At 42.3% G+C, this 144179-nt stretch overlaps 3 protein-coding genes across 4 annotated transcripts; 2 read left to right on the forward strand and 1 right to left on the reverse strand.

The window, feature by feature from the left end:
* Positions 1-16110: 16110 nt before the first annotated feature.
* col5a3a (collagen, type V, alpha 3a) lies at positions 16111-62181 on the reverse strand. Of its 2 annotated transcripts, XM_069148861.1 has the most exons (67): positions 61950-62181; positions 53318-53482; positions 52742-52955; positions 52120-52282; positions 47460-47582; positions 45591-45995; positions 44641-44760; positions 44417-44533; positions 44255-44308; positions 44103-44144; positions 43688-43750; positions 41557-41631; positions 41294-41377; positions 41075-41131; positions 40699-40752; positions 40504-40557; positions 40326-40379; positions 39707-39760; positions 39398-39451; positions 38795-38839; positions 37459-37512; positions 37244-37288; positions 36944-36997; positions 36252-36296; positions 35232-35285; positions 34467-34511; positions 34102-34155; positions 33430-33474; positions 33246-33299; positions 33033-33140; positions 32520-32573; positions 32134-32187; positions 31974-32018; positions 31707-31760; positions 31352-31396; positions 31179-31232; positions 31010-31063; positions 30637-30690; positions 30409-30516; positions 30007-30096; positions 29715-29768; positions 29411-29518; positions 29034-29141; positions 28879-28932; positions 28607-28660; positions 28393-28500; positions 28258-28311; positions 24931-24984; positions 23514-23567; positions 23324-23377; positions 23104-23211; positions 22950-23003; positions 22803-22856; positions 22628-22681; positions 22453-22506; positions 22227-22334; positions 22060-22113; positions 21842-21895; positions 21650-21757; positions 21516-21569; positions 21064-21099; positions 20554-20607; positions 20154-20454; positions 19827-19939; positions 19622-19690; positions 18588-18821; positions 16111-18355 (listed from the first exon to the last, which is right to left on the reverse strand). In XM_069148861.1, exons 1-67 carry the CDS (start codon positions 62032-62034, stop codon positions 18209-18211), a joined length of 5610 nt encoding a protein of 1869 aa, XP_069004962.1. In that variant the 5' UTR covers positions 62035-62181; the 3' UTR covers positions 16111-18208. The 2 variants fall into 2 exon arrangements, with proteins under 2 accessions (XP_069004962.1, XP_069004963.1); XM_069148862.1 differs by lacking the exon at positions 45591-45995.
* A 9739-nt stretch (positions 62182-71920) lies between these two features.
* rdh8a (retinol dehydrogenase 8a) lies at positions 71921-78636 on the forward strand. Its single transcript, XM_069148863.1, has 6 exons — positions 71921-72254; positions 74416-74577; positions 75501-75680; positions 76544-76637; positions 76736-76919; positions 77621-78636. Exons 1-6 carry the CDS (start codon positions 72149-72151, stop codon positions 77846-77848), a joined length of 954 nt encoding a protein of 317 aa, XP_069004964.1. The 5' UTR covers positions 71921-72148; the 3' UTR covers positions 77849-78636.
* A 31992-nt stretch (positions 78637-110628) lies between these two features.
* Positions 110629-139789, forward strand: notch3 (notch receptor 3). The gene is made up of 33 exons (XM_069148864.1): positions 110629-110885; positions 111842-111914; positions 122795-122937; positions 123032-123367; positions 124073-124195; positions 124283-124516; positions 124620-124775; positions 124868-125053; positions 126445-126558; positions 127666-127779; positions 128837-129070; positions 129284-129394; positions 129499-129691; positions 129884-130029; positions 130349-130582; positions 130694-130846; positions 130972-131200; positions 131336-131537; positions 131654-131810; positions 131902-132086; positions 132188-132320; positions 132432-132689; positions 132784-132896; positions 132997-133526; positions 133618-133944; positions 134038-134186; positions 134274-134496; positions 134617-134707; positions 134841-135009; positions 135150-135454; positions 135571-135718; positions 135828-135925; positions 136050-139789. The coding sequence occupies exons 1-33, from the start codon at positions 110825-110827 to the stop codon at positions 137535-137537; spliced, it is 7416 nt and encodes a 2471-aa protein (XP_069004965.1). The 5' UTR covers positions 110629-110824; the 3' UTR covers positions 137538-139789.
* The last annotated feature ends 4390 nt before the right edge of the window (positions 139790-144179 follow it).

Consider the following 144179-nt stretch of genomic DNA (forward strand, 5'->3'; position numbering starts at 1 on the left):
AGCCACTGGGTCAGAGGGTTAAGAGTGCTCTGTTGCCATAGCAATACTCGCCCGGGTGCCCAGTGGGAAAGGTGTGAAACCCTGAATGGCTGCCTGAAGATGGAATCAAACATGGCTTTTCACACCCGTCTTGGGCCGCCTCACTTTCCTACCTTCACAAAACCAAGGCAACCAGGACAAGGACAACTCGGGTTCAGTTAGTGCTTCTGCAAAGGTTCCCCGCCATGCTTTCACGTCTGCACCTCGCCATAATTCAGCAAACATCATCAATCATCATCTAGGAGAATTGCACGGCAGTGTGCTCATGTCGTCGAATCAAAGCAGCGAATCGCTGCCCTCCACAGACTCACAGAAACATGAAAAAATGAGGGGAGACACAGACTGGCAGATACACAGGGATGGTCTGCCAAGAGGTGCATCTTTTAAGTGCAGCCACGTATCACACACACACACACACACACACACACACACACACACACACACACACACACACAAAATCCCATCTACCCATTGCTTTATCTTCAACAGCCCCTTTTTCTCCTTTTTCCTCCACTGACACATCTCCCTCTGTTTCGCTCCCCCTTTTATTTCTCCCAGAATGAGCAGTACTAAGATGCTCCCAGAGTTGTACTCTGTGGCCAGTGTCTGTGTTTAATTGGATGAAAAGATGATGCATAATGCGGGAGGAAAAAAACATGAGGGACCGAAAGTCCACGTCGCCTGCGGCAATAGAAACCAGCAGCTATTTGTTGTTGACATTTTTCGCTACTGTTTTTTCTGCTCCATTGAAACTGTGGCAGCTTCCTGTTTTTCATGCATTCAGTTGTTTTTTTTTTCTCCTCTCATTGCAGCGTGTCTATGCTGTAAAGTTCCTGAGCATCACAAGATTTCACTCTCCACTGCCACACTCAAGGGTGAGTGTGTGTGAGGAAGCGAGTACATGTGTTTGTGTGTGTGCAGCATGCACGCAGCAGTGTAGTGATCTTTGAAGGAGAGCTTTGATGTAGGTCTGTCTAAAAAAGAGGTACAGTCAGGTTGTCTCCATTAGGGACGTGTTTACTTCCATTGAAAATAACCTGCAGGACCCAGCACACATCTTCGCTTCCATCACAGTGGAGCAGAGTCCTATTGTCATTCAGGAAATGTGTACGAGTGAAGATGTGATCGTGGAATCTAAAATGAACTTGAAAGAGAGAAGAAAGGAGAATGCCTTACCTACTTACGTACCTTTGAGCTCTAATGTTACTCTGACCAATATTAAGGAGGCTATAGAGAAAGGTAATAAAAAGCTCCTCCGAGTGGTGAGGGCTTTGTGCATATTCTATAAGTGGCTGCAGCGAAGACACCTCTTCCCTTGTATAGAGTTCTTTGTTAGCACTTGGTTCTCACTGTATCCCATCCTCCAGCAGCCATTTGGACTGACAATTACAGGCATATCTGTCTCACGGTGATATTTCCCAGTATGCCTTTTCATTCCTAGTCCTAGTCCTTGTCCCCATGATTCTACAGCAGCAGTTATATTCAAAATATGAGACCGAGAGAGGAATGGAGGAAGAGATAAAGAGCTAGACACTAGTAGGATAAAAGGATGGTTTTACATAATTAAGCAGATAGAAGCGATTACAGCAGCTTATCCACACGAACTGAGCACATTCAGTCTCATTATGAAGTCAAAGACTCCAACTGTCGTTGATGGCTTAATTACAGTTTCACAGTGGAACAAATGTTTTAGAGCCATTACGGCAATTCACAAACCTTTTCCTGAACACAGTCATCAGAGAAGGTGCTTTCTCTCCTCCCTAAAGTTTGTTTTATCTTTCTTCTCCCTCCCACTTTTCTCATTTTTATGTCTCTGTCCTCTGCTCCTGATAATCAAACCCTGCTTTATCATGTGCCTCTGCTTACTGCTGTGACCAATAACACAGAAAAGAAGAAGGATGAGGGAGAGACTCCCTTTTTGTCCTTTTAACTGCTCGTCTTTTCCCTCACTCTTCTAATGCTCGCTAGGGCCTCGTGCGGTCCTCTGAGCTCTTAGTCGTGTAGTGGTTGGAGGCTGAAGTTGTACCTCCAGTTTCCACACTGCTTGGCCAAGCTCCACAGAGGCCCAGCAGGCAGCTGAGTGTGGACTCAGCACTTCTCAGGAGTTCGTGTCTGAAGCCAGGCACAGGGATTTTCACTCTCAGTCTGCTTTTGCATTATTGAATCAGGGGACTGCCTGAAGCCTGGAACTGGACATAGCCAGGAGGCAACATGCAGATTTGATAAATCGATATAGTGCGGAGGAAAAGTATGGAAGAAAGGAAAGCAGCAAAGGAACAGTGGAATGACTGGATCAGATAGAGACGGAGCAATGAATATCCTCTTTATACCTCAGTTTCTTTTCTGTCCGTTGCACATTGCACATGTGTGGACACATACTGTATATGCATAAGTCCTAAGACACATATATAGCATATAACACCTACACACACTGTCACAAAACACACACACACAGTGTAGATACAAAACACACAGACCCGTGCTCCTTCCCCTGAAGGCCTTCATTAGATAAAAGGAAAACAGCTCTTTCCAGAGCTGCAGTGCAATTATTCAGTGTAGTCAAGCATGTCTCTGTGTGACAAAGCAAATTGCTTTTTTGGTTTGCTGTTCCTGATGCAGATAGGGCTTTCAAAATCTGAGGGGAAGCCTCGCGCCACTGCTCTCGATGCTGCAAGAGATACCGACAGTTATTTACCCCACTCTGTACGCTCGTGTTTACAGATGACTTCATACATGCCTATGTGCTGCACACAGCGGCGTTTAGCCGGACATGGTGGTGTGTAACAAACAATCAGTTGTGTTCCTTATTGGATTTCAGCGAAATCTGCCCTCATTAATCGAGGACTAGTGTGGCATGGTGTGTTGTGGTCTGTGTAGAAGAACTTCCTGCTCTGTGCACTACTTCGATCATTATCAGTGTAAAATGAAAACAGGCACCTGCAGAAAATATTCTCTTTTATGCTTCACAGATGAGGATGCACCACACTACTATCTTTGCAGCTGTGCTCAGTGTTATTTCAGGTTGGATGATGAGATGTTTTTCATTTGGTTAATTTAAGAGCTATTGTATATCCATTAAATGAAATATGACTCGAATAACAAGTCTTACTGTAAGTGCAAAAACATATATCAGATTAAACCATCAAGTTATCACTGAATCAAGTAGGTTTGAATATAATCTTAGGGTTGAATCTGGAATCCGTGTGGCCAAAGTAAGAGGTGAGGTCATTTGTATGAAAGTGGCCTGACAAATACATGGTCACTTTCTCAGGTCTGGCAGATGATTATCCTTTCCTTCATGTTAGGGTGAGTGAGAGAGCTGTTCATGGCCACTGACTCCTTATTTATCTTATCCCTGCACCCTCCAGCAGGATCCAAATCAATAACCAGAGACTTGGAGCGAGAGAGGGAGACAGAGGACAAGTCATCTGGAGTGAGGTAGAGGGAGAGAGAGAGAGAGAGCGCAAGGACAGAGCGAAGTGTGGCGATTTATTAGTGCTGCCTGCTGGTTTATGGCCACACACAGGGAGACAAATGCTTATAGGAAGCCTCAGGAATCTCCTATGTGATTATAGAGCACGTCAATTGATTTTGTGATGATTTTCATCTCTGTACAATATTGACTAGCTGTATATTAGTCAGAAGTAATCTTAGTTTATGATGACACTTACAACTGTTTGGAATTGGTAAATAGAGCAATGAAAGGTTGGCAGTTATTGGGGAGCTTTATCTTTTATTTTGTCTTCAAACGTTATTCAATGTAATGTTAAACGGCAAGTTAACTGTGGACCTTTGTGATGCCTATGCTTTACTGTGGTGCTGATTGTGTTTCTGTGAGAGGGGGGAAGTGCAGGTTTTTTAACCCTTTCTGCCTCAGAAGGAAATATTGATCGTCTTCTCCTGTCCCGGCACCATGGGACCAGGTGAAAGCTTGAAGCCACACTACACGTCCAAACATCTAGGAATCTAGCTGCTGGCTAGCCTGTTGCCATAGAGACATGTTGTTGTCATGCCGACAGCTATCCAGAATGTGAAAAAAAAAAAAAAACAAGGGGCATAAGGTGAGAGGATCAGACCATAGAGGCTCTTGCAACTTTGCTGTGGAGTAGTGAGGCGGCGATTCCTTTGAAAATCAGTCACCTCTCAGGCTGAGCGCACAGAGCTCAGACTTGGAGGGTTTGGAGGATAGTATTAACACATATTGAGTTGGCTCAGGATGAAAGGCACAGAAAAAGAGAGTAGAAAGGCTTGTAAAGGCAGAAGTTAAATACTTAGTAAAGCAAAGTAAAAGAATGAGATTTGACATGAAGCTGGAGGTAGGAGGGAGAGATTTCATGCACTGGTTCCATATAGCTTTTCCTGTGGACTATACAAACAGTCTGAAGAACCCTGCATGGGCACTTCAAAAATACTCATGATTTATGCCTGCCAGTGCTGTCCATATGTGCCTGGAATATCTGATCAATTCCACTGATGTAGCTGCACGTCTGCTGGGGGATGGATAGAGGCATGGAGGGAGGCAGGAAGAGGGAGCGAGAGAGGATGTTAAAAAAAAAAAAAAAAAAGGAGTTGGGGGGAGGGGGAGGCGCTGGTGAGCACACACAGAAAAGCAATTGATGAAAGAAAGAACAAAGAAAGAGCAGGAGATGGAGAGAAAAAAGGGTCTTATAGGCATATGAACACAGACTGACAATTGACTTGGAGATGCTAAAAACAAGAGACTAACAAATGGAGAAAGAGAGTGAATGAAGGACAGATAAAAAGGAGTGAGACTGAACGGTGCTGGGCCCGGTAGAACCCACCGACCACTCTAATTATCCTCTATTTTCTTTAAAAATGGTTGGAGTTATTGTGAGTCCGTCCCCCGGGACCAGAACCCGCTCCTCATTTTCTCTGAGATTCAATTCCACTCCATCCTCCTCTGTCTTTTACATATAAAACACTTTCTTCAATTATTCCTCTGACGTTCATATCTGTATTATTTGATGCCTTTGCCTATTCAGAGTGACTGCTCATTTCGCCCCACTCTAGTGTGACTAGAATCAATCCCAGGCTCATTCTAAGATAGGCAGTTAGAGTGAATGTGTGTGTGTGTGTGTGTGTGTGTGTGTGTGTGTGTGTGTGTGTGTGTGTCTGTCTGTCTGTGTGTGTGTTTGGATCACCCTTTGTGTAGTTGTGTGTAGAGTATGATTGAAGACAAGACACAGAGCGAGATTGGAGAAAAAGACAGACCAGCAGAGGGAGGGCAATATAATTTAAAAGGAGTGTGCAAATGAGTGTGTTTATGTGTGCGCATGCAAGAGTGGAGCCAAGGAAGTAAGTGTGCTGGAGTGTGTATTTGGTGTAATGAAGGTGTTTCCAGCTTATCCTTGCCCTGCTCGCTCCCTTGTGTAGGACAGCATGGTTTATTTGAGATCAAATGAGGCTACAATTACACGGTGGATGCCTTTCTCTCTCAATCGATTACAAACAAAAGGAGCATTCCATCAGAGGCTTTTAACTAGGGGTCCTGCTGTATGCATGGCCATCTATAGCTTACTGGCACGTTGTTCCCTCGCCTCGAATCCGATGGTTGTAAGAACGGTGAGAGAATGATTTTCAAATGGATGCTTTCTGCCCAAATGGACATTTAGCATTAAAGTGAAATTAGAGTGAGCAGTCAAGGCTTTAGCTATTTCTCTCCCAAGGAAAGTAGGTACTGGCTGCTCAAAAGTACAGTGGCACTGAGGTGCAAAACACAACAACAAAATAATACGCAACAACAAAAAATGTTAGCCTAGCCACCATAGCCACTCAGACCAATCAATAACAGAAATTCCGTCACCAAAAAGGCAAAAACTTTTGACACGTTGGCTTTATTAGTGAACATGACCACGCATCACATCAGCTAAAACTCCATGTTGCAGAACATTAACAAGGCGTCATATTCATTTTAACTAAAGTAAGTGGCACTTCAAACGGTGGTCAGATGCTAAAAACAAGAGACTAACAAATGGAGAAAGAGAGTGAGTGAAGGACAGATAAAAAGGAGTGAGACTGAACGGTGCTGGGCCCGGTGGAACCCACCGACCACTCAAACGGTGGCACTTCAAACGGTGTTTGCTTTGATTATCCTCGAGATGTGTCTTGACATTGATTAGCAAATGTAATGGATTTGACATTGTTTAGAAAGGTGCACGGCTGTGGATATCAGGTCGACCAGTTCACCTGGCATGTCAGGGCAAAAACTGAGCCATGATTTGCGAGGATACCTACATGATAAAATTGTGGTGAGACATAGATCAGGGAGAGGGCATAAAACCATTTCTAAAGCTTTGAGGGTTCCCAGGAGCACAGTGTTCACAATAATTGTGGAATAAAAGATGGTTCAAAGCACCAGCTTAACTGAGCAACACAGTCCTTGGTTCAGGTAAGTGACCAAGTATCCAATGGTCTCTCTAAATGAACTTAACAGTGAAACCCCCCCCCCCCCAAAAAAAAAACAAAAAAAAAAACTGTCCAATTCCAGGTGTACAAAGCTGGGAGAGACTCACTCTAGAAGGCTTTAAGTTGTAACTGCTGTCAAAGGTGGTTCGATAAAGTATTTAAATGAGGGTCTGAAAATTAAATATTTTTGAGTTTCATTTTTATTTTTTCAAAACACATTTCCACTAGTCATTGTGGGCTATTTATTGTAGATTGATGGGTAAAATTACAACTTTTATAAAAAATGCAAATAAAAAGTGAAGGGGTTGAATACTCTCTGAAGCAACTGTATATTAGATAATCTTACTACTTAACTGAGTTTATGTAACATGTAAGTTGTAGTGTTTGATTTAAACTACAAACAGTAATTTTCTTACAACAAAGAGCAAAAGTTAATTCAAACTGCAAGCACTGACATGCGGGCCCTCGCAGCTGGATGTCGGGGATCCAGCGGGTCGGGGCCGCCGGCTCCCCGACGTGCAGGACACCAAGGTCAGCATATTCCTGCTTGCAGTTGACATTTTTTTTCTCGATCTTGTTCCTTATTCTTCTTAAAATTAAAAAAAAAAAAAAAGCCTTATTTTGGTGACTTTAACATCTTCAAATACTCATGAAAGTTGGTGCGTGATGCATGTGCAAAGTATCATGAGGTTTGGAGCATCATTTGACCTTAAACATCAACTTCCTGTGTCACAGCGAAACATCAAACTTAGCTGCATCGCCCTGGCTATACTTTATACTCGATACAAAAATTAATTTTGGGTCACATGCTATAGTATGACTTTTTTTTAAATATTTCGGACGACATACTTTGGATATTTTGGATGACTTTTTGATGACTTTTTGGAGTATGATCTTTTTCTGAACTGACATGCATGCCTTAAGTTACTTCTCACTGTGAGGCAACTGCTTTAACCAGTGCACCACTGTCATACATGTTGTCTGAAATGTGAAAAAATATGAAAAAAAAAAAGTCTCTTTTGGACTTTGTCTTTGTTTTTGAGTTTTGTATTGTTGTTGACCTTTGGTTTGGTATTAGTATGACTCCATGTGACTCCTGAGTGGCTTACCCTTAGAGGGACTCGCCTTAGAGGGACTCAGCCCCCGTGGACCATGTGGCTTACCTTTAGAGGTCTCGCCCTCCGTGAACCACGTGGCTGGACTATCTTCGGCGCCGGAGGACAAAGCATGGCAGAAGAAAGTGTTTCATGGAGTTTCATGGAGCTTCCAGAGATTCAACCGACAGTCTGGTTAACTCAACAGGTAAAATATTCTACTAATTGTTGCTATTAATGGTTCAAATTCCACCTTGGCCTGTTGATGGTGATTCAACTTTTTAGTGAAGTTGAAACATTTGGAGAAATTGAAAAAGTTTTGCATACACTACACATTACAGGAAGATATTTAATATCACTGCAGACCCCCTTGAAAACATGTATATCTACTATCCAAAGAATGTCTGCAGCAATTTTGACAAAATCTGAAGGAGGAGCTCGTTAAAGTACGCGTGAATTGCCAAAAATGGCAACTAAATACAAAATGGCGGACTTCCTGTTGAGTTGACGTAATGGTTCAATGTAACTTTTTTGTACATCTTGGTGTGATACACATGTCCACCGAATTTTGTGCATGTAGGTAAATGGAGCCGCGGGGGCATCTCTTTAGGGGGCGCTAGCAATCCATTTGGCCACACCCACTCGCGACTGAGAATTTTTTTGCTGGGAGAGACGGGTTTAGCAACTTTCATGTGTTTTTGAGTATGATAAAGCCTCCAAAAATGCAGTTGTTTACGGTGAATAATAATCGCTTGGATAACAATAGGGCTTTTGCACCATCGGTGCTCGGGCTCTAATTACCACGAGAGGAAACATAGCCTCCCTCCAAGCTGTCGTATCTTCTCCACCTCTGTTCCCCCAGACTGAAACATTTGTATGTTGTTATTTGTATGTTTGTAACCTACTGCTAACCTGTTGTTTCATGCCTGTCTCTGCCCTTGTGTCCTTTTATCCGACTGCCTGCTGACTTTAAAAAGCTTGTTTTTGAACACTGTTCTAAGTCGGCTGCCCGTTAAACTGAACTGCCCTGTCCGATGTAAGCGTTTGAGTCCAGTGTGTGTCCTGTTGCCGGTTGGAACACGGACACAGAAATACAAGAGAGCAACATGGACACACTACTGAAGATAGTCACATCTGAGATGTAATGCCAGTGATGTCTAAATTTAACTGACTATTAGTCACTAATGTGTTGAGTTTAAGAGTTCAGTGTTTGTTTGAGGTATCAGGAGGTAGCAGCACTCTTTTCATATTACTGGACGTCTTTTCATTCACTCTCAGTATTGCTCAATGCAAATTGAAATACAACACTTATCATTCATAGACTGTATTTCTTTCAAAGCTGGCTGTAATGTTGATTAAATTATAATTTGTCAGTAGTGTAAATCTCTGTGTGGTGCATATTTGAAAAAAACAAAAAAAAACAAACACACACAAACTGGCAGATGAACTGAGGCTGTAGTTTCTCCTCACTTTGCTGCTGAGACAGGTAGCCTTTCATGCGTGTTGAGTTATAACTGTCCGGTCTGATAATGCCAATAAAATAAGCTCCTAACCAGGACTCATTGTTCTGAAATCAACACATTTCAAGGCGTATTTGTTTTTCACACATCAAGCATCAGCTCAGTCAAGCTTCAAACATAAGCCACAAAGTTATGCAATGGCCAAGTAAACAACATACTTTACACAACCAACAAGTCTGTCATCCTTCTACAGGGACAGAGGGTGAGAACAAGCCACAAACAACAACACCATTATATAAACACAAATTCGAATATCGGAATAACTAGTAAGTGTGTGAAGGGTTGAATTAGTACCAGAGATGAAGGGGTAAAAGGGGTTTGGGTGACAGAATGAACAGAGGTGTATCGGGAACAATAATGAGCCCAGAGGTGTTGAGGAATCCAGGGAGGGGGACTGTGTGAGTGGATTACATGTCTCAATGAGCTTTGGCTTCATTGTCCCCCTCTGGTTTCTGTATTTAGACAGAAGGAGACAAGGGTTTAAGGACAATAGAGGGTTTTGATAAATGGGATTTTACACATATAAATAGGAAGGTGTAGGAATTAGACAAGGCGAGGTCTTGTTCCTGAACTGAAGTTATGATAATTCATTATGATATGTTGAATGAATAACTTGTCATTGCTTCACTGAAAGTGTGAGCCAGGAGGACTTCTGTATTATGTCTTGCTTGTAATACTGAGGTCTCAGGATACTTTTTTTTTTTTCTATCTGTGATTGTTGGTATGAATTTTGTGTGTCAATTCAGGAGCAGGGACTTGGATTCAAAACAGTCCCTCATGTAGTTGTGTTGTTCTACTGTTTGCTTGTTTTCATTCAGCAACTGAAATTCTGCACCACAGTCCAATCCAGTGATAGATTATAACAGAAATGGTGATGACACCTCTCACATTCTGGTCTTGTCCAACTAACAGAGACACAACAGCAGATCCTCCCTCTCCAGCTTTTATTTTTCCCCACCACCTGAGTAAATGAAAGGCAAAATATTTCTCCCAAAAAATGTATTTACAACTTCCTGAGATCAGTCAGAAAATACAGGTTGTCTTAATTGCTGTGACTGTCATTGACATTTAATTGTGTGACATCTTGCTCACAGTGTCTGTTTGGATGTGCCTCCACACTTTGGCCTGACCAACCATAATTCTGCCTGATTTTCAAGAAATGGCAGTTTCACAGTTTGATATTCTCAAGAGTGTGCTGCCAGCACTGGCTTGCAGATTTTTTTGGTTCTCTCTCTATGTACAATTTCAAACAGATTTATTTGGAAGAGCAACATGTAGCAGTTATAAAAGTATTGAAACGCACACACACACACACACACACACACACACACACACACACACACACACACACACACACACACAGACACACACACACACACACACACACACACACGTACGTCCAGTATCTAGGTCACCTTGCGTTCGAATTTTAACTTCCCTTCAAGGTTGTTAAAAATGAAAGAGAGGCAGACTCTGAAGGTGGCAGACATTTCTCCATCACAACAGTTTAAAAGAACTTAAAAAAAAAAAAGTTAATCTCACTTCCTCTGTGGAGGCATTGCCTTAGCCTCAATCTTTTGTACCTTTTGCACTCTGGGCCTCATTCAGAATTTACATCTAGCAGGTGTTTCCGTATTCAGTGAGGGTCTCGCCCCAGTGGGAGTGGTGTGAGCACATCATCACACTGCGCTCATACTGTCAGGGGGAAAGGCATGATTGGCCTCCGTTCGACAGCAGTCACGGGGGATTGAGATGAAGGGGATATGATCTGTGTGCGTGTATGTGTGTGTTTGTGTGTGTGTGCACTCATGTGGTTGTGGGTGAATCTGCACGAGCCTATGCATATGTGTATGTATTTTCATGGCTGTGTGTGTAAACACAGGGAAAGGGGCTGCTGTTCCAGTCTGCTGGCTGACAGACAGTCTCTTGGTTAATGAGCAGCTGTCGGCCATCACTATTCATGAGCCCTGTCACTCACCTCCTCTCTCAAAGCTCCAGCACCTGAAACCCTGAAACCCCTAGTCTCTCATTAGCAGTGCAGCAGCATCGACATACACATCAACCAACACACAGTCTCTCTATCATAAGCATAAATTCATTCTACGACATGACCATAATACTTGTACTGGTGTGTTGAGATATAAAAAAGAAAACATACACGCGGAGCATCAGTGGAGCCTGGATCTTCAATCGAATTCAAACTGAAGCATTGTGGTTTAAACAGGATTGGGTTTATTCAGGCGCAAAGCATTCAATCAGTACATCACTGCACTTTCATCTGATGCTGAAACCGGCAAGCATTTGGGACTTAACTAGAAATGGCTGTTTGATGTGTCCTAGAGGAAATAGAGGGAGAACTAGGGAGGTTTAACTAAAGACCTCTGTTTGTGCTGCGCAGAATGTGGAACAGTCAAAGAAAAAGAAACACTAGCGTGAAGACTTTTCTTAACGACAGCAGTTTCATGTTAACATTGGCCTGCTTTCTCTGCCTTTTACTCGTCTGCTATATCTCAGAGAATCAGGTCATGGGCTTATCACTGTGACTGGCACTTCTGTCTTTACATGGCAGAATGCACTATTCAAGAGACTACTGTATTTGAGATGTTGAATTTATGAGGAGGCCAACCTTCTTTAACTCAAGCTTTCTCTTTTGATTGAGATTATGATCACTCTAACCAGATATCATTATCTATTATGCAAGTGCAGTGCTTATTTTATTAACGTTCACACTCAGATTACCTCTGTACCAAGTCAAAGCCACCAGCACACTTTTGTGTGACCATACTGCGAGTGTGTTCTGCATGTGTATGCATGGATTAGATGAAGAGGAGGACATGGGGCTTTTCAGCTACAGTGTTTGATTATGGAAAAAAAGAGAGAAACTTGTCCAAAGCGAGTTAATCGGAGGAAGTAAAAAAAAAAAGAAAGAAAAAAGAAAGACATAGAGAAAAGAGTGACTGCAAGAGTAATTCCCGATTGCAGATTCCCGAATATTGCTTCATGTCTCAGGTTGGGTTTAAATTATTGAGGAGCAGCAGAGTCAGACCCAATTGTACTCATTACTGAGAGACATATGAAAGCATAATTCAAACGCTGCCAGTTGCACCGACAAGCAGATAGAAAGGGATGCACTTTATCTCCTCCGAAAGTGTATCGATTACTATCTATTTTGCTGGTATGAATGCAGAGATTACATGATATTGGTAGTTTTTCTTGAGGGACAGAAACATATATTCTCTTCTCTAACATATGGCTTTCAGCATTCACCCTCACACCTCCAGTTCGGTATTTTGTCCATTCAGTTCACCCCCCCCCCCCTTACAAGATTTATGAAAAGTGTCCAGGTGCCCATGAAATACTGCCACTTCTGATTTTCTGTGATAGAATAACAACCGTGTCAGTGCTGCTACTGATACAGGACAGGGAGCATAGATCATTCAAGAGAGGGAGGGGGAAGCAAAAAGAGGAGGAAAGGGGGGTGATTGAGTGTGGGGACCACATTCAGCACCACAGACAAGAGTAGCCAGACTTATTGAGGTGAACGGAAACGATTAGTTTCCCTGGCTTTTCAGCTGAGGTCTGAGCCATGGGTACTCCCACAGCTGAATCACTCAGTCTCTAGCTTTCGCTCGCACTCTTTTCCTCTCTGCCTCATCTGATTTATGGGAAAAAAATCATTTCTATTGAGTGATGGGGTCATGCAGTTACCACTCTCTCTCACACTTACTCTCACTCACTAACGAATCAGAAACGCACACACGCAGGCACAAAGCTGAATGCAGCTCCCCGGGGGTTGTTCCTCCCGTTTTCCTGATCAGGGCTAAGTTTGTTCATTAACATTGTCTGCCTCGGATTTATGAACAGCTGTTCATGTTTAAATTGGCCTGAGTGATTCATAGAACATATGCCTGTCTTGTGAGTGACTACCACTCTCTTTCTAGCTCTCTTCCTGCTTTCTGATTCCCCTCATCCCTCCACTTGTCTTTGTGACCCTCTCCCAATCTGGTAAATACGACACCACTGATTACTTTGGCTGTCTGGGGGGGCTTGTGGACTACTCATCCTTATTTTTTACTGAAGTTAAGTTAAGTGAGGATGGCATGGCAATAGTAGTGGCTGCAGTTGGAGCTGCGACGGTGGATGATGAGAGCTGCAGCAGACGGTGAATTATCAGTGTGTGTTGGAGGTGGCGGGGGTGTTCTCAAGATGTGCCTTTAAATCTGGGCTCTCCGTCTGCCAAATAATCATCTGACACTCTCTCAGACACGCAGGGCCTTGGGCTTCCGAATCATCACCAAGCTGTTTGTCCACTCGCCCAGGGATTTCTGTTTCCCTCCCTCGCCTTCAAGTCATTTTTCAGACTGCTTTACTAATGTTAGCTTTGTTGATAAGCGCTTTGGATGGAAAAGGCATCTGTGGAAATGATTCCTTGCACCCTTCGCGAGATAAAGGAGCTGTGGATGGGACCTGGCAGGAAAGGTGCTTGCCTGCACACTAATAGGAGAACCCGCTGCTCTGCTGCGGCTGTTCAGGATTTCACATACCCACACATACACGTATGCAGGACCATGCTTCAAGGAGCATGTTCAGCACAAGCCAGACATGATCCAAGTTGTTCCCCACCGCTTGTACAGTACAAGATGTTAAATTGAGAGCAGCATGCACACTCGTACACACATCAGTGGTGTGGAAAATAATGTCGGCTGTTATCAACTGTGACACAACATCCGGATTTGGGTGGACGTGTTGAGACCAACGGAATGTCCCTGTTCGCCCAGAACTGTAGATATTCCCACTGACTCTCTCTAATTAATCCGAACATCTGTTTAATTTGTTCATTTCTCACTGTGACTTTGTGATACGTTCGGCTTAGTTAGAATCAATGTCACAGGAGAGGAGCTGAGGGCATGGAAATCTAGAGAGAGGGAGATGAGGGAAACTCGACATTCCGGCAAACAATAAAGAAACATCTCGAACAGTTTCAGCTACAGAATAATGAGACAGACGTGTGAGCGCGAGGAAGAGGAAGCCAGAGGGAAGCAGAGAGAGGCAGAGGCATAAGAGAGAACAGAGACAAGAAAGATGGAATGCGAGACACAATCTTCCAATCTTCCTTCTTTCCAATATGCAGCAGCAAAGGATCTTACTGGGTCACAATAATGTACTCCTGCACCTAAAAGTAGCTCATCAGTGCCAACTATAGATCCACAGTTCTGCTCAAATCCTTGGCAGAGCAGTGAATAGCAATACAGAGACGGCCAGAGCTTAGTTCAAAAGTACGCCGAACTTTCTCACATCCGTACGGTAAAGCTTACAAGGTGAGTGTAGATCTTCTGTCTCCAGCACAGATCATGTTTGCAGATCAGAGTGTGTTCAGTGTGTCACCCTCTAGATACAGCAGGAGAGATACTAGGAAGATATTATAGAAGTCCTGTCCAAACTGTATTAAAAGACAGAGTACTGCAGGGTTGGTGTCTTCCAGACAGACTTTAGCAATCTGTTGCATTCAGTCACAAAATTCAATTGATTTAATCTTCACTGGCATGAAATTGAAAAGTCACAACCATCTGTTCAACTGGGGGTTCATTTTTAAGGAAGGAGTGAATAGAAGAAAAAAAAAATTATGTTTCGAAAAAGCAAAATATAATGGTCAGGTCTTTTGGTTGCTAAGGTTATGCAACATTATAATCATACAAAAAGATGGATACTTCCATAAAAAGGTTATTGATTCCTGTGTTTTACCTTGCGGTGTTGTATATTGCCGTTTTTTTTGTATTGGCAACATTAAAGAGCTTAAAGAAAAAAGGAAATCAATGCATCAGTTTACATTGTTTACTTTTTGAAGCACACAGATTTGGCCTTCACTTATCCACACTTTTAAGCATTGTTGTTTGTCTTTTGTATGTATTTGTGAGAATAAATGCCAATTTCCTCACATGGAGGAGCCGTTTCGTGGGATTCCCAGAGACTTTCACGAAGCTGATCTCCCAGATCAGCGAGATGAAGCGCTCCTCTCATTGCTTTATCTTTTTATCTAAAAATAAACTGCACCTCAGTCGTTTCCAAATGATCGTCATGTTTGATAACTCGATTATGACGCTCTAATCTTATGTATTAGTCTATCACAAAGATGTTTAGCTCTCAACAGAGCTGGTGGTTGTACATAGCAGTGCAGCGACGCTTACAAAGTTTCGGCACACAGTAGAAAGAAATACAAAACACAATGTCACAGGAATGGTGAGCAGAACAGGCTGGAATTTGAACAAGGAAAAAGGGCATAGTGGTGTTGAAATTCCATATTGACAGTCACACTGCTCTTCTGCTTGATCATTATTCTGAGGTAGTGGCGACAAATGACCTTTCCTAGTCAAGAGCTTAGTATGGTTAAAATTCAATTGAGTGAAAGAGAGCAGAAAATAGGAAAAAAAAAACATGGTAACCTTTATTCTGCCATTGATGCTAACCTTGAACAATGGGCCCGAAAAGGAGAGCCTTGTACTCTAATGTGTGCAACAGAACAGATTTTAGTGTGTGTGTGTGTGTGTGTGTGTGTGTGTGTGTGTGTGTGTGTGTGTGAATGTGTGACTGTGTCTGTTCTGTAGCCGCATGAGTCTGTGAAAATGTATTTTTGTCAGTTTCATATAAGTATCCAACCGCGCAACTCTTTTCTATCTCCACCAACTGGATTTCTTATCCTCTGTCATTTCATTGCTGACCTCTTCTCCTGTTTTAAGCATCCGTCATTCCATCCTTTCCTTGCCTCTGTCTCTTCGCCACCTTCCCTCTTGAGAACTGAAACAGAGGTAATTGAAATAAATGAACTGGGGAGCGAATCAGTGTTGATTATATCGACTGTGTGGGGATTCTGATTGTATGCTCGTTGAGGGGATGTTGCAGAACTAGTTTGTGATGGAGACCATTGTTTGTCTATTACACGCTGGCTTGACATCGTAGAAGTCCTCGTGGATTTTGTTTTTAACCTGCCTGTAGGGTCTAGCGAGAAAAAAAGAAAACAAGAGTGATTTCTTCTTTGTTTTTATTTGCACGTCCACTTTTGACAAATACATTTCATTCAGGCAACATGTTATTGCTCATAAAGTCCTCAGAATAACTGTACAGTATATAAAATTAGTACAACAAACACTATACACACAGGAGAGGCAGCACGTGATGGGACAGGAGGAGAGGAGTCAATAGCTGTATTGTTTAAAACCTATGAAACAAAACCACAGGAGTGAATTTGATAATAACATGCTCGATACACCGTCGACTACTTGAGTCAAAGGATTAAGAAATTTTATTTGCTAAAGGGAAAATCAACCATAAGATAGAGTTCACATACATATGACATTTCTGTTATATTTCACAGCTCTGTTTGTTAATGCAAAAGAAAGGGATATTTAAGCCAACATGCAGAGACAGACTGTAGTAATAACATCATCTAAAAACAAATCCTGAAGCTGCTCCACACAGTGAAAAATGGAATTACACTTGCGACACTATAATAGCACCCGTGGTAATTTCACTGGGACGTGACAATTTCTGATTCACAGCTCAACAGCAACAATAAAATTGTAATTTGAAAACATTATAATAGGCCAAAACCTGATGACATTATTAACTCCAGTCTAGATGCTATAATTACGAGTTGAGTCAGTCAGTTATCCGTGTTTGTAGATGCCAGATTTACTATCCAAGATGACTGGAAAGGCAGAATGCAAATTTGGTTTAAGAGTGGATTATCCCTTTAAAGTGATCAACCATATTGCTCTGAACTGTTCCTTAAATCCTTTTACTTGTCCTGTGAAATTGGCACAATCAGCCAGAAGATGTGCAAAAAAACCCACCACCAACAACAGCAGACTAGTCCCCAGCCTCTGGGGATGTTTTGTGCTGCTGAAAGAGCAATAACCCTCTCACTCACTAGTCCAATAATCCTGCCCGCCGAGACACGCAAACATAGTGACATAAAAATAACAGAATCATCTTTAGCACCACTGAGGAGCAAATCATGCCAAATGAACAGCAATGTATTCTGTTCAAATTTCAACATATGAACAAAGCAGAGAAACAAAAACCTCTGAGTCAGACAAAACAGAAATGAAAACGGGTTATGTCAGCAATTATAATACACTTTCCAGAGATGCATGAAATGTCTCTCGGTACAAAGGACTGCAGTTTAGACTTGATAACACTTTAATCAGCACACTCTTCTTACCTTGATATATTCCCAACCTGTAGGTGCTGAGGTATGTCGTAGCAAGTAAATACCACAGTAGAATTAATGTTATTATGACATATACAGTACTGTATTCTGTGGAAACATGGAGGGCTAAAAAGGCTTATTATCAAGCCCATGGAGGGAAGCAGTCCAATGAAAGAAACAACCTTATTCATTCAAGTAAGTGTCGGGTTCAATAACTAGCTACACCTAATGAATACAAATCAAGGTAATTCACTGAGCAAACTGCAGCTGAAGGGTAAAAAGGACAATTTATCACCCCTGCACACAGGAAATTAATTATAGTGCTTGTGTGGAATTAATATGCTAGGCTAGTTTCCAACTGCTATGCAATTGTCATTATAGTGAAATCCAAGCATGCAAATGAGTATGACGACGTCTCTGATTTATTCAGTCTCAGTCTTTGTAAAACATTAGGTAGCAACTAGTTCATCCATGGTCTGCAAAGTCCCACTCAACTGACCCATACCAGAGAAAGACGGATTGTTCCCGTCCAGGATCTGATAGATCCACCTTGTTTGTAAGTGGTCATTGTCAAGTGGCATAGCCCTCATAATTCAAGAGGATCATTTACAGCACACTCAAACTGAGAGATAAAAAAACAAAAACAAAAACAAAAAACACTTAAATATATTTAACTGGAAGAATTCCCTTTGATAAATGTGCTTTGTTCCCACTGTTGCATAGCCTTTTTCTTGCCATTCTTCTTACTGTTGGAAACCCATTGACACTATTTCATTGGCTGTTGAAGAGTCTTAAATAGTTCACCACAAACCCACCAAATACAGGAACATGCTATAATAAATATTGTTTGGGGCAGCGGTCAAAGTCCATGTTCTTTCACTAAAAGCTTGCTGTGCAGGTCTTCTCATGTTGCTGCCAAGATGTTAACCATTAAAGCATACGTGTCCAACTTGGAATCCAAACTTCTGGTTGTTGCTGCCAAAGTCTGCTGCAGCCACATCTATAATCGGGAGCAGCTCTGCTGAGGGGGAGTCAATCTCTAAAACAGTCCTTTCCTGACCTTTGCGGAACTGAAAGAGAAAGATTAAAGCCATTAGTAGAATTTCCCAGACTTAAAACAACTAACTAGCTCTCCCCACTCCTGCCTAAATCCCTATTCAAGCCAGTGATTTGATGGTTTCCCGTCTATTGAATCAAGTACGAGCTGACAACAGCAACACAATTGACAAACACATTAGTTTCATTTAGTTTAATTCCCATTTGTCCAGCTAGTCCCTTTCCCTGGCATCTCCCAGCACTGACCTGGCATCCATCATGCACTGCACTGATGAAGGGGCTTTTGGCTTGTGTCAGCTCCTCGTCATTGCTGCCCCGGAGGCGGAGGGCACGCTCATAGGAGCGGGAGGTGCTGTCAAACCAGCCGGCTGAGTTCTGGCAGGTGTAGGTGAAGCTCTGCTTGGCCGTGGCACTTAGTAGTTTAAGGAAGGTCAGCTGAACTACATGTACAGGGTTCTCATCCCTGTCATTGTAGGATAACTGAATGACACAGGTACATTAGCATTAGTGCACAAAATAGGAAGGGAAATATGATGCGTAGTCTCACTACAGGTTTAAAAGTGACATTAAATCTCACGGAATGAAAACACAACAACACAAAAACAGGTTTTCTCTAACTGAGAGGAAGCCATGGAAAAACACGTGTGCCCGAAGTATACCTTGTTATAAAAAAAAATTAATATCATCACCGAACTCACAAATCTCCCAGCTTGTACTGATGAAGTTTATGTATGCAAGGGTGTAAAAGAAAGAAATGGAAAGCCTAACCCATTCCAAAGAGAGTGGTGTGAGAGAACCAGTGAATTACAACTGCGATGGCAGCTCTGTGATTATCTGAGAGGGATGTGACAGCTCTGATCAGGTGCATGTGAGATGCTATGATTGGTCATCAATGAGGCAGAGCTGCCAATGACTCTGTGTGAGTCATTGTTTCTGCTAAAATCAACTGCTGACACGATCAAAGATGTCTCACTGCACATAACGTAATACATTAATATCAAATTTTACAGTGAGCAGATTCACAAATATACACAAATATTCATGAGCAGTCATGTGCACATGGATGAACACATGTACGCACGCGCAAACAATCATGCAAACACTCATACAAATGCTCGCAGCTCAATCTCATGCATGAAGATCATTCAAACACGCTCATTTACGATGAGTAATGTACCTGAAAGATTGCCTGGCATTTGGAGCCGGCTGAGATTAATGGTAGGAGGTGAGGCTTGATTTATTTTATTCAATTTAGTGAATAATTTTTTTATTTAGTGTACCTGCTTTCCTTTCCTGTATTGGCTGTACCAACTTCCTGGTTTCTCTTTGTTCCACGCTGCTAATTTCACCTAGACACACAGAGGGAGAGATAAAGTATGCCAAGTAAAATTTTAGGATCAAGGGACACGCGGAGTGATTTGTGCTGTGATGTAATATGACGAGGTCAGCTTAGTAAAGGCTGACAGCCAGAGACTGGACACTCACCATCTCGGTCTTTTTGTCAGGGTAGAGACAGGTCTCTCCATCAGCTGTGAAGTTACAGTAGACCTTGATGGAGTCACGGTGACAGCCCTGGTTAGGATCTATCCAGTAGTCTCCTACATAGACCACAGAATGAGGAAAATCAAGCACCTGATGTTTAGGGCATAATTTAAACAGCATTTTGACTTAAAACAAGTATATATTAGAGGATATGTGCATATTTAATTTTTTTTTTAATCATGGACTAGTTTCTCGTTTTGTCTTGGATAAACTTTTAGTGACAAAAGGTGGTAAGATAAACATCAATTATCAAGCAATATTTTTGCTAACCATCTTTGTAGTCTGGTTGGACCATCATTAGCTCTTTGCACGTCCGTGCAGGACTCTCAAAAGTTCCCAGAGGCCTGGTCATGAGCTCCACTTCATTTTTCATAGAAGAGAGGGTGGCAAAGACTTCCTCCATTCCTTCAGCATCCTCCAGAGGCTGATCTCCCTGGAGGAGCTCCTCCAAGTCCAAACCAACATCCTCCTCCCTGGATGGGGCTGCTCCTCCTGACCGATCTGAGTGCCTCCGTTTCTTTCGCCTGCCCTCCCTCATAGGCAGGGGCTCAACTATTGTCGCAGGGGATCCCTGGAGGGAGAAGATAATTGTGAACAAGAGGTCAGAGGGAAGGCAAGAGGATGACCTGGCACTGAGAAGACCATGAAGTGGATCATTGGAGGTACTCACCGGGAGTCCTGGGGGGCCGGCAGGGCCCAGATCTCCTCTGGGACCAACAGTGCCCTGGAGAATAGAAGAGGACAAAACTTTGTGTCAATCATGTCTCACCTGGAGCCCCTCTCACACCTCTTGGCTAAATCCCGACTTTATCCAGGCAGATATGGCTGCTGCTTTATAGGATTATCCAGCTGTGTGCATCAGCACTCTGTGGTCAAAGCCTTGGCTCTCAAGACACACCATAGTGGTTTTCATAACATCACACACACCAGAACACAATCCTATTAAAAGGGCCCAATGGAAAAATCACACACAAGGAAAGCGTGGCTGTACAGCAGGCTTTTAGTTCCAAAGACATGCAGTAAACTCAGTAGAGTATTATGATTATGGAGCATGGTACATTTAAGCCAACAAACGTACTTTCTCTCCCTGCCCCAGCATATGTTCCCAGCAGCTGCTTACCAAGCAGAGGTGTGAATACAGGAATGTTAATGTATAAATAAGACAGATTACGTGACTCACCGTGTCTCCCTTCGATCCTCTCTCGCCAGCTGCACCCTAAAAATGGAGATGAAGAGTAATGAAGCATTGAAAACATATATAAAAGTATAGTGTAACAGCGATTTAAAGATGAAAAAATGATGTAATTAATCAAGTAAGAAGCAAAATATTAATCAGCTGTTCACTGGAACATCGGAGTAGCCCATAAGCCTACAACTATGCTTGTTAATAATTACTGCGATTTATTTTTGCATTTTAAACTGGTCAAGGTGTGTTTTATGGTCAGAAATAATTGTATGCAATACAAGAATAATAGCACTATCTAAATCAATAGAATGATCCACGTCATTGAGCATATGGGTTGGGTTTCACACTCAAAAGACTCGTCATGTATGAAGCAGGAAACAATCCTTCATACACACTTGATATAAAAAAAATAAATAATGCATTGTTGTAAGAGCTGTGTCACTTACTGAGAGTCCGGGTGGTCCTGGTGGGCCAGTGGGACCAAGTGGGCCGGACGCACCCTAGGTTATAAAGCACAACCATCTTGTCAATGAGCTGAACTTTCCTTGTGTGAAAGTGTATCAGGTACACCATTATATACCTCATCTCCTTTCGGTCCATGTATGCCCTGGTTTCCTGGCAGTCCTCGGTCTCCCTTCTCACCAGGTTCTCCTGGAGGGCCAATTAGACCGATCAGCCCACCGTGACCCTGCAGAGAGACACGGTTCATCATCACTCTTTGCCTCGGTTTCGACTGTTGCAGTGTTGCCTCTTTCATGGGCTAAACACTCACTTTATCGCCCTTCCTTCCAGGGTCTCCCCTAAATCCTGGAAGTCCTGGTGGGCCCTGTTAACAAGAAATGTCAAATTTATTGGTCAATTACATCACTGCTGTAGACATTGCATTTGAAATATGGTTCGATAGTGTTGAATTTTTCTTTTTAATTACAGTTGTCCCAAATCCCCACTTTAATTTCGCAGTCAATTAATAGCCACATATAAGGTTCTTACTAGTGGTCCTGGGGGTCCAGTCTGTCCTGATGGTCCATTTAACCCTTGTTCACCCTGGAAAATATACAAATGAGTTACAGATGTGTGTGGTAAGACCCTCACAGACGTTAATAACTGAATAAATGAATTAAAATAGCATGTTGCATCCCATGTCCCCCTGTACTGACCGCGGGACCAGGAATGCCTCGTAGCCCCTCTGGACCAGACCTCCCAGGTTGCCCTTGGGGTCCCACTGGGCCCATCTTTCCCACTGGACCTTGGGTTTCAGTTGTCCCCTATAGAGCAGAGAGACAGACACAGATAGCAAAGTATTAGTAGCAAGTAAGATAAAACAAAAAGGTTTTGTTGAAAGGCACGCTATATGACCAGTGAGCTCAATGATTTTAATCTTACCTTGGCTCCCTTCATACCTTGCTTCCCTTCTTTTCCTGCAGCACCTACATGACCCTGATAGAAACAGTACACAATATTGTTGTGATCATGGCATGCGCTATTAACAGCAAATAATTACATAGTATTGCTACATACACAGGCATACACACAAACATATACAACACACTAAGCTCACCCTCCGTCCAGGAGGTCCTGAAGGACCAGGCTCTCCAGAGGCTCCTGGGGGGCCCTGCAGATAACAGAAAAGGTTCAAACAGAAACAGGTTTCTACCGAGTCCCAAAACTTTAAAGAGCTCATAGTGTTGTAAATATGCAGTCAGTGAATAAAAAAAAAAAAAAAATGTCCTCACTGCTATGCCTGGATCTCCATTGTCTCCTTTAGGCCCTGGTCCACCATCTACCCCCTGAGTGAAGAAATGAGAGAAACTATGTAAAAATGCATTATTAATAAATTCATAATTAAATTTTAAAAAAAGAAAAGAAAAGAAAAAGCTCACGTTAACCCCAGTCTCTCCAGCGGGCCCCGAATCTCCAGGGAATCCAATAGGACCCTACGGGCAAAGACAATGAGTCAAAAATCATAATGCATGACATTAAGAGACAGACTAACTGCCCGGACAACCAGAACCAGAAAATGTCACTGTTACACACAAGGTTGCCTTTGGGTCCATCTTCTCCTGGTGTTCCTCTGGGTCCAGGAGGCCCAGCTGCACCGGGAAGGCCAGAATCACCCTTCTCCCCCACATCGCCTTTAGCACCCTGGAACACCAGCAAATGAAATTACACTCGTTGAAAGGTCAAAGAGAGTGCATGAAGAAATTATTAGCTTTTTGGCAACACAAGGAGGGGAAATGGAGGCAACGTGACTCACAGCAATGCCAGGCTCTCCGACTGACCCGGGGTCTCCAGCCTCTCCATCCTCACCCTGACAGAAAAGCAACATTTGTAAAGATAAAAACACACCTTACTCACTGACGCTCAAGTCTACACAAACAAACCACCACCATTCTATTGTATGTGCACAGACACGGTCAGTGTAGTTGCTTGTGGGAAGACCTGACCTTCTCTCCGACAAGTCCAGGCTGACCAACTCCGCCAGGCATGCCAGGTGGGCCCTGTGGCAGGAGGAGAGAGAACAGCATCATAAAACAAGGGCAAGTTTCAAATATTAATTTGATTTCTGAAAATCTAATTCTGCAGCATTGTGCAGTATTTTTCTGTTTGCTTGTTTGTCAGCAGTTCTGCTCACAGACTGCTGAAACTGGAACAGAATTATCACAACACAAGGAAAATACGGAGTGCCTGTTTTTGTTGTGTGGATATTGTCTGAATCACAGCGGGGCGGATTTTGTTTCTCTACTCTCAGTCAGTTTGCTTGTTTGTTTGTGCATGTGTCTGAGCATGCACGCATGTATGTCCGTGTACTTAGCTCTGCGTACTGAGACGAACCCAGCAAAACCCAGCCGTTAGAGTGCACAAACGTGAGTGATAAATACAGCCACGCACCACCACTGAACTCCTGCTGTCAACTGCTTTCCTCTCATGCTATCTCACCCCATTTCGCTCTTTTCCACTGTTCCTGTATCAATCCATTTATGGATCCAACCATCTCTGCACCGCTGTATTTCCATGCTTCCTATGATGAAGCACTAGTGTGGCTTGCACAGCTTTCTGCAGCTCAGTGCTGAATAATTGACCGGTATGAGAGGCTGCGGAGGGACGGCCATTACTAGAGGTAAATATAACTGCCTCTCAAGGATAATAGTCTAATAGTTCTTAATGATTCATAGAGCAGTAAATATAACTCTCTCCCAGGGATTATATCCTAATACTATTTAATAATTCAAGTTTCAAAGGCAGTGGAGGGTTGGTGGCAGGAAATGCTCAAACGTGACTGTGGATGAGGGACTGGAAAATACGAAGTGTTTGTTGTTAGTGAGTTGGAGAAGCTATTGTGTTGATACTTGGTTTATACTTGTGCTGGTTTATAATCATATAACTTCAATGAATTTGCTTCAAAATAAAAGCATATCAGGCAAAAATGTGACAGTAATATTCAGAAACGATTAAACATTATGCACATTTATTTGTAATGAGAGAGTAAATTAGAATATTTTGTAATGCTGATTATGCCGATTAGCATTACCAAATGAAATAAACCATGCCCGTGCATTCATTATTTCAACTCATTTAATTCTAATATTTGCAATCTGTGCATGTTCCTCTGAATTATTTTTGCAAGGATTATTATTGTGAATTAGACATATTTATAATTGTGTTGAGAAAATGCATATAAGCAGCTTGTTGATAAACTGCAATAAACCCTTAATTCCACTTCCTCTAGAGTACATGTTCGTGTCTACGGTACAGTGTTTTCTTTATTCTTCCCTCAGTGAAATTGTCTGTGTAATATACGTAATGTAGTCATGCCCTCAATTAAATCTAAAAGATATAAACTAAATAAAAACTCCACTCTACCTCTCCGCCAATGTGCCCCTGAGGGCCTCGTGGCCCATGCTGTCCTGGAGGCCCCTGTGAGGAGAGAAATGAAATGTTTTCATTAGCATTGCAGAGCAGACAATCAGGATATACTTAATCCACAAAGTACACACATAAACCTAAACCGAATGTGAGCGCTGTGTTACTGTAGCCGGTGCCTCATAAATTAAATAAGAGATAGACGTCAGCCTATGGTGGATTGGTTATGCAATGGCCCCAGTATCTAAGATTATTATCGCGGTGACATGATGAAGACGTCCAGACAGGTCATTACCCTCAATATGACACAGGCTCTGATTCTTTCTCATTTTCCCCACCCACCCTCTCTCTCTTATTCTCTCTTATTAATAAGAAACCTCTAGCCTGTGATGTGTAGGACCATATTCTCTCAGCCTGTGACGGCATGTGATTTGACTCCTCTGTGCAGCTCAAGAGAACGCCAAGCAATTAATCCTAACTGTGCTCGGCTTCAGTTTCAGTTGAGTAGATGTTGAGCTGAGCTCTGAATCGCTCTGAAGTCTTTGAGGGAGCCTTGTGTTGTAAAGACACTGAAACAGAAAAACAGACAATCTGCCCAGAGAGAGACTGTGTGGGACTAGAGGAAACACATATCCTTTTGGCGGAGAGATACTTCAGCGTTAGAGGGGAGAATTCTATGATCCGCAACACTCACACATGAATGAAACTTCCCCACTGAGTCCTCAGCATCTCTCCTCTGCTCTCGCTCTCTCTTGTTTTGGTTCCATTTTAATGCATTCCCTCCCTAATCTGGCTGTGGAGAAGAGGGGCTACAGAGAATCTTGTTGAGCGTGTGTTCATGGCTGACAGCGTTGTGAGATGACTGTCACAAAGGAGGATGCTCATTAGACAGCCAAGGCTGAGGCTAATCTGATTAGCAGCTGTCACACCGTCTTCCTGCTCACAATGAGTGCCCCGCCTCTTCCTTCCACTCCATTGCTCCACTGCCTCCTTTCTGTCACTCTGTTTCTGTTTCTTTTTCATCATTTTTTTTTTTTTCTGCCTTTTACATACAGGACCACCTATTCGTTCACTGGGCTCATCTGTCTTGCACATGAAGTCATGGTCTATTCTCTGCTATGACTATTCAGCCCTTAAGATCCATCACACATTGAAAAGATGTGTTGAGATTATTACCGGTTTAAATGGCTTTCTGTCTTTCTTCTCAAAGTCATTGTTGTGAATATCTTATTATAAGATGTGATCAATGCAGACAGAAGTCCAGATGTGAGGAGCAGAATTAAGACAGGGCAAATAATAAGTATGATTTGTCAGCATAAAGTTGACAGCTAGTTATCAGAGCCAATGTGGAATCTTCAAAACCTCAGAAGGTGTAAGAATGGTTCAGTTGTTAACAGTAAGCCATTACTGTCATGCGTCTGTACTTTCGTCTCTCTCTCATGCTGCCTTCAAATGGAACTCGTGAGCTCATGGTTACAACATGGGGACTCAGGCTGACGGTATACTTGCTAACGATTTTGCAAAATAGTGGGCGGGAAGCAGAATGTGGGAAATGCAAAGACATAATGACAGAGAAAAGATGAGGCCGTTCTAACATCAGCATTTCCCTCAGACGTATTATTTAATTACAAAGAAAAACTCGATATGACTAAAATTTGAATATATTGGCTTAACATCCAACTAAAATCCAACTTCTATAGCCTCCGCCATTTTCGCACGTCACCAAACACGTCACAACTTGTGAACTCCAGGAGTAGCGAAAAGTTTTAGTTAATACGTCGTGACTACCACTAGAGAGGCTCATATGGACTCTTCTCGTGAACACGGGAAACACGACCCCATTTGAACGCAGCATCACTATGACATTGTGCATATTGGCTTGCTGGCATGGCATGCAAGGATCATTGCATGCGGCAGAAACACAGCTAACATTTTTTTGTTACACCTGAATATTTCCTCATATGACAAGTTAAGCTATGCTTCCCCCAATTCCTCAAAATGTTAGTTGTTAAGTTTCAAAGCTATCACATTGGAAGCACAGCTCTAAGCTCATAGGCTGGCGGCAAAGCCGCTGAATTTCCTGATTTGAATGTCACACACTAAACTGGTCCAAGACTGGCTCTCTCTGAACATCAGTACAAACACCTCTTTGGTCTAAACAATATTTAGACTGATCATTGACCAGGGCAATCTCAGCCCCACTCAAGACCACTTCCCCTAGTCTGGTGGGGCGGGAGGGGGGGGGGGGTGTAAATGTTAACAATTATCGGCAGAGGAAAAGGTTGACTCACAAGTTTGGCGCACAGCAGCAGAATCTGCACAGCTGGTGCTAATGAACTAAATAGGTGGTAGTAATTAAAGTTTAATAAGCTCGGGTTTGTTGTCTGTGCACCAGCAGTAGCTCATAGAGTGATGATACTTTGAAATGTTGCAAAATAAACACCAAGTCAGACTCGATCCTTAAAAACAAGATATTTTCGCTCATTAACAGTCTTATTTCAATTATAGACTGTTAAAAAAAAATCTTAATAAATAATAACTAAATATTAAACATGCTACATTTTCATAGCAGTGAAATTTTCAAGTCTCTCCCAAAAAATATAATATAAAACACAATACTGGTGAAAGTTTCAATGCATTAAATTGTATCTTTTCAAACTTAGTCTGTGCATCTTCTCCCTTTTCCCAAACAAAGGGGATGGTATGAGTTTGCCACTCGGATATAGCTGCCACGGGCCGTATTGGATGAATCACACTTTCTCCTTGTAAGATTGTTCAAAATACACCGATATATGGAATTCTCCCCTCACAATGAAGTACTGGAGTCCTGACACTAACAAAAACATTTCAATATTATGTGTATGTTGTTCAGAGAAAACACTGAGCAGGGTAATAATCTCTGACAGCTAAGTGCACTCATGCTACAGACTCATATCTTTGCAAATATAAAATAATGCCGTAAACAGAGATGTGAATTTATAGTATTTGCGGAAGCTCTGCATCATACCCAAAATCCTTTTCGTAAATAATTCATTGTTTTCTTTTAATGAATGCACACATGTTTAATATTCAAAGAGATCTCTTAAGCTGGTTTTGATCCTGGAGAGAAAATGAAGAAAAGTTGGAGAAATCCATTCAGAGGCTTTTCAACGAGGTGAGAAAAAGTCAAATCAGTTCAATATCAGACAAGATTAAGACAAGGCAAAGTCATAATCATGCAGGGTGTTAGAAAAGTGGAGATGAGACCAGACTTGCGTGTGTCACTGGACGATTGTACTGGACTCGAGATGACTGCTGTATTTGCAGAGATTATTGAACAGTACTCACCATCGAGCCAACATGCCCGCTCTCTCCTTTCTCCCCTGATGGTCCCGGCATACCCTACAAATGCAGATATAGTGATAGGTATGAGAGGGAAGAAGAAGTGCTCCAGTATGAATGTGAATGGAGAGTAATTTTTACCTGTAGCCCAGAAGAACCAGATGCCCCTTTAAAGCCTCGAGATCCTTCATCTCCTTTTGCCCCGTTCATGCCCTGCTGCCCACGAGGGCCTGGCTCACCATCTGCACCCTAAACATTCACAGACAGGTCAGCACGGTTAACAATGTACAAACCAACCCAGCATATCTTATGATGATGTGTTTTTATATGATGTAACGCAGGTTAGGTAACATACAGGCAGTCCTGGCTGACCCACAGGTCCTTGAATTCCAAGAGGTCCATGGGGTCCCTAAAAAAAAAAATCGCAGGGGGGCAATTCAATACACATTCAGAGGGAAGGGCATGATTAAAGCCATCTGCTCATTACCCCAGAGGATGCACTGTCCGGACAACCAGTTATTACAATGAATTACCCCAAACCAATTATAGGCCAGTTTGTCCTCTACCTCCTGGTGATGCAAAGTAATGATGTCATGTTACAATGATAGTCATAAAATTCATACGCACAGCTTCTCCTTTGTCTCCTTTGCTGCCCTTCTGGCCCGGTCCTCCTGTCTCTCCCTGTGGAGACAAATGCACACACATAAACAATTGAGTCCAGAAATCAGCAACAACCTTACAGAAGTGCTGCAGTGCACATTAGCTGTCCAATGCAACTATACCTTGTCTCCGTCCTCCCCTGGAGGCCCTGGAGGTCCTGCTGCCCCCGGCAGACCTGTAGGTCCCAGTTCCCCATCATGCCCAGCCGGCCCCAGGGGGCCCTTCTCTCCCTAGGCAGCAGATGGGAAGACAGCACACATCTAACAAATGCTACAATACTTATTATCTCATATAGCAGCATGACACATTGATTAATGTGTCATACCAGGAAGGAAACTCACTCCCAGGAAAGCCTCTCCCCTGCCCTTTGTCTCATAATGACAAATTCCAAAGCAAGAGCACATATTGTTTATTACTCAGTGGTGGGAGGGTATGGTGCCGCATGTGTTAGTGGACATTGTTGCCGAAGAAACAACATTAGCAATGTTCCAAATCTTACTGGCTCGCCTTTCTCTCCCATCGGCCCAGCAGGACCCATGCCGCCGGGCCGCCCTGGCTGGCCAATAGCACCAGCCGGCCCAGCGGGGCCCCTTTCTCCTGTGGCACCCTGAAAATAAGAGGAGATAGAGAGGTGAGGGGACTGAATCACACAATTCACTCTTTTATTTAATGTAGTGGTCACGATCACTGGTCACCATGGAAACAGCCTCCTGCTTCGTATGTCCTGGCATTGTATGTAACATAGTGGCTGAACATGAAGCGAGGGGATAGGATGGACAGCATGAATTCAAATTCAGACTCACAATAGCTCCTGCAACACCAGGTAGGCCCTCTCCTCCCTTCAGACCTGCAGGACCCTGGAGTCACATGAAAAAAACAGCCTTCACAAATCACATCAGTGGTTTGTAATTTGGCTCAATCTTCACAGCACAGTTTACATTTTTACAACTCTTCCACGATCACCTTCGCTTTTACCATTTTACTGAAACTTCACTTGTGATCTAATTGCAAGCTGCACCTTTCAAGAGACCTGAAATTGCTGTTGACAGTGAGAGCAAGATATGGAAATATGAGATTTTGGGGATTTTATGTTACCATTGCACCAGGATTCCCCCTGCTCCCTCTGAAGCCTGGGAGCCCAGCAGGACCACTCTTCCCCGGGGCTCCTGCTGGACCTGGATCTCCCTAGAAACCACATACGCAGACACACGTGATTAAATATAAGGCAAGTAGCCAGCAGAAAGCAGGCCTTTATGCAGCCATAAATCAACCCCAACCAGTAAGTTACGCCAAGAAAGAATATTGATCTTTTATGAGCCATAATACAATCAAGACTGTGAGGTTTCCTCTGTTATTTATTAGCAAATTAGAGGATAGGATGAGACTCAGGAGAAAATATATTCAAGTAGTGTTGAGAGTCCTTGGGCTTTATCTAAAATAGCAGTAATAAGGTGATACTGTTTTTATGAACCTAGCATTATGATGAAAAGCACTCACCTTGGCACCTTCCTTTCCAGCAGTTCCTGGTAAACCATGCTCACCTGGTGGTCCCGGTGAGCCTGGATGACCTCTATCTCCAGGTGGCCCTGTCTCACCAGATTTGCCCTGAAAACAACCAGAGTACACAACACACATCACATAGCTATTAAAATATATATATGTTATTTTAAATAAACAGGCGTTTGGTTTAGAATCAACTGAACTAGTGTGGGCTGATCCTCTTACCTGAGGTCCAACAACACCTGGGGGGCCGGGGGGGCCGTTCTTGCCTTGGAAGCCCTGAGGGAAAAGACAAGTGAGTCTGGTGACCTTCAGTTAAAAAGTAAATCCGAGGCACTATGTGCAGATCCTCTTATCTGACGACTGCAGAAAGGGAAGGCTGTTTTATTCGATTTAATATAGGCTTCTGAACTCTGACTGGAAGTTCAGTCACTGCTGAAACTTTTGACTTGTTTGCTGTGTTGACACATACAGTATCTTGTCAGGTTTCTGTGCACTAAATGTTGGGGTTTGAACTTCATAGAGAAAACACTGCTACTCCAAATATGTAGGGTTTTTTTTTTTTTTTTTTTTTTTTTTTAGATTAAAAGTAACTTACTGGTTCTCCTCTCTGACCTGGATGGCCTGGTAATCCATCCTTTCCAGCTGGACCCTGAAAGGAAGCATTTTCTGACATCACTGTAATGAACTGAGCATGGGCAAAGGTGAACATAAAATGTTGGAAGGGTAAAAATGAGTATCATTACAGTACATCTTAGCCCACTCACATTAGGCCCTTTAGGTCCTGGTTCACCGTTTCTCCCCTGCGGTCCTTGGGGACCCTAGAAGATAATAACACAGATTGTCAAATCTCATCAGTGAAGCCAAACAATTTTCTTCAGGTTTTACAGCTGAGATATTGTTTAGGTGCTGTAGTAATATACAGTAGTCACAGGATTACCTGTTCTCCGGGGGATCCTGGAGGACCATCTTGTCCGGCAGAACCCTGCCATGTGAAATAGGCAAAAGACAAAAGTACAGTTGAACATCAGCCACTCAAGCATGTTCAGCTCTCTGCCAACCAACACATCTTTAGCTTTCCCAAGTTGGTTTTTGAGGTTGAGAGTGTAAACTGAAGCATCCGCTGCCAGACACTAGCTTCTCACTGCCAGATGGCCTGTCATCTCGAAGTGAACAGCAACAACCGCTTCCAGCTCAGTCAACGCGTTCATTCATACTTTATGAAACAGCCAGGTATGTCTTTGTGCATGTGTAACTGTATGGGCATATGTCTTTGTTTATGTCACTAAGCTCACCTTTTCTCCTGGCTTTCCAGTGGGCCCCTTTGCGCCTCGTCCCCCTCGGGTTCCCTATCGGAAAACAAACAGCAGTCTGATTAGCACATGCATAACTCATCTGGAGGTGGAAGATAAATACGTGGTGATGTGAAAACACTGCAGTGATGTAACGGTGTGAGTCACTCCCACAAATTGTGGTAAGCTGATGGTATCTAAATAGAATCCACATTGCTTTATACACTAAGGAACATGGTGTGTAGGCATGGCACACTTAGCTGTACTCACACTAGGACCTCTTTGGCCCCCAAGACCTGGCTGACCTGCTGGGCCCTGCATTGGAAAAGGTTACAAATTATTAGTTTCCCAACATTCCCTGTATAGAAATGTTATATATTCTGAAGTAGACAGAATGTGATGCGGATTAAAAAGTCAGCACAGTCCTCACCCTTCGTCCTTTCTCTCCTGGGACCCCGGCCCCACCGGGGAAGCCAAGTGATCCCTGGAGACACAAGTGGAGGTTAATCAGCCTCAGCCCCCCATTTATCACACATCACCCCCAATGTCTCATTAACTTATAATTAACTACTGTATCAAATTAAAGCAAATCTAATCCATGAGCCCAACACAGCCTTAAATACACCATTCATCAACATGTAATGAATTGATGTCACTAATGAACTATAAATAAAATAGCCCTTTTTGAAATGCCATTCATCATCCTTTATTTTTAATCAGACAGGAAACAGTCCAACCAAAGACACACATCAAGCTCTGATAAGGGAACCAGAGGACACATTAACTGCTCATAATAGCTCATCAATGCTAAATCACCTTAGGACCTTGTCTTCCTGGGTATCCTGGCAAACCAGGCACGCCAAGTTTACCCTGCCGAAAGAGAGGTGGAAGAAATAAAGCGGGCAAAAGAAGAAAAGTTCGTAACCATTCATTTAAAATGTTATGACGTGCTGCACGGTATGCACGTGCCGATGCAGCAAGATCTTTCTGAATTAATGCAAATAGTGATGACATAAAGATAACATGCCTAAACATGCACGGCGGTCCTGTGGCAATTTTGCCTTAGGAGTGGGCTGTAACCAGATGTAATAAATGTAAAGGCATTCAAATCCATATGTTAGGTATTGCAGTATCAAATGCTCATTTTATAAGAAAGTTGTGTCATAACTGAAAACTGAGCAAAAGAAATGTAACTGCATGACCGAACCTTAAAATGTTAGCAGCATAAATCAGGTTTCGATAAATTGGCAGCCTGTTTGATCTTACTGTCCTCCTCCTTTGTGTCCCAACCTTGTCTTAAAGTGTAAATGTCATTTTTCATAAATGTACCTTTTCACCAGCTGTCCCAAGAGCTCCGGCATCTCCCACAGGCCCACCTTGACCCTTGAGCCCTTCTGGTCCATCCTCTCCACGCATACCGAGGGCTCCGTTATCGCCCTAAAGTCAAGAGTGAGAGTAGAAAGAAGGTGACAATTTTATCTCCTCCGAAAGACAATAACAGAGGAAATGATGGCGAGGCTTGTAATTAGAGGGCACTCTCACCCGGTCTCCCTTGATACCCATGTCACCCTTGAACCCAGGAAAACCATCTTCTCCCTGTAATGCATTGAGAGATGTCTAATGACCGCTCTTATATCACAATGTAATTCGTCAAGTGTCTTTGCAGTCACAATCCACACTTTGGCAACGAGTAACAGAATAAAAGCTCACTATCTGTTTCACTCACCTTCTCTCCTTTGCTCCCCTTTAGACCCCTAACTCCGTCTGCTCCCTGTGAAAAAGAAGAAAAAACACTCAATTTAACAAGAATCTAACATCACCGACAAGCTTACTCTTGAGAAAAGACCTTCACGCCGTCTGTATTTCATCTGTATTTCCAAAAGGAACTCTTAAAACACTGAAATCATTTGTAAATGTGTATTGATTTCTTCTTGACGCAACATTGCCCTGTTATCGAGCAGCTATTGACCTTATATTTATTTCATACTAATGACTGCCAACAAGGTCAGGCTTCCCTCTAAAAGATGTTGTAGCAGACTACCACATAATATACTAGGATATAACAGAAACAAACATCGAGCAGAATGGCATTTCGTGACAACTTCACTTTGTATGCCTCATTTTCAAAAATACTCATTCAAAATGGACTGCTCCACTCCTACGCAACCATCTCTGCTCTACCTGACTCTGACATTTCTCCTATTCATCAAATGTTCCTCAGTCTGTGGTTAGTAGTCCCCTTGAAAACCGAAGTGCTCTGCCTCCACCTGTCACGTGTCAGTCATAGACTCAAACAGTTTGTCCCTCACAGATAGACATACGTGCAGAATGAAATGTGCCAGGCAATAAATATATCAGTGGCCACATTACTGGAGATCATGATGCATTTATGTCTCACCTTGACTCCACGAGCCCCTGGGTACCCAATAGGCCCCTGAACCCCAAGTGAACCCTTTATGAAAAAAATAAACAGAACAGATAAATACTCATTTTACTAAGCAGAAACAAGGAAAAAAAACACTTTTCTCTGACCAGATGTGAATGAACATTGCATGCAGTCGCTGTGTGAAAGCATGCTGCTGACTTTAATGGGCTAATACTATTGTATAAAATCACATTGTTGGAACAAGATGAGCATAATGAGGAGCCTTAATGTCAGTGAATGCACAGTTACAATCAATTGCAAGAAACAACATAATATCGACATTTTAATATCTTAGTACAACACTGTAGTAGACAAGCCTCAGACATGCAGTTACCCACTTGGATGCCTTTTTCTCCAGGGGGGCCCTCTCTTCCTGGGTGACCCTGAAGCAGGAAAACAAATATCCGATTGACTTAGCACTGCTGGAAATACATCATTATTATATCGCTTCTTAATAGAAATTTCTGAATGCAACCAACCAATAAAAAAGAGAAGTCCCCAGTGGCACTGAAAGTGAAGTGCCATGAAATATAATTGTGTGCCAGAAAGCTTTTGCAAAACAGTACAAGAGTAACTATGTGAAACTCATTCAAATGTGTTTGACTGCAATGTAAAATTAATTATTGGAGATGAGAAAAGCCTCACAGCAAGAAGAGATTTCACTTTATTCTAAATGTCATACAGCTTAGGATCCATTTTAGAAATGCCTCCCATGTCCTCCTATTGGCAGACCACATTAAATGCAGGTTGGCAAATCATTTTGATTAACAACATCTGGGTTGTATACGTGCACATATAACCATAGTTAGAGTTATAGAGTTTGCATTTTTTACGGTGCAGCATCTGTCTCTGAGTGAAGTCATCTTAGTCATCTCTTTGATGGACAACCTGTGCTATAATAAAAATGTTTGAATGAAGTGCAGTCAATCAGTTGATGTTGCCGAGTTGTCTTGAGTCACTCGAGACACGAGTTGACTGATGAAGTATCAGCAGTAAACTGTCTGTGCATATGCGAATATATGTGCAAAAGTATGCACAAACATGTTTATGTGTGTTTGTGCTAACGCATGCATTTATGTGTTTGTGCATTTGTGCTTACTTACAGATGGGCCATCAATGCCTGGTAGTCCCTGCATGCCTTGTTTCCCCTGGGGACCCTGTGAAGGACATTAAGAGGTATGAGTTGTGGGAGATGAACATTTTAAATCAAGGGAATCAGTATATTGATTTGGTGATGTTCATGTGGTTCTTGTTCTTAACCCTCATGTTGTCTTTGGTTCAAAATGACCCGCAGCTGTGTTCAACCAAGTTCTATTTTATTTTCATATTTTTGGGGGATCATCGGTTACAAGGAGGCTGTGAGGGTTTCTTTAAAGAATGATGACCAATGATCCCAAAAAATATAAAATATAGAAATAAAATAGAACTTGGTTGAACACAGCTGCGGGTCATTTTGACCCGAGGACAACACGAGGGTTAAGTTGTGGGGCAGTCAGTGGAGAATAAGTTGAGTGATGTGCTTTTGTGTTGAGGAAGGCCGTAGGCATGTCAAAACAGGCTGTAAACATGACACATGGCTAACACCTGGATGTATAACTGACTGAATCAATCTTGTATTGAGGTTAGCAGCGGATATTCACTTGGGGTATGTTGAGACGAGGTGCTCTGCCGGTTCCTCAGAGAACAACCAACAACAGTGTTCTTTCCATGGTGCATGAATATTAAAACGGATCTGATACCTCACACCTACTCTTAAATTCGTCAGTGGATTTTCAACACTCAAACACACAAGGACAGTTTCTGTGACAGAAAACCAGAGTTGAGCTTCAAATACATGACACTTCAACTCGTCCCTAAGAGAACACATTTCTGACTTCCCTGCTACATATTGTATTCGTGACTAAGTCCATCTTTTATTTCTTTTATCAGGCTGTTAGTGTCTGTTATGTTTGCATGTGTTTCTTGAGTATTGATTTCCTGTCTAGCTCCGTCTTGTCTGAATGGGAGCCAGAAGTGGCTGGGTCGTGCTGTCCTGCGCACCCTGCCTCCCCTGGATATGTGATGACAGGGGTCACAAGTTCACAGCTTTAATTCTAAAATTAAGTGAGAGACATGCTACCTACCTTCTCTCCTGGCAGTCCAATGTGACCCTGAGGACCATGCAAGCCCTGAACCCAAACAAAGCATCAATCAGGTTAAGTGTCACAAGATTAGGAGACGGCTGAGAGCCTAGATTTTGCTTGAGTCTGTGTGTGTGTGTGTGTGTGTGTGTGTGTGTGTGTGTGTGTGTGTGTGTGTGTGTGTGTGTGTGTGTGTGTGTGTGTGTGTGTGTGTGTGTGTGTGTGTGTGTGTGTATGTAATAGTCATAAACAATATGTGTGGGCAGATGTATCATTACTATTATTGACATGCCAAAAATATGACTTACTCTTCGTAAGATGACTCCAATGTTTCTGACACCATTTTTATATTACATTTTGTTGCTGTGTGCTTATATTGTCAAAAGCAGTGATTTCATGAGCTAATAAGAACGGACTTTTATTTTGAATACATTTCAGTGTCATGCAAATGGTTTACTAATGTTTTACGAGCCCAAAATGAACAAAATGTTCAACCTAGAGAAAAGGTGAGTAAAAACATATATAAACAGGAAATAAGTTATTACGCTACAACCATAAGAAATGAGTACCTATAACTGGTGATTGATTATGCAGATTGAAATATGTCTGTATTTATATAAATACATTTATAGGATGCGTAATGAGTTGATTAACTCTCGTAGTGACAGGTGGGCTTTCCTGTGTTGGTACATTACCTGTGCTCCTGGATTCCCCTGTTGACCGGGTGGCCCTATCTCTCCTGATGGACCCTGAGAACAAGAAACGCTGCTGGTTACACACTCTGTCTCCACATGGTCTTTGACATAAGCTTAAATCACATGAGTGGTTAACAGGTTCATCAGACGGTCACACTAAGTCTTTCTGGCTGATTTTTCTTTGTAAAATAATAACTGTTAAAAAAAAAAGGCACACACACATTTTCACAAAATGATTTTAACCTCTGATATATAATGGCAGTTATGAGATAATGTGAAGGTGAAGGTAGCAGGACTGACCAGGTTGCCCTTTGAACCTTGTACTCCATCAATTCCTCGAATGCCCTGACAAAAATACACACAGATGAAAATAATGAGGAAAAGAAAAAGGCAGTTCAATGTTTTTCTTGTTTATCCTCAGAAGCATATTGATGATTCCATGCACTGGGGAGCCTTTTATAGAGTTGAAGAGACTGAATCGCTCTGATCCTGTAATCAAGGTGATGTTGACTTACCGGTTGGCCAGGTGGGCCGGCTGTCCCCCTTGGCCCAACAAGACCTCGAGAACCCTGGAGAGAAAACACAACAAATACTCAGCAGCTAACCTGCATTCATGATGAGACTGAATGAGTGTGGAATACTAAATCATAAATCAAAACTAAGGACAGGGAGAGAGTGAAAAACGGGCAGATATTTAATGTGTGTGTGCATGCATCTGTTTTGTATGTGCTTGCCGCGGAGATTGCGCTCGCCCGTATGCGTGAGTGTGTTTGTGCGCTCTGTTTTTGTCAGCCTCCCTCTTTGTAGGCTGGCCAAGCCACCTGTTTCAAAGCCACATCTGTGATCTCCTGGGAAGTGATTGATATGGAAATATAATCATTCAGGCCAGGATTTTATCTCTTCCCTCTCCGACTCTCTTTTTCCTCTTTGCTCACTCCATCTCTCTTATCTAATTCACCACCAAACCAAATTTCTGTCTTGTGTTTTTTTTCTCCTTCCGTCTCACTTTTCCCTCCACTCCCTCTCGCACATCAAAAGAGCTAACTCCGCTCCTTTCCTGCATCTCTGTAGTTTAACACAGTTTTCCTAACATGTCTTATGGCAACTATATTTCTTCCTGCAGTGGGTGATCCATTTGGAGGGACAGACCCCTGCTGAGCCCGAACCCCGCCAACTGGGAGAAAGATAGAGTGTGAGTCATAACCGATTCACTGTAGACACACGGTAACGACAACAGCTTCCTCAGTGGGGCTGTTAATGTCTTTGTGGTCTTTCAGTACTTCAAATGTACTTCCCCGGTAGAATCGCAATGGCAGCATTTAAATAAACGAGAAAGTACAGCATTGTATCCGAGATGTATGCCTTTCTCCAGTGACCTTTTCTCTCTTAATGCTAGGATGAAAACTCAGGCAGTGTGACGTGTGACTATCCTAGTTTTTTTTTTTCTTTTTTACAGCTGTTGTGCACTGTATAATATTGTTCATTGTCTTTATTACATGAGCAAAACATACAGTATGAGCAGCAGATGTGTAAATTCTGTTGTATGATTTTGGCTGAAACTTCAGGGAGAGCTTAAATCCAGTGATCACCTACAATCCCCTCAGGGTTTGTGGTGGGAATGACTTATTCTGCACCGAGAAAAGGATTTTTACATTCTATATTTCATATTCTATATTTCTGAAGAGCCAAAGCATAGACTAGATGAAATGAAAAAAGTATTTTTCATGTAGAGGCACAATGAAAAAAATTATATTTTTATTCAGAAGTGAGCTGTGATGTGTGTTAAGTCTGAAATAAAAATGATATCCTTCCAGATGTAGCCACATCTGGAAGCATCTGGAAGGAACTCACAGGTTCTCCAGGTTGCCCTCTTGGCCCCACTGGTCCATCCGATCCCTAAAATAAATAAGAAGGAAACAGCATCAAAACATAGATATCGTGCAACTCTCAGATTTAACCTCAGGCATGGCTTCATTTATATCCCCACAGACATAATCTGTGAAAATAGATCATTAAAGAAATTCACTGCCTGACAGATAAGGCTCAACTATCTCCGAGCAAAGACTAATAGACCGCCACTCTCAAACTTCTCCCGCCTGCCTGCATAGATTGATATGATCCTCACAGAGCTTCTATCTTTCATATTTTCAATTCTGAGTCAGGGATGGATTGGCTGGCTTTCATGTCTTTTGCAAACCTTAATACTGAATGAACTCCAGCAAATTAGAGCAGAATGAAATATGCAGCAGTTTATGACTTAATTTCACCAAAACCTACTTAGATCTGTGGTGCTTTACCATCTAAATGTCTTATGGAGTTCATTCATTGATCTGGAAAGTATTTCCCTTTTAACCTTGCGTGATGGAAAAAATTTGAAAAACAAAGCACCGCTGCAGGATGTGTTTATGTGCATTGTTTGTTGCAAGGGACTTTTGGAAAGTACCGTGCACTCACCTTCTCTCCCGACTCTCCAACAGGCCCATGAGGACCAGGCTTTCCTCTGTCCCCCTACAAGATAAATGCATTAGCCACAACCCTCCAGATATTTAGGGCTGATCTCTTTATAGCAAAGCAGAATCAAGCAGATGCTTTTTAGTGTACGCTCTCATCACAGAAATCACAGCAATCATCATGATCATAAAATGCAAATAAACATCTGCCAAATGACGTATAAGGTATCCATGCATGCCATGTTAGCGTGTTAGTGTCTGAATGCCTAAATAAATGTGTTGACAATGTCAAGTTATACCACATTTAACTCACTCCGTGTCCCTTGTTTCCTGGGAGACCTGGCAGGCCGTCAAAACCCCTGTCACCCTGAGAAGTAAGAGAGAAGCAAGTGCATTAAACCCTGAAACACACACACACACAAACATACGGTAATGTGTAAACATTAGCAGAATTGTAGTGAAAGTCTCCCCTGGCAGAGCCTCCCATCTGCTCCAAGTGTGTTTTGGGGAGAGGGAGCTTTCAGATTAGCTGTAGGTCTGCTAAAATGCTGCTTTGACTGATAAAGACTCCGCTGTTCTGTCAGACCCAGCATCAGGGGAGACTGATTTATTTACTAAGCTCTTCCTGCAGCTGTTATGTATTGAGTTGCCTCATTGTCAATACATATAATAAGCTGGGGGCTGCTTGATACCTGAAGGCTTACACTTGCAAGTGGAGATAGTTTGTTGTTGTATGAGACCTTGCTGCCAAAACATGGGAGATATTGTGCTGGCAAATGTAGTATTCCAGCATTCACACACATACCAACTTAAATGCAGTGAGGATGTGAATACTTTGCTTGAACAAAAAAATCAATGGGTTGTTGGTGCAGCTCAATTAGATGAGATTATTGCTATTGCTGTGCAGCGCAGCGAGGTCTCAATGAGCTTACCTTCGAGCCTGTTTCACCCGGAGCTCCACGACCTCCGTCCACTCCCGCTCGCCCCTGTGAGACACAATGTAAAACAGGCTCTGCTTTACAGTTTATCAGGCACTGCATGCCTTTAACACAAGATAGAGAGAGAGAAAGGTTTGCAGCGTGGAAACCTGCAATACTCAAGATATCTCACCCTCTTGCCTGGCTTTCCATTAATTCCAGGAGGGCCTGGCAGCCCACGCGTCCCCTACATGAGAAATGAGGAGAGCAAGACAGATGGGAAAAGGTGTAAAAAGAAGGCAAGAGGACAAAAGGAAATCAATATTGTGACAAAAAAGACTGGTATGACGGAAGCAAGTAGTGAGGCAGAAATGATGCCTGGTCTTACAGAAGGGCCGCTGTCTCCATGGTCTCCTTTGAGCCCAGAGGGACCTGGAACACCCTACCAAATAAAAACAAAAGGCCATTATGCACATGATGAAGAGGGGCAATACACTGAAACATACTACCAAACAAACCAAATACAAATGAGCTGAAAACAAATCATCTATTCTACTAATTTAAGCAAATGTTCATTTTTATAGATTGCCTTCTCTGAGGGAAGATTTCACAAGCAATTACAACATACTGAGCATGAATAATGATGAGGTTAGGATGGGAAGGAGATCTTGTGGCTGGTCACACTGATTTGAAGTTGAGGTTAGAGGTTGGAGGAGCCCTTGACATAAGATGAGGATTCGGTCAAGGTCAGAGGAGTGCCTTACCAGTGGGCCTGGTCGACCTGTAAGACCAAGAGAACCTGGAGGCCCTTTGAGTGACAGCTGAAATAAAAACACAACTGTGGGGTTTATTTAAGCTGAAAATGATTCCTTTTGAATTTGTATATGTAGCAAAAGGGTCTTCTTACAGCATAAAATATAAATGTGATCATCAATGATGTTATATTAAACATGTGTTAAAGTATGGGTTTCTGTAAGGTGAACCTTTGCTTGTTGCAGGATCGCCTGTGCTTGCGCCTCCTGCGGTGACACCACTGGTCCCTTCTGGGAATGACCACCATACTGGAACTGGTAGAAATGGAAAGGAGCAGTCAGGTCCCACTTCAGGATTCCCCAAATGTAAGTGAAGTTCAATCACACAGCCCCCCCTTGTGGCCATGCCACTACACAACATGAGAAACCAAAAAGTGTGCTCTGTTTGTGTTTGCATGTGCATGAGCATGTGTAAGTGTGTTTTAAGGTCTTACTGGTAGCATCAACAGGGTTCCTGGGGGACCTGTAATCCCATCAACCCCAGCTAGACCAGGACGTCCTGGGGGACCCTAAAAAGAGAGGACAGGAAATAGGATAGGCATCGGTTACCTTGATAGTGTGAGTGTGTAATTGTATTGAACATGTTCTGGGGACCCACCATCTATTTAGGGACAAAAGCAATAATGTAAATACGAAGATATATATATATATATATATATTAAGAGAATTTAATATAATGTAAGTCACTGTGTACTGTGTGTGTGTGTGTGTGTGTGTGTGTGTGTGTGTGTGTGTGTGTGTGCGTGCGTGCGTGTGTGTGTGTGTGTGTGTGTGTGTGTGAGACGGAGAGAGACCTAGAGGCTAAATGGAAGAAAACATGACTGCATCTTTGCAAAAACAACCTTTGCTATATTTCTACAGCATGCCTCTCAAACCCACCACGTTATCTTCTGTTTACACGCTGCAAATATCTCAAGAAGTCAGTTAATGTTGCATTGAGGCAAAAAGATTTCAGAGTGTGAAATATTTTTATGAATCAGTGGTAGTTTCCCTGGCACTGACTCTTGTCAAGTAACTGACTTTTCTGAGAAAAACCTCCTTAGAAATATGTTCAATTATGTTACCTCAATGGTGAACATTTTTGTTCATAAATATATATCCTAAACATGAAACAAAGTGCATGTCAATTACAATTAGCTGATGTATATGTCGACAAGTTGTAATCATATACTTCATAGTATCTATATATATATATCTGTATATAGATACTATATATATATCTGTATATAGATGCATATACTTTTAATGCATGATGCATTTTGGGTGGATTTAGAGGCTGCTGCTGGTTTAAAATTATACAAAGGCAGAATGTATTAAAACATATGTTTCATAAATAACTTAAGTAAACCTCTGAGGTTAACATTTGCGTGGTGTTTCTACTAAACTGTTCCAATAATTCTGTAAATATTCATTTTCTATTAGGCCTCGTTATCTATCCACGTCCCTGAATGTCACTTTTTTTTTATGCCAATTCAGTTGTCATACAGTTTGGAGGGGGAGAGTGTTACCCATGTAGTTTTCTGTTGCTACAATTTCCCAGTATCCCCTAAACGTTTCACATACAAGCTCTTGCTAGATGCTACAATTTACAGAAAATTCCTGAATGCCCCATTGTTCAGTAATTGCTACATGCTACAGTTTACAACTGTTCCCTAAACGCCTCCCATTAAAGCCTTTGCTAGACTCTACAATGCCCCGATGTTCCCTTGACGCCTCACGTCAGTAGACACTCGGTAGCCAGCTGCACATAGAGGAGCCTCCAGTCACTGCAGTGCCAAATTTCATTGAAAGTAGTGAAATAAGATTTCCAAGATTTACCTAAAATGAAACTGAGTGATTTTATGTATCTGGGTGGGCTGCCAAAGTAGAGCATATGTATGAGAAACACTGTCTTGACTGACTGACTGACACTGATGAGATTTACTATTGAATAAAGGGAGCAAAAGGGATATGTTAAAACCAAAAATGTCTTTTCTAGTCCATTTCAGTTTCAAGATTAAATTTATTTGTTATCTATTTTAATATAATTGATGAAGTGATCATTTTTCTTTGCATTTGCTCCTTCTGTACTTGCTTTCTGAATTGAGCAACATTTGCCAGGTATTGTTTCATCATATTTAATTTCATCTAAGAAATTTAAAAAGGTTTGTATGTTTGTCATCGGTGCAGAATCTGAATTGTCAATAGCTACTAAAATATGTACAGAAACTGAATGTGAGGAGCTTGCAAGCCATAGGGATCTGTGTGGTGAAAAACTGCCCTCATCATCTTTGCTGAAACAAATTGATAGAAACCAGCAACAACCAGGAAATAATGGAGCATCTGTGATGGAGTGTGTTCCATTGTGATGAATCATGGACAAAAACACTTTTTCAAGCCATCACACACACACAGACACACAAAATAAGATAATCAGGTCACATCTGTCCCTGAATTCCAGCAGGTTCAGTACAACAAACCAGGATATGTTTCAGTTCTGTCCCTCAGGTAAAGAGGTCAAACTGAGGTCAAAACAACCCACTCAACATTTGGCTCGTGAGAATAGGTCCTATTAGCCACACTCACCAATTCACCAGTATCTCCCCTGGGTCCCGGAGGGCCTATTGGTCCAGCTGGGCCAGCAAGCCCCTGCGGAGAAAACGTTCACAGCACTCAAACAAGCATCAAGGAACACTGCCACGCTGCAGTTTAGAAATGAAATGTTAATCACATTTTAATCCTCCAAATGCTTGACAATAATCCCTTTTTATTTTCTTTATGTAGCTTTGAAATCTTCTTATCTGCTTATTTGTAATGATGCAGTGGTCACTTCACGGTGTGTTACAAAAATACCAACCGGAAATATCATCACAGAGGCATCACTGTGGTGCAAGGATGTATTTTGGCTGTTCTTTCCTGAAAGAAGTCTCCAAAGAAGCTACAGTCTCATCTTGATGGCAAACAACCAAACATCTGGACAGTTCAGACTGAATTGGCTTACCTCTGGCCCTGGTGGGCCTGGGGGTCCTTTCACTAATGTACCCTAAAAACAAGCACAGAGAGGATATAATGTACATTAGGAAATGATCAATCCAGTCCTGTGCTCATAACTGAAGCTACTAAACTATTCATTAAATGCTTCTAGCTGCTCACCGGTTCAATAATAGCGTGCTCTCCCTTCTGGCCTTTCTCTCCTCTGACGTTAGCCTGAGGAGGACAAATGGATGAAAAGATGCAGATGGTCAGGAATCACTTGACACAGGCAATTGAAAACATGACCACTCCCTTGATGTACGAGTTCACCTTGAGACTTACCTCTCCTTCCCACGTCTCTGCTCTCTCCCGCTCGGCAAAGTCATAGCCGTTGTCGTACACTTCATACTCTTCGTACTCTGCCTGTGTGTCATTCTTGAAATCATCATATTCAAAAACCTGTAAGAGAATCATAACTCCAGCCGTAACAGGTGTAGCGAAAACCAAAATACCTCTCTGTTTCTGTTCTGAGGTGAAGACAAGTCTTAAATTAGCGTTTAACCTACCTCATATTCAGTAACATTCGGACCCACTGTTACTGTGGAAACTGAGAGATCATCATAGAGGTCTGAGTAAAGGTCATCTGCATACTCCTCCACCACCGGCTTCTTCACTGCCGTGTCCTTCTGCAGGCCAACACACGGACTTAAGTGAATCATAGCAAAAATGAACCAGGGGACACTGAGCGCTTCTCTGTGGCACACAGTGCCTCCGAGTAAAAGCACATTTTCTAATGTACAATATGAATGTTAGCAAAACAGGTGGATTTTATGAGAATGTGTTGGTTATCCGGAACACAGGCTGACAGGTGTGCAGTTAATTACAATGCTGCAGTGTAATTAGCAAATGGACTACATCGGATTCATGTAACAGCATGGCAGAGACTGCAGCAGCTACAGACACAGCATGAGCACGAAAAATGTGTTTACTTGGCAAATGAAATAGGAATAAACATCAAGGAGACATACAAAAATATGACATGTTTATTGCTGTGGGATGTTAAAAATTGTTTGAATAAAAAAAAAAAGATATACAGTTGTTGTGGTATGTTCATAATAGCATATGTGGTGTGATTTAAATGATTTAGCTGGCATCCGAGCAAAATATTCATATTGAATGAACTGCAATCCCAATATTCATTGTTTAAGTTTGCATACTGTGTTAACCATGCATATCATGTTTTTTGGATATACAACTGTATAGTGTGGTCTGCATGGACTCCATAAAAAGGCATGTAGTGAAACTATCAACTTTTTATCAGAATGCATTCTTTATGTTTTCTGGCAGGGATATGGAAGAGGTAATGATTAGGACGGTGCTGGTTAGTGGTGGTGAGCAACTGGAGAGATGAGAGGAGGAAGAGGTGCTCTCTATGGTTAGGAGGTATTAAGGGAGTGATTGGTTAGAACTGCAGATGGTCGGAGGAGATCGAGGGTCTACAGGTAAATTTGTCTACCTCCTCTGTAACCTTTGACACAGGCATTGTGCTAGGTACCACAGTGGGGGCCTCGGTTGTGAAGTCAGGTTCATGTGTGGGCATCTCGACGGTCTTGTCGAACCCTTCATTGACAGTTTGTAGGGTGCTCTTAATTTCTGGCAGCTCTGTGGTCTGAAACGGTTCCTGCGATTGATACTCAGGCCGTGTTGTGGAGACTCTGAGAAAGCCGTCCTCAAGACCTTCCTCTTCGCGTTTTTTCTTTCTGGATCCCCTCTTGCCCTTGCCCTTGCCTTTGCGCTTGCCTTTAGAGCCCTTGTCCCGCTTCTTTTTGTTCTTTTTGCCTTTCCTGTCCTTTTTGGAGACCTCCTGTGGTTCAGCTGGCTGGTCGCTTTGCATCAAGGCATCAGACCCAAGTTGGGAGCTCTTTTATAAAAACATTTGAATGTAAGATGAGGGCACAGGTGGAGGATGGAGGAAAAAAAACAAAACACTGTTGTGAATGAAAACACAGTAAAGGAAATAGCCTGCTTCAGGAAAGTCAAGCAATGTGTTACAGGTCCTTTGACAACCTTTGTGGGTCAGACACCCACTGTGATTCCCACTGAGCTGGTAATACCTAAAGCAAACTTGAAATGAGAAGGAACAAACAAATACAGAGTTGCTTCCTCTAAGTCAATGTGGAAGACATATTTACATGTTGTGTCAGAGGTCACCCTGTCTACGATCCTACAAAGATGCTAATTCTTTATGTGCTCTGGCAACTAAGCAAATATGGGCTGTGTCCTCCTCCAGAGTGATGTCCGTTGCATGTCAGTGGTGTGAATGGACTCTGGCTGAAAGTGATGCTGAGGGCCGAGTCTGTGAAAGTCATCAGTGACGTGATTTAGATCCACTTGTAAACAAGATCAGTATTTAAGGGGGAGTGATGGGAAGTAGGTCAGTGGGGTGACAGATGTTAACATGTGCCGGACTCCGAGTTCATTGCTCAGCTGTAGTTCTGTCAAAGCCAGCTGGATGACGATCGAAATGTCCTCACATTGTATTAATGAACTATGCTGGCACACCAAGTTGTTTGCTGACACATATCTACGCACATAAGTATCCACACATGTGAGGAGGGATTCATGAGGCACATATGCACAAAAAATAGACACTTAAAGAAGATGTCTAAATGTTCAGTTAAAACTCTCTATTCCTAGAAACCAAGCCGCACGCACGCACGCACGCACGCACGCACGCACGCACGCAGCTGCCTCACTTCTTCCTATCTCTATTTGTCATACACCACCAAAGAAACATACAGTAATTTATATATCCATGATGGATTAATTTTTTATATATACACTTTGAGAAAAGGAAGAGATATTATATCACATTTGAGTAATAGGCTTCTGGCTGTGTGTGTGTGTGTGTGTGTGTGTGTGTGTGTGTGTGTGTGTGTGTGTGTGTGTGTGTGTGTGTGTGTGTGTGTGCGTGTGTGTGTGTGTGTGCGTGTGTGTGCATGTGCGCGCGTGCGTGCATGCGTGTGTGCGTGTGGTGTGTGTGTGTGTGCGTGAGCGTGAGTGTACACCTGACCTTAAAAATTGTCCATTGCTGGCTGCATTTGAAAGAAGACACTTCTACTTAGACTGATGGCCTATTAATCTCTCAAGTCTCTTTTTGCAAACACTCAAACCTTTTGGAACCCATAGCTCTATTGACATAGTTGTACTTTTACTGTCTTTTACTGAATTAAAATTCTTTGTGTTCAAACCAAAACACAAACCATGTCAATGCAGTTATAACATGAAACCTAAAACTGTGCTCCATATTAACTGTGTATAAACTGTACAAAATTTCACGTTTTGTTTCATGAGGCATTGCCTCTTCTTCAGTGGCAGTACTGACCTCCTGCAATTCCAGAGCTTTGCTGTCGTAGGGCAAATCAGAGTCACAATCTGGTATGTAGTTTACACAGTAGCTGGCGGCAGCCTGGGAGTCCTCCAGGATCAGTAGTTGCTGGATATCTCCCTGAAAGACAGCAGAAAGCAGACAGAGAAGAATCACCTCATTAGAGCACTGACAGAAGCATACAGCAACTGCTACTGCACAGTGAAGAGGCCTTTCAGAAGGACCAGAATACTGAACATGTAACAATACACTACAACACCACAGATGCAATGAGAACAACAAGACTGGCTGCATAGCTCGATGTAAAGCAAAGTGTAATACAGAAACATCATCAAACTGCTACTACTAGTACAATTGCTCCTGACTATTGCTTCTTTGTGTTCCCTCAACTCCAGGAGGGGCCTGACTGGGTACATGAAATTAGTCAAAAAGCTCTCTCGCCTCCTTGTCAGGACCTTTATCTTCCCATCATGCCCTGGAGGCACAGCCAGAGTGTATATACAAACATGCACAGAGACAGCCCTGCTACACCCTGCAGCTCTGGGCCAGGAGCCTCGGTTGGCTCTAGTGGCCTTACACTCAACATCACTCTTGTCTTCTGCCCATAGGATATATTACATAATTCTCTGTAGTGCTCGAAAGCCTAGAAAATTAATTGATTTATCATTTAAAAGAATGTTAAGTGACTCATTACTTAGTCATTCATCAAGAAAAATACCCAACGCAATGCTTTAAATATTAAAATAAAATAAATATTACATTTTAAGACAAAAATAACAACAAAATACTTTTTGGGCTCAAATAAATTGTAATGGCTATTTGTAAGAATTTTTTGACATTCTATAAGATTAATAATGAATAAATAAAAAAAACACAAAATAATTACGTAATAATTATGAGTTGCACTGCTAATTTCTGTGGGACTGAAGGCAGAAAGTAATTCAGTACAGACAAACTGCAGGCAGCCCCAGAGCCCAGTGTTTGACAAGGTTTGTGATTAAATTAGCGATACGAATCTATGTAACTGACAGGCTACTGCAAACATATTGTCAGGTGAAATGTTGTCCAGGGACAGCTGGGCAGCCATTTGTGATAAATTAAGTTAGATTAACTGCTCGATGTTGTGGTAATTATAGTCCCACTGTAAACTCTTTAATTAGGCTTTAGCGGCCAGAGGTGAAATAAATCCAAACATATCACTTCTCCGTTACCCGTCTCTAGGTCGCATGTCTTCTAATACAGCTCAAATCGTGCTTCATCAGTATCGCATGTCTCGATCACTGCGCACTGTAAAAAACTGTAAACCTGGGAATGACTATTCAAACAGTCGCTTATGCTTTAATACGTCAAACATGAAAAGAGTTGTTATCCACTTATCCTTTTTTTTCTTCCTGTTTTGGCCAAAAGCCAATGTCAAGCAAAGGAAATGATTATGCTCTAAGGTGAGCAACAGAAAGAAGGAGAAAGGCAACAGGGAGTTAATCCAATCTAATCCAATCTCAATTTGAGATCAAAGGCAATGCTTTCACAGTGAAGTTTTCCTGTTTTTCTTGCCCAGCAGGTGCACTCGCTTCTAGAAACACAGAGTCAAGTGTCGCCCAAAATGTGTGCACCGCCATTCTCCATTGAGGCTGAGGCAAGGACATCTTGGGAGGACATGTGAGGATGTGTGGAAAAGGAAAACACCTAAGCTCAAGCCACATGTCACATGGGTCACAAACATCTTTGATGAGGCCACACATGGCTCTGGTGGTCAAGACTCATTAGTTTTCCAGAGTGACCTCTTTGCTTTCCCCTGCTGCCTGTGATAAGGTGCGTTGTGCCAGCTAGCCAGCAGTCATACAACTTCACCAAATCACAAGTAACGAGGCTTTCTCTGAGGAATTTTCGACTTTCGCCTCAATTTCTAAAAAAAATAAGCGAGCCAAGGAGCACCTGAAAGTTTGTCACAAACAAGCTCAACATAATGAGACAACATTTTGATGCTCCTCGTTTGCCTAAAGTGCAGCAGATGCTCACGACTAACCAAAAACATCAGACCACCATCAGACACAAGTTATTACTGAGGCAAAATATGACCAAATAGGACCTTGACCAATTCAATATGCTTGTGCAATGTGTGGGGTAAACTGATGTGGTTGCTAAGTACTCCAAACAAAGCTGCCCTTTAATGACATGCTTGATAAGACATTGTTTCAACATGTCTGTACCAGCGAGCCAGAAATATTTCTTGTTCCATGTGCTAATTGAGACAAAAAGGATCTGAATTTCCTAACAAACAAATGCTGGGCTGGATCTTATCTAAGCAGTCAGCGTGTTGGCAGCGCATACATGGGGCACACAGCAGCCAAGAAGGAGCGCCACCAGACTTGATGTTTGCTTTACTGCAAACGCAAGCATTGTGTTGAGTTTGAACACCAAACTTCTGTAGTCATTTGTAGGCAATCTGGAAGCAATAGAGACATTAGTGGCTGACCACAGTCCCCTTGCTCCCACGCTGAGCTCCCACGGTGGGAGAACTGGTCCGGAACACTGGCCTCCTCCCCCAGAACCAGGGCCTGAGAACAGCGACCCAGAGGTCAGCCCGCTTAATTTTCCTCCCCATGGCACCAGCCTCACCCGACGTGTACAACACTGATGCTGGGGGCGGCTGCAGCCCACGTGGCAGCACACAATGGAATTAATCTTTTATCATCATTTCTATCGATAAAAAAAAATCTAAAGAGCTAGAGATGATTTTTTTTTTTTTTTTTACAGAAAAAAAGATTTAAAACAGATTAAGTGCAGACTTCCACACATGACCACAACAAGCACATGAATCTGACTAAAGGATGGATTTGATGAACAGACAGTCTGAAGGGTATTAGTCATCACCACAAATTTGGTATCATCATCATGACTCTTCAAATAGAATGATAAATAAGAGCATGGGAGTGTTTTTGGAGCAAAGCCAAAGATTAAATGGTCTCCCTTGCATCTAAAAAGGGAAATTTATAGAGCACACAAGGAGACACATTTCTTAACTGAAGTGGGATATAAAGTAATTTAAAAACTGGAGAGCCTGTCAGTGTCTGTGAGGGGAAGGCAGGAAGGGAGTGGAGACTGACTTACAGCATGGAGGGACAACTGAGGTTAAATTAGGGCATAGGGAAGGTGAAGGTATTGTGTGGATGAGGTTAGGGAGGTACCAAAAGGCAGTAGGTGTTCACTTGTCTGGATCAAGCACATCCGTTTCCCCTGAACATCAAGAGGTATGATGACCTCTACTTATGCCAATAAGGAGTTATAACAACCATCCTCCCGCACTCTCTTAAGTTAAACACAGTCTTTCTTTTTGCAGACTGTGGGAGGATGGTAATTCCTCTGTACTTGACTGTATACCTCATCTTATGCCTCTGTATATTTCTCCATTTTTTTTTCCCTTGCTCCACTGCTGAGCAGACACAGAGCCCCGAGGGTATGGCAGAGGAAGGGCTTGAGCCGATCTCTATTTCATGCTGTGGGTGAGAGATTTAGAGTGGAACCTCATTGGGAATGACAATGGAGCAGGGGTTGCACTTTGCCATGGGAAGCACAGAGACTGACTTGTGGCAATAAAAGGTTACAGCACTGAAAAAGAGGGACTGGAATCACTCCCAGGGAGAGATTGATTTTTCTTGCTTTTCTTTTTGCCACCATTTTATTGATAGACATGGGGACATATATCTAAATGGATTAAATGATCTGAACTTTCAGGCAGATGCATCCTGAAACAACTTAAGCAGTATCTTTGTCTCTGTGCCTGCTACTCTGTGATAAAAGCAGTCACGAGAAGCAGGTATTTGTCCTGCAAGAGGATGAGTCATGACCAAACTACAAACTCCCACAGCCGGGCATGTTTTAAATGTTCAAATGCACAGATGGCCAGTCGGACTAGCCAAGAGATGTATGCTAATATATCCAAAAAGCAAAGAGAATGTGTTATTTCTTGGCTTTGCAATGGAAGTGATGAGACTGGGCATGTCTGAACAGCATGTCTCCTCCTCCCCACTCCCTCTGAAACACCTAACCTTTTTCCCCTCACTGCTTTGTTCCTGCAGCACTTGATTGACAAGGGACCCCTGTCACCCTGTGGCCTCTGTGATTTAAGTCTTTTCCTAAGTACCTTTAAAGTCAGGGGTCAATGTTCCACAGTGTCAAATACAGTTTGTAGTCAGCTAATATGAACATTTCACTGACACCAAGGTATACTGTATAGATTATATACAATACAAGCTTTTTGGTTTTGTCTATTTGACAATTGGTGCAGCATGAAAAGGTTATTTAATCTGACAAACAGCGAACAATCCAAAACCTTATTGCTTTATTCATCTGGCCTGCTGCTGACTTGTTCAGTGCCCCGTCAGATGATTCTGCTAATATGCATTGTACTATGTTACCCCAGTGAAACTTGATCGCCCATGGTTTCACAAACTAAACTTAATCACTCAGAGTTCACAAAATACATACTCTAATTTACCTCCTTTGTCTACCTCAATACAGAGATGCACAAAGAACTTAGAAATAATTGTATTCTCTGGCCACAGTACGTGAAGAAACAGAGTTGGATTGGATAGGATTATGATAAAACACTTGATTATCTGTTTTCAGACATTTCTAGACTTTGACATAGCCCTACCTCAAATACACCTTCATCCAGCAGCCGTGTCCCAAACACTGTGACCCCCTCAGTGCTGACCACAGCATCGTCCCCTCGCAGCAGATCCAGGGTCTCAACCCTCTGACAATCCAAGTAAAGGGTCACAGTCTTGTCCTGCACACTGTAAGCTATCCTGTGCCACCTGAAAGAACAAGGGGGAGAGAATTAACTGACAGTTAAGCCTGGGAAGGGGGGAGTACTGTGAAAATGTAGTAGCGGAAGTATTTTGTGAAGATACAGTACATCTGTCAGCAGAATCAGAATCGCAAAGAGCTGTTTCACACCTCTTGCAAGTCGAGCTGACCACAGGTGCCTCTGAGTATTAGACACTGTGGAGGATTGATTTCTTTAACTCCTCTGATCAGATCGAACCATTGCATCAAGTACTCCACAACCTTCTAATTCCCTCCAAGGACACTCAAGGTTTGGGAAATTTATAAAATGCACAGTTTTATCAATATCAATTACAGAGTGCTGGTGGATTTGATCTATTGAACACAGACATCAGTTACTGTGTGCTGTCAAATCAACAGAATGATGGATGTTAAATTGCAGTAACATCTGGTCTAATAGAGAAGCTATAGGCCCTCAGACTACCCACTTTCCATCAGCCAGGTTGATCTTCTTGAAGATGGGGTACATTTGTGGTGTGGGCAGCCCATGCTGGTCCTCATACAGGAAGACAGGCGATCGACCCACTTCGAGCCCGAGCTGCTGCACCCCTTGGTCATCATACACTGACAGCAGGAAGAACTGGGAGCCCTTGTTAGCTCGTATGGTGGCCATCAGGGAGAAATTCTCAGGAAATCTGGAATCTAGGAGAGAGGAGAGGAGAGGAGAGGAGAGGAGAGGAGAGGAGAGGAGAGGAGAGGAGAGGAGAGGAGAAGGAGTTGTTAAGTTTTACAAGAGAGAGCTCAGCGGGGAGCCGACATTTTTATAACATGCAGGCACCACCCGCTGCCAGTGAGACCTGTGTAAAGATAATAATGATGAAAAGTATTGCCCATGAAAGAAACGAGTACCCAGGAGGAGGAGTGAAGGGAGCTGAGTAATATTTCTTAAGGTTTTACTGAGAGAAGAATCTCTTACAAATGTGACACTTTTGAGGGATTTCTGCTTTTTTTGGAAATCCTCAAGTATTGAAAGGCTATTCTGTTTTTGAACAAAAGTCCACTACCAGGGAAGAACTGTTTGGTGGGAACACTGAGCTGGATCTTTTTGATCTTGTAGGCCAAGTCCGTCTTCTCCACGTCCCTCCTGCTGGTGCAGATACCAGCCTCCAAAGACACCCCCTCCATGTTCTCTGACAGCTCCAGAACTCGCAGAACATCAATGGGATCAGCTGGGGAAAGAAAGAGAAAATTAACCATCTGTGCATAGCTACAATTCAGTCTCTTTAAAAGTACTGAATTCCTACTTTGTGTTTATTCCTGTTTCTAGCATCTTATTCAAAACTGTAAAAATGATTTATGATAGGGGGCAGCTCGTAGCAAATGGCAGCAGCATGCTTTTCAACTTGTGAGTTGCACACTTAAACTCTGCCAGTGAGAAAGCAGTTTTTCTGTCTAGCTCAGTTAAGTGCTGGTTGTTATCGAGCTGAAGAGCAGGGTTTAGTGTGGCTGGAAGCTGGTTTTAAAGTGTGGAGCCTTCCTGCTTCCTCAGAGTCGGAAGAGGCGAGCTCCTCTGAGATGTGGCGGCAGGTGGCCAGGCTTCGGTGGGTGTTATTATAGGATAGGGGTGGTACACAGTCTAACCCATAATCCTCCAGCAGCACACCTGACAGCTGACACCTGCACACTGCTCACCCTGCACCATGCAGCCAGCAACAATATGTCTGCATCTCATGTATCACAATTTGATAAAACTTCACTGGCATGCATAAGTGCATCAGTGATTCATGTATTCTCACAGATCATAAGCCCTAACAAGCCAGCTCATTTTGTAATAAACCTTCAAAACCAATTTTTCTGACAAGCATGAAAACTCTTGAAACATTAATTTATTGTTTTTTTTATTTTCATTTCAAGCCAGAGAACCTGTCTCACCAATTGAGAGGGATATTTTTTGGTATGCTAATACATACATTGTCAAATTATGCCTATTTGCAATAAGCACATCTGTTGCCCCTGTAGATATGATGTTTCTCCCAGGAGAAGGTTTCTCACATTACAGCCAGCCTGCTTTATTTGCAGTCTGCTGTTCATGTTATTAGATGTTCTGCTGATAAAGTGCTGCCGTGAGCATTAGCCAGGATCAGAGATTTGTGCTCCCACCAGCTGCTGAAGCAAGCCACTCAGCACTTAGCATTCCAGGCATCTGAAATGAGGATCCTAAACCCAAATTGCCTCCTGTAGCTATTGTTGCTCATACAGAGCTCGCCTTTTATTCTCCTTGTTAATTAAACATGTGGAGAGAGTTCACCGCAGCCCAGACATGGCTTGCAGAAAAACACAGCGTTACATTTTATGGCATTATTTATTTGCAGACTTCGTTTATTAAAAAAAGCTTTGAGAGCTTGCCATCCCCGTCCCCGAGCGTGGCAACGGGGTTGTGAATGGGTTAAACTATGAATTATAGCCAGGATCAAACAATGGAAAATATAAAGTACAGCTCTAAAGGTATTCAAGCCCTCAAGATTTAAACTTGAAATTTACAGAGAGTAATAAATAAGCCATGTAAATTAAATAATGACAGAAGTTGCTGGACTCTAACAACCGAAACCTTGAGCTGTTATATGTAAAAGTGGTGCCAATAAATGTTCCCCCACCCACAGTCATTTAGGATCATTTTCATAACTGCTCTATTTATCATGACATAACACCAAGAATTAAATGTCAAGGGATAAAGTATCTATCGACCTTAAAAGATAACAGCCTGGTCACTCACACTTCGATGAAGAATGAGGATATTGACATTATCAAATTTTTGCACTCTAACCTGGTTTACAAGTATCACAAGTAGATATTTTTTTTTAAATTATCTATTTTCAGTGTGCAATGCAATAATGCAACTGTTTTTATGAGAATTTCATTGAATCAATATTTTTTGTCTCAGGGTTGGATATGGTCAAGTAAATAAAATAGTTTGACACTGGTGTTTCAATTCACCATCAAAGGGAATGGGTTACAAGAAGCACTTTGTAAGATTTGCGTTTAGTAATTCACCAAAAGGACGAGCCGCATCCTTGAATGCCCCGACCAGACAGAAGCAAAAGACTCTTGTGCTCTTGTAGCAAAAGGTTAAATCTTTATTAAATATGAAAGCGTCTGCATTTCTGTCAAAAGACGTTATTCTTAACAAAAGTTTACTTTGCAATTTACATCATGTCTGGGACCTAATCCTTAATGTTTGTATTTCCCTGGATTGGTGGAGTGTCTCTGTCCTTTTTTAATCCCAAGTGAGCTCTTTATAGCTCTGCTGTGGCCTTGTTTGATTCCTGACTGCAAATCAATTTCCTTTGGGATAGCAATGCTGAAAGTTTGTTTTTTAGTCAAAGGTCAGAATTCAAAACTCTCTCACTCACTCTCTCTGTCTTTCTATCTATTCATGCAGTTCTCTCTATCTGTCTCTCATTCACGCTCCTGCACAGGGCTCAAGAGACATCATAAAGTAGCGATGTTTGGAACAGTCTGAATATTGTATTCTCAACTAAAGCAACGTGGGTTTAATTATACAGGATTCTTGAGTTTCAGTCAGCCCATCCAGAACAGCACCTGACAAAATGGCCTTTATACACGCTAACAGCATTAACAATCATTTCATTTCAGACCATCCAAAGATGCTGTGTCAGTGCACCCCTTCAATCTCATATAAAAAAAGATTTTTGCCTTCACCACTACGAGTTTTAAAGCTAACTGTTGCCCATTTCTACACGTTTCAGCTACGGGCTGACAGGAGACTGCTGACCTTTGACACTCACAGAACAACAGAGAACTGTCAAAATGCACAACAATGCCACAGGGAGAAATCTAAGACAAGCTCTCCCAAAAAAGAGACTGCTTTCCCAATTATCTGTCAGTTCAATGTGCAGAGAACAATAAACACCCCACACCCATGTGTAAAATATACTACTGATGGATAAATTTGGTAAGCTGAATCATAGGACGTGGGAAAAACCTAACAAGATGGAACCCTAATAGCTATTTTAACTAGTTGGATACAAGAATGACCCCAATGAAATACAATAATGTCCCTGTAGAGTATCCTCTATTTCACTATTTCATCATCCCTGATATTGTATCAAGAAGAAAAGCCCAGAGTAGTGGAAGGTTGCCATGTGAAGTCTTGATCCATAGAACAATCAGAGAAAGAATTTGATCTGTTCCCTGGTTTGGATCCATTTATGTCAATTTGAGTTAAGCCAATTCCTGCAGCTTTCTTACCTATCCTGCAGCACTGACTGTCTGAACAGGTTTTGCTTGCATCTTATTAGGCTTTGTAGTAATTATGTCCTTACCTCACCCGTCAAATTATGTTACTTCAAGTGAGACTCTGGAAGAGTGGCCGAGCATCCAGGGCACAACATCCTCGAGAACACTCGGGTATGGCTACTGATAAACAAAACTGTCGGCACCACTTAAAGTTATGGCTCAACATATTTGAAATAACATCATCGAATCTCTCGGGACTGATGACTCAGGGTGTTTTCCACGCACTTAAAGGTCAGAGTATTTGGGAGCTGGAACATACAGCGGTTTCACAGACATCCGGCAATTCTTGGGCGAACAGTCAGAGCTAAAACGTGCTGAACAGCATGTACACAATAAATCACATAAACACATACAGATTCTAAACCATAACACTCTTCTCAGGCTCCCCTTTTTCTTCCTCTTGTGTTGTTATCTGTGAGACAACCATGTCTGCCCACCAACAGTGACAGGCACAGACTTCCTGACACACCAACTCTCAGCTCGGGCTCTATCCCCTGGAAAGGCCACCACACAGTGTATCCTCTCTGTATTGTGTGACGCTTGACACAGTCTCTCCGTGCCCTGCGGTCATACAACTCAGCATCATTTCAGTCATACATGGACATAATGTCTTCTCTGTGCTTCTAAACCAAATGTCTCTGAAGACATTCTTCATGACTCACACCACCTACACTCACAGCCTTGCTTGAAAATATCCCTCTCTCAGACACACACACACACACACACACACACACACACACACACACACACACAGTGCTACACTGTCAAAATCTGTTGCATCTGGGAATTGGGGGAATTTTAACAAGAAGTGAAGCCAAAAATTAATCTGGGCAATGGGAACTTCCAATATCTTGGGCCACACCCTGAGAGAAGAATACATTTAAACAGACATTTAGACATTTAAACTTTGAATTACTGTTTGGAGATGTGCACACATCTTATAATAGATAACAATGACAATACATGACCATGTGCCAAACATGTGCAAGCAGAAATACACAGACAGTATTTGATCAATTTTAAAAGGATGTCTTTTTCTCTCTAAAACCAGTTTTTTGGAATTTCCACTCTCTGTCAAAACTACTTTTGAGAGAGAATTTCTTCACAAAACAATCCTAATGGTGACTAATAATGAAACAATTATGACAGATTCAGTGGAAGTGGTCAAATTGATACAAACACATTTTCTCCCAGGCTCTGAGAAGAGTACCCTATAATCTAATTAGGATTTGGTGTGACCTTTTGTCTGGGTCACCATTGTGTGTGAACAAGAACACTATGAGATGAGAAGAGCTAATGCATGCTGAGCTGATGGAAATTTAAACACATGCACAGGCAAATAAGATGGAAACAGTCACTATGCACACAGTCACACCAGAAGGAACAAGCAGTCTGCACACACTGTTTATATGTAGCTCAATTACATGGAATCCACAGAGGGAAATTTGGTGCTCTGGGGTTCTGAGATTGTCAGAATTTCTTCAGAATTTGATATGTTGCTCATAAGCAGAGGTACTTCAAACCTTGGAAAGAATATTGCAAATATCCGTAACAGAGGTACATTTTTGAGACAAAGTTTAGTTGGTCTGGAAGTTTGCAATAAGTTGATAGTCAGATATGTTTATTGCTCTGAATGTGCTTTGTGGTTGAGTTTGTTCTTTGAGTTATCACTGATTTAGGAGCAAGTCAAGTTAGCGGTTGTGCATATAAATACAGGGAATGGTTTTTTTAACAGTCTGAGGAGTCATGGATTAGGAAGTCATATTAATAAGAGGCAATGAAAGCAATGGTAAAAGTGACCAATAGGGCCTGTTGTTAGGTCTTTGATCGCTTTCAAGCATGGAATGTGAAACATCAAATTACCTGTAATTCCCGCAGTATTAATATTTGTATGATAGGTGAAAACCCAAAAGTCATAACTATTGAAAATATTCAAATGATTTAGCATTTTACTGAGTGATCTGCTGAATGTGGGTCAGCGGCTATGTGCTGTTGTTGTGCTACAATGCCCATGTCCTTTTGGTGTTGAAGCCGAAGGATTCTACTGGAATCTGGTCACACATTTCCTTCCAACTCACATCAACACCACATTCTTTAATCTCCACAGTTTGTTCTGCTCATGTTTGCTCACGGCATGATAAGTCGACAGGCCAAAAGCTGCTTGGCCCACAGAGAAAACACCTGCCCCTCAAGGCCCCTAACTGGACAGACGCTCCACACAAACACACACAGAAACACACAAAGTATGTCTATACTTGTGAGGACTTTCTTTGACGACAGGAAATCCATTCCCTAATTATAATCTCCACCGCATGCCTAACATTGGCCCTTAACCTAGCCTGACCCAATTTCTACTCAGTAAACTCCCTTAAAGAGCTAGGAGGGACAGCAGGTCCACAGAAATTTGGAACATAGCACATCACACCAACAAATACAAGTGTGCAGACACCGTTTTGAATGGACATATAAAGCATACACACCTCAGGCACAGAGGATTACCCAGATAAACGACATGCACACGCACACATGACCAAGCCCATTCAAGTTTCAACCCCAAGCCATCATTTAGCCTCACAGACATAACACTGAGGCTGCTATTAGGGAATGTAACCAGAGTTGCCAAAATCAAAGCACAACACTATAAGCTGCACACACATTCACGCACAATGTCTAATACCATTCTGTGCACATGACCTTTGAGTTTGTGCTTCTGAGGGTAATTTTTAATTTAATTTAATTTAATTTAATTTCACAACAACCCGTGGTTCTGAATTTAAGACCAAGATCACTGTAGTTTGTAGTCATCCCAAAGGATGCTTGGTGGCTCAGAGAGGTTAATAAATGAGGATAGCTATTGATTTCAAGAGTCTAGAGATAGCTTTGGTGGATGTGCATAGGATGGACGACTATGATAAAACTTTTGTGAGGCTCATAAACACGTGCTAAAGATGACATGGAAGGGGACGTTGCAAAGAAGTCCACTCCTCTGATGTCTGCTCATTGCAATTCCACGGGAAGAATCTCAAAGTGGTCCTACAGAAAGCTGCTGAGAGCACTAAGTGATCAGAAACATAAAGCCGTAGGAGCCTGAGGGGAAGGGGGGTTTCTGCAAGCCAGATGTGTGTTGAATACTATAGATTGCAGTCTGGTGCCTAAAAGTGTTTGAGCATCATTTCTACATATTAAAGACTTGGGGGGATTCCAAACAGTTTTACCTCATCAAACAGTTTAAGAAGCACTCTGATATGACAGTTGCAATAACAGCAACTAGGGACAGACATCAGCATATCTGACGCTTTAGATGTTTAACATTACCATTAGAATAACACAAACTCTCATAACAAAAGAAGACACTAGAGCTGTAATGTTCCTTTTTTCCTATTCTCTACTCTGCTAAATTCATCTGCCTATTTCATTTGTTTTCATTTGCCACTAATTTGTTGTGGGATCAAAGGCGAACAAGGCTTGCTGTCTTCCTTTGGGAGTCTGGTGCAGGATTGGCAAGACGGGATCAAACGGGACACAGTGAGGGGGCTGTATGCACAATTTCCCCCGTCACAGAACCAGTTGAGGATGAGGCCGGGTACATGCAGGAGGAGGGAGATGATGTGAACAGAGAGATAAGGCATAAAATGAAAACAAACATTCCTCCGCTTTGAATGGAACAGAAAAAGAAAAGAAAACTGAATGAAAATGTGTTGAGGCAGAAGAACAAAGGATTCTAAGTGAAACTAACTGTGCACGTGTGCAAGAATGTCTCACTTCCTGTAAACATGACTACAAAGTGCTCTCTCATCTCTGTCGAACACACACATAGAAAGCATATGGGAAAACATTCTTTCACTGTAACACACACACACATATGCATGCAAATATTCACAGACTCAGAGACACAAACGTATTATCAACCACATGTGCAGATCTGAGACTGCCATATCAGCACCGCTATATGTCCCGTGCACTTTTAAATCATCTGAGCCCCTCACTTCACAGGCCGTCATTAAGACGACATTAGACATTGCGGCCACTGTGCCACTTGAATGTGATTAGGTCGGTTGGCTCACTTCCTCCTGCCATCGTTTTACAGTGTTTGAGCCAATGAATTCCAACAAATCCTGGCAGCCACAAAGTGGGTGCATGTGGAAAGCCACGAGTGGAAATGAAATATTATTAAGTACTTCTGATGACCACAGGGCTAACTCCTGCTGTTGTGGCATGTCACTCCATCACAGAGTCAATTAACTGCAGCACCTGCAAGGAAGTAGTCTGCACCAGTTACTCTGACATGGCCGTAGGGCATGGAGACCTGTGTGGGTGACAGATAGCAAGGGGGGCAAATGACAAACTGTAACTGCTTGTTACTGGCCATCTTGGCAACAAGGAAGTCTTGAAATGGCTGCACTTGAATTGAATGTGGATGCCTGGGCAGATGTTGAGACCAGAAGTTTCCTCCTTGCAGGTGGATTATTGGAAAATGAGTCGAATCAGTCCACTTCTACATGTAGTGTAATGGGTCACTTAAGTTACTGTGTAGAACATGAGCAGAGGCAGCAGCCTGCAGTAAAACATGTCAAATATTTAAGTGTGCCAGAATAATCATGACTAAGGCAGTAGGAGTGTTAGTGCTAAGCGCCTTCACTTAAGACCTCTGTGAGCAGAGGGCACATTAAACAGATCCATGACAGGAATTTTAATCTACTCAGTTATTTCAGTGTTCAGCCATTCACCTCTTTCTCAAGCCAACGTTAAACCTTTTCACAGTAAACCGACGCCGGTCACAAGCAAACTCAAACATGACATCATGGTCTCCTGAGATCTTTCCTGAGATGGCACACCTGCTGCAGGAAGGACACACTCAAATCAAAACCTTGGAAAGACGTGAATATTGAATTAATACAACTGGAGCAAAAAAGCTGAGTCAATCAAAATGTGCCCCCTGTGCAATGACACGAATAATTGTTATGTAGCGATGCATATGCAAAACTTATATAATAAATTTGCAGACTTCTGAAACGTTCCGACAACTTCTTAAAGTAATTTGAGCCAGATTACAATTTTAATCCGAGCCTGAAGCGACTCCGTTGGACAAGTAGCAGCATCACCAAAAACATTCGCACAGATTCAAATCACAGATATCAGCTATACACACCAGCATCTGAAACGAACCTGAAAAGACAGAGTGGAAAGATTATGCCTTTGCGCTAATAACTTCGTGTTGGCAGGGGGCCGAGGGATGCATGAAGGTGCATGAAAAAAGTCAAGTAAACTCAGAAAGAAGAGACAGTGCTTTGATCAGGTTACAGAAGGCACTGCGTCGACTTTTTTTTTTTACTTATAAACTGCCACCCGGGCATCTGTATTATTTACTTGATACTTTACCGGCTTGATTCGTCGTGACGTGAAGCAGAATAAAAAGAAATAGTGGCACTCTCCTGCGCAACCTGGTCCTTATTAAATGGTCCATCTTTCAAAGCGGGAACCCCCGTCTGCTTCCACAACTTTACACCGTAGAAGCTCTGTTTGTTGGGACTAGGCAGCCATGCGTGGAGAAAAGAAGAGAAACCAATCTGTAGTTCCACTTGGTTGGTTGTTGGAGAAGTTTTGTTGTGGTGGCTCCTCTCAGTTTCGCCCTGTCCCTCTCATTCAATTTCTCCCTCTCCCCATCACTCCCTCCCTCTGTCCTCCTCCTCCGCCTCTTCCCTCCCATAGGACGGTGTCCTGGGACGCATAGATGAGCGGTTCGCCTGCAGAGGACTCCATCGTAAATCACGTTTATTACTCGAGGTAATTTGTTAGGTCTCACTTCTTAGGCGTTGTCATTACCAACAAATGTGTTGTAAAGCACAATGGCAAACTCGTAACCTGTCAATTTGTTGTATTTTGCAGATCGAGTAATGCAGACTTCATTATCCACCAAAACTGAAACAAGACAGCACAATCACAAGATACACGATGTTTCAGTGACTTAGTCCTGTGATTTTTTTTTTTTTTTTTACCATAACAAGGAATATTTTGAGTATAATTGTTATGAAGGTGATGAAAAAAAAAATGGCAGTAGCTAATTAATTATTGTTTTGTGGCCAACACATTCCCAGGTTACTTTACATGTAGTGATCAGAGGTTTGCCTAAATTATAGAAGCTGATGGATCCAAGCTTTGAACTTCACAGCAAAGAGTTGGCTGAATACTCATCAACGTTACAACACTTGACACTCCTGGCCAGTTCATAAATTATTTATTATTATTTTTTTCTTCAGACCAGGACAGGTTATCTCCTCCATCAGTCTTAGCCCAGCATTACAGCAGAGTTTCTGTAATGTTTGTTCAGCCTGGAGCTTGAATAGTGTGAGGCTGGAGGCTGAATGAGGTTGCTGACTGCTGACGGTGCAGGACCAGTCAGCTTGATTAGTTCAGGAACCGGCACACCTGGCTAGAAGCCACTACTTGAAACAGTAAGATATAGTATGACACAAACACACGCAAGTTTCAATTTTAGGGGTCATCCCACCTTGTAAAGGTCTCTAACTTAAATCCACTCAGCAATATAAGGTCCCTGTTTCGATATAGAAGCATCCATTCTTATTAAACAAAATACGGAAAAGTCGTATTTAAGTGTTTCTCCACTTTGTAAGAAACACACTTTTACATAATATCAGCTGAACTGGCAGAAAGCAATTACATACGATCTCTTAAGGGAAACTGCTGACATGAACGGGAGGAAATCATTCATTGATTTACATCACCTACTGCTTGACACTGCAGGTGATATTTGTCCCAGTCATCTGCCAAAGTTTAGACCTTACAGTATATAGTCAATCACTTATGGAAGCTCAATATTTCTTGCCAGAACTCTAAATAATTCCAAGAGAACTGTATTCAGTTGAGACATGCTCTAAGATAAGACTTGTGAAGACCTTGTCTAATTGGAAAATTATCAAACGATAATGCAAGTCCACGCTACAACATGCTTTTGTAAAGTAACTGGGAGATGAAATCCCTGAGAGCACTTGGAGAAAATGAGCCAAACCGTAATATCTCAAGGGAAAAGAGTCTCAAACCACAGAAGAGAAGAAGTCCGTCCATTAAAGGCTGCAATGCTGTCTTTTTTTCTTTTTTTTTCCCCCAGTGGTACTGTTTCATATTCAATCCAAACCAAACTGTCACCCGCCACAAATTATTAAACACGAGACATCGTTGACCCACAGACCATCGAAAATATGTATTTTTTTTCATGGTTAAAAGAATAATGTCAATCAGTTTTAAAAATCCTCCTTCAAATTTGTTGAGATAAGGAACTTTCTAGGAGAAAAAGAGATACATTTCTTTAGTCTCAAAGGAAGTAAACTGTAGGAGCACATGTGCAGGACTGGATGAGACAGAAACGCCGAGATGACTGGACAGAGGGAGGTTGATCTGGTGGGTAAACAACGGACCCCCTGACCTCCCACTGTGTCCCTTCTCAGTACCAGCTTAGCTAGCCTGAGTAAGGGCCACATTCCTAGCAGCTTTTAGCAGATAGTTACTAAGAGTCCAGTGGGTAGTCTGAGCTGTGGGTGAGAAATATTTCCAGAGCATGTGCTATGTACCTTTGTCCAACTACTGAACCTGTACAACTTACAGATCATTTGAATTTAAAGACACACAAACAAACAACAATGTACAAATGTACAAATAGTCTTTTGACTTAAATTTAACCTAACATTTGTTACATGCAGACTTTGGTTTTCTACAAGACATATGGCAAACATACACTGATTGCACCTGGGAACCCGCACATACATCTAAATTATTGACAACATTATTGACAAGACAATGATGTGAAAGAAAATAGTAATTACATTTTAAGTCGATCCATTATTCTTGTGTCAGTAGCTCCTGAACTTTCATTAACCAAGAGGGTTTTATAAATCAGCCTGAGAAGGATTATTGTCAGGTGAGTAGATGATCGTTTTACAAGTTGATACAAACACATACATGTTGCTAGAAAAAGCGCCGTACATGCAGAGTGACCTAAATTCATGCTGGCGGTTTCTTTATCCAGATAATCAATCAGCAGAAACCAACAAAGCCACTTTATATTTATACATTACAATTAATGTGGAAACACAGATAATAAATTATACTCCATACGAGCTTTGACATGTTAGAAAAAAAAATCTGAGATGAAAATTAGCAGGAAATGACTTAAGGATGTGTCTCTGTTTTCATTTTAGTTGCATATCATTTTCATTTTATTATTCTTTAATTCCCCTGAATTATTAAATTATATTTACAGTATTGGAGTTTGGTGTTTATCCCAAACACATGGCATTGTTTTACAAATTGAAGTATCTTTCTCCCTCTGCAGGTCATTCTGTGCTGATAAATGACTGTGGAGGTAACTTATTATTTAATCACCATGAGGGTGGAAGTGCCGTAATCTATCATCACCTTGTATTTTAGGTCCGAATGGCAAACCTTAGGATGCAGCAGATGGGCATTTAGGATTAGAGACCCTAAAATGGGCTTTCACCTAAGTCTGACTGCCATCTGCTCCTTGTGTGGGAGAACAAGCCAGAACAGGACAACAGGCAAACTATCAGGAAGAAAATGTATATGAGCTTTCAGAAGGAGGATGCGACCGATTCTTTCAATTTGCCAAAAATTGATTTATGTTTTTAAAAAACTCTTTCAAAGTTTCTATTTTTTTTTTTTTTTTTAGCAGGCTATCCAGTGATTGTGAAATAGCTCCCTACAAATCATCTCAGATCTAACACCACCACTTCTTCATGGGCTTGTGATGTCATTTATTTACATATTTTATGACAAACATTTTTTATTACCTTCTGCCAGTGTGATATAATTAGGATTTAAAGATGATGTATGTATAAGTTTGTGGTTTGTGTGTGTGGTTAAGCCTGACAACTAGTCCACTGTCATTTAATGTCACCACATAATTATAAATGAGCCTTAGATAAGAACTATTAGATAAGAACTTTTGGTTTTATATATTGATAAAATGTGCGTTTTTATGCTGAATGATGTAAGATGTGGTTGAAACCAACACTTATAAAAGCAAGAGAATACACGATTCCACATTTTGCTAGAGGGAGAAAATGTAGGTTATTCTGTCAGAGGCTGATCTAAGAAAGCACCTCGAGATAAATGTGCTGGTGCCACCCACTGACTGCTGATGATAGTATCTCCATGTATCAGACAGCATGTGTTCGTACATAAGAGCTGTCTCCACCTTCTCATTCGAAACCATCCTGCAACAGGTACGCTGGTCTCATTTCCCTGCAATACAAGAGGGCAGAGGGAGCACATCAGACAGGATACGACCTCCTGCTTGGTGCTTCATCACCACTGCTCTCACCTCATAGTATTTGGAATTTGAAAAAGAGCATTGTTGAAAGTAACAAGATCTGGATGCAGAGTTGTGTTACCAGACAGATTAAGCTACACTGTCAGTTGCTAAATCCTGCTGTGATGCAGTTGCCAAACCAAAGGTTGTGACCATGAGGAAGCATGTGGAAATTTCCCCTCTTTGCACTGAGGCCTGTAAGTAAGGGGAACTGCCAGTCTGGTGATAATTATAATCATCAGAGATGAGGGGAAACTAAGCTAATTAACATCTAAGGACCATGTCTGTGAAATGAACTGCTCAAACAAATAGACTAAATAAGCTCAACCAGTGACCACACTCATGCGTACCCTCCTCCTCTTTGCTGTTAGGTTACAGCACGAAGCACCATGAGTGCATTTGCATCTCTAAATAGCAAGGCAATTTATTCAATAACTGGTATTAGTAGGGCCACTTAAGGTAACATGAAACACTGATTCTAAAAATAATTAAAACCAACATTTTTTTAAAATATCTTCCACACAGTTTGGTAAACTGAAGAGTAAACCAGGACTTTTAAACTCTGCAAATGACTTGGTCAAAAAAGTTCTGTGACATGGTGCAACAGTAGATAGAGAATTGCCTATTAATTGCCATACTGTATGCTTTAATTGTAATGAATGTTTCACTGGTGCTCAGAAATGCCACATTGATCCTCGGGGTGTTTTTTGCTCTCAATGCCCTCTCTATGTGCTGTTCAATGTTGGGTCTGCAGCTGCAGCAACAATTATAACTCCTCTTTTGGTTGCAGCTCATGAGCCTTTCTTTTAGCACTTTCTCTCAATTACCAGTGCTCGCTGACTGCATCGGAACCCCAAAAACACTTTTGCTTTTTTCTCTGCACCCATTCGCTCTCTCTTCAAGTCTCCCTCCCGTGCACCGACCCCCAGCTAGTCTCTCCCTTCGCCTCTTTTTTCGCCTCTGTTCTCATGAAGTTTGCATTCCACACCTCCTCTGCAGACTGCACACAAAAGAGCAGAAAGCGCCACTCCTGACCCGTGGCAAACATTCCAGTCCTCTACGTCTTTTCACACAGCTAGAGTCCCTTATTCTTTCAGTGGCATCAGCCAGAGTCCGTCTCTTGTCCAATGCTAGTGTGGAGACATCACTTACAAGAGGGGTCAAACAAGTGATATTTAGTTTGATGCTCTAAGTCATGAAATAACACTATAGAACGAATTTTTTTTTCCAAATGAGTGGAAAAAAGTTAACTTTTGAAGTAATGTAAATGTGAGAAAAAATATTTGAAATGCAGACCACATTCATTTGTTATGACAAATAATTAGATTTGGGACAAGCATTTAGAAGAGCATCGCCAATCGCACAATCTGACTTTAATTAGAAAGAATGAAATCAGACTTTATACAGTCAGCTGCAAAAGCAGTGAAAGTTCCAGGAGCATCTGTTCATGTATCCTCAAAGTCAGTTCACAGGAAATTGACTATTAAGCTATAAAAAAATAAAAAAATAAAATAAAAAAAGGGTTTAGCAGGAATGGGAGTGTCATTTTGATGACTTGGACTTTGGCATTGCTTCGAGATAATTTGGGCCTGGGGCACAGCTGGAGTGTGTTCAGACGTGTATGGGAGAGGTGAAAGGTTGGGGGAGTGATAATGAATGAATTGCTACAGTAACAGTTCAATACTGTACATACTTATAGAGGTGCAGCAGAGAAAGTGGAGAGGAGAAAGTTTGAGGTCAAACGAGGAGGAGGGTTTACAACAAGACTTTAAAGCAGAGAAAGCATGTGGCAAGGAAAAGCATGTAGAGGCTTGTATTATTCCCTCCTCTTTGTCTCTTTCCTAACTCCCTCTGTGTCTTAGTGCCTCAATCCTCTGAAATTCCACAGCAATAGCTCGAAGGCTGGCAGACATCACTGGCTGCCCAGCACCCCTCCTCATCTCCATCCACACCTGTCCACTTCATCTGGAGGTACAAGGGAAAGCTTACTCCAGTGACTTAGCATCGGCTCTTCTAGCACCGTAATCCAGTGGTAGATGGCCATCTGGAGTATGGAGGGAAAACCCTTAGTTTTCCTGTTGGACCATAATTGGGTCCATAAATATATAAAATGTTATTACCAATTGCCAATCGAGACGCTCAGACAATAATGTGGACACATGGTGTAGCAGCAAGACCTTTGTAAAATTCACTTTTAATCTGGGCCACCAGCGTCATCACTAATCTCGGTGTTGGAAGAAGTATTCAGATCCTTTACTTAAGTAAAAGTATTAATACAGCCATGTAAAAATACTTCATTACAAGTAAAAGTCCAGAATCAAAAATCCTTCCTAAGTAAAAACAAGTGCCAGCAGTACAATGTAGTTAAAGTATTAAAGTAAAAGTGCTGGTTTGGTCCCTCTGACTGATTACATATGATATCATAAGATCACTCAAAGAGAAGCATTAGTGTGTAAAGCATGTTACTGTTGTAGCTGCTGGACGTGGAGCTAATTTGAACTGTTTTATGTCGGACAGCAGAAAAATCAAAGGCGTTGTCAGAGGAAAAAGAAACTAGAATTAGCACCTAGTTGTTTGCCTTTGCCAACCACCCAAGTTGTAGTTTAAATTGGTTCATTTTAACATGAATTTGAAATGAAACCATGTGAGAAGTTTAAAGGGAGAAATTACTGTTTGATGGAGGTGGATGTGATCCAGACCACACACTGATTCTTGTAAGATGTCAGATGCTAAAAAGGTTGGAAACCTACTGGTTTATTCATTAGCAATGTCGTATTTTAAAAACTCATCATATTATCTAGTTGTCAATACTGCTCTGAAGTGAAATGGAAATATATCGTAGTTAAAATGGAAATACTTAAGTACAATAGTAGTACCTCAAAATTGTACTGAAGTAGGATACAGTAATTAAAAAAAATGCACTAATTTACTTTCCACCACTGTTTAATCTTGCGATGATGTCAATTCTAGCTTTAGGTTTTGTTTATTAGTTTTATGTATCAGTTAAAGCATAAACTGTATTTCCTATATTGTGCTACATTATGAAATTAGGGGTCAAATAAGTTAAATTAGCACTGACTTCACATTAATGAGATGGTAGCAAAATAGCCAAGAGGTTATTTTTTTTAAGCGCCGTTGTTTTGCACACTGTCAGTTAGGATTTAAAGCTGCTTTATCTGACAATGCAAATTCCACTTTTATTATCTCATTTTAACTCCAGCTTTCCGGTGTGGGAAATGGGCCATAGCGTAGGGATGTTTTGAACAAGCAGACATCAGCTTTGTGAGACAGCAAGAGGAAATTGGGCCTAAAATCTATATGACCGTTGACAGTCTGCTGCGTGTTGTCAGCAAAATACACAGTTTCTAAGAAGCAAGCAGTGTTGATTGGAAGTCTATGAAAAAGATTTTTTTTTTTATTGTGTAGCCTATTCTTATGTTGAGTTATATAGCCTACAGTCACTTCGGAAAGTTTTCAGACACCTTTACCTTTTGCAAACTTAAATTTATAAAATTGGCATTTTTTTTTTTTTTTTCCCTATCAGTCTACACTCACAAATCAATGAAGACAAAGAAAAACATATTTTCATCCATTAAAAAGCAACAACTGAAGTTTTCATTTAATTTTCTGTCAGGGCTAAAAACAAACTATGACTTCCAAAGAACTCTCTGTGATAAAACTATTGCAATGCATAAATGAGGGCAAGGGTAAAAAAAAACATTTCTAAAGCTTTAAGTGGTCCCAAGAACACAATGAGCTCAATAATTGTGAAATGAAAATAGTTTAAAACCACCATAACTCTTGTAAGAGTTGGCTGTGTGGGTGAAATGAATAACCATGCCAGTAAGGCCACATTCAGGGATGTTAACAAGGACCCAACAGTCACTATAACAGCTTCAGGATTCCTCTGCAGAGATGGGAGAACATGCCAAAAGGGCAACCATCTCACCAGCTCTTCCTCAATCAGGCGTTTATTGTTAAGCAACTATTCGGAAGCCAGTCTGAGTAAAAGGCGCGTGAAAGCTCGGTGTTTGTCGAACAGCGTCTGACGAAGCTTGACAGGATCTGCCAGGAAGGGTGGGATAAACTGCCAATATCCAGGTGTGCAGAGCTTGTAGAGACTTTACACAAGAAGACTGAAAGCTGCAAGTGCTGCCAATAGGGCTTCTGCCAAGTATTAAATTAAGGGTCTGAATACTTTTGTAAATGACAGATTTCAGTTTTTGATTTTTAATAAATTTGCACACATTTATTGAGTCTCTTGATGGGGGAAATTCTAATTTCATTCATTTAAAACTAAATTTTCAACAGTTTAAAGTGTGCAAAAAGTAAAAGGGTTGGAATACTTTCTGCAGCTACTATACATATCACATACTTTAGGGGAATTTTGTTTCACAGCAGAGCTGAACTTCTGTTACAAGTTGAACTTTGATTGGCCAAGTCAGGACTCCACTCTGTTAAAATGTTGCCCCCCTACAGGATAATTCTCTACAAATTTATGGAAAAATTAATTCCTTCTCTTGATGATGGAAACTATCCGTAACCCCGCTTTACCCTGAGATTAAACAAATAGCAGTGGGGTTGAATGTTGTAACCGGGGGACCTCTATTCATTTTTGTATGCTTTAAAGGCAGAAATATTTGTGTCATAAAATATAGTTTAAAATTCGAAACAATGCAGCAATCAGGTTTCAAAAGCTGGTGAGAAATTCAGGAGAGAATAAACACAAACTCATATAAATGGTGTTGAGCCACTTTAATGTCTGGACTCTCTCCAAATAAGAAACAAAAGGCAACTGAAAAGAGGGTCAACCATTGTCATCCCAGTGTCAATCAAAAATATTAAACAAATGAGTTAATTATTTAAATTTTGAGTGAAAGATACAATAATTATTGTCAAACATCAATAAGTTATACCGGGTTGGGTTTTTTTTTTAAGGTAAAGGGAACCATCAGAACAAACAGAAAACATCTTCAATTAGAGAAACGTGAAGTTGTGGTTGAGATGTCTACCATGCAAAGCTGAGATGGCATATAAGATACAAAACCCTTACAGTGAGTTTAAAAAGAAGGACACGAAACATTTCAACAAATTTAAAGTAGGAAACATAAAGTTACAGTCCTCTCCTCTGGGAAATAGTGTTGTGTGAAAGCCCTGTTTTTCTGGACAGGAGTTTGCATGTGGTTGCATCACGTTTAGCAACAGGCCCAAACATGACCATGACTCTTTGCACCGCAGCCTTTCATCAGAGAAAAAGAAGCAAGTCTTATCTGAGAAAAACGTTGACCCCTTCATCTGTCAAGAGCAGAGTCCACTTGTCAACAATAACAAACCGCTGCTAATAGCACTGACAAACCAAACTGAGACATAGATGACAAACTCAAGCTTAGAACATACATTCTTAAAATTGTATTATTTTGATTACAGTGATGCAGGATTATTGATTTGCTTGTGTATATGCATTCAGAAAGCCTGAGTGCTACTTAAGTGTGCTGCACCTTACGCTCCCACTAGATGGCAGTGTAACGCAGCCTATTAAGTTAACTATAAACACTACACTCCAAACTTGGTGTCACCCAAGGAGAAGTTTTATAAATAAATCAGCTAGAGGCGAAGAACTTCATTTTTGTTTATACTTGGGATAACAGCAGAGGGAATAATAAAAATAACAACTACAATAATAATAATAATAAATGTAATTTTTCTGAGATCTGACGTGCATTCAGATATTTTAAAAGACAGTAAATTGTGTAGTTTAATGGAATATTTGAACGTAAGCAAATTATAAAATGTGAAATAAAAGTTTTGAAAAGTTGGATAGTCTATTAGTTGTATTGTGAATGACTGTAATTTCGTAATAAATCACCACTAGAGTAGGTGTCAATATTATTATACTGCGGGGGTCACCAGCTCAGAAATCAAAAAGGCCTAAGCACTGCCCCCTCTGCAACACGCACGTGCGCGCATGCACGTCCACAAATTTACAAGGAATTAACTACATTTTCTGGGCAGGCGGCACCTATCAAGTTTAAAAACTGCAAGGGGTGTTTGCCGTGTCACGTCGTTTTTGGTTACTGATTTTTATTGAACATGTGACTGAATTAGGCGCTCACATGGCTGCTGTGTCTGCATGATCCGCTTTAGTTTTTTAAAGTCCGGTGATCGGTAGCTCCCTCGGCAGCGACCATACGGAGCAGAGGACCGCTGAAAAACACAGCGCCTACCCGGACAAATCATGGCGAACAGCGGGCAGAAAGTTGTGCTGATCACCGGCTGCTCCTCCGGCATCGGGTTACGAATTGCCGTCACGCTGGCCAGAGATGAAAAGAAGCGTTACCATGGTAAATGCGCTTTCTTCTACATTGTTTCTTTGATCGGGACCTATTAGTAGAAAGCCAATAATGCTGTGGTTCGCCTGAAAAACTATTCCGTGTTTACCTCCCCGACAAAACTCAGCAATCGTACCAAACCTCCTTTACGCATAAAGTTCGATTGAGCTTCATGCGCAACGCTCCGTCTTAACGCTCAAACGAGATTTAGTGTAGTGTCCATGGAAATAGCTAACCCCAGTAATATCGTATCCATATCCTTTTGTAAGGACTGGGTTTCAGTCGCCCCTTTGGTGCAACTATTATCATCTGAAAGCGCAGTTTCCAGGGTAGGGCTCTGCAAGGATGCCGCTTTCCAGGCAGGATTCATAAAAGGAGTCTTGTCAGTTCTCTTTCAAGTGACTTCTCCAGCACAAAGCCCCCTTTTATTGCAGTGAATTGTAGACCGCCTGCTCCGGTTTAGTGCCGTGTCTAATGTGCCTATAGTCCCCTCACTGGAGCGAGTGTTGAAAGGGGGACAAAGTTTGAGACCTGTACAAGCGAGGGTTCACTCTAAAGCAAGGGCCTTGTTTGAAGTCTTCATTGGTACACAGTGGAGTTAGGGTGTCCCACTTTGACATAGTCGGTCTGTGTGTCTGGTCTGCTGCTTCCCAGCCATCATTAATTTAATTCTAGGAATGGAAATTTAATCCACAAGCTTTCCATGTCATGGAGCCTCAGACAGAATTATGTTGGATCATCTTACCAACCTCAACCCTGTTGGTAGGAGTTGGCCTCCAGACCGCTGTGACAAGATTGTGTTGTTTGCTGTGACTATACAGAATTGCATAATTGGCTGTAGGCCTATGGTCAGAGTTAACATTGAAACTCTTGATTGTTGTCATCTTATGTGTGCTATAATTAAACAAGAGCAGGGATTCTCATTTTGCCAGTTTAAGGGTTAGTTAAAGTTCTCTTTTTCTTTGGGGTCACGGGGATGTGATGGGATTTATTACCGTGAAATAGATGAGCAAAACAAAAGCGATTAACTGCTCCCTCCCTCCCAACACTGGCTTGAGCATATTTTTTTCCACAGTGTGACCTGCTTTAAATAAGGCCACATCTGAGCAATGTTGCTGATCTGTTCTGTTCCTTAGGAAATCCAACAGAGATTAAATATTGCATGGTGCATAAAGAAATGATTAGTTGCAGTAACGTGCACAAAACTCAGAGAAAGCCTCAATATACCTCTGTGTATTTTTTTAATGCAATGTGTGTTCAAGAATGTTTAAGCTGCCCAGGAGTAATTCCTCCAGGAGCCAGAGGAACAATGGATCTCTTGTTCGCGTCTCTACCAATACGTAAATCTTTCTGTTGCTTCATGGTTCTCAAATCAGAAGAGTAGACTTAATGAGACTTCATGAGATGTTGTTAATGCGTAGTGTGTATCTGACTGCTTGTGTAGAAGTTGTATGACACTTAAACAGCAACATTCTCAAAAAAAAAAAAAAAGAGTTTTCATTGCTATAAATCATAAAATGTTACATTGGCAACACCGTAGTGCAATCCAGAACCTGCACAGCTTAGAAATCCCTCTCTAATCTTGCTTGTCCAACCCAGCCTGACTTCAGACAAGAATCATGTGCAGGCTTTCCTTTATCTGCCAAGGGCAACAGGTAGTTTTAGATGGATGTGGGGATAAGTTGTTTACTTGTGCTTATTGCCATTGTGTAACACAACTGCCTCCCTTTTCTCTATTAGATAACGTCAGTCAGCAAAGTGTAAGCAGAACACACAGCGTGGAAGACGCCAGGTCAACACTGTGCTGATAGCTGCTGTCGTCGGTCATGATAGATTCCTGCGCCATATGTAGGTTAATGTTCCCCAGCGAGTAAAGTTCAGAGGAAATCAATTGTCTGCACTGTAAACTGTCAGGCGTGGTCTTTTCTATGAACTCTGGAATTGTACAGTCCTGTGTGTCACTTAATCAGTGTAACAATGGGTCAAGGGTTTGTTTAATTACAGGAAAAGATTCAATGTGACGATTTCCTCCGAAATGATGAATAGTGAAAGTGTGAAATTAATTAAAATATAGAAAATTCCTAAATATGTCTTTGCAGTTGCAGGTTGTGTTAAAGAACAATTATCTGCTGTCATAGAGGTCCTTTTTGTACACTCTGTCTCCTCCCATCAGTCATCGCTACCATGCGGGACCTGAAGAAGAAGGACAAGCTGGTGGAGGCAGCGGGAGATGCATATGGGAAGACCTTGATGCTGCTTCCATTAGACGTGTGCAGCGACGAGTCCGTCAGGCAGTGCATCAACAATGTTAAGGACCGCCATATTGATATTCTGAGTGAGTGGGACACACCTGAAATTAGACCTGCAAGTCCTTTTTGAACTATTCCCCGCTTGTGAATACATCTGTGCATAGGAACGATAACCAAACGACTGGCACAATAAACCTCACATTCCCATGATGGTATCTATTTAACACAAACTGTATGCAACTTTTATCTGGGAGAGTTACTCTTCAATTTAAGTTGAAAAACAAAATATCAAAGTACGGTGTTATTACTGTAATAAAAAAAAATACAGCTTTTAGGTCAAAGGTTTTGAAAATTAATTACAGAAATGTTGGGAATCAGAGGTTACACTGGTTTTGCAGTTGAGTTGAGTAAGTGGAGGGAGAAGTTTGGGAGAGTTTTGAAATCCCAGTGGGCAGATAGATTATGCACCCAAACAGATAGAGCCATCATAGTAATATGTGAGTGAGTGAAAATATAGCTGAAACCAAGCGTGCAGCTCAATAACACCTTTTTCTGAACGAGGGTTGTCACAACAAAGCACAAGATCTATTTTGAAACCCAGAAGTCTCAGCAGATGTCACCAATCACCTTATTAGGTCACTCTGAAGCGATATAACAGTGCAGTAAAGTGTGCGTTAACCAGAATAATGACTTCTAAATAGGTGGCTCTTTTCAGTTCTTGGGTTTAAGCCTTAAGTCTGGATAAATCATCTATTTATAAACCTGCGTCTGTCTTACTCTAAGTCCAACATGACATCCCCCTTCACCTCATTACCCAAGACCCAGGGGCCATTGGACATGGTCATGTGTTACATCACACCTCTCTGTTGTTGTCACACACTGACATCTGGTGGCAATATCAAGTAATGTCAAACTTAATCATTGACGATCTCAAAAATATCTTAACTGTTTCAAAGTTTTGATTATTTCAATGTTTGTACATACATGTCATCTGTGTGTTTCCTGTCAGTCAACAACGCCGGTGTGGGCTTGCTCGGACCCGTGGAGAGCATCAGCATCGACGAGATGAAAAAAGTGTTTGAGACCAACTTCTTTGGCGTGGTGCGCATGATCAAAGAAGTGATGCCCGACATGAAGAAGAGGCGTTCAGGACACATCGTGGTCATGAGCAGCGTTATGGGTCTTCAGGGTATGATCTGTAAAAATGCATAAGAAAATCTGCAGGCCATTATAATGTGTTTAGATGTTTAACTGACTTGCTTTAAGAGTGACTTTGTAGCAGAGAAGCATACTGCACGAAGATATCGTTGACCATTTCGGTCAGTTATAGCATCACATTTACAAATATGTAGTCATAAAAATACTGTTGATCCAACTTCTTTGGCATCTTTGTTTGGTCTATGACTCAGGAAGAAAGCATGAAAATTGAATTCTACAATTCTTCACACTCGTAGCATACAGAGTACTGATCATCTGTGGTGAAGAGTCAAAAATATTCCAAATCATTCTCAATAACCTGTAAATCATGCTATGTTTAAGGGTAGATGAAATACAGTAAGTGAAACCGAAAATTTCACCTCTTTATAATTTGCCATTTTATATCTCAAAAGGAGAGCTGACAATGTTTGTTTTTGGTTAAAGATTAAATTTGAATGTTTGACGGATGAATATTTTTGATATTTAAAGGCTGAGCTGTTTTTATTTATTGTCTGTTGGTCTACGTCTTGCCTTTCCAGTAAAGATCTGCTGACTTGGGTCAAATAGCAAGCACTTGCAAATAATTTGTTTGTTTTAACTTGTTTGAAGTAACACGGTGGTGGGGTTTACCAGAACAAGTTGAAGAGTGTCTGACGAGGTTTTAAATGAATTTTCATGATTTGTCTGGCACTTAAATTGTCCTCTTTCACATTTTGTTACTTGGTTGATTTGATTAGCTTCATCCTTTATGTGTAAATGAAGTTTGATGGATGTCTTCTGTTAATAGATTACTTTGAAATTTGATGATACAATGCACTGATGACCTTTATCTCCCTGTTTTTGTTCTTGCATCAGGAGTGGTGTTCAACGATGTTTACACTGCCTCTAAGTTTGCAATGGAAGGCTTTTGTGAGAGTATGGCTGTGCAACTGATGAAGTTCAATATCCGGTAGATTACCCTCTTTCCTTCGACCTTCGCTCACATCTGTCTTTACTTTGTACTGTATATGCTCCCTCACAGACCTTTCTGTATTTGACTCGCCTCAGGTTGTCCATGATTGAACCCGGCCCAGTCCACACTGAGTTTGAGAGGAAGATGATGGACGATGTGGCTAAAATGGAGTATCCAGGAGCAGACGCCGACACCGTTCGTTATTTTAAAGACGTTTACCTGCCCTCATCCATAGATATATTTGAGGCCATGGGCCAGACGCCAGAAGACATAGCTAAAGTAAGGGAATGGGTTTTGTACTCACATTTGACCAGTATTCAAGAATTATTGTTGTGTTTCTCAGGTCAGGTGCCGCAACCTGGTATAATGCCAAAGAGTGTAATTCACCCGACAGTGCACGAGAGGATACCATGTCAGTGTCATGTTTTCTTCCTCGCCCAGATGTGAAATGTAAAATGCCTTTGTTTTGGCCACCAAAAAGCGCATAGTTAGGATCAGGAAAGGGAAAAGGTCATGGTTTGGGTTTAATGTGAGACGGTCGTAATAGGGTTAGGTTTAGACACCAACAGTTATTGGTTAGGGTTAGAAAAAGATCATGGTTTGAGTTTACAAAAGAAATTTTACATAAATAACGTCCTTTAAATTACTTAATGTAATTTATATAAGTAATTTATATTACCTAAAAGTAAATCTACGTTGACTTTTGTTTTCTCACTGACTCGAACACCGCTCTCCCAGGAGTTTTATGTTTGTCCCATCCTCATTATGTGGACTGTGATCATACATGTATGTTCTTTTCTCGCCAAGGAGAAGCAGATCATGACACTGACACGGTATCCTCTAGTGGACTGATGGGTGTATTACACGCTTTGGTTTGACATTGGGTTGCAGCACCAGTTATTGATCAGGCTGAGTACAAACAATCAGCCTACATATAAATGAAATCAGTCCTAACTTTGTTTTGTTTCCCATCTCTCCAGTGCACTAAAAAGGTTATTGAGTCAAGCAGCCCTCGCTTCAGGAATCTGACCAACAGCCTCTACACACCCATTGTGGCTTTAAAATACGCAGATGAGACTGGCGGCCTGTCTGTGAACACCTTCTACAACCTCCTCTTCAACTTCGGCCCCCTAATGCACATCACTATGAGCATCCTCAAGTGCCTGACGTGCAGCTGTCTCCGTCGACGCACCATCTCACCCAACTGAGGAGGGGGTTCCATCTTGCCCTCCACCATTAACTTCCCAGTGTTTTGACCCCACCTTTTTCCTGAGGTTTTGGGCTGAGCAGGTAGACTAGAAGCAGTAACCAGGTGAGAAGAGGAGGCACCTTCTTAGTTCAGAGACACTACCATGATAAGCTTTGCCAGACATCATGCACAGTTGCTCAACTTTGTCACAGAGATGTCATATGCAGGGTGATCTCATGTGCTGACACAGAAACATGCATACACCACAACACAGAAATACAAACAACACACTTTGGATTATTATACATATATGAAGAGAAGGCCATGCTTTAGTTATTGCCCTATGGGGGGAACTGAATGGCTACAGTGTTAAGTGGTTAGATATTGTTTAAAGAGAAGATGAGATACAGGTGTCATGGTCAGACATCAAAGCACAAAAAATGAACTCAGTTAATAATAAAAAAATAAAAAATAGTATAAAAAATAAATTAAAAAAAAAAAACTGATTAACTTGTAGCGTAGATAACTTTACACTCAGGCTTACCAGAGTTATGATGTACATGACAGTCAGTATATGTATATATATATATATATATATATGTATATATATATATATATATGCTTTTATTGTGTTGTGCCCTTAATTCTGCCTTAATGTAGTGTTCTCATGGTCATAACTGCTGTTGAATGATATTTTTAATCTTTTGATAAACTGAATGTTTTGGGATTTTAAAGGTTTTTGAACTTCTGGGTCAGATATTTTTTAATCTTGTAATTTGATTTAAAAATAAACAGAATTCTGATTTACCCCCAAATGTATAATTTTTTTTGTATTTTTTTTTTTTGAATAACAACAACAAAATGTGACCATTCTGACTTGGAGAGTATTCTCTGCAAGGTTTTTCACTCTGTCTGCAAGACCCTTTGGACACCAAGAGGGGGCAGTATTTCACTGTTTTCCCCTGGTAGCCAACCTGTGGATTTCACAAAACGGACTTTTTCACAGCAGACATTTTGGCACGTCATAGCAGAAAAGGCACAGGTGTAAATTCTGCACTTCTTCCACTGTCCTGGTATTGTGCATTGTGGCTCACTAGCATGGTTTACGGGGACTCTGTGTCTCTCCACTATTGTTAACAAAATATGTGTCTCCTGTGCATATCCTACTATCATATTTCAAAATGTCTGCTGTGAAACAGAGTGGCAGCTGTATAGTAATTTGTCCTCTGCCTGAGCTAGACAATGCAATAAATCTGAATTATAATCTTTATATTATGTTGCAGACACTGGCCATCATATTTAATAAGCAGGTTTCCCTCTATTGTTGCATATGAAACAATCTTTTAATAATTCAAGCTTCAATATCAATTTAAACTGATAATACTGAATATTGATTTTAGAGAACATTATTAAGTAGCAGACATTATAGAAACGTTTTCATGCAACAACATCTTGCAGAGCACATACTAGTTTTTTTGAATATGCATTTTTTGAGTGTGCCTGGCCTGTGCACATGCGCACGCATTAGCATGTGTTTGCATGCATGTGAATGTGTGTGTGAATGTGTTATAGGAGCACGTCTATGGGCCAAGTTAGTGATCTGTTGATGGATATAAAGAGGTCATGGCCTGCTCCCCATCAAAACCCCTCCCTTGAACCCCCAACCCTCTCACACACACACCCGGCTTTGTGCCGTGTGAGAGAATGTGACCTGGTTCCCATCCCTGAGGAGGGGTGAAAACTAATGACAACCTCAGACACATTGCGCAGCCCTGAGCCTCCCTCTCCAGCTGGCCCCCTCAGCCCATCAGGCCTGGACCCCCTGGTCCTGGTCCACGCTGGGAGAGTGGGTCTGCGGTCTGGCCTGTGTAGCCCGTAGCCTCAGTTTGTTCTACTCACCATGCCCATCATCCCCTCTTGCTATGCCCTTCATGTGCCCGGGCTGGTTACACTCAGCCAGTCTGAATGCGTGGAGCTCATCATAAGAAGACAGTGCAACTGGTTGCAGACCTGTAGTTTCTGTGCAGTGTACAATGAGTGCAGTGCCTCAGCTCTGTGTATGTGTCTTCATCAGAGGCGACAGCTCCGCACAATGGAACAAAGACACTGTCAATCACAATCAAATGGGTGTGTGTGCGGGGACTGGAGGGGAAGGGGGATAGGGGATCCGAGGGAGGGTGGGGGGGAGGAGTCTGTATGTCCCGAATGTTCAGGGGGATGCCAAGATCCAATGTGGGACACTGAAGGCTAATGGCAGGGGGTGGGTAGAGGGTTTGGGGCAGCAAGGGGTGGGGTGTGTCGCACTTGGGAAAATGAGAATTGGGGTGCAGAGACCTGAATGGAAGACCTATTTACTAATTGAATGAACACAGGAGTTACAGCAAAGTCTCATTAAACAAGAGGTCTTATCAAACCATTGTTGTGTACCTTTGTTTCAAAATCAAGAATGTAATTGCAGTATAATGAGGTCAGGTCTTCCCTTAATTGTAACCCTGTCACAATGTCTGAGCCAATAAACATACAGTGGCTCTGCCTGCATGCAGGCCTTGCTGTGTATTTACTAATCAGCCACTTGCATCCTTGGATGGTAAATAGTAAAAACAGAAAAAACAAAGAAGGAGAACCTCGATAGTTGTCTGTGACGTGCTAGCAGGACATTCTTTGCGATCCGTCTGCCTTCTCTGTTGCCAGGACATTTGACCGCATCCTCCTTTCACTGTCATCACCAGAGAACCACACCTAAGCCTTACTCAGACAGTAATGAGATAGACTGGGGAGTCAGAGATCAAAAACAAAAGGGAGCTACGGATGTCAGAAAAATGTGAGAACTAAGTTGTGAAAACTGGAGATAGACAACGGCAGAAGGAAAGTATGAAAGAGAGAGGAAGCGAAAGAAAGAGAGAGAGATTTGGGATGCTACTAATAAATGGAGCTGATGTCTAGACAGGGTTCTTCAGTCTGATCCCAGGTCAGAATGGGTCTAAAACAGGCTCCACTTATCTGTTTCTGTTATTACTTCTTTTGCTTACAAGGATCCATTTTGAATAATTCTGAATAATGTCACAGAATATTAAGCAGATTTGTCATATTACTGGATCCAGGAACCAAAATATATATAAGATGAGACAAAACAGATGGGAGCTGATAAACAAGTTGGATGTCAGTTACCATTTAAAACCGCTGCATGATGACTGGATATGTAGCCACATGGGACATATTACTGTCCATGGAGCTGAACTGAGGTCTGAGGGGAGCTATCAATCTTTATTTAGTGAAAACAGGGAGAAGCCCGGGATGCCCTGTGGCTGGCCTGTGGCAGCAGAGTCCACAGGGAGAAACAAACACACAACCTCTTCTCTCCCTCTCTGTCCATTCCTTTTCTCTCTCTGAGGGCCACTGTCTGTCTGCCCTCTCCACTGTCCTTCTCCATAACTCCACTGTGCAATGACCTCTCGCAGACCCAACGTGGGTCACTTGTTTATTCACTCATGGAGAGCAGGGTCATCATCTCTCGTTGTGAGTAGGGCTTCTTGTTTGTAAGGGCATTCAGGATCGTTTGGAGCATATAAATCAAAAGAATCTTGGCTTTCGCCGGCCGCTCGCACGCATTGTTTTACAGGCACAGAAGTGCTATTGTCAGAATCATTACAACATTAGCGTTGTCCCCTTTCCCCACTGCTCTCCCAGAACAAACAATCCATCAGGAATTTCCAGACTGGGACTCAGTTTGCCCACTACCGTATTGTTTTGTTCCGCTCTGTTCACTCTCTCAAAACTACCAGTTTCAGTGACTGTGAAAATCTGTGATTAGAGGGTTCAATCTGTGTACAAGTAAGGAGATGATGGTTTATTGTGCCGGCCTTAAAGATGATGTTATCTGAGTTGGAGTAACCCGATCACCATTTCTTTTCTTTTTTCTTTTCGTGCGCATTGAGGTTAGACTGGTGTAATATTCCACAAGCTGAGTCTGATAGCAGAGCCGCTGGTGTCAATGGACAGATCTGACTCAAAACCTGAAACTCCAGTTTGTGGGCAGGACGAGGCAAGAAGCATGACAGACTGAATTTTTTTTTTTTAAATTAATCCAGATAAAGAGTTCAGGAACAAACAACACAAACACTAAAGTGGGCATGCACACAAACAAATAACTCTTTTCTCACCATTCTGGGCAGTCACATTTCTTTCTCTAACATATCATCTCCTCTGGTTTTCAACCTCTTCCACCACAAATCAGTTGTCTCTCTCTATCAATGTTGTAATTAGACGTCTGGGAATCTGATGCAGAGAAGCATTTATATTTTTAATTTAGGGAAAAATAACAACATACTTTGCTTTCTGGTTCGACCAACACAGGGGAGGGAATATTTCCAACCAGGGGATGGTTTTCCTTTTAATTTGCTTCCTAAAGAAGGCTGTGTTTTTTTTCTCTTACGTCTTTGGCACCATGAGAGTGACTTTCATGGGTGTTTATGTGCATGTGTGTGCAAGTCAGATGGAGTGAGAACTTCAAAAGAGGTCAGATAGATAGATAGATAGATAGATAGATAGATAGATAGATAGATAGATAGATAGATAGATAGATAGATAGATAGATAGATAGATAGATAGATAGATAGATAGATAGATAGATAGATAGATAGATAGATAGATAGATAGATAGATAGATAGATAGATAGATAGATAGATAGATAGATAGATCGATACAGACAGACACACAGATACAGACAGACAGAGACAGACAGATGGTATACAAAGAGGCAGAGACAGTTAGTCTCTGTGTGATACACGGTGACCTCACCCGAGGGTCTATCGGTATTGAAGTTTATCCTTGCCTGGCAACCCTGGCAGTATCCCAGCCTCATTTCCCTGCCAGAGAGAAAACCTCGCTCAGGACCTGATCAGCCCTGCCATGGATATGATCTATTCACTGTTGCCAACCATAAAGATGAGAAACCAAACGGGGTGTAGGCACACCCATGCCAGGAAGCCTGTCTTAGCCCAAAGAGACCACATCATTGTTTATTCAGCTTGAGTGCATCCCATCTTGGCAGCCTGGGTGAGAATGAAAAGACATTCAAAATGTCAGTTTATAAGGACATAATGATAACGTAGCTTCAAGAAGTGTCTCACGTAAGCATATGGAGTAAAAAATGGCTCTCATGCACACTCCCATGTTCCCAGATTGCAAAACCAGCAGGGATTTTGTTCATCGGCTTCACTGAAGAATAGATAAACAGTAATCTTTTTGCTGTATTCATGGACTAAGGCTGATTTTTTTTTTTCCCCTAATTTTTTTCCATCAAAACAAAAGAATGCCTCCATCTATTGACCATGAAAAGATGTTCGTAGATTTGTCCCCAGTGAAGAGATGTCTTTGTTGGTTATCTCTATTGGTGAGCAGCCTCCATTTGGCTCAGCCTAATCAGAACACAAACACACCTCTGTCATTTGGCCGCTCTCCCTCTCACCCTCCATGTCTCCCTCTATCACTCAGTCTGTGTCTTATTAACTATTAACTCGAGAGAAATTTTCATTTCACTTCTGCTTTTCTTTTCTATTGCCTCTATTCCTTACACGAGTTTATGGCTGTGTGTGCATGGGCAATAAACAATCAGACCACGCTGTTCCTCTCAGGCCCTCGCCCTCCCACCTTGGCCTCTGATTTGTTTTCTCTCTTTCATCTTTCTTCTATCTAATCAACTGATCTAGATGGTGTGTGTCTGAGGCACACACACTGAGGCCTGACACACATTAACTTTGCTTGTCTGTGCACAGCTTGGTTTCGGTTGCCGGAGGGGAAACGTTGCGATGTAACGAAGAATCCCTGAGGGAGAAGACTTGTGCTGTATTCCTGATGAAAACAAGGTGGTCACATCCTCAATATGTTCAAGCTCACAGTTTCGTTCCACAGAAAAATACATTCACACTATACCGCTCACCATCTAAACATTTGTTATGTGCAGCCAAACATGGATACACAAAGTGATTAGGTGAAGAAAAGCTAATCCAGAAAAAGAACTGGATAAAAATCACTTCAGTAAAGATATTCACCAGAACTTATTGTGCACAGACATTTTAAAGTTTAACTGTTTATACTGAGACTAAGTCACTGAAATCTGAAACTTAAAATAATAAACATTCTGCAAAACTAGCACTGCAGGTTCTGCCAGTTGCTGCTCTCTTTGGATCTGTGGAGATTTTCTTTCCTGCACTCAATGCAAAAGCGACAGATTGCTTGTTATGAAATATACTTTATATTTGTGCTTTTGTTTTTTAGATTATGTTTCAGTTGTACGGTTTGCATCGTGTCCGTCTGTTACATGTGGACGCCCAGCAGGCCTTGCATCCTTTTTCAACAGACTGCATCCTGTGTTGGGTGATGTCACTCTGCAAAGGTAAAGTGAGATTTAAAGTTGAAAAAACAAAAGCCAAATAAATCACATCTTAACATTAAATATTGCTTGTAAAATGAATGATACATTTCAATTCATCTTTGTGTTTTTGTAATGACATTTATTTGAATATAGGCTAATCTTTTATATTGTGAGAGCTGCATTAGTGCCCATTTCTTGTTATGTTTTATTGTGTTATTTCATGAGTTTGGAGAGGATTTGAAATGCATGCTAGCAACCGTTCAAATGTTCCTTTTACAGAATGACACAGGTATTTCTCAATACTGAGTTCCTGTTTTCAAAACACTTTACAGTCAAACAAGTGTGTGCACTTCTTTTGAAATTCATGAATAATTGACTTAGTCAGCACAACCACCTCCAAAACTCCACTCACACACCACTCTTATGAGAGTGTTTTCACTCCAGATTCAAAAAGTATATTTAAACAGCAATAAATTAAAACTGGACCAGTCACAGTTTATTTGTATTTTAGAAGAAGGCCAACTCAGGTGTTCTTTCGTTTGTAAGTTTAATAATTATTTAGAGGTCATTTTTATGTTTTTGAATAAATATGGGTCTATCCAGATATATTAGAGTGGCTAAACCAAGAAGAAGAGATTTAGGCTCAGCATACAGATTAGATAGTGCCTCTGTCCCTGAGTCATCGCCCCTCAGTCAGGAAATAACTCTAAAATAACAGAATGCTGAATGCCTGAAAATAGTTGCCTAACAGGGGAGGGATTAGTGATACAAAGAGGGAGAGTAACTGGATGTTGTGTAGAGGGGCTTGAGTGTAATGTGAAAGAGAACGTATCTCCAAATGTAGAAGCATTAGCCTTGCCATATATCTACAGTCTGTTGTAGTTAGGTATATTTGTATCTACGTATATTGTGTGTAGGACCTGAGTCAAGACCCACTGGGAGCAACTGGGGTCTCTCTGTGTGGATTATTCATCTTTCTGTGGCATTCTCCTCTGATTGCTCTGAGGGCTCCAGTTTCCAACCACCCAAAAAAACATGCACACTAGGTAACATGAACACCACTGCAACTGGCCACAGAACTTGAATTGGTCCCTGGACACTTTACAGTAGCTGCCCTCTGCTCCTAAAACAGGATGGATCCAATGCACAAATGTATTCACAGGGATCAATAAAGCTTAACTTTACATATGTGATGTTTTTTTTGTGTGTGCAATATTTACATAATTTATTATGTTTTGGAATTACTCTATACAAAAATAGAGTGAAAGAACACAACATGTGTTTGTTTTGTTTTGTAAGGACTGATAGTTTAAGCCAAAAAGCAAGGATCCTTCACATCCAACAGGATTATTTCCGCAACGCTTTACGTTGATAGTGTAGTTAAGACACCTTGAGAAGATAAGAAACTATTCCTGAGAACCAGACATTTTAATGATAAAACCACAAGGTTAAACTAATCATACCTCTGTCATTATTCAGAAGGACTCTCACACTCTTGTTCTCATCAAAAATACAACATTTATCAACAAATGAAATTGGCAGTAAAAAAACATATTACACATCTTTAATTTAAGTGTTAAAGTATGCGTATTGAGTGTCAAGGGATTTGGACATGAAAATAGTTATGAAAATTGAAAATATTCTTGATAAATAATGACCAAACATTTCTCTGTAATATTAGAGGGACTAGACCTTTCACCCAGATCGAGGCCCTCTCCATATTTCCCCTGACCTGTGGAAAATGGCCTGACTGTGGTATTTTATGAAGGTCAGGTCTGCCATGAGTGCTGGGCAGGACCCCACTCATGAGATCGCCCACTACATTGGCTTTTTGCCAGGAAAGAACAAAATGATGTGTTTGGTTCATGGTGGGAAAAGCATCCCTTGGAATGTGACTTTGAGAGGACTGTGTGGGACCAAGCAAGAGGGTCTTCCTCTCCTCAGTAAAAAGGCCTCTCCTCCTGAGGCTGTGGGAAGGTCAGAGGTCAGACGTACCCAGTGCCCACTCGCTGCAACACACAAAACCCACAGCTGATGATGCAACTGCATCCAGAAAGTCCTCAGGGCAGCAATGGAAACAACCGACCGCCCAGCTAGCCACAGAATTGCATTCGGCCTACAAAAATACAAATGCATGATATTCATACAGGGAATGCTAATGGGGGTTTACACATTCATCTTAACTGTGAGTGTAATACCGCAACAAATTACTAATGTCAGTCAGTCATGTGAAACTAGGTGCTCAAGCCTGCAGTCAAAATATGCCAGTGTTCAAAGAGGACATGACGTAAACTATGACGTTCTTGCGTGTCTATTATTCAAAGTGTGTATGTGTTTTTTTCTTTACAGCACTTCTCTTTTACAGCTTTGTTTTCAGTGTCTTGGTGCCTCAGGTTCGTGCTCTCCTTTGTTTTGCTCACAACCAGCCCATGTAACACCTCACAAAAACATTTGCCTACAGATCCAAACCTTGCAAAAATAAAGGGCTCACTAACAAAAATCTGTTATCTGTTATGTCTCCCAGTTCCTAACTGATATATTTATGACTTGTTCATATTTGAAAACCCATCATCCCACTCTCGAGAGGTATTGTCAATGAAACATGGGAGAACATTCCCTCCAACTTGACCTCCACCACCCCACCCCCCCTTTTCTTTCTCCTCTTACAACACAAGCCCTCACAGGAAAATAATAAACAGATGAGTAGGATGGGAACAGCTCCCAGTGAGAGCAGCCAGGCACTTAGGCAAGCAGGCATTACTGCTCTGGTTCCCAGGCTGGAAGGAAGAGGGCAGGCCTCAGCTTGACTGTCCCAGTCACTGAGTAGAACCAGAAAAACCTGAAAGAAATTACCGTTATCTGTCACTTTCATCCCCAATTTACCAGATTTACACTCCCTCTCGCACAAGTCTGGACACACAAATCGAGAAACTGAGAGTAAAACTATTTTCGACATAGAAACCTTCCGTGCGGATTAGTTGTTCTGTCTTGTGCATCATGTGCGGTTTCGAGACAAGCATCTCTGTATGATCGGGTACGATGGCTGTTTGTAGTGGGTTGTGCTCACAGTTGGGTAATCTTGGAGAGCAGTGGATTCTCCCAGGCTTGTGGGCCCAGACCCGTGCCAGTGCAATCTGCAGGCAAACACAGGCTATTAACTACTCAGTTTCGCAGTAACGCCCCCTTCTTTCCATCACCCTTACACACACCCAGTGAAACATACAACCACTTGCACAACTTTTCCAACAAGAGATACACGGAAACACTGAAAGGCTCAAAGTGGCAGTGTCTGTCACATACACGTATCCCAGATATGTTCACAGCTTCAGCCTTATCAGCATTCAGAAACGCGTTCAGAAATGCAGAAACGTTCTCTCAACACTCAAATACACAGACAAAAGTACTGGCTTCATTTCCCCCCCACTCCTTCTGTCGCCCTCATTCTCTCTCTGTATTCTGGCAAGGCCCGCTTTTGCAAATTAAACACAGATCTCCCATAGATGCTGGGCTGACAGCTCCAGCTACGTGCCAACACTACTAAACGTCTGAAGGTCGAAGGGTCTAGGAACACGGGATTATCCCTACTGACTCTCTTGAGCCAGACAAGTATTTCAGTTGGCTCCAACTGTATACCTTTGTGTCACTTGGATCCATCTTTTGGCCATTGACAGATAAACATGGCAATCGTAGAGGGTTGATGATGTTTACAAAAGCCTTGACAACATAAAAATATTGTATGACTGACTGACGCATAATGCTGTATTGACATGCACGCACATACACAGAAATACACACTGTATGCACACAAATGCAACTAGAAATAAATAGAGGGGATGCAATGACACCACAGCAAGACTTAAGTGATGAAAGAGAGTGTTTGAACTTGATCAGTGTGTGTGCTTGTTTGTGTGTATCTATGAGTCATGCTACTACTTGTTTGTGTCCATGAGTCATTCTACTGTCTAAAAGGTCTGGCTTGAGGAAGTCTCTAGCCGCTGATGTAAAGTGCTCTTTCACTTCTACTTCTGCAGGGTCAAATATCTCCTCAGATTACTTATTGAATACTTTCCCCTGTTATCAAGAAACTGATGCCATGTGCAACCTGCTGCTGTTTGTCATTTCACCTGTCTTCTGTCTGTTTCTGTGTGAGTGTGAATGTGTGTGTGTGTGTGTGTGTGTGTGTGTGTGTGTGTGTGTGTGTGTGTGTGTGTGTACTTGTCCATCTATTGTTATGAGGACTAGTTTTAGTTTTGACACAGCGAGGACATTTTAGTTGTGATGGTTTAGGTTTGGGTAAATGACAAGGGAAAGGATGATGTCGATGAATGTCCTCACAAACATGTGTGTCTGGATGTGTGTGTATGTGTGCACGTTTGTTCTGCAGCATATGTGTGCACAGGGACACCCTTCACCACAGCCAGGCTATCATGAACCACTTCATTCAATGGAACCCGGGAACATGTGCATTGGATGCAGATTCACGCTCTAAGAGACCCGACAAATGTGGCTGCGTGTGTGTGTTTGCACACACAAAAGACAATGATACAGAACAAAAGCACAAAGAAACTGTGCGGAAACTGTAGCAGTCTGTGGCAGCAGCCTGGTCCCGGTGGTGAGTGTGGTGGAGGGTATCGGCAGGGAATTGGCTACAGGGAACAGGCCCATGTATGGTGAAAAGTTACAGACCCTCATTCCTCTGGCCTTACGGAAGACTATTTTGGGGCATTTTGAAGTCTCCCACGCAAGCACAACAATTTTGGGGTTAGTTCATTTATTTATCTTTTTTTGTTTTTTCATCTAATGAAGCCCAAGAGAGGGACGTGTATAGTTGTTTTTGGCCTTTAAGTCAGGGAGAAGAGGAGGAGGAGGGGTGTGAGTGTGTCTGCATGCCTGAGTGTGTGACTGTTGCCTGAACAATCATTGCATTCGGCACTTTTCAGCCGTATCCCAAAGCTTCGCTGTGGCTATGACTCAACCTTTGTATCTGCAACGTATTGCAAAATGTGCATCTACTCTGTAACACCTCTGAGACTAACCGTAGTCTTACAGGGTGAGTCTCCAGCTCTGTGCTGGTTAAAGCTGGATGTGGCTGTGATTTATGGTTATTCTCGTATACAGAGGAGTGAGAAGGGGAATGGGGGAAATAGCGTGGGAGAGACCCTGGGGACAGAAATTTCTCTCTCACAACCCCATTTCAGAGGGCCAATTGCAGGGTTATAACCTGAATATCTGTTCAGATTTTTTTTGTCTCAATGCGGGTATGACACAAAAACAGCATGAAGGGATAAAGTCCGAGAACAGTGCCAAGTCAAAGCAAAAGCTCTACTATTTTTGTAAATCAGTAGCATTTGACTAAGTAACTTTATAACTTTGTTACCATGTGGCGCTACATTTTGATGATGATCTTTTAATTTCAACAACTTTTGTAGTTAAACCTGTAAAGAATACTCTATTAATAGCCTATTTAAAGATAGTTGCATAGCCTACCTCTTCATACCATATTTTTTTTTGCTGATCTCAAATTGTTTGGCATATATATGACTATATATATGAATATAGTTCATATATCAAAAATATAAAACGTAACAAACATGAGTGAAAATACTTTATACTTCATCAGTTCTTTTGCTTTTATAAACTCGTCATCACGAGTAGCAATGTAGCAGTGCATTTATGTGTTAAGGTTGAAAGATGAAAGGGTCACTAAGGGCCATTTGTATTGTGAGTTATGGGCCATGACAGACTTTATTAAATATTTCTGTTTGACTAAGACCCTCGTAGAGTTGTGTGTTTTTATAAACAGTCAGCGAGATGAAACAGGGGCTTTCAGCAGCAGTGGTGTGTGACATACTGCTTTAGGGGCTGGTGACAGTTGTGCTGTAGCTACAAACTCTGCACTCTCAAAATATTTTCAGTGGGACCGGTAAACTTAAATGTCCTGTAGAGTGCTCACTTTCTCACCTTGGATGTGGCTTATGATTCCCAGAGGATACAATCTAGTGACTGAGGACTATTTGATTACTTATCCCAAGGGGAAGTAGGCCTTTACCACTGGTAACTCCTGATATTGATTTTAGATCACTTTTGCACTCATTTCATTATTACTGTAGGCTTTGAAGTTGTAAAACCATCTGCAAGATGTTTAATTTAAAACGTGAAAAATAATTGCCAAACCTGTTCACAGTATGTGCAGAAATAGCTGTGTTGATGTTTTGCCAGTAGAAAGTGTGTTGGAGAGATATCTACTGACGTAAGCATGCTAACCGGCCCTGTAATGATAACTGTAAACACAATGATAGCTGAAACGTTTGGCAAAACGTAGCTTACAAAGGCACTGGTCCAGCTGATGAGTTCAGGTTTGAATGTCTTTCCACAGTACACCTCTGTATAACTTTACAGACAATGTTAATATGTTTAGTTTGCTGTTTGTTGATATGCAATTCAGACCAATTACCACAGCTGAATGTGTGTATTATTATTCGTGGAATATACTTACTGATGTTTTAATGAGCAAGTAGCATTTTACGGTTGCAGTTGTTCAAGGTGGAGCTCATGTTAACAATATTATGTGCTGCAGCCATTTTAACTACTAACTATTTTACTACAAACTACCGGTACAGTACTTAGTTGAATACCATTTTAAATCTGTTAAACTATTGCAAATTATCCAGGTGCACAATTACCTTGCTGTTCACTATTAAATCTTCCTCCACTGCTGCTCTGTAGTGTCTACTTGGGATATTCCTGTCCTGTCTCTTTTCGCATGAAAGCTTATACACACTTCCATGAACCCTGATGTGGGCCTAGTGCATGGTACGCATGATAAGACTTCGGTTGTAGTAAAGTCTCTGATGCCAGCTTTATCAGCGAGGCCCCATGAATGAGCCAGCATAGTTTGGCTGAAAGTGCAACAATAACATACCTATCCCACTCCATTCCCCCTCTTTCTCTGCTGGGATGAGTGTGAAGGATAAACTGTCAGACTATCTCACAGAGATCTAGTTCCATACCGCCACATCAAGCCTAAAAAAACTCTCAGAGCAAGATAAAGCTTGCACTGTAGATACATTTGCAAAAGTCGAGAAAACGAATCCACAATATCTGTACAAAGTACATTTTTGCAGCAAGATTAATTGCTTACACAATGACACCCAAACTTTGCAAAATGTTTATTCAATCTCTGTATCACAAGACACATACACAAAGTTAAGTTTCTTCTCCCCTGCTGTTTCTGAAGTTCGTACCACCATGTAAACACTGACAGGAAGCGATTTCACTAAGAGGATCTAGCGCGTTTTGTGGAGGAGTCAAATTCATATATCCTCAAGGAACAGACCTCTGCCACCTTTGTGCAATCAACTAGCTGGTTCCCGGTCAATGCTTTCTTTTACGTCCTCCCTCCATAGTCCACTTAGTTTTCTCACTGGAAGCTCCTGCTTAATGTATCCCACGGAACTTTTCTCAGAGTTACCGTGTTGCTAATGAAGAGAATCGCAGGGGAGATTGGGGAATACAACAATGTTTTTCACTGGAGAGTTGAAGTTCCCCAGTGTTTAAGACCCCCATCAGGATTGTAAGAACATGTGTGTGGGAGGAGGAGGAAAAGAGAGACAGCTTATGGTTGCAATTTGAAGATGCTTTTTTTAGTCGCTCTTAAATGTGGGAAGTCAAAGTCATTGAGCCTGGGGCGTCTGTGGGAAGGCAGGCTTGAGATCTGGGGGAGAAGGAAGTTTAGATCCCCTGGTGGAATTCCCTCACTTTCAACCATGAGGGGCTTTTGGTTTTCGGGGGCCATAGGTTTGTTGAAAGTAAGAAATGCTTATTTACATTAGATTGATTCAGTCTGTCACAGTAAAGAGGGAGGCATACAAAGTTAATCTGCAGGAAACGGAACATGTAGCCCACACCACATGCAGTTCTCTGTAATGTGGCAATCTTAAACCACATGACGCTGTAAATGCTGGAAGAAGGCCTGGAACAAGAACCACAGATTATAGTTTAACCAGGGGGTAAAAGTCAGAAACTTTGGTGCGATGTTGCTGTGATTTTGTGTGTGTGTGTGAAAGAAAAGATGGAAAAAAAGAAAAATGAAAGAGAGAGAGACAGAGAGAGAGAGAGAGAGAGAGAGAGAGAGAGAGACAGAAAGACCATGCAGGCTTGTAATGGTGTAAAGTGCATCTTAGCCTTGCTCACTGGTTCCCAGAGTCTGAGCCAGCTGGATTGTAACTGTCAAGCCTTTGCTCCACAGCTGCCCTCCAAACTGATTAGAGAGTGCTGGCTCACTTCACCAGCAGCCATTGTGCTCTTTTATCCAATCTGAACTCAAAGAAAATGTGAAAACACATGAAAGAATACTTTGCTGCTGTTTTTCTCTGTCTATAGTTGATTGACAATATCAAACGTGGCCTGAAAATCTGCCCCTGACATATTAGAGAATCCGTAACATCTGTGAAGTTAGAACACCACGAGTTTGTAATCAAAGAGGTTTAATGTGAACATTTCTATTCTTAGAATGCAACTTCAAAAGATTATAGATGTGACAGCTGACCAATCACATCGCTGAAATATATCCATTGCGGGCATGGCTTTTTAAAAAGTGGCTGAAATGCAAGCTGCCCATCTGTACGGGGGCCAGAGGAGTCTGTTGTCGTCGGAACACGGCACAATGAAAAAGAGCATCAAATGAGCGTGCTGATTCACAGTAAATCCACTTAAAAGACTCCGTTACCTTCCTGTCGCTGACACACATACAGAGGTCACAACCTCCAGGGTGTATGCCTACAGAAGTTTTAAAAACCAGAATGAAAACGTCACAGTCCAGCTACAGGCCCAAAGCTGCAGCTTAAGAAATAGGATACCCACAAAACGGACCTGCTGCAGAAAAAGAGGCATAAAAACGGCTTCAAAGACACAAGAATGCAGATGAGGAGTCTAAGAGGAGTCATGTTGAGTAGGGAACACCAAGACGTACTGATGTGAAGGTCACACAGGCTTTGTCTTAGAGAGCAAGTGTCCGCACAACTGGGATGTAGCAGGTGGCCAGGAGATTTTGTTACCTGGGCCAGAAAGTGGTCATGATTTCAAAGTGCAGCTGGGTGAAATTGTTATTGCCTCACTGACCAATAAAAAGAGACTGGACTCCGTGTAGGCTTCCAATATTTTCCCTTGCAAATAAACTATTAAATTTGTAATGCTCTAATGATCTAGGATTTTCAGTCCTGAGAAAAAAAGGAAAAATATACTTGGAAAAACAGATTTAAAATGCAAGTCATATGCACGACAAAGACCACATGATAATGTTGGAAAATCAAATAAAGCAGAATTTTTACATTGCCCCAAAAAAAAACTTCTTATGCGGCAACAGTTTAAACACTTCATCATTTGTGTGGTGGGAATCAAATTCTAAGGCTGATGCACTGACTCTGTCCCGCTGCTATCAGCGTGCATGGTTGGTTTCAAGGTGGCTAATCAGATTCAGTGTTGGTCAAGTTGTGTTATCTGGGCTGCTACGGTCTACCAGTCCGCCCATTCTGTGAGCGCTTAGTGGGAGTTCAGTTTCCATGCAGTCATGAACTATAAAGGACAAGTCGTGTTGTCCCCCTCCAGTACTGTGGGAAAGTGCAGCTCTTGCTTCCTCTGCTTATTTGGACCAATCTGGTTATAAATGGACATTCACAAGCAGGCGGCCCTAGAAGGACAGCCCAGAGCCCTTCAGTCACATTAGCCTCTTTAATATTCCCTATCTCAAGAGACCAGAGGCCTGACAGAGAGGTGCTGGGGGCCATGTATTTTTCCATTCAAGAGAGCATAAAAAAAGATCCACAATTTGAGTGATGTTTAACTTGACATGTTTCCAGTAGTAATTTAGACAGACTGTCTGACGCATTTAGTCCCCAGAGACCTTGTTAGAGTTGTGATTTGCTGTCTTCTTTTCTTTTATGTCCAGAAAAGAAAGAAAGGAAGGCCCTGATAGAAAATTAACAAATAAGACAATCAGATACAGCTTGCAACATGTGAATGTTTTGACACATATTCTGTCTGTTGCACACTTGGACAATCTCAAACTGCAACTCCATAAGGCTGTTTTGAAAGCAAGCAGTCTTGTACAAGTTACATTACCGGGCTTACTACATCACCACAGACATATTCCATAGCATTAGATCACAGGCCCGCTGAGGTCAAAGCACTCACAGAGGAGCTTCATTGTTATGTACGGTGTCAGATCAGAACCCAGTGGGAGGGGACAGGGCTGGTCCGGGCCTATGTTCCTGGCTGATGTTCAGACTGGACCCACAGCTGCACAGGCAGGGTCCTGCAGAATCCTGGGCCTGAACTGAGCCCTGACAGGTGCTGCATTAAAACTGCCCTGGAACCCCAAACTTAACGCTGATCCCTCTTGCAGTCGCCCGTGGAATGGCACATTCTTTGGCATGCTGTTAAACCCAACGCCAATCTGTGACCAAAGCAAAGGCCAGCACAAGATCAGACTTCCAGAGGGCCAATAAAGGAGAGAAGATTAGTATTGAGGGGATGAAGTGAAAATTTAAGAAAAAAACCTGATGGTAGAGCAAAGATCTCAAGAACATACTCAGGCTATTGTGCTGTCTTATCTATCCCTATTTTTTTCTCTGTTCTCTTACATTTCTTTCAGTCAAATTGAGATTGAACATAGAAGCACTTCAGCTTTGAAATAATAATAAGAAGAAAGTACAATTGCCCAGTTTTCTGCAGATGTGTTTTCTGTGTTCCGAGAGTCCCTCGGTTGGACGGAGTAGCAGCAGCTGCCAGTGTCGCTCTATCAAGCCTGGCGCAGAACAGAATTATACTTTTAATGGGTGATTAGTGTCAGATATCTGGCTGTTGCCGCCTGGGCCTCAACTGTGGGAAATGGGCATGCTGGTTGCACCTGATCCGGGACTCAGTTTAGAGTTTCGTCCTGTCTGAAAAGGAACACGAGGACCTACCACACGCAAAAACACAGTTTAGAAGACCAACTCCACAAAATATTTCATTAAGATGACTTCTGCCACTAAGCTGGAGCCTTTCCAAGGTGCATGGGACACATGTTTAACTGAATAATGTACAGCTTGGCCAGTGCTTTCTGTGGGGTCAGGTGAGGTGAATTATTTGGCCTGTTTGTGCAAATTCATAGCTCATGTTCATGAAAACTAGAAGCTTAAAACATAAGATTAGAAATGTATATCTGGAAAGAAACAATGGCGCACAGTTTTATTTTGTTACATTAACAATATTGTTAACATTTGTCTGTTTCCTTCCAAATTGGAATCTCACTGCAGATAAAACAATGGGATCCTTTAGTTTTTTTTAAATCTATTCTGGCCACAGTCACAATGACTCAAATATTCTGGTTCCACTTATCTTCTCCCGTATCAAATTTACTGGACTTGGCTTTTTCCCTTTCTGTATTTTGCAAGGGTTTGAAAACTCAGTCCCCCAGCATCTCCCCTACAGCAGTGAGTCAATCACATGAGTGATGAGGACCATGTGCAACAGCTCTAAGAAAATCTTTGCCACCTAATCACCTGCATGTTGCACAACAGCCTCGTGCAGCTGTTGAGAGAGCACTGGGTGATGAAAAAAACAAGAAGACAGACATGAACATTTGGTTGTACAGTGAAGCAATACACATGCAGATCGTTTTTCTGCACTTCTTCATTTCTCTTCTTTTGTTTCCTTCTGGCACGGCAGCCTGTGAATGATGCCCCTTACCGCAGCTAAGAGCAGTGGGTAGACAGCAGTCTGTGTGACGGCTGTGGTGTCCTCTCTAAGACAAAGGGAACTTGGCAGGCTGCTGGGCTGCGGCTGCATCAAACAGGCCTTGTTTATTGGACCTCTCCCTCTTTGCGCTCATCAGTGGCTGTGTGTGAGACTGCAGTCTGAAGTGTCTGAGAGATCGGTTCACTCCTCGAAGACTGGAACTATTCAGACCACACACAGGGCCTCTTCAACTGCCACAAAGGAGGACCAGAACAGAGGCTGACACGCTCACTGTGCATATGCTCTCGTGGTGACTTCTTCAAGTCGCTGGGTTTGTGTCTCTGGTAATTTAAATCAGCCTTTTAAAAAAAAAGTTATTTCTCTCACTTTTGATATGTTCATTAGTTTTATCCTGTGGTGTCGCAGTCTTATTTTCTTCTCTCTTTTACTCAGCTCTCTTCACCAACTCCCAGCCTCTCTTTCTCTCTGTTAATATGTTCACTGGGAGAACAATGTCCTACTCCTGCTCTGTGATTTCCCATGGTGCCTGCACTGGAATGTGTGTCTGTTGAAGGTGATATATATTTGCTTTTGGGCAGAGAGAGAGGGCCTTCATTACTGTGTGATACAGATAGAAGGCAAAAGCCAAGGTTGAAGACCAGTTCCCAGAAGCATTATTCAACAACCTCTACTCTGGGTGCAGGAATGATATCGGAGATTCACACCGCTAAGACACCCGGTGCTAAATCTTATAACAACATGACAGCAGCAGGCAGTGGGTAGTGTGCAAGATAGTGCGTTGGTTGCTTTAGGAAAGTGAGTGTAAGAGATAAGTGAGAGATAATGATCATCTTGATAAGTTTGAGTGGTGGGATATGGATGGAAGCTCACGTATAGACAGGTTGCTATCTTATCCTTACATCGACTGTTGGGTTCCCAGAGCCTCGCTGTCATTCAGTGCTGACACATGTGCAGCACCGAAGATTTTCAGTTTAAGTTATAAATTAGGGGAAGATGAAAAAATAAAAAGTGGGGCTAGTGTGCATGTCGGAGCCCCTTTCCTCTAAATGTTGTGTGTTTATGTTTTTGACTACCAGAGAGCTCTTATCCTCCCACATCTTCCTATCTCTGCCTTTGATTCCCACGCTGAGCACCAGTGGTGATGGGAAAGATCCAAAAACACAGTGACACTCTAAAATTCCAGGATTTTTGTGGCATGTACCAATCTCTCACAGTTTGGAAAGAAAAAAATTACAAGCTGCAAATACTAATTGTCAGTCTTAAAATGTTTTCTTACTTCATTCACAGAGAGAAAACTGATGTGGCTCGTCTACAGTTTCCCTCATATTGATATATGTAAAGTACAATAAAATTGTAAATTTGAAAATGTCCTTTAAAGGACAAAAAGTTGTGTCATTAATAATCGTGACTTTACCCCAAATTTAACTGACTTAGATAGTCAGCAAAACATACCACCATCAAACTGGTATCCACATTGTTATTTTTGAGTTGTTCATTCATCCATAGACTTCCATCCTATCGTCCCTCCGTGTCATTCTTGAAAACATGATATCTCAAGAATGCCCTGAAGGAATATCTTCAAACTTGGCGCAAACATTAACTAGGAATGAAGATGAAGCGATTAGATTTTGGGGGTCAAAGGTCGGATGTCAAGATCACTGTAACGTCAACGTCCATCCCTTATTTCGAATGTAATATCTCCAAAACAGCTGCAGGGAATTTCTTCAAATGTGGCAAAATCTATTTTGGTGGCCAAAGGCCACTGTGACACACTGCAACAAAACACCTTTTGTTACCATTATTCAATAATTCATTCACACAAGAAAAGGATTTTAATGCAAGTTCACTCAAGGCCACTGAGCACTCTTATCTCCCCCTCATTGATCCAACCGTGTAGTTTTTCCCACACGGAGTCCCTTCATCCAGCAGTCTAAACAAACACACACAGCCTGCCATCTGCATGTGGAAGAGCAGGTCTAAGATGAGGCACGCTGAGAGGTCATTCCCTGACACATCACAGCTACTGAAACCTCTTCATAGTGGCCTGGTATGTCTGGTAAGGAAAGGAGAGGAGTAGTCAAAGTAAGATGTGGCTCGTTGGACTTGGCCGAATGGTGGAAAATATTAGAATGCGCAGGGTGCCAGGCTGAGTCAGTTGGCCATTAAGCCAGCCTTTGGTCCAAACAGAGCATGTGTTTCTGTCATCAGGAGGATTGTGTGTCCTGAGTGCCAGTCACTTTCGGAGTTCTTGTTGTTTGAACATAGGCCATAGCCCTCATCAGGACCGAGCTTTAACAGGTCTTAGCCTTATTAAAGCAGGAGTATAGATCTTGCTTGAGCCACACATGTGCAGAGAAGACCAAACATCCAAATAACTCAAACACCAGAGTATGTAACAGTGAAACCCCCCCACCTGTCCAAAGGTCTCAGTCAACTCAGTCAGGGTCCAACCTATTCCTTCAGAGAACTGTACTTAGCTACAGTTGTAGAAGTGCAAACGCCAGACTGGGTATTTCCAACCCTGCACAGTCATTCACTATCACTCACTAAATTCAGCTGTCCACTCAACGCTGCTCTGTCTAAGACATGACATGATGGAAAATGTTTTTTTGCGAGGGTTGTGCTGAAAAGGAAATCCATGCATTAGTCACCCGGGCCCCTTCAGCGTTGTCACAGGAAGGACTTTCAGGCTTCAAGTAAATGAAAGGATTCCTAAGGACTTGCCACATTTTGCTCTCCTTTGATGTCTCCTTACTGAGTGTCAGATGTGATCATTATTTAAACAGTGGTTTGCATTCATTCATTTAGCCTTGATTTCAGCAACCGCAGTGGTGGTGGTACCTAATTGTGGTTTATGAAAAGTGGTTTGTTTTATTAGGAAATTGTACTAGATCTAGAAATGTATTCAGTTCCTCACTACATTTTTCTTTATCATGTTACTGTGTTTGACAATTAGCTCTCGCTGCTTTATCCAGATCACTCCTACACACTCACTGTGATCAATATTACACATGGAAACTTTAAAATTGGGGGTAGATCCAGCACACTCTGAATAATGAGATCTTAAGGACTCGGGTTTCAGAAGAACTTCAAACAGTCTGGGACCGGAGGCCAGTTTGTGTAAAACCACAAAAAGTGTGGACCCCATGTGAAGGAGAGAAATTCCCTGTATGAGAGCGTGGGCTGCAAACTTCCCTTATTTGCAACCCCCTCACTCCTGTGCCTCAAGCCCCACTGTGCTTCCATTGACCCTCTTCCTCCTTGTGCCCCTGAGGCTGCTCTTATTGTAGCAATGCGGGGCTTCAGTGCTTCCTCCACTCTGTTTGTGCTGCAGGAGACAGGGGAATTAGAACAAGCTGTCGAAACAGCACTTCCATGAGAGCACAGGTCAAGAAGACCCCCAAGATGGCCCTTCTCATATATGTGGGAAATCCACCTCCAAAGCCCACTGCTAAGCAGGAAGAAGCCTGTGTCCCATATATTCCCCCAAAAAGATATGTCAGGAGAGCAGTTCAAAGTATCTGACAACAGGAAATGCAACATTTATAAATGATGTATTGATGGTGTTGCCAAATTACAAAATGAATTACAATATTTGTCAACTGTGCTGTTTAATGTATAGCGCTTATGTTGTTGCACTAGCATGTCTGAATGCATATGTATACAGTAAAGATGAGAGTGCATGCATACTGGATGAGGAAGATAAATCAATTGGCATCAACTCGTTTGAATCACAGACATATTCCTAGTAATTATGTCCCATAAGGGAACCAATAGTGTAATTATCGGTTAGAGCATGGACCACATCTGGGATCCCCGTGGGACTTCGTGTCTCAGCATGTTCACCAGTGTGAGAACCTCAACCCGTAAGCACACCTAAACACACAGAGCTGCTCCAAACACAGGACCACATCACGGTCTTACAGAAAAAGTTTTTTTTAGCAAATGATAGAGTTTGATTTTAAAGTTGGTTAAATGTTTATTCCGATTTTTCTCTCAAATGTATACAATTTCACTGACACACCGTCATTTTTCTTTCAAGTTTGTTCATGCCAGGAGGATGTCATGGCACGGTGAGAAGCCTCCAAGATGTGGAATCTCATGATACACGGTGAAATCATCACTCTGCTTTGATTGAGGGAATGATGAATCAAGCAGCAGGTGATACCAGACCTGGTTTTCTCTGCAGAGCAGCAGGTGCCTGCTTCAGTCCAAACAACCCAGTAGGAGCCTTTACTTTGCAATCGGTGAGCCCCACAGAAAGCCAAAGTATACATGAGAACACAACCGCCTGAGGTATCAGACACTCTCTGAGCCTTTTCTTTTAGTTTAGTCATGCCCATAAAAATGCAGAGAATCAAATGTTTCAAGTACAAATAGCAAACTAAATACAAACCGCCTCTCTACATGTTATTTCAACTAATCACCGTCCCATCGTTTCTATAGGATGGTGTTGTTTCCAACACTAATGTGAAAAACTGACCATCAGCACAAGATCCTGAATTATTAGAAAAGAGGTCATTTTTAAATACAATTTTCTTTCATGATAATGCATTTTGAGAAATACTGTTTGATAACAGAGTGAAAAGAAAAAAAAGATGATGCCCAAAGGATGTAGGTGCATTCCCATTATACGTACTATCAGTTAAATAACCTCTGTTTTCACTGGTGGGGCTTGCAGTGACTATTCCCTATCCTGTAATCTAGTATACATCCTAGCTGCCACAGTTGTTTTGTTGAGTCAGTGCCACAGCCTAGGAAAGTGTAGTGGGGGGCATCATTGCACTGCACACACCCCACCCCCTCCTCCTCACCCAGCTTTGATGGAGGAGGGTTTGCAGGGCTCGACAGCTGCTCCGAAATTAGGGAGTATGAGAGAACACAACAGGACCGTGGAATGTCTGGATTGCCTGGATTGCCTTTCTCTTCCGCAGAGTCCTGGGAAGATGGCTGCAGCTAAATCAAAGTTTTGTCAGGATGCTGGATAATCCAGGAGTTCATATCTATGCATAATGCTCTCCTGACCTCATAACATTCCTTTAAAAATGCTAGCTGGCTTAGAAACATCAGGGGGGGGGGGGGGGGCACATATGCAAGCATTGAATATTGAAAGATTAATATAACTGAACAACAGGGACAGGAGAATTGAACATGTCAGTTATCTGTGACGAGCTGATGGTGTCTGCCCCGGGCCCAACGTCAGGCCATCCGGAGGTGAAACCTCCTCTCGCATGCATTATCACACTTCCTTCATTAGTTGCTGGGGAGACAGTGACCAGGTCACTGGGGTTAGTGCGGCCAGGGGCATAGTTGTAAAATTGCCCAGACAATAAAGTCAGCCTTAATAATGGTGTAGTGGCCATTCAGGGAAGATTAGCACTACACAGCCTGAGATCCACCCAGGAACACAAGCTTTACCTAAAAGAAAAAAAAAAAAACTTGTGGGAGGAGGTTTACGGGGTTTTCAGTCGGCAAAATGTGTGTCATGGAGTCGTGAGGGGCTCACATGAAGTGATTGAGCAGAGATACTCGGGCCATGAGAGAGGAAATCGAGATGGTGGAACAGGAGATTGACAGTGGGCGCGAGAGGATGGGTGGGTTAGGACAGACGAAGGAAGAAAGATTAAAGGAGCGGGCTGATTACTGATGGCTGGACAGCTGTTTGAGCAACAGTAGATGGAGGTGGAGAAGGAAGATCAGACGAATGGAAGAAAAACAGGAATGACAGCACAGAGAGGAAAAAGATGAAACGTTGTTCATGGAAGCTTAGAAGCACGAGCTTCCAGATAGTGAGAGGGGGCGGCTGGATCCAGCGGTCATGCTGATTTTCTCTTCCTCCTGCCATACACCAGCATGTTGTTTTTCTTCAGTATGTTTTAATAAAAGTGGAATTACTGCAAGCTCTCCTCTCTCCGCTGCCCCTGGGTGATGTGGTGTGGAATGTCCGCTGCTATCAGGCGCTCCTTCCACCCACTCTGAACCACAAGCAGGCATTTCTGAAAAGTGCTACCTCTTGCCTCATACACTTGACCCTAATGACCCATACCTAAAGAGCAAAACATGAACAGAAACAGGATAACAGTGTCGCTGCATGTAAAATTCCTCAGGCCTGTGTTTCATTTCAACAATTGAAAACAAAGCAGTGACATTTTAATCCACATACAAACTTTCTCTCAGTGAGAAAGCCTTAGAAGTACCTGTCACAGCAATGTCCTGATAGGCAATCTAATAGGGCAGTTTCTGCCTGAGTGTGAATTGGATTATGTGTTTGGATGAAACGACAAACAGAGTGGGCAACAATCCTCTAGGATTTTCCTTCTTAAAGCGGGATAGTTTGCCCTCGGGCACATAGCACTTAAGCCATATCGACCCCAAACCCTTCACTCGAGTCCCACCCTGTCTTATTTCAGTACTGCCTTCCTTATCATTCAAGTGTGCCCTCAGGCCAGCCACAGAGTGAGGAAGGAATGTGCCTTCACCTTTCAATCTGTGTCTACTCAACCTGCCATTTTCCAAATTCACCCCTTTTTCCTGACTTGATCCTTTGCTTTCACTCCCCGAGATGACCACAGAGCATCATCTGCCTCTTTTAATGAAGCCCAACAGCTGCTCTGGCGTGTGCGTGTGTGTGTGTGTGTACAATAACATCTTTGAGAGGATCTGGTTCTGCTCCAATCCAGTGTGATGGAGATGAGGATAGTGGAGGTAATAAGCACGCATGTAATCTCACACCGCTTCAGTGAGTTTGGACAAAAGGGGCCAGGGAGTTAAGTGATGGACTTTTGCGATCAGAGACTGCTAGGCCGACAAAGCAAAACGGGCTGTTGATTTTGGCAAGAAGTCAGTTTCACACTCAGCAGCATTAGCAAGATTCATGTCAGACATGAACAAATATCTGCTGTCCATCGACAAAGCTACAATTTCATAGAAGCATACATTTATAAAAACAGATGGGTCAAATTGGTAAAAACACAGAAGAAAAATGTTTTCAAATTGCTTGGCTTCTTGCTGTAAAATCTTGGCAATAACATCTCTGATGTAAGTAACAAGGAGGTTTGTGTGTTTGTGGTTAAAAAAAAAAAAAACTTGTTTCAAACTATGTGCAGTTGTGTGTGTATGGTAGCGGGGAGGGGGGTTTGGCAGGTACAGGGTAATTATCCCATTCTTGGTCGCTTTGGTAGTAATTATACCTTAGTCGTAAACTAGCATTGTTACTCGGTGGCCGTTGTTTTGATTGCACACTAGCCAGGTTTAGTGTTTTCTCCCTGTTCTTTTCTTAAGGGAGATCCTGGCTCAGCGAGGCCCTGCTGCAACATGAAGAGGCACAGGTGGGGCTGTGGGTGCAGTCTGTCTCACCTCAGTGTGTAAGTGTGGGAACCACTCGGCCGCCAGTAGTGCATGAGTAACAAGTATCCTGAGGGAGTGTGTCGTAATCTCCTCTAACGCTCCAGTCTCTTCTCTTTCTCTCACTTACTGGAACACACACGTTCACTCAGAGGACCGGGTACACTCATGCATTTATCCCAATCAACACGCACTTGCAAACAGCAATCTTCAAATGAAAGCTCTTTCTGAAATCACTTACACACAGACATATTTGTAGTGTAAACACAGTCTCAACCAGGTAAATATTACCTTGAATTGATTCCATTGTTGGAAAAAAATTACTGAACCTTGCTGAGGAAGCTTGGATGATAAATCACCTCATCAGAATGAACCAGTTGGACAAACATATGACATAAATTTGATGCTTTGTTTGGTTTTAGTAGCTGCATCCTTTATCTCCAATGGATGCAAACCCATTCAAGAATGAACCTGCTGACGCCAAGCAGAGTTAAAATGCATTCCAGCAGCTGATAATATAGCACAAGTTTTCAGTAATGTCACTGCCTCTCGCTCATTGTTAGCTTCGTCAGCCTCCACCCCCACGTGCCCGCTGCCTGCAACCCTGTGCAGGATAAACAGGTATAGATAATAGATAGATAGATTAAGACAAGATAACTGTCATAAATAAATTGCCAACATTGTCCAATAATGTCTCCTTACTATTATAGCAGGGATTTTTTTTTTTTTACTTTCCAGAAGGGAGGAAGTGTTGTACTATTGTAATTATTATAAATCAGTAGATCATTAAGCTTTGGTTTCATCCTATCAGATTACTCTATTATCTTCAGCTCTGGGAAGAGTACTGAAATATGACATCAGAACTGCTAAAACCCAGCCACCCACTTAGAACAAAATTGCATAATTGGTAGTTAAGGGCCCAGCCAAAAATGGCAGATGCTTCCCTAAATGAATAACATTTGCAAAACCATGCGCCGCAGAAAATATACACAATATACAACCATTTTCACAAATTCACCAGCGCAAGTGAAAAGAATTGATTATGACGTATAATGTGACCATCCTTGTGAAGGAATGTAAAGGAATGACAATAAATTGCTGTTCTAATACAGATTTTATAGAGCTGTGTTGGTGGGGTGGTTGGGGGCAGTGGGCTGGCAGCTGTTGCTGCTGTGCGGGGGCCCTCGGGTCTCGGCCTACCCCTAATGGCCAGACCAGCTGTCGGAGTTCTGTCTGTAGGGGCGCGGGGCTTCAGGAGGCGGGGAGGGCATGAGAACTTCCACCCCCCTGTCCTGGGGGGCGGGTCCCCGCCTTGTCTGCCCTCCTCTGAAAAGGGGTGATTGATGGCGCAGGGTTGACACCATGCTTCCCCAACAATTGACTCAGGAGGGATAGAGGATGAACAGAGAGCAGGGGACCCCTCCACGTCTTTCTCCTCCGGTTTTCAGAGGCAAATGTGGGATCAGTCGCAGTTATAATTCAGTCATTTTTCTCAATATGTCTTTTATTTGACATTTTTAGTGGAACATATGCCACTCTAAACACTTTTCAAGGCTGTCACTGCCATAATTTTGCAGACAAACTTCAGTTATTTTCTACTTTATTGGTCAGATTACATGGATTTGAACAGGGTTTTGTAAAATGGCCCAAATGACCCTCTGCCTTTCCTATGAGATAAGCCCTCTTGTTGCAGCAGGCCTTTAGTGCCCTCTTCGCTACACCAGTTCAATTAATCCTGACAACAGAGTGCAGATCTATGGTGCGTCCAGGGTGCACATCGCCCTGGTTTCAAGCGTGTGTGTCAGGTCATCAGTTGGTTTCAACCCAGAGTCTCGGCACCAAGGCCTGCTAACACAGACCTGACCTTTTGCACTAAACCCCAGGATCCTCCGTGGATCCCTTTCAGCAAGTCGCCAACACCTCCGTTCTCCTTTAAGATTTACAGCCTCGTGGAGGGAGAGAGGAGCTGGGAGAGGGGGGCGAAGACAGGGGGAAGAGGGGGCACTGTCCAGCAGCTGTTCACAGTGGACTTAAGTAGCTATTTCACACGGAAACGGAGTCATAGCCCTCTGAATTCCTCCAGCTGGCCAGTCTCCAGCTCTGTCTCAAATACATTCCAGCACACAGATATATGTTGCACTCTCACTGCTGTGGGGATGCAAATGCCTCCAGACCTTCCACCAAGTCTCCGTCCACTGTCCACCCCTGTGTAGATTTATATCTCGGAGGGACGAGACAAAACCTCTCCCATCTTGATTGGAGACAGAGGACTCAGATCATGGAGGGACAGATATTACTCCGACAAATCCCATAAGATCTCTGTGTCTTGTCCCACTGCCTTCTGGGACAACAATTTAACAAGAAACACAGGGTTCAGAGAACAAAACACTTAAGCAAAAATGTTATTTTCTTCCTACCGTGTGTCCCAGTTCTCTGCAGAAACAAGACGTGTGTACACATACAGGATTTAACAGCCATTTAGAGAGCTTGTGTGAAAGTCAAACATTTTTTCCCACAATCCAAAGAAAGATCCATCATTCACGTATGTTTGCTTTAGGCAAAAAGCTCCAGTCTCTAAGTCACTGTGTGTGTGTGTGTGTGTGTGTGTGTGTGTGTGTGTGTGTGTGTGTGTGTGTGTGTGTGTGTGTGTGTGTGTGTGTGTCAGAAAGTGGGTGGAAGGAGAAAGAAGAAAAGAATCATAGTGAATGAGGATACAGAATGTACGAATACAAACTTGCACCAGAAACGTGTTTTTTTTTCTTCCCTTTCTTTTTTTAGAGTCCGTGATGACAAATGATTTAATCATGGACTGGGGGGAATATAGTGTAAGCAACCGAGATGTTCTGTACATGATGTAGACTGGGATAACAAAAGCACATTGATGAAAAAATTGTTTATTCAAAATATTTTGACACAATGACAACCGGCACAAAACAATTGAAGGGAAATGTCAGATGATTGTTATGACATAAATACAACATACACTTTTCACAATAATAACCCCAAAGGGCATAAATCCAAATACTTTACATCCTGGCTGCATTCAATTTAGACATGTAGAAGGTAAAAAACTATATTTTCTTGCATTTTCTTGGAAAACGAATACAGAGGTTAAACAACCAAAATGTAGGATCCTGGGAAAAGCAGACTGGTTTCTTTCCTAATTCAAAATCCCTACTTCCTCCCTCTGAGAAGAGCAGAAACAAAGAGCAGTTATCTTATCACTATGGGATACAGTTCTGTGTTTGTGTTCATGGGGGCTGCTTGTGCCTTTGTCACACACAGAGATCAGGAGTGTGCCTACCATCTCTCCAAACCTCAGAAACCCAATAAACTTAAAGTTGAAGCGCCACAAACCCTGAATGATAAAGAGATCATACAATTATGAAGAAGTGATCAAATCCAGATCAACAACCTGAATCCTGCACTACAATTGGCCCCGACGTCCGCCTGTAGGGGGTCTCAGCCGCTGATTGGCCGTGACCGGTTTTGTAGAGGGGCTTCTAATCCTCTCCACACTCTCTGTGGGTGCTCCTCGGGCTTTTCCCACATAAATCAGTCTGGCCTGGGTGGTAAAGTCATCACGTCCACTGTGTCCACACACACTGCCTGTTAGCACCCCTATCACATGGAGCGTGCTAGCACTGAAAGGCCACCGAGCATGAAAGGAGGGTTGCTGGCTAACCACACTACTCAGTGTCATGAAAAAGTCACAAGTATAGACAAACACATAAAATTGTCATCAACAGTGTTTTTTTTATTGAATACACCCACTAAACATTCACAGTGCGAGCAACAGCCTTAAAACCAGCATGTCTGGTAGCCGATAGGGTTCAGGCCTGAACAATTTTTACAATAAATATTTGGACTATTTTTTTTCCAAGAGAATTGTTTCAGCTGAGCCATATTCTTAGGATGTCTGAGATCATTCCACAACATCTCTGTTGTTGTTGTTGTTTTTTCTTGGCTCTGATTGCCCCCTTAAGTTTTTTGCCACTATCTACATGTACAGTATATACAGTCTTTGTGGCACCTTCGCTTGACATTGTACTGTTGTTAAGAAAAAAAACCGGCTACCATGAGCTTTACGTGTCTTGAGAAAAAGATTGAATGTTACGTTTTGTTGGTCTAAGCGAACCGTATGGCTGCGTGCACAGCGCGGCTGGGTTAAGAAGGGCAGCGATACCATGAGTGTAACGTTTTGCTTTTCAACCATGGGTGGTCTTCATTTGACAGGCTTTGGTCAGCTTTCACTCTTGACTCTGGCAAACACACAGTATCATTCACATGCAATCCTAAATGAAAGCGTCTCTGTTAGCCATGTGTGTCACAATAGTGCACGGTATCCCAAGGTATTACATTGTTCAAAGGGAGGAATTACAGAGTGCTTTGTACAGCTGGGTATACAAAAGCAGAAAGGTGCCGCTAAATGCAGGTTCTACAACGAATGTGCTTACCAATATATCCTATTTAAATGTTCAACTGCTACTTCTTCAATTCTATCTCTATTAACTACAAGCAATTCCAACACTGTTCAAAGGGTTGAGCCGCTCTCTTTCCAGCAGAGAACAGAGTTATAAATCCTGAGCTGTCACATCTTTGTTTGTGTGATTGGAGATTCCCCCTGAGTCCTGCGCGAGAACTTTGTCACCAGGGCTTCCACTCTCACAGTTTCTCTCCAACACAAACAAAACACTGACTTGTTCTCTCTGTGTGTGTGTGCGTGTGCGTGTGTGTGTGTGTGTGTGTGCGTGTGCGTGTGCGTGTGCGTGTGCGTGTGCGCGTGTGCGTGTGTGTGTGTGTAGTGAGAGAGGGATGAGACAGAAGAGATAACGAGACAAAGATGTAACGTGATTAAAGATTCATTCAAATTTCCGTTTTCAACTTGTAGTACAAAATATGTCCAACAAAGAAACCAGAAGCTGTCCTGTTGTTCAGACATGATTTCATTCACGGTTCTCTTTCTTTTCTGAGACAACCAAGAAGAGATCATATTTCCAGAAGGAAGGACTGGGGCATCCACTTCCACTGATGAGATCAGAGAGAGAGAGAAACGACGTGGTGGAATTTTCTCATTGGCTCTGTACTCTCTGGAGTCAAGTGGAGTGCATGGTAATCTTCTCAAACAAACCATTTTACCTTTTGATGGGGGAAATTTGGAAGTCTTGTGGACCTTTCAACAGCACTCTTTCAAAGCTTGCCGCAACCATGTCTGATTACCCAGAGAGGGTTGAGAATCCAATAATGGGAAAATGAAGCATGAAGTACCTGAAATCATTAAAAGAATGAAAGCTGAAGAACATGAATCCATACAAAGATGTTTTTTAAAAAAAAATTTTTATCTTTGTTAATTTATACTGTTATTTCTTTTGTTCATGTTAATTTGAACAAATTAATTCCATGTATTGTGTGTTGTTTAACAAAAACAGAAAAACACATTTGCAGTCCTGATCGTCGTACAGTAGTTTTGTTAAATTTTAAGTTAATTGATACCAATATCTACTTGTTTCTGTCTTCTTTTTTTTTTTCTTTTTGACAGCATTGAAGAAACCCACAGCTATTTTGCAGGGAATGATCGAGGTCTTCAGTTTTTTTCATTTTTGTCGTTGTTGTTTTTTAGAGGAATGAAGCACAAGAGGCATTTGTAGACTTTGAGTGCACAGACAACAACAAACTGTAAATGCAACTGTCTGACCCTGAGCACAATGAGAAATGACTCCCTGGGATCTCTTCCAACTGGAAACCAGTCAAAATGTTGCCAACACCTGCCAGGCTGAGTTGGAAGTATGTCTACTGAAACCATAAGGGAGAAAGACATATTTCACAGCTAGATGAAAAAAAAAAAAAGAAAAAAAAAAAAGCTTATTACACCTACTTGTAACACACACAAACTCAACTACACTCTGCCGTGTCGCTATCTAGTTTGCACTTGCTGCTGGAGATGCAATCGGGAACACATCATCCGCGTTAAGGTTGCACGACCGGGTGATACTTTCAAGAGGATTTTCAGTCAGTTGCAGCAATATCAAAGTGCTCACGAAGAATGCAGGGCTAAGCAATCGTGCCATCGTGAACAAAAAGCTGAATCCTGCTATTGAAAACTTTGCACTGCCCAACTTTCATCACACGGTGGGTGCCAAATAAGAGCAGGTGTCTGTGAAGCCTAACAAGCTCTTTTCACTGACCCCTATAGATGACGTCACACGCACTAACGAACCTCACTCCAGACCAGCCTGCTGCATTCATGGCCCGCATGCTTGTAATTTATTCAAGGCCCGGACCAGGAATAGTGTGATGGAGAGGGGGAGACGTTGGTGTAGGGGCAGTGTGCTTGAATATTAGTGTGCTGCCCTCCCCTGCAGAGAGAAACTGTGTCATAATGCTGGACTGCTTTTATGATTCAAATCAAGGCTATTGTCTCTGTAAGCGACCGGCTCCGCTCTGTGCCACAGAACAACTGAGGTACTATACGCCGGCTGTAGAAAATGAGTCCAAGTCCATAGGCTGAGGAGATGCCGGCTGAATTGAGGGAGCTGAGCTGAGAGAGCAGGACTCCAATTCAGCACACGGGCCATGAGGGATAACAGGAATGCCTACTGTCTGCCTCCCTGCTACCATGTAAACACAATTCACTCTCTTATCTTCAATTTATCGACTGTAAACACACAAACAAACAAGTAAGCTTGGACACATTCCAGTCTGCCACCACAATACAGAAGGCACTTCTTTACAGACGTGATCTAGTTTTTAGTTTTTGTTGTTTCTGATTTAGTGGTGGAGTGGGAAGTCTTTTTGTCGAGGCATTAAACATAATTTCACTGTGCATCACTTCACATTGGGACATTTTAAACCCGTATTTTGATAGCATACAAAATAACAAGTGACTGCGTACTTTGAATATAACCCCCAATTTCCACCTGAGTCCATGTGTTTATATCAAAACTGATCTTTAGGAGTTTGCGGAAAAGAAGTACAAATTACCCTTCTTTTTTTTTTTTTCTATAATAATTTGTGAAATTTCTGGGGTTTCTCAATTGCAGGTGTGCAAAGTCTGCAAAGTTTAAGAGGTTAAGTTAGCTATGGAAGCTATGTTTGTGGACGTTTTTTATATGATAAAAGCAGCTTTTCAATTGGTGTCTCAGTCAAAGTTGGAGTTCTGATCAACATTTCCCATAGTCAGATATATATTATTTACTTTGTGTGTGCGTGCGTGCGTGCGCGTGAGTGAGTGAGTGAATGAGTGAGTGAGTGAGAGAGAGAGAGAGAGAGAGAGAGAGGGGAGGCGGAGTAACAGCAGACGCTGGGACAGATCGGGAAGGAAAAGTTTTTCAGAAGTTTTAGGAGGAGGTGAGAGGAGAATCGCAGCAGCCGTGGCCGAGCTGCAGAGGATAATACGGGATTGGGAGCTAACGGCACGCTTTCCGGCTGACTTTATGAAAAAATCACCAGCGATTTTGGAGACTTTTTCAAGTGAATTTAACAAAGGATGTATTTCTACTAAAAGGCCGACTTGAAACGCTGGAAACTTTTCCACCGAAATGGAAGGGAATATTCCATGGATAATTTTGTCATTTTTATTGTTCATGCATATTTGTGAAGGTAAGTTGAATTGTACAATTAACACTTGTTGCATGCAAACTGCCTTTGTATCAACAGGTAGACTCTGGACATGTCCGGACAACGGATCCGTGTCCAAATATAATTGAGGCTATCTAGGTTACAATTGAGTACTATTTTGTGCAAAGCTTTTCGTAAGGCTACTTTTTTTTTTTTTTTTTTTTTTTTCCCACTTGTTCCCTTTGCTTCATATGTAGTTTATTTTTTAGTTGAATTATAGACATGGACGAAGTTTGCCAAAATAATTGCACTGCTACGAATATTTAATTTCGCCTATCACTTGTCGAAATAGCACAAAACAACTGTTTTTGTGAACAAATCTCCCACTTCTCTAAAGGGAAACTAGATATTTTACAAATTACACCCGAACCCTCAGCAAACTTTTATTCTGTGAGAAAAGTCTCAGCACTGAGCCTTGCTGCGCCTCCAGTCAACTGAACCCGAAATGAAGAGGAGGAATTTAATAGGCCATTTAACTAACTACATAGCTAATTTGAACTCTTCAAAAAATTTAGTGTTTCAAGGTCTAGATAGGTCAGCAATGACAGTCAGAAATGTCTAATTATTGTCTCCAAGACAACATCTTCTGCAAGCACAAACAATTGCATTATGTCAGCATGCACCTTTATCAAGGAAACACAAAAGTTTATCTGCTTTCGACAAAGTAAACACCAAACATGCGGGTGTGTCTGTAAGATGCCACAAGTGGCAAAGGCCTCCTATCTAGACATCACTATCAGTGAGTGCAAGTTTCTACCACCATGCATTTTCCGTGTTTTTTTGTGTTTTTTTTTTTTTTTTTTTCAAAGATCTGCAACACCTTTGCTTTATTATTTACAGTTTTGCTGTGATTTATTGCATGATGTATGTTAAGGTGAAAGTGGCATGTAGTTTTATCAGTTTGGTGGTTCTCTAACAAATTTCTTTAATTTCCACAGGGTTCCGTTGCTTGGATAAATACAGACCTTGTGAAAATGGAGGGACATGCTTAGATTCACCCTCTCGATGCATGTAAGTGCAACATTTGTATAGATGTACCAGGATAAGGCCTATGTGCCTGGGTTTCCTCTCAGCAAAGCCTCCAGGTTTTCTCCTACTTCAACTCTTTCTTTGCTCAACTTTTGAGAAGCATTCAAACCGAAAGTGTAAGTGTTGTGTGTAAATTGATTGACACAGACTGTTATTTGTCAGTTGGTTCTTCAAAGGTTCAGAGGAAATATTTATTTCCAGTGTGATATAAAGGATGAGGTGAATATAGCCTTGATATATCATATTGGCTGTTAATTTATGGCATCCACATGAAAGTGGTGATAGATGGGACAAATTGATTGGGCCTACAAAGATAAGTATTAAAATGCCTCAAAATGTTTGGCTGCCAATACTCATCTGTCCTGTTAAAGAGCTTTGTCAAACAGCCTAAATCACTGCTGCACATTGCATTGTGCAATACTAAGTTTCTACTGTTTTTTTTTTTTGTAATTTTACCTCTCATTATCAATAATTATTTCAGTTCTTTAAAAACTTTTTGATTAATTGTTTTCGTTTCCCGCCTGTGCCTGCATTTTTGAGCTCTTGCATCTTTTGACAATGATAAAGCTTTTGTTTTTCAAATTGGTGAGGGGGGGGGTTGTGTGGGAACCCATTACAATAGTCGAGTTAAATAGCCTACAGTGTCTTGCCCAGGGGTCATTTGCCCTTTTTTAAAAGCCCTTTGGTTTGGGAAACATGCCTGAGTGTTTGAGATGGAGGATCTACAGTCACTGATGGAACAAAACTACCTGGTAGCCAGCTGCTTCCTTCCAAAATGTGAAATTTATTATTTTATTGGCGAGGGCGAGCAGTTTTCCCAACTGCAGGGGTCAAAGTTGAGCAACCACCAGGAATGCACTTGTCACAGGCAAACACACATATATGTGTGTTGATTTGCATTCCCTTACAGTTCTTTAAAGTCATTATACTGCAAATAGTAGCCATTACACACGAGCCAATGTGTAACTTGACCGCATCTTTTCAAGCCTTAACTTTTGCGAAGATGATTCAGTGTCATTAACTGAGTAAATGTATAATTTTATCCCGCCACATCTTTTTATCAACATATCATATAACATCACATGCATGAGCAAATCATTTATTTCCATCATCACACAGAAAAAGACCTACGAGTGAAAAATGTTGAATATAAATCTCCAGATTTATTGTAATCTTATCAAAGGGAATGTGTTTTCTTTCCATTTGTTCACTCTTTTGTTTACCTCGTTCTTTGTGCTGTGTACTGTATGTGTACATATGTTAGGGAGGGAGGCATGTGTAATCGCTATGCTGGCTCAGAGTCAAGAAAAAGAAGCAGTCAAGAGTGTAAAGGAAAAGGATTTCTAATGGAAGGGGACATCAAATGTCATAGCACACAGTGCAGACAGAGTCCCATAGCAGGGCAGCGCTGTGGAGCAGAGCGTGGCCACATGAGAGTGGTCAGACCAGTCCTATGAGTGGTGGAGCCACCCCACCCCTTCCCCTGGGAGCCGACAGAAACGGGAAATCCAAAACAGCAGAAAAGATCCTTTCTTCCACCAGATACCTGGCTGTAACCTGGCACCACAGAACAGGGTGCAGGGAGGGAGAGAAGAAAGGCTGCAGCGAAGTGAGGGCAATATGGATGAGACAGAAACGAAATGCAGATACAAATTCATGCTTTGGTATTTGGAAGGACTTTGAAAAACCTTGGACAACCTTGCTAGAAAGTACAGCTATTCCACAGAACCACAGACATTGTTTTGTGTAGAGCACATTCATCTGTTCCTGTTTGTTGTCCAGCTACTGTGTTATTTATTTTTTTCTTACAGGAAGTAGCTACTCAAGAGACAGTAATACTGCGATAGCAGGTGCCTTTGTTACTGTCCCAGATACCGATGTATCTTCTCTCTTGTTGGCAAAAAAAACTGCACACTATAGCTTTAACACGCAAGAAATCCTGTTTGTTTCTTTATATGACTGTGAATTTGTTGGCTACCCTCTCGGGTAACTTAGGTTGCTCAGTTAATGCTTTTAGTTGTAACACCCCAGTCTGGCTTTATGACCCTGCTCCCAATTTAAGTTCTATCTTCCAATAGATATTGGCTGCCACTGCTGATTTCCTTTCTTTATGAATGCAAAGATGGTTGAACATGATGTAAAATGAGTGGTTGCCTTCACTAAAGTAATTTCCAAAAAAGTTACATCCGCGTGTGCCACTTTGAAACTCAGGGGTACAAACACGACAGTGACCAATGTATCAGCACCAGAGTGTGGCCATTGATTATTGACCAGTGATTATTTTTAGTGACAAAATTGAAACTTCAGTTGTAAACCAAATTTATTTTAGGAAATAACTATGCATTTGAGTGTTGTGCTGGATGTTAGATGAACCTCATGGCTGTTGAATAGCCTCTGCTGTTCAACCACCTGGCTTTGTTTGAGGGTCACAAGTAACCACAACATTTGAGGGAGATTTTGTAGTTTTGTCTGCTCCAGAACTAAAGTTGTGTAACACCAGTTCTGCAAACCCGCAGTTTATAAGTAGGTTCTTAAAAACACTGCTTAAAGTGGCACAGAATTACAATAAAAAAAAAAAACATATCTTTTTTTTCTCTATTTTCTAAAACCCTCTTCTCCTTGATACACAATACATCTATTTTGAAGTATTCTTTCTATGATCCTGCTTTGAGAGTTTTGAACTTGACAGTGAAGGGTTGATGGCGTCACTGGGAGTGCTGCCTTCAAGGTGAGCAGTCAGGAAGTCCAGTTGAAGAGCCTCTGGCCCCTCGGCTCCGCCCTGCGAACAGAATGTGCTGCGTGGAGAGGGCCACGGCGGCATTGCCAGAGGAGAGATAATTAGGCAGATTGAGAGGGTGTCATTCAGAGAGGATCCAGCTGGAGGGATTGGCCTGGGGGGTAGGGAACGGGTAGAGGGAGGCTGGCTAGTAGGGACGGAGGGAGGGGAGCGAGTGGGCGGGGGTTTGTGGGGTGGGGGGCTGAGTATAGGACAGCTGGTGGATGTTGTGATGGTAATCCCGTGAAGTCAGATCTTGACAAAGAGAAAGCATAGGGCCAGGTGCTGCCATTGAGCAGTCCGTCGCCCCCATACTGAGAGAGACAAGCTTGTGGAGGAATGAAGCCGGTAGCCCACAGTCCCTCTAGCACATGTTGCCTCTCTCACAGAGCAAGCAGGTCCACTCCGTCCCTCACTGCGTGTTGTCCTATAGCTCACGGCTCATCCTCTTTCTTTCAGCACAGTGGCAGATCGCAGATTACAACCAGTTCTTTCCTCACAGCCCTGCTAAAATGAATGGAAATAAATGCGGGCCTTTTCCCGCTCTCCGAGATCCAAAGATGGATACAGTGGTCTTCTTTATGTTATAAATGCTTTACCCTTGGCCTCAGTAGCAGAGTTGGCATAAATTGTGAGTGTTTTGTTTTGACCCTGCAACTCCCAACCTCTTAAAACATGATGAAGGGGACATCTCTGACTTTGATAGCGAGCAGGCTGTCCAGTGCAGGCTGTGGAGTGCTGTTTCTCTAGTAAAAACTCTGTATCTGCTTACTTTGTTTCACTTTTGGAAAAATAAAATAAAGCAAGAGCTGACGAGTAAGAACATCTTTATTTCCTTTTCTTTATGAGGGAAGTATTACATTTTCTCAGTGTAGGCTACAACTTCTCCAAATGGGACATACAGGATTTAATCTTTCATCTAAAACGGGTTAAAAAAAAAAATGCACTTTTGAGAAACACAATTCACCAATAAGTGGAAAGATACACACAAGCCAGAGCACATATTTACTGACAGACCGTAGCAAAGAGACAGATTATATTGTTGGCTTAGTTCAGGGCACCTCAGGGCCAGTGTTTTCTTTGGCATCTTTATAGTGGATTAGAAAGGAATGCTTAGTAAGATTCCTCCTCTCCCTCTGGTGTTTTCAGGTTATTGTCTCTACCTCCCATCCATTCACCCTGTTAGCCCCTTCAGGAATGCCTTTAACAATACTGTCAGCCTAGTCGCATTGAACACTGAATGTTTGGAATGACTTGTTTGATTTACAATTAGTTACTTTGCAATTTTGTGAGGCAACACATTGCTCGTATCACTCATGCTGTCCTGACAGGCAGATGGAGCCATTGTAATTTCATTATCAAGGAAATTTGACACATTTCAGAAGCAGAGACGTCAAATGACTTCAGAGGATAGTTTTCATAACTATGAGGAAATGAGTGCTCTCTGACAACGAGGTTACACCATCATAGGGAGGAAGATTTGGGTTTGTTGTCCCTTCTCTCTGGGTCATGACTGGAGACTGGGAGCTGGGTCATGACTGGAGACTGGGAGCTGTGGTTCTCAGGCCCCGTCAAAGGAAGTCGTGCCTTCTGACCTCTGTGCTACGCACATCCTGTCTTATCGAAGAAGCTTAAGCAGCTTACTCAGTGCATCAAGGCGTCCACGCTCCTCAGTTTTCTCATCTTTTACCTTTTTTTTTTTTTTTTTTTTCAAATTTCATCCTGCCTTCTCACCACATGGATACATTGCACTAAAACTGCTTCATCCTTTGTTACTTGGAACTTTCATCTGAGAAAACGGAAATTAAACTTGTGTACGGCCTCACTGTTTTTGTTGAACCGTTATTGTGAGTTGGCACAGGAACATCCTGTTGGAATTTGTGCGTTATTCCCCTTGGAGCTGATGTATGTATGAACCGCATGCTTACGTAGGGATAAGCCTTCCTCTGAAGTCTCATCCCCTGGCTGTTTGTGCTTATCTGAGAGACAATGACTTCTGTGGAGACATTCAGGCAAGTCTGATTGAAATAGCTGAAGTCCGCCAGCAAAATTTCCCCAGACTTTCCTTCCCTTTTAGAAGGAGGAAGGGATAGGTCCATCATTAAATGATTCAGGAAAAGGCATACACTTTTCCACTAAGCACATTTTCCACAAACAATTTGATTTTAACCAGGCAGCATTTTACTCATGTTTACCTTTTAAGCCCCAAAAGGGGAAACCCTTTTAAAAAAAAAAAATTCAGTTTTTGGGGCTTAAATACTTGCCGCATGGAAATAATACAGAATTTCTACATCATAATCTGTTTTAGTTTTATAAAATGTTCAAACAGGCCCACACTGTTCTTTAGCATGTCTGGTGCTTCTTTGGGTGACAGAAGTTGAGATAATAAACATTCTCTGGCTCCTTTCCACGCGTTCTCCTTAGCTTATCACCCAAGACACTCTGCCTGGAGCCCCACATCTCACTCTTTCAAGACTAGAAGCATGTAAGAGTCTGAGCTGGTCTCAGTCAATCTGTGTGACAGCTTCTGTCAACAATTTAAAGTGTGGGGTGTGAATAATCAGATGTTTGTTTAGTTCTATTTAATCCACATTCATCGTGCCGAAAATGTTTACAGTGGAATGAATAGCAATTCAAACCATTAGGTGGTCTGGAATATCTTTTGTCACGTTATGTTGTTTTTTTCTGTCATGGCTTGAAGACAAAACACTGAACAAGTCATTTCAGTGGATCCTTCGTGCTAGGTTGGAGATGGGTCCTCTTTTAAATTTCAAAGTTTTATAAAAATCTGGTTCAGTTTAGGTGGTTGGGTGGGGTTTTGTGGTCAAGTTCAGTAGAGAATGCTTTGAAAGACCTCGACCCTTGGATTCATGCAATGTGGTTATGGGCACAAGAATTGCTATTTGAAAAATGTGAGTGAGGGTGTATTCTTCCAGATTGACACACTGGAAGCACATTTCTTCAGATAGTGTGCGAACTACAAGTGAAATAGTAAAAATTGCGAGCATGTGTCTGGCCGTTTTCATTGAAGTGTTAGTGGGCTACAAGAGAACATTTTTATCCTCTTGGTGCGGTAGATCTGTGCAGTCCTCACTGCCAATGAAATGTCTGGCATTTCCTAGGAATCCTTGATTTATATTTGTGTAGGGCTGACCATCCAGAGGTTATCAGAGGTGGGAAGGATTCACTAACAGCTGTCCCAGCTTCTTAGTCTGATGCATTACTTCTACTTACAAGAGTACGTTAAATGTCTTTAAATGTCACTTCTTTAATATTCATGTTGAAGGGGTGCTCTGGAAAGTTTCTGGAGATTTCAATACCTCCATTGTTTATCAAACCACAATTGTTGAAACAACCTTGTCCTTTAAACTGTTAAACACCCATCCTTTTGGATATAATTGTACTTAATTACCAGACTGACTTGGTGCAGCACAGCGCTCCTAGCTACCTGTGTCTGAAGGTGGATCAGTCGTGAGTGCTCCAACTGTCCTTATGAAACCCTGTCTCTCATCAGTCCCCTTTTTTCTCACTCTGGCTCCGTCTCACCATGGGTTACTGTTGCCAGGCTACAGTCCAGGCCTGAAAGACTAGCTGTTTGGGTCACTGCTCTCCCCCCCCCACCACCACCCCACCCCCCAACACTTTCATACAAAGGAGTTCTGACTACTTTAGCTCTTTTATTTGGGCCACAAAACATTCCCCCAACCCCCAATCTGGCTCTTTGCTGAAAAAGGGAGAGCCAAGCTGAGGAGAGCAGAGCAGAAGAGGCTGCTAGGAGGAGGAGGAGGAGGGGGAGGAAGAGGAGGAGGAGGAGGGTGTGTGTGTGTGTGTGTGTGTGTGTGTGTGTGTGTGTGTGTGTGTGTGTGTGTGTGTGTGTGTGTGTGTGTGTGTGTGTGGATGGGCTCCTGTTGGCAGTGTGGTGTCAGTGGCAGAGCTGGTTCCTGCTTACTTGTGGAAAGAGGGGGGAGGGAAGGGAGGCTTGTGTTGAGAAATCAGACACTGTTGCAAGAGTTTTCCAGAAGATTTTAACATTTCTTTTTAGCAACTTCAGGTATGAAGGGTTTGTTGAACTTGCATTACCTTATCACCTACCACAATAAAGATGATGAAACGTTGCCTTAAGTCAGGAGACAGCAGTTTTGATATTGCTCTTCCTCTCCATTTGTCTTAGGAAATGCCCTTTGAGATAGGGACAGTCCTTTATACTTGTTGCTTTGTGGAGCATGACTGTGTATGAACCGTGTCAGAGATTACAGCCTCTTTGTTCACAGGTGAGCCACCCTCTGACCTCTGGCAGAGTAGCTGCTATTGTATAGAGGAGGATGAGCTCAGGTTACGCTGCTTCATTGACCCAGAAAGCAGGAAAACTGGCATTGTATTACACAAGTATAGATGACAGAACCCACCTACCAAAATCAAACACTTTTAATCAGAAGATTCTCAAATGTGATGCAGAACAACGGTTATAATGTCAAATTTTAAACCTCACCTAATCATCTGTACTCTAAACTCTTCCTCATTAAATCTTTTCTCCCTCTTTTAATTTCCTCAGTGGATCTTCTCTTTTATGCGCTCATGATACGAGTGTTCCTCAGAGGCTGAGGCTGGTTGTAAGTTTCTACTCTTTGTGTTTGGGCGTGAAGTGATTGTTGCATGCGTTTGCTTTGTTGCAGTGGACGTAACAGTCTTTAAAAAGTGTGTTAATGCATGTGTTTGTGAAGGATGACTAGATCTCTTGAGTGATGTGAAATTGTGTGTGTGTGTGTGTGTGTGTGTGTGTGTGTGTGTTGGCTACTGGGCCAGCTTAGTCTCATGGGCAAAACAGCGCAGTTGTTTTGACTTAAAGTCTGGCAGGAGAGGTAAATGCCAGACACCCAGAGGGTGCACTGACAGATGTGGACAGATGCATGGTGTCAGGACTGCAGCTGGCAGAAGCCCTCACACGTGTTGACATGGAGAGATTACCCACTCTGGCCATCCTGCCACTGCACTCAAAGACCTCCTCCTCATCTGCTGTACTCTCTTCCTCAAAGGTCAGAAGTCGACACTCACTAAGTATGACTCAGGGGCCCATTGCACAATGGCAGCCCGCACCTGCCTCTCACATCCGCCACTAATAAAGTTGGGCTCAGGCAAAGGCAACGATCCTGTCCTGCCGTTCCCATAGGCAGTGTGGAATCCACAAGGTTATAAACTGCCTGATAAGGAGACGTTCAGCCCAAGCAGGACAAAGTTGAATGTCTCTCGCAGTGTCTGCGCTGATAGCACTCTGGATGGTGTGTTATGGGAGTAGCATGTTGGCAATGTGTCAGGTCCAATCAAATGAATGTGTTTTGACTGCTGAGTTCACTCTGCATTTGTAAGGGAGTACAAATAATTTATCAGGCATTATCGTGGTTATTACAGACCCGCCCACACGCGTATGTGCACACATGTCCACTAATGCACACAAATAAACACCAGTGGACTTCATTGTCATAGCAAGCTGAACTCACCTTTGTTCCAAATACCTAATATTTCTAAATATCTCTATTACAACATGCACTTGAACCCATAGTACTTCCTGGAGTGAATTGTTGAGTTACTTTCTCTCCACAGAGAGTCATGATGGCTTTTGGAAAACAACAGACTGCTAAAATCCTAGCTTCTTGGTTTTTATCAACAAATCCCCACAGTACCCAGAGGCTCCAGACAGATTCCACCTTTTAGTCTGTTGTATTTATAGCAGCTCCACTTTCCTCATCAGTCGTATCAAAGCCCTCTTTGTGCCTCATTTATGTTTAATTTTTAGTGACACTCTAGATTCCAGACATAGTTAATTTGCCTCTAAATAAACCCAGCCAAGCCATGACAAATAGCCATGGGGACCAAGGGTGGGGTTGGGGGGTGATTGGTTGTGTGTCAGGCTTGCTTGTTCCTCTGTGTGGTTGCCAGGACAACAGGAGTTATGCATTAGGAGTGAGTGCTGTGTGTTTTTTTTCTCTTTTTTTTTTTCTTTTTTTTTTGAGCAAAGGTCCAGGGAAGGAAATATGACATGACATTCTTGCTGGACCAGACCTCTCTCCTCTCAACTTAGTATCCCTCTCTCAAACCAACTGGACCTTCTAGAGATATTCTGTCCTGCAGAGCAGCCCCACCCTGCACTCTGCAGCCTGAGTGACATTATCATCACAATCAGACACAGGACCTCTGACATCTGACCTCTCAGCGCGTGAGAGGAGGGAGTTGTTAGGGGAAAGCCAAGCTGGCGTTCGGGGGGGTGGGGGGCTTTAGGATCTGGAAGGGTAGCTGTAGCAACTGGGCAGACTCTCTCTCAGCATCAACACTCGAGTGCAGCTTCACTTTAACATCCCAAGTTTCAGTGCTGACCTTGTACTGTTTGTTATGGGAACATCTTTGTTGCCTATGGCATTTATAGTTCTTACACAATTCATTTTTATATGCCAACAAGGGACTTTATCTGCACTGCATCTGTGTAAATGTGCATTCTTGTGGATAATCTTGTCTCCATGCTTGGCTCTGTAGCTCCTCCATTTCACTATTGTGTTTGTAAAGCGGGGGAAAAAAGCCAAAAACAATTGAGAAACCTTCAGTCTTTCTCAACCAGAGCAGAACAGTCAGAAAGGAAAGCCGCTTATTTCAGCAAAAGTATAAATCCGTCTTCTCCAGCATACCTTGGAGCAGCTTCAAGTGCACTTTAGTGCCCGTTTTATTTTTTAGAGGGGTAATGAATATCTAAAAGTAAAAGATGAACTAATACCAGTGTAGTGACGATGCTGCTGTAAAAGAGAACAGATGAAACCCCATTGTTAATCCGGCCCAGGGGTTCCTCTCCAATGAAAGAGAAGACAGAGCCCAAGGGCGGGCCAGAACCCAGCTGTCACTGCCCTGCCATCGGCATCAAACAGTCTGTTTGAAGAGGGGGCTTGTCCCCAGCCAAGAGCTCCACTGTGGGTGTAGAGTTACCAGCTCTCCAAGTCTTGTTTGAACTCTCCGAGGACCTCTGCAGAGAGCTATAGGAAGCCCTGTTTATGTATTTACCTCAGCTTCTTAGTGCAGCGTGTTTAGGTCAGGCTTACAGAGTTCTACTCAGCCCTCATAGCAGAAGCAGCACTTCAGGAGAGCAGGAGCGGCTATGGTCCTCCGTCTGTGCCTACACAGGATGTGTTCAGGCACAGTATAGGTCACCCATGTTTTGGAAGCCCAATAGTAGCCCAAGACTGTAGTTGTGCGCATAAAACAGAAAAAAATGCTCTAAAGCATAGAAATACACTTTGGGAATAATTAAATACATATAGGGAGTTGTTACACAGCCTGTTTAGACCACTGTATTAATGCAAAGAGAAACATATCTCCTATATTAGACCCATTTAAGAGGGGCATCTGAAAAACAAGGCTGAAACATCTTGTGTGTAGACCAGCTGTTTGATCAGATAACGCACTGTTGCGTCAGAATCCAGTCACTGGGAGAAAGATGTTATTTCATTAAAATGCCGCAGCTGTTTCTCCTATTCAGTGCTTGAGTGCTGTGTGAAGTCCTTGTTTTCTCCTCATTTCAGCATTTGTTGGCAATTGTTAGGTTTCCAGACTTCTGTCTCTGGGTGTGTTCTCTTTTATACATGGGAATAGAAACAAGAACTGAGGTGCGGAAAAAACGTAACGGTGGAGGAATGTTAGCCGACATGGAGAAAATGAAGTTTTCCAGCTGGGAATAACAATATGTGTCTGATGAAAACACGAAGAGATGGCCTCTCTCATCTTTATATTTATGTCTGTTTGTGGGTGTGTGTGTGTCATTCCCTGAACAATGTCTTGCATGATGTGTTCCTATGAGGTGGACTATCTTAAAACCAATTCATTCCAGCACAGAAGCATTACTCAAGGTTTGAGTCAGGCAGCAAGCCTTGCCAAGGTATCATTCGACTCTGATTGCTAAACCTGGAGCTTGATGGAAATTGGACTACAATTCCCATGTTTTAGTTGCTCTGTCTGAAATACTTTAGCATGTCAGTCTGTGACCTGTTTTGACCTGTAGGACACATCCTAATGTGTGTGTATCTGTGTCCGTGTGTATTTGTTTGTCCAGATGTCGTCCCGGATTCATCGGTCCTCTCTGTCAGCACCTGGATCCCTGTCATCGATCACCATGTCTGAATGGAGCAGCTTGCAAGAGCCAGGTGGTCAACCGTATCCCACAATACACCTGTGTGTGCCAGAGAGGGTTCAGAGGTATGTTTAGAAGGATGTGTCTTCATTAAAAAGATCAGATCTGAGAAGGTGGGTTGAAAGTATTTTAATTGGATGTAATTTATTTAATCGGCAGGCCAAGACTGCTCCCTCATTGATGCCTGTGCCACAAGTCCCTGTGCCAATGGGGCCCGCTGTGTCAATTGGAATAACCACTACAACTGTTCGTGCCCACCTGGCTTCCAGGGAAAGAACTGCCGCAATGACATTGACGAGTGCCGCAAGCCTGGCGTGTGCCTCAACGGTGGCCTCTGCCTTAACAGCCATGGGTCCTTCCGCTGCCAGTGCCAGCCTGGCTACAGCGGACACACATGTGAGGTGTCCACCCTGCCCTGTGCCCCATCTCAGTGCCTTAACGGTGGCACCTGTCGACAGACCAGTGACCATTCCTATGAGTGTGCTTGCCTACCAGGTAGAATAGCTATCAGCATAGTATAACACACACACACACACACACACACACACACACACACACACACACACACACACACACAATTGAGTCAGTATGCACACCCCACTGTTTTCCCAGGCTCTCAGTACAGTGCTAGAGACAAACAGATTTTCCCAGCCTGATGACGTAGCTCTTAGTGCTGTTGCTCAGATTTTGTACTGTGTCTTAGGTCAGCTTCACGTCTGCTATTAATAGCTACTGATGGGAGACGGGATGGTGGGAGCATTGAAGAGGCAGCCTGCCTCCACTCTTCCTCCCACTCTGCTTCCTTCACAACAGAGTGAATTTACTTTATGGGCCTTCTGGTTTCCCACTGGGGAGCTGACAGGAAATGTCTCTTGCCAGAGAGGAAGTCATTGAAACTGTGAGAGATTATAAAACAAGCAAACATTGAGGGGAGCCAGACCTCTGAAGCAGGCAGGAGTTATGGCTGTTTGCTGGCATCGTGTGGGAACCATCATATGAAGATGTAAACAATCAGACACCCTCTGAACCTTTTTATTGCCCACACCTTCCTTACTGTGGGAAATACGACTTCAGGTTATGAGTAGAAATGTTTCGGGGCTGGAAGAGGGGCCACTGAATGTTTAATATACTCACAGATTGTGTGTGCTACTGTGTCAGTGTGTCATAACTCTTTTTTTTTTTTCTCTCAACTTGTCTTAGGGTTTGAGGGACACAACTGTGAGAATAATGTGGATGACTGTCCGGGTCACAAGTGTATGAATGGAGGAATATGTGTGGATGGAGTCAATACATACAACTGCCAGTGCCCACCAGAATGGACAGGTACAGCTTTTTAAAATAATCTCCAAATACATACTGTGTATATCATGGTCAGTATTTGTGAACCAATATGTGATCTATCTACATTAGGTCAATACTGTGCCGAGGATGTCAACGAGTGTCTCATGCAACCCAACGCCTGCCATAATGGGGGTACTTGCTTCAACACCATCGGTGGCCACACCTGTGTCTGTGTCAATGGTTGGACTGGAGACGACTGCAGTGAAAATATTGATGACTGTGCAATAGCTGTTTGCTTCAATGGTGCCACCTGCCATGACCGTGTAGCATCCTTCTTCTGCGAGTGCCCAGTTGGAAAGACGGGTAAGAATTTTTGTCAAACAGCCTTTGTGCTTTTAATCCCAGCTGATACATTTTTTGATAAATTGCATTATATGTTTATTCTGTGATTTTTTTTCCCCCCTAGGTTTGCTGTGCCACCTTGATGACGCATGCGTGAGTAACCCCTGCAACGAGGGGGCAGTGTGTGACACCAACCCCCTCAATGGCCGTGCCATTTGCACCTGTCCTGCTGGCTTTGTAGGCGGTGCCTGCAACCAGGACATGGATGAATGTTCGATTGGTAAGCCTGCGATATTTTTAAACAATATATTATCCTCTCTAATTTTCTTTTGTGTCCTTAATTTGTCTGATCCTCTTCCCATCTACCGACAGGTGCAAACCCATGCGAGCATTTTGGGAAATGTGTGAATACAGAAGGCTCCTTCCAGTGTCAGTGCGGTCGGGGATACGCCGGCCCACGTTGTGAAATTGATATCAATGAATGTCTGTCAATGCCCTGCCAGAATGATGCCACTTGCCTAGACCGCATTGGAGAATTTACCTGCATCTGCATGCCAGGTATTCAGACTTGTTAGAACCCTTTCATTAACATATATAAGAAATGTTTTTTGTCATAAATGAATTCTTTAAATGACATCTACGCCTCCACCCTCCCTAATATATATATATATTTATAAAAATTGAAGGAATATGGCAATATTATTCTTTTCAAATGTTTAATTTCTGGATACAAGTTGTCTCCTACATTGCTGAAATATAATTATATGTGCAATGCAGTCTTCAAGTTTTAGGTGCCCAAGTTGCTTTTTAGTCTCTGTACAGTGAAGTTTAAACATCCAACAGACTCTGTACTGACCAAACTTTTGAGAGGAAGGGGACGTTTCATTTTACTTAAAAAATAATTATACAGAACACCTCAATTCAGCCTGAAGTCATTCATATGAGACAGCCCAAAACCAACAGACTGAAACAAGTGATTATTTAAACTTGGCCTTCTAAAGAAACATTATCTATCGTGCTGCCATACCGACTGCCTGTGTAGACTGTTATGTAATACATTCCCACTGACACTGGGGGCACGAAGGCACCACTCCACTCTCAGCGCACTGTACAGCCAGTCGGGGTATTAGTTTGGACTAAGTGATAGTTTGGACACTGAGTGACAAAAACACAGTGAAACTCTCACGCACAGTCCTACATGCATCCTGGGGTTTTGGGAGCTATACAAATTAGAGCTGGGAGTTGGGTCTATAGGACTGGATGTGAGAGAGGGCGAGCAGTTAGGGGGAGGAGTGTGCTGTGAATACTAATGAGTGGTAGAGTGGTGGGAATGAAGCGGGACAATAGGGCCCCTCTGTGCTCCATTTTGCACCCCTCATACACACAGAGAGGGAAAGAGGCTTTTTCCCAGAGCCTCTCCCCCTCCCCCTTCATTTCCAGAGACAGGCCCTTCCTCTTCACCCTCCTCATCATCAGTCAGCCTGGCAAAGCTCATGTGGAGCTGCTGATTATTTCTGATTCCACGCTAGCCTCTCCCCAGGGGCAACACTCTGATTCACATTCTGTTTCACCTCAATGAAGGGAGCCCTCCATAGTTTGCTAAGGCAGAATGTATAACATGCATCTGGTGAATGGGACACTGACCCAGGAAGGGGCAATGCTCCAGAGGGACAGTAGGGTGTGGTGATTTCAGGTCAGTAGAGTGGGAACACTGGCGATGCTCTAGGAATCTTTTATTCCATCTTGTGGTTCAGCAGAGACCACTGACAAAAACTCACACGAGTGAAACGTTTCCCACAGATTCTCCTCCCATCGCAAAGAGTGCACATAATTACACGCAGTCCATGCTGGCTTGAACTGACATACCATATGTACAAAGTGAGCCTAGTCAATCATCATTTAACTGAGAAAATAAATGTGTGATTTCAGTTTAAACTTCTGTCTTCTAGGTTACATGGGAATTTACTGCGAGATTGACGTAGATGACTGTGAGAGCAACCCATGTGTGAATGATGGCATCTGTCGGGACATGGTCAATGGCTTCACATGCACCTGCCAGCCAGGTATGGCTTTTCCTGAGTTACCTTTTATTTCACTTTCCGGAGTTCCTGTTTGTTTGTGTTGCCTGTTAACAACTCTGACTCAGTAACAGCAGCAGCAGTAAAAAACAGAAAGCCAAAGTTTAAATGTCCCCAGAACCAGAGGAGGGAGTGTCAGCCTGCTGGTGTTTAGAGCCACCACTCATAAAAAGCCAGGCCCGAAAGGCTGCCTATCCTCTTGCCTGAACAAAGGCACTATTGTGACCCCCGCTTCCCTCCTCTGTGGAATGTGGAAGGGACAGCAGTCTCCCTCATCCTGCCCTGGTGGTGGTGGTGGTGGGGGGGGGGATAGCAGTCCTCTGCTAATGAGATTCTTTTCCAGGTCCGCAATTTACATCTGGGACAGACGTCCCCCCTCCACCCCCCATCTAGCTATTGAACCAGTGGAGCTGATGCAGGCAGTGGAGGGAGGGGGAGGGGGGAGAAAACAATCCCACTGTCTCCTCCAACCCCCCCTCCCTTTTTAGCAGCCCAAGCACCAACACACAGACTATCCTGACACTGTTAATCAACTGAGCAGTGTGTTACCAATGCACCAATTCACCCCTGTCTGGGCAGAGTGCCCAGAGATTTCAAGCCTGCTCAGTTTCTCAAGCTTCTTATTATTATTGCTGCTGCTGTTGTTGTTGCTTTTAAAAGTGAGTTTTTATTCCCAACACTTCAAATGATCATGTATACCTCAGAGTCCATAGTTTTCCAGTGTAAGATGGGCATTGTGCAGTAACAAAATGTGTCATAACCTGTCCAGATATTCTGTATCAGCCTATAAAAGTATTCATTTAAATTGTTTTCAAATCCATCTGGATTGAAAGTCCCACCTCTAAAATATTATCAAGGTCAAAGGCTTTCCATTGCATTTTGTAGTGGTCATTTCAGCGCTGGTCCAAGTGCACAGATGACATGTCCTTAACCAGGCAAGACCGCTCTTAAACCCTACCTTAGCCAGACACCACTAACCTAGCCAGAGACCTCTGCCCTTCTAAGAAGAGCAGAACTGCCCTCTGACCTGAGCACGGACCCTTCCACTGGACCTTCTTTCTGACCCCTAACCTCTATGTTTGCGTGTCCCAGGGTTTACTGGCACCATGTGTCAAATCGACATAGATGAGTGCGCCAGCACGCCCTGCCAGAATGGAGCAAAATGCTACGACCGGCCCAATGGATTTGAGTGCCGCTGTGCTGAAGGTAAGCGTTTCTGTACCTAAGAGTTGTCAGTGGATAGTTGATCAACAGCAGCTCAGTCTGTCCCCAGACAGAAGAGCAGATGAGCCTTAACCACTTGTTTTAGTCTTTGTTAAGCATTCAGTGTTTTTGGGGGCGAGTTATTTCTCTGGATGTCTGCTGGCCAAGCAGACTGACTTGAGGCCCCTAATCCCCCTCTTTCCCTCATCGGCTCTTGGGATCATGGGGTCACTGAGGACCAGCAGTTGCCAAGAAAAGAGCCTTGGTCATCACCCTGACATCTGTTCATCTGTTAAACCCCCCTACAACACCTTATGCTGCATCTTAACTTTCATTCCTCCAGATTCAGTCATGTCCATGTTCAAAAATAAAACCTATTACAGTGAGCGGTAAAGTTTGTCATTAAGGCTGTATATACATGTGTATATATATATATATTTATTTTTTTTAATAATTTATTTATTTATATATATATATAAACAATAGGTTTTGTTTTATATATATATTTGAATATATATAAGCTTGCTGCTTGTATACACTGATATTTAACATGTTTGTTTGGACGGATGCCTATGAAGGAGCTGGCTTCATTGTTTCAGTGGCCAGCTGCTTGGTATTCCCTGTGTTTGTGGGCCCCTTCTGTTGAGTGAAGTGGCCCTGTTTGACGTGGTGCAGTCTATTGTTCCCTCCACCACTGAGAACAAAAGCAAGACTGGGAGGCCTGTGTAGGGCCCTTCTTTACTGCTTTGCCCAACTCAGCATTGCACTACACACATACCACACAAACCAACAGTTACTTGCCTGACACAGGGACACAGTCAACATGGAAACCACAGTGGTCAGAACCCAAAAGTTTTATGATGAAAATGTATGAAACAAGACAAAGGAAGTTCACAAACGTAACAGATACAATTAGAAATTCAAGGAAAAGTTAAATACGTGGGGACTAGAATGAAAACAATGAAAAACTGGGTTTTATGATTGGAAATTGAAAACCAATGAAATATTCTTTATGACCAGATTGTCATCACTCTCCATTCATGCTTTTTTTCCTCCTCAGGTTACGAAGGGACACTCTGCGAGAGCAATATAAACAACTGCCAGCCCGACCCGTGCCACCATGGTACTTGCATCGATGGCATTGCCAGCTACACCTGTAACTGTGACGCTGGCTACACAGGCTATCGCTGTGAGAATCAGCTCAATGAGTGCCACAGCAACCCTTGTCAGAACGGGGGCAAGTGTGTGGACCTGGTCAACAAGTACATCTGCCAGTGCCAACATGGAACCTCAGGTAAGAGGAAAAACTCCACACACAACACATACTTTGATTTTGTTTATTCAAGCCTGTGACTTAGTAATTTAAAACAAATGTTGCTGTTTAGGGTGATGACGACAATATATTTACATTTTCTGCCCCAAAATGTTGTGAAACATATGTTTTGTCAATGTTAAAATGTTAAGAATATTTCTACAAGCCTAATGTAAAACCCCTATGTCGTCCCAGGCACAAACTGTGAGAAAAACTTTGATGACTGTGCCAGTAACCCATGTGACTATGGCATCTGCAAAGATGGCATCAACCGCTATGACTGTGTTTGCAAACCTGGCTTCACTGGTAAGGCTCTGTGAAATGAAAGCACAATTTTTAGATGAAAAATCAATTCTCACTGGGACTGTTGACAAAGGCACTTTGATTATGTCTAACATCTCTCCTGCCAGGTCCCAAATGTAACGTGGAAATAGATGAGTGTGCATCTAGCCCCTGTAGAAATGGAGGGACATGTGTGGATGAAGAGAATGGATTTCACTGCCAGTGTCCCGAGGGCTTTAAACCCCCTTACTGCTACTCTCAGGTGGACGAGTGTGGCAGCAGCCCGTGTGTTCATGGCTCATGCAGGGATGACATCAATGGGTATGAACAGTTACAGCTTTTGTGACCGTTTAAAGTGAGTCAAATGGCCACATACCAAGGAGAAACTTGGCTTTGCCACCTTGTGAGCTTATGACTACTCCTACAGGTTTCAACTTGTGCATCAGGTCATTGTTATTTGATTTTCACAAACTGGGATCTTTTGGGTTATTGACTGTTCTCCTGTATTTCCAGTTACCGCTGTGACTGTGAGCCCGGATGGGTGGGGAAGAACTGTGACCTGGATAGGAATGACTGTTTGCCAAGTCCCTGCCAGAATGCCGGCACGTGCATCGACCAGCTCAATGGCTTCACCTGCAAGTGTCGCCAAGGCTTCAGAGGTGAGAGAACATATCACACTAGTAAACACAAAATAAGTGCTTAGGCCATCAACATTATAAATTACAACAGAAAGACAGGAATACACATGTAAAAGATATGCATTAGTTAAAGTCATATTTGAGTGTCTTTAGTCAACAAATCTTCTAAAAAGAACCCTCCGATGGCTCCATCATTTTCCTTCTCCTAAATGACAATTGTCTGCCTCCCCCTAGTGGTGTGTTAAAAACATGCAGATGCAGTCACCACTTACATTTATGTTAGACTCATTAATATTCAGTTCTGTTCTATGTCTTAATGTTTCTTTTGCCGTTTTGACAGGTAATCTCTGCCAGGTGAACATTAACGAATGTGCATCCAGCCCCTGCCTGAACAAGGGCACATGTGTGGACGGAGTGGCCAGTTTCACCTGTCTGTGCGAGCTACCTTACAGTGGACCCACTTGTGCTGAGGTCCTCACCCCCTGCTCCCCGAACCCGTGTGCCAACCACGCCATCTGCACCCACACACCAGACTACCTAAGCTATCAATGTAACTGCCATCCAGGGTGGCAAGGTTAGCAACTTTTATAATCAATTATCCCAGCGCCTGCCCATCTTCTGAGAGATAATCTGCCTGGAAGCTTGTAAATAATTTCTCATTGTACCATTCTTGTGCATTCTTCAGGTCAGTTGTGTAACATAGACGTGAATGAGTGTATCTCAAACCCTTGCAAGAACCGTGGGACCTGCACCAACACGCTGGGAGGCTTTGTGTGCTCTTGCAGAGCAGGATTTACTGGGCTGACCTGCGAAACGGACATCAATGACTGTTCTCCGAGTGAGTGGCCACATACACTTAGTGTGCTGAATTATTATAATTGTCTTTTTCTGTCAAACACAATACCAAATCCATGTACGTTTACTGTATTTGACCGACGTTATCTTCTCCCGTTGTGCTGTCAGATCCCTGCCTAAGTGGAGGTTCCTGCACAGACAGTGTGAACTCCTTCCACTGCAGCTGCCTGCCAGGATTCACAGGGCCCCGCTGTGCTTTAGAGATCAATGAGTGCCAGAGTTCCCCTTGCAAGAATGGAGGCACATGCACAGATTATGTAAACTCCTACACCTGCACCTGTAGGCCTGGCTTTACTGGCATCTACTGTGAAACCAACATCCCTGATTGCACCGAGAGGTAAGTGTATGTTTGTGTAATAAAGATATCTCTGTGTTGTACTTATTTAACCTGCTTAAATATGCATGTCAATAACGACTTAATATGGTGGAAAAAAGTCTACATTTAAAACCCTATTTTCGCTTATGTCCACAGCTCTTGCTTCAATGGAGGGACGTGCACAGATAAAATCAATGGTTATTCATGTACCTGCCGCTCAGGCTTCACCGGCTCCCACTGCCAATATGAAGTCAATGAGTGTGACTCCCAGCCGTGCCTCAACGGAGGAATCTGTCAAGATGCCCTGGAGTCCTTCCGTTGCTCCTGTCCCAAGGGCTATACTGGCAACCGCTGCCAGGTACACACACTGATAGACACTCTTGAAATGTCTTGTTAGGGCCTTTAGTCTCCATATCTATATGGTTATTGGCGAATAAATTCTGAACATTTTCCATCTGCGTCTTGCCTTCCCAGACACCAGTGGATTGGTGCAGGCGCTCCTCTCCTTGCCAAAATGGAGGACGCTGTCGGCAAAAGGATGCTTCTTTCATCTGTGATTGTACTAACGGCTGGTCCGGACGCTACTGTGACATCCCGAGAGTCTCCTGCGAGACAGCTGCTCGCCAGAGAGGTACATGATTACATTTATACCTCAGTCTGAGTTTGTGCTGTAACAGAGTAATTGAAGTCAAATTTTTTTTCCCCCAAATCTTTCTTATCAGGGCTCCAGACAGATGAACTTTGCCACCATGGTGGTCACTGCGTCAACACCGGCAATACCCACTATTGTAAATGTCCTGCTGACTACACTGGAAGCTATTGCGAAAGCCAAGTGGACCACTGTGAGGACAAACCTTGTCGCAACGGTGCCACCTGCAGGGGATATGTGGGAGGGTACCAGTGTGACGTGAGTCTATTGCTATCTATTACTGCATGCTTCAGTTGTGCGTCTTCATGCTTTTTCACAGTTGTGATGTTAATGTACTTGTCATCTGCTTGTCATTACAGTGTATGCCAGGCTATACTGGGCAGAATTGCGAGATTGAAATCAATGAGTGCCAGTCTCATCCGTGCCAAAACGGAGGAACTTGCATTGATCTGGTGGGACATTATATCTGCTCCTGTCCACCCGGCACACTGGGTATGAAATCACAAATACTACAGAAACCTGTGCTTATTACTAAAGAGACTTTTAACATGTGCAACTAAAAAAACAATACTTAATAGTTTATAATGATCTTCTCTATTCAAGGTGTTCTCTGTGAGATCAATGAAGATGACTGTGCTCCACCCCTGAGGCTGCGCAGTGCTGGCCCTAAGTGCCTGAACAACGGCACCTGCGTGGACAGAGTGGGAGGATACCGCTGCAATTGTCCCCCTGGGTTCACAGGAGAACGATGTGAGGGAGACATAAATGAGTGTCTGTCCAACCCCTGCAGTCCCTCCAACAGTCTGGACTGCATCCAGCTGCCCAATGACTACCAATGTGTCTGCAAGCCTGGCTTCACAGGTTAGACAGCTACCACCAAGTCACCTTCCACTTGATCTGTCACTCTGAATTCTCTTCCATTTGTTGAGCCTTACCAGCAATATGTTGTTTTTAGGTCGAAGGTGTCAGAGCAGGTTCAGTGTGTGCGAGTCTCAGCCTTGTCAGAATGGAGGAGCCTGTTCTATAACCAGCAGCTCCGCCCTAGGATACACCTGCACCTGTCAGCTTGTGAGTGTACATTCACGTTAAGAGTCTCGACACTTAGTTTGACTTTGTAGTTTGTGAATTACAGCATGCTTGATTGCGTCTTGATGATGTCTATCTTTAGGGTTATACTGGGCCCAATTGCGAGAGAAGCATGTCCTGTCGGGAGCTGTCCTGCTACAATGGAGGTAGCTGTGCACTTACCACAAGAGGGGCGCGTTGCACCTGCCCGCCAGGTTATGGCGGGCCTCAATGTCAGCATCGCAGTAATGAAGGCTGCTCCTCCCAACCTTGCCGGAATGGAGGATTGTGCACTGAAGAGACCAGCTTCCCGTACTTCCACTGCCAGTGTCCCAGTGGCTGGATAGGTAAACGCTGCGAGCAGAACATCGTATCAGTCGAGACCCCGACACCCTCGTGCCCTCTGGCAGACTGTCACGGCAAAGCCAATGATGGCGTTTGTGACAAGGAATGCAACACATTCCACTGTCGTTGGGACGGCGGCGACTGTTCTCTAGCAGTGAACCCCTGGGCTCGTTGCACAGATCCTCGCTGCTGGCGTGTCTTCAACAATAGTCAGTGTGATGAGTCCTGTAACAACGCTGAATGTCTGTATGACAACTTTGACTGCAGAAACAAGGAGAAGGTTTGCAAGTGAGTATACTTTTACTGATTTAAAGGATTCCCCGTTTTCACTCACCTGAGAAAACCTGAGCTGATCCTTCTGTTTGTCTCGTTCAATCAGTCCAATATATGAAACCTACTGCATCGACCACTATGCTGATGACCAGTGTGACCAGGGCTGCAACACCGAAGAGTGTGGCTGGGACGGCTTGGACTGTGCAAAGAAAGTTCCAGAAGTTCTTGCTGATGGTCTCTTGGTTTTGGTAGTCCTGCTGCCTCCAGAGGAGCTTCTCCGCACCAGCACTGCTTTTCTGCAGAAATTAAGCGCTATCCTACACACTTCACTGCGCTTCAGGCTAGACCAGAATGGAGAAGCCATGATCCGCCCCTACACCCGCCAAGAGGCGCGCTTCAAGCGGGAGCTGCAGCCTCACCAGGAGGTCATCGGGTAAGTCAGGCATACAGTAAGCATAAAAACTGAAGCCTTGTACTGTAGACTGTGCATTAGCACTAAACACCTGCTTCTCTTCTTCTTCTGTAGCTCCGTGGTCTACCTGGAAATAGACAACCGTTTGTGCTCTCCGGGTTCTGAGGGCTGTTTCCCCACAGCTGACAGTGCTGCTGAGTACCTGGGAGCCTTGTCAGCGGTAGAAATGCTCCGCTTTCCGTACCCCATCATACAAGCCCGTGGTGAGTAGGGTTACCGAAAGAACTCAGAAAGGTCTAGTAAGACTAATGAGGCACAAAATGTAATGAGCATTTTTCTTCTTACCACAGGTGAAAAGAGGCCACCAGACCCTGACACGCAGTGGGACAAGCTGATGCTGGTGGGGTTAGTTTCTCTTTTCCTTTTGGTCATCCTGGTGATCGGCATGTTGATTGCTCGAAGAAAGAGAGAACACAGCACCCTTTGGTTCCCTGAGGGCTTCTTCCTCAAAAAGGAACCCAGCAGCAACAAGAACCGCAGAGAGCCTGTGGGCCAGGACGCTTTGGGAATGAAGTAAGTTATTCTGCTGTAAACGTTAACCCTATATTTTTTAAAGTACTAGTTTGATTCATTTGTTTTGAAATTGAATGAGCTTCTTTGGGCTTATATTGATACACATTCACCTGTAAACAGACACATGCCAAAAACTGTGGAAGAATCTCTCCTCGGAGATCACGGTGAGCAGTGGATGGACTCGGATTGCCCAGAAGCAAAAAGGCTGAAGGTCAGTTATAAAACTTTTTTTTTTACAATAAAGTGCCCTCATCTATTTACATACACACAAAAGCAGAAGAGTATGTACTGTATATACATTGAGAATTTCAGCATGCATTTAAAAGTTCTTTCCGTGAATTCAGGTTGAGGAGCCGAGTATGCTCTCAGACAGTGAAGATGCAGTGGACTGCAGACAGTGGACACAGCATCACCTTGCAGCTGCAGACATCCGCGTACCACCCACAATGGCCCTCACTCCACCTCAAGGAGAGTTTGAAAGCGACTGCATGGATGTCAACGTCCGAGGACCAGGTTGGTAGCGATATAATCCTAGTTTTAAGATTGAAGCTGCGATTTGCGCATTCCTTTTTTTTTTTTTAAACAATCCTATGTGTTATAATATGCCTGAATCCACATAAACTCACCTTAACCCTGTTTTCATCTCCTCCCAGATGGCTTTACACCTCTGATGCTGGCATCATTCTGTGGAGGCGGCTTAGAGCCTGAAATAGCAGAGGAGGAGGAGAGTGAGGAGTGTTCTGCCAACATAATCTCTGACCTGATCTATCAGGGCGCATCCCTCGCCGCCCAAACAGACCGCACTGGCGAGACAGCACTCCACCTGGCTGCTCGCTACGCCCGTGCTGATGCTGCTAAGAGGCTGTTGGATGCCGGGGCAGATGCCAATGCTCAGGACAACACCGGACGCACCCCGCTACATGCTGCAGTAGCCGCAGATGCACAGGGTGTCTTCCAGGTAATCACTGCATACTGTTTATGGCTATCTGGTAGAAATGACAAAATACTGTGAATGTGTTTCAAAAAAAAAAAAAAAAATTATCCACTTAAGTTAAGTCTTTTTATTCCTTCTAGATTCTGATCCGAAATCGAGCCACTGATCTTGACTCCCGTATGTATGATGGCTCCACTGCACTGATCCTGGCTGCCCGGCTGGCAGTAGAGGGCATGGTAGAGGAGCTCATCACTTGTCATGCTGACGTCAACGCAGTGGATGAATTAGGTAAGTGTGTAATTTTTCACTCAGGATCGTGTCCTGATGCAGATGTTCCATGTAGTAATATTGATGCTTAGAAACAGTTGATGTGTATTTTCATTGTTGTTTCTTTTAGGTAAATCTGCTTTGCACTGGGCTGCTGCTGTCAACAATGTGGAGGCCACTGTTGCCCTGCTGAAGAATGGTGCAAACAAAGATATGCAAGATCTCAAGGTATGTAATCCATTTATACTTTTTTTTTTTTAAGTGTATCAAAGCATGGTGTTAATATAAATACATCTGGTTGTATCTATTACAGCCTAATTATTTTGTCTTTTTTTATTTTTTTTATTTTTAGGAGGAAACCCCTTTGTTCCTTGCAGCCCGTGAGGGCAGCTGTGAGGCCGTGAAGGTGCTGCTGGCTCACTTTGCCAACAGAGAAATCACAGACCATATGGACAGGTTGCCAAGAGACATTGCTCAGGAGCGTATGCACCACGACATTGTGCAGCTACTTGATGAGTACAACACGGTAAGGAGTCCCCAAGGCCACGGAGGGGCTGGACACCACCTCAGTGGGGCACACACTCTGTCTCCTCTCATGTGCCCTCCCAGTGCCTTCCTACCAAGTCTGAAGAACACCCCGCAGGGCAAGAAGAACCGTCGGCCTGGGGCCAAGGGTTCAAGCCTGGGAGGCCAACATGCCGCCAGTTTGAAGGAGTCAGTGAAGGCCCGCAATAAGAAGCTGACCCTGGACATGCAGAGTGCCTTACTGGAGAGCTCGGTTACTTTGTCCCCAGTCGACTCACTGGACTCACCCCACGGGGGAGCTAGCAACGCTGGCTACATCACCAACCCCACTTCCCCTGTGGCCATGCAATCACCAGGGCTTTACCACTCCTCCATGTCTGTCCCAAACACCCCAATGGTACACAGTAGCATGTTGGAGGGAGGTGGCCCCTTTGCTGTGTCTCTAGCCCAACTCAATGACCTGGGAGCTGGGGGAATGTCCTTGCAGGGGCGAGTCTCTATGGCTTCAGATGTCAACCATGGCTATGTGCTGAGTTCGGGCCAGATGGGACTCAACATGGGCCTGGTCAGTCCAGTCAGTGTGCCCTTTGACTGGCACAACCGCATGCCCCCCTCCTCCCAGTGTGGTCAGCAGGTAGTGAATATTGTGCAGAGTCCCCAGGCAGGCATGCATCCCCAGAGTCCAGCCATGCAGCAGCAGAGCATGCTGATGCACCAACAGCAGATCTACCGTAATACCATGCTGCAGCCCACACCCGTTACCTCCACACCCACCATCAGCCCAGTGAAGTTGCCTTCCATTGCTGAACAGCAGCAGCAGCAGCAGCAGCTCATTAACCACAGCATCTCCAGCCAGCAAAGCATGGCCCGCATGGGCACCTCCACCCCACCGACACCCCAGACCTCGCAGCCCCCGCCGCCCTTCTTCCAGCAGCAGCAGATGCCTCAGCAACCCTCTCAGCCCCAGCCGGCTGCTCAGCCTCCACAGGCAGCCACGCCAGCGGCTCAGCCCCCTCAGGCTCTGCCCTCCCAGCCCAGTGGCAGCACTGCCGGAAAGGAGGATTACCCAACCCCTCCTTCCCAGCACAGCTATTCCTCCGCACTAGATGCCACGCCTAAGCATTACCTCCATTTGCCCAGTGAGCACCCCTACTTGACCCCCTCTCCGGAGTCTCCTGACCACTGGTCTAGTCCCTCTCCTCACTGCGTCTCTGATTGGTCAGATTCCACACCCAGCCCAGCAGTCGCTGTCCCTGCCCAAACCCAAATTACTCAAATCCCAGAGGCCAATGGCAAGATGCAGGTGTTTGCGTGAAGATCCTATGGCCTCTGCCTGAAAAGGGACCCGGGGTGAAAGAATTAGTGGACTGGCTCTTGGGCCTGTCTGTGCTTTTATGTGTCAGCCTGTTTCCAAGATTTTCATTGGATTTGGATTGACTATGTATATCACGAGGACCGTCTGCTAGTGAATTTTGCAGAGGAAAAAAAAAGTAAAGGGAAATGTGTGTTGTCTGAAAAAAACAGCAGACAATTTAATGAAGTAATTCTGTCACAGATGGACTTGTTTTTTATTATAAAAAAAAAAAAGTATATGAAGAAAACCAAGTCTTTCATTTCAAAGACTTAGGGATGTTCTCCTGAAAACTAACAAACATGTAAAAGTAGATAAGAGAAAAAGTGAAATGTTGAAGGGAATTCATTTATTTTTATTTATTGTTTTTATCTATCTGAACTGTTTTTTTTTTTTTAGGTGTTTCTCTTTCTTTTCTCACTTAAAAGTGCCAACCCCAAAATGAAAAAAAAAATGGTTCCGGCAAATACATTTCAAGAGTTCCTCTGCAGTCGTGTTATGTTTGATTTAATTGTGGTAAATAATTACTTTCCATATGAGTATTAAGAAGAAGAATGTACCGGTAGATGAGTGTCTCTGAAGCACTTCAAGTGACCAGCCTCACGAAACCAGTGTGGGTCAAACAACGATTGACTCCAATGGATATTTATAATATATGGGTGGCATTTAATTTGGCGATTTTCTTCATAATCTTTCAAAAATGAATCAGCAGAGAAAACTTTTTGGTTAAAAGCTTTTCATTTGTAGTTTCTCAATGAACACTAAAGAACTCTTACTGCCAGTTTTACTGATACCTTCTGTTGTTTACCGTGTTTTCATTCACTTTAAGAAAATGTTTCAAACAACTGTTTTGCCCTTAAAATCAGCCTCTCACTGCCCTTATGTTAAATTTGTTTTCGTTTGTTTTATACTTTTTTTTTTGTATATTTGTGGAAAACCATGAATACCTTCTTTTAAACATCACTTCAGATGTACTAAGCTATGCTTATATCAGCTGCTATTTTATATCACTCTTCCCTGCAAACATTCCTCCGTTTTGCCCGTCTTGTCCAGTCCGGACGCTGTGACTTTTTAAAGCGGCATTTAACGCAGAGTAGAACCTGATGACATACTTGTAGAATCTGTTACGCGCCCGGTCCCTGCTCGTGTCTGTAGTGCAGTCGTGGTCGGTGTGAGGGTGTGGCTGCCGGGCTGCAACTGCTTATGCCCGGTCACTCCTCAAGGGGAGGTGTTTGACGGCATGCCGCGGGGGGCAGTTCCTCCTGCGTCTACAGTAGCTTCCGGTCCAGGAGCCATGGAGTTGACTCTCGAGATGATTATTAAATGAGACGGAAGGAAAAAAAAACAAAAAAAAAAACACACTACTATGTAGTGCTGCACCCTTCGACCTTTTACAAAACTCTGAGCTGACGCTTCCAGACATTTAAGCTGACACCTTGTGTAATGTCTGTCCAACTCGTTTATTTCCACGTGTGTCCCGAGTGTGCCGGATAGAGGTTGTCCTCTCCATAACGTTCTGTGGACATTTCAACATGAAGTCAACTGATAATAGTAGAATTTTGAGAAAGTAACCTTTGCATTTTCATCTTGTTACAACATGAACAGAAATGAGTAGGCCACCACTTCTAGCTACTATTTTTGTGGTGACTTAAACACTGCCCCTAGTTGTGTCATAGACTTGAGTTTCTCTTTAATTAATTGTTTTATCCTGTTCACTATAGGGTCAGAACTCGTAAACATATTGTTCACAATCCAGTTCATGTCTTACTTACAAGGAAAACGGTTTTGTTTGTTTGTTTGTTTTTTATATATATATATTTTTTTTTTATATATATAACTGGTCTTACAATTTCGCTACCAGGTCGCACTAAGTGTTTTGTAAATTTCAACCTCCCAATTTCTGTATGTAAATATGTTTGTTCTGGGTAGATTATTGCTTGAGAAATCTTATGTTTCTAAAATGATTGTTGTGTACTAAAAAGGACAAAAATAAAATGTACTTCATTTAGCATTATTTGAAGCTGAGGCTGTGACTGATATTTTATTGGTCTTGTGTTATTAGAACATCATAGATATTTTCTATCATTATTAATTTCTATACTTGTTTAAAAGTAGTTCAAAAATTATTGTACATAAAACATTTCTACAGTTTTTTTTTGGTTTACAGTCAAAAGTTGTAAAATAAGTTACTTATAATAAAACTGTAGGGAAATACATTTATGTGTCCTCGTGTTTAGTAATGGTGTTGTTTTATTTCATGCATAAACTCAAGGAGAGGGTAGAAAGGTAGCGTACATCCGATGCTCTTTTTAAATGAGGACAGACCCGAGAGCTCTCATTTCTATTTTCAGCTGTGACTAATTGGTATTAGTTACACAATTGCAGGAAAATCTACCAGGCTTTAACATCCACGTGTATTAGCATGCCAATTTAACCCCCAACTTCTTTTCTGAAGTTTAGCTGGCTATCTAAATTTGCTGCATGGAAGATTGAACCCAGACTCGTAAGGATTACAATAAAGCTGTGCAACTTGGACTTGGACAAGCAACTGGAGAATGCTATTCAGGTAAGAACCGAGATTGGTTGTTGGTATTATTCCACGAATCCACTGGCATGAAGCATCTTGTTACTAACATTTGTTTTAATTTTTTGCTTCAAGGAAAATAAATTCATTCCAGACACCGTAGTTTTCTCTGGACCCCCCCTCCCCCCGCCTCGTCGGACCAGTGGTGGCATATTCAGCCGTGTGTCGTCACTTCGCTGCTGGCTGTCCAGGTGGTGTCCGGCCAATATGGGCTTCACAGACAATTGGAACACTTTTCTGGGGAAAACCTGGTCTGATCCGGTTCGATTCGGAGCTTCTCGCCATGAAACCACAAATGGCTGTAAATCTTGCGTGCATGGACTGACCTTCTCCAAACTTTACATGTATGATAACTGTTCGGTCCTGAAGTCTTCTGCGTGGTAACGCTCACTCATAGTCACAGCGCCACCTGCTGGTAACAGGAAATGACGCTTTTCATACTTTTACGAGCTGTACGTCAAGCTGGTTGATCAAGTGAACCTCAATTTGGGTCAGAATATCATTAACATGTGGCTGATGATATATTCAGAAGTTTGTGCGATGAAGGGAGTTGCCATGGCGATGCGGCAAACTTTGCCGAGAAACATGTTAAGATCAAAGGATGTTTGAGACCTCACAAAACGCGGCACACACGTCCGGCGTGGTGAGGCGATACATCTGATGTGTGTTTAGCGCGTGGGCGTGGCCAAATGGCTCGCTAGCGCCCCCTAAACTGCGGCCGCGGCACCCAGTTTCACCGAGACACACTAAATCCGTTGGACGTGTATCACACGAGATGTAGTAAAAAAAAAAATCTCTTTGCATCATGACCTCAACTTAACAGGAAGTCTGCCATTTTGAATTTAGTCAACATTTTTGGCGATTCGTACGTGTTGTGTTTTAATAAACTCCTACAGACTTTGACGTACCAGCCTAAAACTTTGTCTGTGATCTTAACATCTGGGAGGTGAACATTTATGAAAGGAATTTGTTTCCATTGAATGGTGTGCCTGTGGCGTGGCAGCCATTTTGAGTTTCTCGCCATGAAAATCTATTGAAATAAATATTTATTTATTTTTTGCATAATTTGGATATGCATGACTTTTTTTTTTACATAATTCGGACGACATGCTATAGTATGACTTTTTTGTCATTTCGTACAAGATGCAAAAGTATGACTTTTTATTTAATTGACATGCATGTCTCAAACCAATGACCGAGATGCACCACCGTTAAACACAACACCATTGTGCCTGTGACACTGGAACTTTTTTTTGTGCTTTTGAGGACATACTATAGTACAACTTTTTTTTCATATTTTGGAAGACATGCCATAATGTGACTTTTTTTTGCATATTTCTGACGACATGCTATAGTATGACGTTTCTTTCGTCTAAAAAAAAAAAATCACAAAAAAGTCATAAAATAGTATGACTTTTTTTTTTCGGTCAAAAAAAATTTACAATGCTAAAGTATGTCATCTAAAATATGAAGAGAAAGTCATACGTATGTCGTTCAAATTGTCATGCTATAGTATGACTTTTTTTGGCCAAAAAAAATTAAAAATACTTAAGACTACAGTTTGTCGTATCAAATATGAAGAAAAAGTCATACAATAGTATGTCGTTCAAAATGTCATGCAATATTATGACATTTCTTTTGTCCAAAAAAATCACAAAAAAGTCATACCATAGTATGTCATCAAAAACGTCATGACTTTTTCTTATTCCCATGGATTTTAAGTCACACTGAGGCATGTCGTCAAATAAAACCCCCCAAAAAAACTGTTGTATTCTATCACAGGCACAGTGGTACAGTGGTTAATGATACTACCTCCCAGTGAGAAGGTCATGGGTTCAATTCCAGCTCGAGAGATGTATATATTTGTCGACAAAATACATAAGGAGCAAACATGTCATCTAAAATATGAAGAAAATGTCATATTCAAGCATGACTATTTTTTCACTCAACATTTTTTTAAAACAGTTATACTATGGCATGTCGTTAAATAAAACATTAAAAAAAACATTAATTTTCTAACAGGCACAGTGGTACAGTGGTTAGTGCTGCTGCCTCCCAGTCATGGGTTCAAATCCAACTGGAAGCCATGTATGTATTTGTCAAAAAAGGTCATACTATAGTATAGATGTTTTTTTTGTGCAAAATTTTGTTTAAATACTTAACACTTTAATATGTCGTATAAAATATGAAGAGAAAGTCATACCATAGTATATCGTTCAAAATGTCATGTTATGACATTTCTTTTGTCCAAAAACAATCACAAAAAAGTCATACTATAGCATGACTTTTTTTTGGCCAAAAAAATTAAAAATACGACTACAGTATGTCGTCTAAAATATGACAAGAAAGTCATACCATAGTATGTCGTTCAAAATGTCATGCTATAGTATGACATTTCTTTCGTCCAAAAAAATCACAAAAAAGTCATACTATAGCATGACACTTTTTTTTGGCCAAAAAAATTAAAAATACGACTACAGTATGTCGTCTAAAATATGACAAGAAAGTCATACCATAGTATGTCGTTCAAAATGTCATGCTATAGTATGACATTTCTTTCGTCCAAAAAAATCACAAAAAAGTCATACTATAGCATGACACTTTTTTTTGGCCAAAAAAATTAAAAATACGACTACAGTATGTCGTCTAAAATATGAAGAGAAAGTCATACCATAGTATGTCATTCAAAACGTCATGCTATAGTATGACATTTCTTTCGTCCAAAAAAATCACAAAAAAGTCATACTATAGCATGACTTTTTTTTCCGCCAAAAAAATTAAAAATACTTAAGACTACAGTATGTCGTATAAAATATGAAGAGAAAGTCATACCATAGTATGTCGTTCAAAATGTCATGCTATAGTATGACATTTCTTTTGTCCAAAATAAAGTCACAAAAAAGTCATACTATAGCATGACTTTTTTTTTGGGCCAAAAAAAATTAAAAATACTTAAGACTACAGTATGTCGTATAAAATATGAAGAGAAAGTCATACCATAGTATGTCGTTCAAAATGTCATGCTATAGTATGACATTTCTTTCGTCCAAAAAAATCACAAAAAAGTCATACTATAGCATGACTTTTTTTTCTGCCAAAAGAATTAAAAATACTTAAGACTACAGTGTGTCGTATAAAATATGAAGAGAAAGTCATACCATAGTATGTCGTTCAAAATGTCATGCTATAGTATGACATTTCTTTCGTCCAAAATAAAATCACAAAAAAGTCATACTATAGCATGACACTTTTTTTTGGCCAAAAAAATTAAAAATACGACTACAGTATGTCGTCTAAAATATGACAAGAAAGTCATACCATAGTATGTCGTTCAAAATGTCATGCTATAGTATGACATTTCTTTCGTCCAAAAAAATCACAAAAAAGCCATACTATAGCATGACTTTTTTTTCCGCCAAAAAAATTAAAAATACTTAAGACTACAGTATGTCGTATAAAATATGAAGAGAAAGTCATACCATAGTATGTCATTCAAAACGTCATGCTATAGTATGACATTTCTTTCGTCCAAAAAAATCACAAAAAAGTCATACTATAGCATGACTTTTTTTTCCGCCAAAAAAATTAAAAATACTTAAGACTACAGTATGTCGTATAAAATATGAAGAGAAAGTCATACCATAGTATGTCGTTCAAAATGTCATGCTATAGTATGACATTTCTTTCGTCCAAAATAAAATCACAAAAAAGTCATACTATAGCATGACTTTTTTTTTGGGCCAAAAAAAATTAAAAATACTTAAGACTACAGTATGTCGTCTAAAATATGACAAGAAAGTCATATCATACTATGTCATTCAAAATGTCATGCTATAGTATGACATTTCTTTCGTCCAAAAAAATCACAAAAAAGTCATACTATAGCATGACTTTTTTTTCTGCCAAAAGAATTAAAAATACTTAAGACTACAGTGTGTCGTATAAAATATGAAGAGAAAGTCATACCATAGTATGTCGTTCAAAATGTCATGCTATAGTATGACATTTCTTTCTTCCAAAAA

The sequence above is a fragment of the Embiotoca jacksoni genome, unplaced genomic scaffold, assembly GCF_022577435.1.
Source record: "Embiotoca jacksoni isolate LCO1_2020_lvr unplaced genomic scaffold, fEmbJac1.0.p SCAF_15, whole genome shotgun sequence".
In the NCBI taxonomy this organism is placed as follows: domain Eukaryota; kingdom Metazoa; phylum Chordata; class Actinopteri; family Embiotocidae; genus Embiotoca; species Embiotoca jacksoni.

Excerpts from the sequence above, each read along its gene's own strand:
- col5a3a (XM_069148861.1), bottom strand. The coding sequence starts at position 62,034 with ATGGACCATTTAATAAGGACCAGGTTGCGCAGGAGAGTGCCACTATTT. Across the intron at positions 32,574-33,032 it reads TTGGGACAGCTGGTGAAAAG|GGTAAACTTGGCGTGCCTGG; the intron begins GTACATTTATGA and ends CTCTTTCGGCAG. Across the intron at positions 18,356-18,587 it reads CAGTGCATGATGGATGCCAG|TTCCGCAAAGGTCAGGAAAG; the intron begins GTCAGTGCTGGG and ends TTTCTCTTTCAG.
- rdh8a (XM_069148863.1), top strand. The coding sequence starts at position 72,149 with ATGGCGAACAGCGGGCAGAAAGTTGTGCTGATCACCGGCTGCTCCTCC. Across the intron at positions 76,638-76,735 it reads CTGATGAAGTTCAATATCCG|GTTGTCCATGATTGAACCCG; the intron begins GTAGATTACCCT and ends GACTCGCCTCAG. Across the intron at positions 76,920-77,620 it reads CGCCAGAAGACATAGCTAAA|TGCACTAAAAAGGTTATTGA; the intron begins GTAAGGGAATGG and ends CCATCTCTCCAG.
- notch3 (XM_069148864.1), top strand. The coding sequence starts at position 110,825 with ATGGAAGGGAATATTCCATGGATAATTTTGTCATTTTTATTGTTCATG. Across the intron at positions 132,321-132,431 it reads CTGTCCACCCGGCACACTGG|GTGTTCTCTGTGAGATCAAT; the intron begins GTATGAAATCAC and ends TCTCTATTCAAG. Across the intron at positions 135,719-135,827 it reads CAACGCAGTGGATGAATTAG|GTAAATCTGCTTTGCACTGG; the intron begins GTAAGTGTGTAA and ends TGTTTCTTTTAG.